This window comes from Barbus barbus (genome assembly GCF_936440315.1).
Source record: "Barbus barbus genome assembly, chromosome: 5".
NCBI lineage: Eukaryota > Metazoa > Chordata > Actinopteri > Cypriniformes > Cyprinidae > Barbus > Barbus barbus.
In genome coordinates, this window is record NC_136733.1 from 19,973,016 (window position 1) to 20,117,194 (window position 144,179).

At 36.9% G+C, this 144,179-nt stretch overlaps 8 protein-coding genes across 12 annotated transcripts in view; 5 read left to right on the forward strand and 3 right to left on the reverse strand.

The window, feature by feature from the left end:
- LOC306869389 (cyclin-dependent kinase 7) overlaps positions 1-2,788 on the forward strand; it is a 3,918-nt gene extending 1,130 nt beyond the window's left edge. Inside the window, exons 6-12 of the mRNA XM_079416152.1 lie at positions 1-31; positions 584-702; positions 809-908; positions 1,252-1,338; positions 1,478-1,627; positions 1,712-1,856; positions 2,598-2,788. The exon at positions 1-31 is cut by the window's left edge and continues 80 nt beyond it. Of these exons, the coding sequence (XP_079272278.1) occupies positions 1-31; positions 584-702; positions 809-908; positions 1,252-1,338; positions 1,478-1,627; positions 1,712-1,856; positions 2,598-2,626 (661 nt within the window). The 3' untranslated portion in view covers positions 2,627-2,788. The remainder of the gene's footprint in view (positions 32-583; positions 703-808; positions 909-1,251; positions 1,339-1,477; positions 1,628-1,711; positions 1,857-2,597) is intronic.
- Positions 2,789-5,269: 2,481 nt separating this feature from the next.
- On the forward strand, positions 5,270-31,816 carry LOC306870247 (serine incorporator 5). Its single transcript, XM_079417403.1, has 12 exons — positions 5,270-5,700; positions 11,871-12,038; positions 18,173-18,351; positions 19,922-20,004; positions 21,137-21,230; positions 25,241-25,452; positions 25,992-26,084; positions 26,315-26,441; positions 29,001-29,070; positions 29,155-29,191; positions 29,345-29,489; positions 30,572-31,816. The coding sequence occupies exons 1-12, from the start codon at positions 5,674-5,676 to the stop codon at positions 30,714-30,716; spliced, it is 1,380 nt and encodes a 459-aa protein (XP_079273529.1). The 5' UTR covers positions 5,270-5,673; the 3' UTR covers positions 30,717-31,816.
- Positions 31,715-46,438, reverse strand: LOC306870238 (cartilage oligomeric matrix protein-like). The gene is made up of 21 exons (XM_079417384.1): positions 46,056-46,438; positions 45,371-45,568; positions 45,033-45,280; positions 43,344-43,458; positions 43,148-43,230; positions 42,882-42,936; positions 42,556-42,725; positions 41,913-42,050; positions 41,171-41,245; positions 40,909-41,088; positions 40,651-40,755; positions 39,577-39,684; positions 39,331-39,490; positions 38,467-38,585; positions 37,225-37,277; positions 36,968-37,149; positions 36,493-36,720; positions 34,324-34,520; positions 33,905-34,077; positions 33,673-33,812; positions 31,715-33,582 (listed from the first exon to the last, which is right to left on the reverse strand). The coding sequence occupies exons 1-21, from the start codon at positions 46,132-46,134 to the stop codon at positions 33,542-33,544; spliced, it is 2,847 nt and encodes a 948-aa protein (XP_079273510.1). The 5' UTR covers positions 46,135-46,438; the 3' UTR covers positions 31,715-33,541.
- A 1,556-nt stretch (positions 46,439-47,994) lies between these two features.
- Positions 47,995-53,625, forward strand: LOC306869391 (metaxin-3-like). 2 transcript variants are annotated; one of them, XM_079416154.1, is made up of 9 exons: positions 47,995-48,109; positions 48,693-48,762; positions 48,959-49,035; positions 49,260-49,352; positions 49,451-49,633; positions 49,936-50,012; positions 50,860-51,032; positions 51,443-51,531; positions 52,521-53,625. In XM_079416154.1, the coding sequence occupies exons 1-9, from the start codon at positions 48,029-48,031 to the stop codon at positions 52,617-52,619; spliced, it is 942 nt and encodes a 313-aa protein (XP_079272280.1). In that variant the 5' UTR covers positions 47,995-48,028; the 3' UTR covers positions 52,620-53,625. The 2 variants fall into 2 exon arrangements, with proteins under 2 accessions (XP_079272280.1, XP_079272281.1); XM_079416155.1 differs by lacking the exon at positions 51,443-51,531.
- Positions 53,626-54,638: 1,013 nt separating this feature from the next.
- LOC306869351 (uncharacterized protein) lies at positions 54,639-72,961 on the reverse strand. Its single transcript, XM_079416089.1, has 13 exons — positions 72,150-72,961; positions 65,703-69,324; positions 65,021-65,116; positions 64,023-64,256; positions 63,806-63,828; positions 63,408-63,529; positions 63,195-63,329; positions 62,752-62,898; positions 62,330-62,477; positions 61,403-61,536; positions 61,080-61,194; positions 60,726-60,902; positions 54,639-56,178 (listed from the first exon to the last, which is right to left on the reverse strand). The coding sequence occupies exons 1-13, from the start codon at positions 72,269-72,271 to the stop codon at positions 55,926-55,928; spliced, it is 5,328 nt and encodes a 1,775-aa protein (XP_079272215.1). The 5' UTR covers positions 72,272-72,961; the 3' UTR covers positions 54,639-55,925.
- Positions 72,936-80,180, reverse strand: LOC306869352 (poly(A) RNA polymerase GLD2-like). The gene is made up of 15 exons (XM_079416090.1): positions 79,902-80,180; positions 79,365-79,525; positions 79,182-79,286; positions 78,797-79,055; positions 78,547-78,661; positions 78,175-78,266; positions 77,999-78,062; positions 77,849-77,915; positions 77,051-77,127; positions 76,842-76,970; positions 76,649-76,692; positions 76,428-76,564; positions 74,406-74,497; positions 74,184-74,263; positions 72,936-73,709 (listed from the first exon to the last, which is right to left on the reverse strand). Exons 2-15 carry the CDS (start codon positions 79,484-79,486, stop codon positions 73,635-73,637), a joined length of 1,458 nt encoding a protein of 485 aa, XP_079272216.1. The 5' UTR covers positions 79,487-79,525; positions 79,902-80,180; the 3' UTR covers positions 72,936-73,634.
- A 2,114-nt stretch (positions 80,181-82,294) lies between these two features.
- Positions 82,295-117,445, forward strand: LOC306869353 (homer protein homolog 1-like). 4 transcript variants are annotated; one of them, XM_079416093.1, is made up of 10 exons: positions 82,295-82,635; positions 87,968-88,124; positions 98,912-99,043; positions 104,921-105,013; positions 105,416-105,573; positions 113,559-113,618; positions 114,225-114,381; positions 115,549-115,659; positions 115,765-115,845; positions 116,231-117,445. In XM_079416093.1, the coding sequence occupies exons 1-10, from the start codon at positions 82,631-82,633 to the stop codon at positions 116,417-116,419; spliced, it is 1,143 nt and encodes a 380-aa protein (XP_079272219.1). In that variant the 5' UTR covers positions 82,295-82,630; the 3' UTR covers positions 116,420-117,445. The 4 variants fall into 4 exon arrangements, with proteins under 4 accessions (XP_079272219.1, XP_079272220.1, XP_079272218.1 ...); XM_079416094.1 differs by lacking the exon at positions 113,559-113,618 and having other exon boundaries at positions 82,317-82,635; XM_079416091.1 differs by lacking the exon at positions 82,295-82,635 and having other exon boundaries at positions 87,723-88,124.
- A 3,186-nt stretch (positions 117,446-120,631) lies between these two features.
- Positions 120,632-127,725, forward strand: LOC306869565 (LHFPL tetraspan subfamily member 2a protein-like). The gene is made up of 4 exons (XM_079416323.1): positions 120,632-120,883; positions 120,979-121,122; positions 123,455-124,059; positions 126,855-127,725. Exons 3-4 carry the CDS (start codon positions 123,651-123,653, stop codon positions 127,109-127,111), a joined length of 666 nt encoding a protein of 221 aa, XP_079272449.1. The 5' UTR covers positions 120,632-120,883; positions 120,979-121,122; positions 123,455-123,650; the 3' UTR covers positions 127,112-127,725.
- Positions 127,726-144,179: the final 16,454 nt, after the last annotated feature.

Genomic DNA, 144,179 nt, shown 5'->3' on the forward strand with positions numbered 1-144,179 from the left:
ATACATGCACAATCACTGGATCCTGCACAGGGTGAGGCTCAGGCATCTGCTCCGTGTGCTTTTAATTATGCACACTGGTGTTCATAAGTTTGTAGTCTGTAATATATAATTTCCATAGAAATTAATAATTTTATTCAGCAAGGATGTATTAAATTGATCAGAAGTCATTTATATTTTACAGATGATTTCTATTTCAAGTAAATGCTGTTCTTTTGAACTTTTTGTCAAAGAATCTTGAAAACATGTACAGTTTCCACACAAATATTAAGCAGCACAACTGTTTTCAACATTTATAATGATATGAAATGTTTATTGAGCACCAAATCAGGTGATCATGTGACACTGAAGACTGGAGTAATGGCTGATAGCATTCAGCTTTGCCATCATAGGAATAAATGAAGTTTTTAACTTTTTTTTAAACAGAATGGTTATTTTAAATTGTAATAATATTTCTTAATACTACAGTTTTTACTGAATGTTTGGTCAAATATATGCAGGCTTGGTGAACAGTACTTGACTTATTCCCAAAAAATTCCTGATGAAAACCGATACTTCCAGTCAGTATTATTGTTTTATTTTTTAGGATCTGAAACCCAATAATTTGCTACTGGATGAAAATGGAGTCCTGAAGCTGGCTGATTTTGGCTTAGCCAAAGCGTTTGGAAGCCCGAACCGAGTGTATACACATCAAGTTGTTACAAGGTTTGTAGAAGTCTCTGATAATTCAGTAATGACCTTTTACAATAGTACTTGGATCTTCTTTATGATGCAATTGTTTCTTTTTTCATGTTGTGTGGGTACTTCTCAGATGGTATCGTGCACCAGAGCTGCTCTTCGGTGCCAGGATGTACGGTGTGGGCGTGGACATGTGGGCAGTTGGCTGCATTCTTGCTGAGCTTTTACTCAGAGTGAGCATCTGACTTTATCCAGTGTTTGTAAAACCATTTGACCCCTCTGAATACCTTTAGACCCTTTTCACATTTCTAGGATTCTCCGAAGCGAAAGGTGTCAGAAATGGGTAAACTTCTATAGTGGTGGACAGAAATTTTTTTTTGTTCCCATTTTCTGCAATAGCAAAAGAAAAAAAATCATGATGGTGTTTCTATAACAAAAAGATCATTACTTTGGTTTGATTGATTACTTTGGTCAGAAGGGAGAAAGATGATCTTTTTAAAAAAAAAAATCCCCTGGCAGAAACAAGTTTCCAGATTGATTAACATGTATTTTAAGAATTGTTTTTTCTTGTTCCAGGTGCCATTTTTAGCTGGAGATTCAGACTTGGACCAGCTGACAAAGATATTTGAAGCTTTGGGAACACCAACAGAAGAGACATGGCCTGTGAGTTGTTTATCTTCTGAACTTCTTTGTAATTGAGAGAGTTTTACTTCAGCTTCATTTGCATATTTTTGATTTGCGAGGCTTTGAGAAATCTTTGTAATGAGGTAGAATTAGTGATTTGTGCTGGTTGTTGTTTAAGGGGATGTCCAGTCTTCCAGACTATGTGTCATTTAAGCTATTTCCTGGCACTCCGTTGGAGCACATCTTCAGCGCAGCTGGCGATGACCTCCTGGAGCTCCTGACGGGATTATTCACCTTTAACCCCTGCACACGCACTACAGCTTCACAGGTGCCAGTAACTGTTCATTAAACTTAATACTTAACGCTAATCTACATTAGAGAGTGTTTGAATGAATGGATATTCTCATTCTAGGCTTTGAAGATGAGGTATTTCAGCAATAGACCAGGACCAACCCCAGGACCTCAGCTTCCCAGACCAAACTCCTCAACAGAAGTCCTGAAGGAGAAAGAAAATCTGTTGATTGGAATCAAGAGAAAACGTGACAGTATTGAACAGGGTGAAGAAAACATGCAAAAATACTAGATAAATGCATCCGATAGCTATCAATGAGTACGTTTACATGGACATCAGTAATCTAATTATTTACCTTATTCTGAATAAGACAATGTTATGATTAAGGTGTTTACATGAGTAGCTTTTAGAATAATCCTTTCATGTTCCCGGTTTACATGTTATAGTACATAGATCGATTAATGGCTTGCGTCATTACGTCCCCACGCAACGCCATCTGACGTCCTCTCCAGAATTTCACATATAAACATATAGTTCGTATTCGTGATGCGATATATAGTTTAGGGTGTTTCATTTTTAATTTTTTTAAAGATTCAAGTGCAGTTAATTATTTGTACATGCATACAGACGACGGTGATGCTGAAGCTCTTTTGTTTGCCGTTAAACGGTTGACCACTGCCATGTGTGTGTATCCTGTCGCAAAATGCAGCCAAAAGTCCTACACGACGGTAATAATGTGATTAAGGTGTGTACGGTGTGTACTGCACTTCAATAATGTATCTAAAATAGGAATACTCCACATATCTTAATTCTATTTGTTTACTTTGAGTATGACTTTAGCCGGATTAAGGTAATCAAAAATCTCTTTTTACATGGTAGACTCTTAGTCAGAGTATTGTCTTAATCGTATTAAAATCGGAGTATTGATGTCCATGTAAACATAGTCACTGTTGTTTAATGCTCAGGCATTGAAATCTAAATGTTTTTTTCCTATTCTATTTCTTAGGTACCCTTAAAAAGAAACTGGTTTTCTGAGAGATTTGGGTGGTGTTTTCTTCCACTGGTGCTGCTGTGGTCCTGTATGAATGGCAAATGTGCTGTTCAACAGCACATTTAATGGTGTTACAGTTAACATATTTATGTTTTATTAGTTCAGTTTTTTTTTTATGTACTTGAAATTAAATTATAGAAAAATTTAATTTTGCCTGTTGTGTCTCTTTTAATTATGCACATCATCCACATATCAGTAATATTTTTAGCTTGTACAATAAATAAATGCTTTGCCATCTCTATGGCTTTTTAAATGTGATATTAATAATAGTTAAAATTATGTAATATTTTTAATTATGTAAACATATGTTTTTAAGTAATGCTTATAAGGATTTGGTGTGGTTAATTTCCTGAAATCCTGGTTAATCTTTATGTCCAAGCTCTATAATTATTATTATTATTATCATCATAAAGCATCTAAGGCAGTTTGATTTGTTTGAAACCGCATCTGTAATCCTGAGGGAGGTGCTGTTGTCACAGCTGTCTGTAACTGCTCTCTTCCAGTAGAGTTTGTCAGTGAACTGGCTGCACTTCAACACTGTGATATGTTGAGAGTGTAATGTTTACAGACAGAAATTCAATAAACGGAGATAATTTACACTTCGATAGTATTACATAAATACTTTATGTCTCGACGCACAGGTAGTTTATTCAACCTAGTCAACGTTTACAGTTGAAAACTGATGTTCTCTGCAACTTTCATGCTTTACAGATGCGTCAGAGATGGAATGCTGTCACTGGAGAACAATTGCATGAGCAAATTCAAGACAAACCCCCACCTATTAGGCTAGTCTGCTGTATACAAGTAAACAAAACAAGAACAACCACATATTTGACATGAACTGAAACAAAGATGTTTGGAATGAATAACAACTATATAATATAAACCTGTTCCTGTCCCCTAGTAAGATTTAGTGAGTACAGGCTATAAAAGAGATCTGAATTATATGTTTTTCGTCGTCATTGTGGTCGAGGGAACTCATTGCATTATGACGATGGCGGAAGTGATATGCGTCGATGATTATATTTGATTAGGATGCAAGATCAATAATGCATGTGAATAAACAACAAAGCGCCCCTGCAACCCAATACGGCACTGTGATTTGGGATTTATAATATATAGGCAATCTTCTATATAGACTTCCGCACAGAGCCGCTGCTCGCTAGTGATGGGAAGTCCGGTTCTTTTCCGCGAACCGGTTCTTTAGGACAGTTCGTTTCAATGAATCGGTTCAAAAAACCGGATCATTGGTTCTTTTACGCCCTAACGTAATGACGTCATTCGCGATCACGTAATCATATAATCTATCGTCCCGGGATGAAAATACACATTCAAATATATAAAGTCAGTAATCATAACTTCAGTCAGTTAAAACATCATAATCGTGATCTTTAAAGTTTACAATTAAGTTTTGCAAGGACCCAAATGCAGGTGCAGGCAATGATGTGCATATGAGGATATAAGTCTAAGGATATAAAGTGAATAAATTAGTTGTCATCAGCACATAAACCATAATCCACTTACTATACATAATCCATTGCAATTAATTTGTTATTAAGTAAATTTATGTTTCGCCCGCATTCAGGTCCTCAGTTTACCTGCGCCATATAGCATCAGCACAGAATCAGTCCAAAAGAACTAGTTTGGATCAGACGTGCTGTAAGTCATAGTAGACAATCACGCATGCGCAGTATCCTCAGCTCATCGGTTCTCAAATCGGACGTATCCAAAAGAAACTCACTGCAGAACACAAGATCTAGAGGGTGTGGTTGGATCTAGATCCAACTTCTCCCACCTTACATTTACCTAAACCTACCCGTCTCCACCCCCTGATCCCTAAACCCACCTATCCCCACCCCTAAACCTACCCGTCTTCACCCCCCGATCCCTAAACCCACCCATCCCCACCCCTAAACCTACCCGTCTCCACCCCCTGATCCCTAAACCCACCTATCCCCACCCCTAAACCTACCCGTCTCCACCCCCTGATCCTTAAACCCACCCATCCCCTCCCCTAAACCTACCCGTCTCCACCCCCTGATCCCTAAACCCAACCATCCCCACCCCTAAACATACCCGTCTCCACCCCCTGATCCCTAAACCCACCCATCCCCACCCCTAAACCTACCCGTCTCCACCCCCTGATCCCTAAACCCACCCATCCCCACCCCTAAACCTACCCGTCTCACCCCCTTGACCCTAAACCCACCCATCCCCACCCCTAAACCTACCCGTCTCCACCCCCTTGATCCCTACACCCAACCATCCCCACCCCTAAACCTACCCGTCTCCACCCCCTGATCCCTAAAACCCACCCATCCCCACCCCTAAACCTACCCGTCTCCACCCCCTGATCCCTAAACCCAACCATCCCCACCCCTAAACCTACCCGTCTCCACCCCCTTGATCCCTAAACCCAACCATCCCCACATCTAAACCTACCCGTCTCCACCCCCTGATCTCCTGAATAACCAACCCCGCCCCTAAACCTACCCGTCTCCACCCCCTGATCTCCTGAATAACCAACCCCGCCCCTAAACCTACCTGTCTCCACCCCCTGATCTCCTGAATAACCAACCCAACCCCCTGATCTCCTGAATAACCAACCCAGCCCCCTGAATCTTTGTTCTGCAGTGAGTGGCTACTGGCTCATTGTACTGTTTGAGTAAATTAATAACCCCGGGATATTGGTTTATTTCGAGACAGAGGGAGTGTCAGGCACTTAAAAAAAAGTGAATAACTTAAGTAATTTGTGGATTAGTGCTTACTGGAGACGAGAACCGTTTCAGACGATTCAGTCTGATTTGGTGAACTGGTTCGACCGGCTCACTAAGAAGATCCGGTTAAATCGAACGATTCGTTCGCATCACTGCTGCTCGCGCATTTTACAGTGTATTGTGAGCGCGCGGTGCGTGCAAGGAGAATCTCAGGAGCACCGAGTGCTCGAGCCACGGTCGCGTAATCAGAACCTCACGAGCTCAACAATTGATCTGGATCGGTGTGTGTAAGGAGGATTTGCCTCGCTGTCAGCATGTGTGGACAGTGTTGTTTGTCTCAGGTGAGTGATGCATTGACTGTATGGCATGAAGAAACATCACCGTCTTTTATCATCAATCGTGAACCGCGCGGAGCACTCGGGTTCTCCGGTTTAAAATTATTTTCTGAAACGTTAGCGTTTTATGCTGATGCTTTTGAAAAGTTTAATAATAAAAAAAGTTCCGTTCTTTTAACGTAACGTTACATGATTGTTATATTTTATGTATCTATCAATTTCAAGTATAAAAGCAGTTTTTAGTGTCAGCCTTGTTTGTTCTGTGCCAGTTATAGCTGAGTTTTCAATAGTAAATGTGCTGTACATCATCATTTCATAAATATAGTAAATTAAATCTCCATAAATTTCTGTTTTTTATTTAACAAAACTAGCTATTTGTTCATTTAAACCCCGTTGTGACTATAAAGACACTAGACAAATACTGTTGGGAAAAAAAACACATCTTAAACCAGCCCAAGATGTTTTTACGGTCTCCCAGCCTGGTCAAATTGTTAGCTAGTTTTGGGACATTTTTCAGCCTGAATCCAGCTAAACACCTGTTTGGAATGGCTGAGAGACCAGCATAAACCACCTAAGACCAGCAAATCATCTTAGGCTGGTTTAAGTTGTCTTTTATCAGCAGGCTAATGCTTTCTGCTGACTTTACAGGGCAGCATTTTTCCATCAACTGTGGTGCCAGACTTATCGTTTTAGCCAGTATTTTATCTTGCTCATACGGTCAGAACAAATATGTCCATATCTGTCCTTGTTTTTAACTCAACCATGTGAATCAAACTTGATCAAATCCAAATAAAATGGACAATATTGGACACCTTACCAGGAAACACTTCAGGGCAAGGTGTGGTAAATGAGTGACAGTGTATCGTCTCCTTCACGTTCTCAGTCTACTAATTTCTCTCAGGGCCAACTTGTCTTGTAGCCACTTTGTACTTAGTGGGATTCACGGGTGGTCTTTTCATTTCCTGGTTGGATCCGTGTGGCTGCTTGTTTGCATAAGATTAGCAGTGGAAAGAGTGCTTGCAGTCAGTGTTCAGCGTCTCATTAGCGCTAAGCTTGTCAGGAGCCAGTGGCCCCACAAATGTGTGGAGACGGGGGGGATTGGTATTATGTAGTCTCTGTTTATCTTATTGCTATCATTAGATAACCCCACTTTGTTTAGCAGTTGATTCTGTTTTGATGGTAATTGATTCCCTCTTTATGCCAGCAACAGTAGCATTTATTAACATTTCTAGGTTCTGTATCCACATAAGCAACCTCACAAGACAACGTTTATGCTGTTTTAATGTCAAAGCAATTAAAGTGGCATAACACAGGTAGGACAGTCAAATTTTTGTCAAAGAGGTGAATGTAAATGGGTTCCAAAACAACGTTGGCCAGAACAACATGTCCACACTAAGCTGTAGTTCTCTTGTCTGCCACTTTAAATGCTGGAGCTCTCTTTAAAGTCAGTTGGATTCAGTGTTTTTATCAATCATCAGTTGGGGAAAAAAAAACTTTTGAAAATAATTCCATTGATTCCAGATGACCATGGTTATGGTTTAGGGCTGAGGCAACCTTGAAGTAAGATAAGTGTTTCTCTGTTTATGTGTGTTAGTATCTGTCTGTACAGGGAGAAGCTAAGACAGTCCCAGGACAAACGTTCCACTGCCGATGTCCAGCGTATCAGATATACGTCTTTGGAGAGACGTATTGCGTCAGACCTCTGATCACTTGTCACTAAAATAGTCATCAGAAGATATGCTTCAAGCTTGCGTCCATATGTGGAAATTGTCTAAGTTTATCTAGGTTTTAGAACCAATCAGAATTTTGATGACTTATGCAGTGACGCACTTAGCAACCTCTGTTAGGCTATAATTGTTGAGGATTTTGAATTGTATGCAGGGCGGCCTACGAACTCCATCGTGAGTGTTAAAGCTGACTTCTGCGGATGAAACTGCAAACTATTTTCTTCAGTAAATGTTTCTTTAATTAATCGCGTCTCTGACTCCTTGTCTTTGTTCATCATACCTGGCCCATGGGTTTTAACTGTTATTCCCCAACACTGTACATCCAATTACTGAGTAATATTAATTAACATGTTAGCCTACTTTAGGGTTATGGCTTATTTTAGGGTTATTGCATGTAATTATGTATAATATACTGTTATTACTATAGTAAGTATGTTTAACATGCATCAAGAACACTATAAAATTTTACCGAATCAGTTTCTGAGTTCAAATGAATGAAAGTGGATAGTACCCCCCAAAAATCTGCACTTCAAAAACACAATTGACATCACACTTCGATACATACTGATATAATGCTTGCAGGGATGGGTTATTTAAAAAAAAAAAATCGTGTTGTGTTTATCTAAAATCATATACATATGGAACGCAATAAGGGCGAATAATGAAAAGAGAATTTTCTAATTTGGGTGGAGTGTCCCTTTGAGATATATCCAGCAACAGTTTGAAGAAGCCTTCTAATTATTGTCAAGATGTAAAGCAAAATATCTTATTTTGTGACATGTTTTGTGTTCAAGTGTGTGAAAAGCTTCTCAGCTCATGCAAATTGGACTGTTCAGTCTTGTCCTACTGGGAAACATTATGGACATCTTACTGTGATATCTCCATCAGATGTCTGGGCTTGAGTCATATATTTTTGCCCAATGAATCATCTGTGATGATGCATTCAAAAAAAAAAGGTGGTTTTATTGCCTGGTAACATTGCACTGTGAAAACGTTCATGCCTGAATTCCAAGTTACGGTTGCAGTTCTGTTAATACAGGAAGGTATTCATTATCTAATAGTAATGAATTCAGTGGCACACTGTTCTTGATCAGGCCTTGAGGTAACTTTGTTTGTAAGATCTTATTTGTCTAAACGCCCACGTGAAAACTACAAAATGTGTAGCGTCTCCACCCAGTGTGCTAGTGTTTTGACTGATGCATCGGCATAAAATATGAAAACAGCTGAAGGAGACGTCACAACATGTGTACACCACATCCCATAATAATTAGACTTTTTCTAGACTTTTCCAAGTTCCTCAAATCTCAGCTAGTGAGGTTTTTTCTTTTAGCGAACTGAAATGAGGCATTTGTGGCAGGGCTATCTGTGTTTACTTTGTGGGTAGAAGTGAGGCATTCTCACCCGTGTGAAGTCTTTACGCATCTCTTTCTCTCTCTGACTTCCTCCATTTCACCATCGTAGAGGGTGTTTACTCTTGTCCCATGAGCCTTTGGATTACTCTGTATTTGCAACTGAAGAAGCTGTCAAGCAATTGCCATCCATCCATCAACGTTGTGCAGTGTGATTCTAGCAGGAAGGTTTGACTCTTCAGTGTTACTATGGGTACTCTTCGCACTGGACAAAAGAGCACTTTTTTGTGTACACTTCAAACAGTGAAGTAATACATTTTTGCCTCAGCTGTACAATTGCCTGGCTAGCAGATCCACAAAGCAGCTATTCATGACATGGAGACTATAGATTTATTGTCTACTGAGTTTCGACAGTAATCGTGCTTGAGCTCAGTGAAATATATCAGATAACTTTGTCTATTAATGTTCTTGGCCATTTGTAACACACCAGAGATCAGTTTAAATTGGCTTGGAATCGATTAGCCTATTTGTTTGGCTGCCAAGCGTCTTGTCAAGTCATCTAGTGTTTTAACATCTTTTTTTTTTAATGGTGTAATTATTTAAAGGGTAACTAACCCCCTGGTCAGAGCCTAACTCCACCCACTGGCAATATTTGAAAAATGCTGGAAATGTGGGCACAGCCCAGCAGAGACAGAGGAGACGAACCGAGGGCAGGGTTGAGCGGGGGGCGTGCACCTGAGACCCACAGTGGGCAGACGGATTGATTGAGCTCGTGCAGGGGCGTGGTTAGTAAGTGCCATCATATTTCACAGGGGTTTGCAACATCCAATAGGAAAATTCAACTGCAGTAGCCACCGTTCAACCTGAAGAGGCCATCACTCAGACATTTTTACACCATATATTGTACAATTAAAACACTTTATAACCAAATGTCAAAACATTTACTCGAATCAATGCACAGCACTAATAAAGACACAGTCTTACAGATCATTAACTCAAAAAAGTTGTTAGGGTTTAGTTACCCTTTAATAAGGACTTTTTACTAATTAAAATGCATATCTAATCAGTTCAATTTCTAAAACTTTAAAATGGGGAAATGTTTCCATGCTTATTTTATTTGACAATTAATAACATTACAGCAAAGAACTATAGCATGATGATGTATTTTTATTTATTTATTTTTTGAAAATGTAAATTCTATGAAATACAGAATTTTACTGGCAATTCTATTAATTCATTTGTATTATTAAAAAACATATCTAATTCATAAATTATACTCTCCTAACAGGAAAACGTTTCTGTGTTAATTTTATTCGACAATGAAAATACAGCAGAGAACTACAATAGCATTTTTATGGATTTTGTTTAAATATCATTTTAAAATGTAACTTTCTATATCAGAATTTTACTGATAATTCCATCAATTTAATTAATCTGTTCCAAGCACGCTCATTTTATTTGACAATTCATGAAACTACAGAACCAGCACTGAATTATGGTGGAATTTTTCTGGACTTATTTCTTCTAAAATGTTACAATTTTTGAATCTAACCAGTTATTGAGTTAACATTTTCCCTATAGTATTGAGTCTCTGCAGTTCAAACTTATTGTGCAGCTTTCACTGGCCAACTATTGTTTTCTGTTAAAGGAAGTTAAAGTTACTATTTTTAGCATCCAGCAGTTCTGTAATAGCTTTAAGATCCTTATTTTCTGGTTATGGTCGAGTTTTCTGCTGGGTGTAAACACGGCGGAACTACAAACCTAGAATCTGTTTTTACAACTCAACATTCCTCCAACTTAGAGATGTAGTTTCAAAGAGCTCCTCCAAACACTTCTGAGGAGCTTGAGAATTTCCCAGTCTGAATTGTAAGGAAAACAATGTCCAGGTTATTGTCCTTACTTGTAGTCCGTCACCTTTCACCCAGACCCCTGCTGGTTGTGGGAGAGGGTTCGAGAAGGGCTCTTTGTAGGGGGTTGAGAACTGTCTCCGGGGCAGGAGATGGGTGATGGTTTGATTGCGAGAGGGTGTCGAGTGCTGTCCCACAGTGCTGACCAGTGTTGACCAGCGAGTGGGCTCCATGGTGCTGTGGAGGAATGGGGCTGTGATGGGTTGGGGTTGCACATGCTGACCACCTGTTGTCTGGAGAGGGGACGCGTCCCCTTGTTTCCTCTGCTGTCTGTCTTGCTACATAGTTCTGATATTTACTGTCAAATTCACGAACATTCAAGCTTCTAGAAGATAATCAGAGGATCATCAGCATTATGATTTCTTATTTTTTAGGTTGTTGAAATGAATGATCCCATTAAAGATATAGTTCACCCAAAAATCCAAATTGTCATCATTTACTCATCCTCAAGTTGCTCCAAACTTGTATGAATTTATTTGTTTTGCTGAACACAGAAGAAGACATTTAACAAAACAGTTAATGCTCCCCATTCCATAGTACCCCAATAATATGGAGGTCAGTGGTGTCCGTCAATTGTTAGGTTATCAACATTCTTCAAAACATTTTTTTTTTTCATGTTCAGTAGAAGAAAAATGTATACTGCTTTGGAACAACATGATGGTGAGTAAATGATGCCTGAATATTCATTTCTTTTCAAACAATAGTAGAAAAGATTAAGGGATTTTCTAAAACGTGTAGAAACATTTGTACTGATACTGTATCTACTCAATTTGATCTTGGAGCTTTGTGTTATGTCTGTGTCTTGCGTCATGTGAATCAAGTTGCCTCATAGTAACAGCCCAGCTCTACTATTGCTTGCAGCCAATAGGAATGAGGCATTTGTGTTGCTATAGGGCATGATGACCAATGAGACGTTCACAGTGCCCTCAATGCATTTGTTCAGTTTCACAGTACATTATAGACTTGTATTGGTTTATTTCAGCTGAAATGTATATATTACTTGATCTTAAAAAGATTGTGTTGTCTTTGCCCTGATTTACAGTAACACTTTAATTGGCTTATTTTATACTTTTAAATGTGCAGATGTGCTTTAAAATCCATTTGTTTAATTGTAAATCATTGTAATGGTTTGTGAACTGTTATCGTTAAGCACTTGCATGTGTCCTGCTCACTCATGTGCTGTTTTTCTGCAGCTGGCCTGCTGCTGTGGATCGGCTGCCTGCTCCCTGTGCTGCGGCTGCTGTCCCAAGATCAAACAGTCCACCTCCACACGCTTCATGTACGCCTTCTTCTTCATGTTGGTCACGGTGACCTGTGTCATCATGATGTCCCCCACTGTGGAGACAGCAATGCGAGAACATGTGAGTTTGTTCAGAGCTTCTCCGTTTACATTTTTCAGTATCAGGTTCCCTAATTTACAAAGACCATTAAATCTGGCCTCAGGTCAGCAGCACCCCGTTACATCACCTGCTGCTGGGCATCTGCCTTAAAGATCCAGTTCAAGTCAAACACAAATATTCCTTCTGCACACTTTCATATTGTCTGAGCTGTTGGGGCAAAAATATGCAGAACACTAATAGGCCTACTGATTTAAATGATTACTACACTCTCATTGCTAAGTTAAAGCATAAGCAGGTTGTTTTTAAGTCAAAATATAAATAAATGAACACACAATGGTTTCTAACTTTGTGAATGAGAGACATTGAAAACATATGGAAATCTAAAGTATTTTTAGTGGAGGTCTGTTGGTGCAGATTCTGTGTGGGCCTGACTTGTCAACTTCTGTCTCAACCGATGCCATGAGTTAGAAGCAGGAAAATAATTTTTAATTTTATAAATACAATTTTTAAATTTTGCAGTTTGAATTTTGGAATAATGGCAAAAAACATATCTTGTTGTAGAAACACTTATATGCCTTGAATAGTAGAGTCAGATTCACAAGCAAATTACTTTTATGAAGCGTTATTTTAATATCGTTACTATTATAGTTTTTGTTAATATTTGAAGTATTTTTTAAATATATTTTCCATTTTAATATTAATGTTTTTTCATACATTTTGTTGTGCATTTTTGTCATTTTTATTAGTTTTTTGGTTCTATATAATATGAAATGTATCTACAGTGCCTTGCGAAACTATTCATACCCCTTTATTTTTTTCACGTTTTGTCATGTTGCAGCCTTATGTTAAACTGCTTTAAACCCAAGCTGTGGCTTGGCCACTCAAGGACTTTCACAGAGTTGTCTATAAGCCACTGTGTGTTTAGGGTCATTGTCCTGTTGGAAAGTGAACCGTCTGCCCAGTCAGAGGTTCTGAATGCTCTGGACTGGGTTTTCATTAAGGCTATCTCAATATTTTTTGTGTCCCTGCCACTGAAAAACAGCCCCACAGCATGAGGCTGCTACCAGCACACTTTACTTTTGGGATGGTACTCTGCAGGCAGATCTGGTTTCCTTCAAACATGATCCCAGTAGGCACCAAACATATATGTAACGTGAGGTTGACACTGGACATGACGTCAGACAGACGTTGCATTTTGGTTGAAAATGAAAATCGGGTTGACGTCAATATTTGATGTCAATTTGACGTGGACTTAACGTTGGATTTTGGTTGCACAACCTAAAAACAACAAAACCTCAACGTCAGCTGACATCGGTATTGTACATCAATTTAACATTGACATTAGACGTTGAATTTACATTGAATTTTGGTCACCCGACGTCGCAACCGAAATTTAACCAAATATCAATGGCTTATGACCAGTGTTGGGTAAGTTACTTTCAAAAAGTAATTAATTACAGTTACTAATTACTTCATCAATATTGTATTTAAATTACTTTACTAATTACTCTATCTGAAAAGTAACTTAGTTACTCAATAAGTAACTTAATTATTCAAATCGCTAATTAGGCTACATCTTAAAATCCCTATAAACCTTAATAGAAATTAAACTCTACATTCTTTCAATTCGAGTCAAACATAGAATAGTTTAGCCTTTTAGCTTTAAAACAACTGTAATACTTAAACATTTTTATGAAAAAAATGTAACCACCTTTGGTTAACAAATAGAAATACTCTGCAAAATATCTGAATAACAAAAAGGCTTAAAAGTTAAACAATACATTTCAGTTTGGCAAGATGTTCAGGAAAAGCCCAACTAGTAAAATCTGTACAAGTTTATGTCAAAATAACACGTTAACTAATCTAGGAAAGAATAAATTACAGAAATGATCTTCTCTGCTGCATAATGTCAGATCGCGCTGTTCTTATGAGGTAAATTTCTCATAGCAGGTCTTCTTTCAAAAATGATGAATATTAGATTTTTTTTTTTTTCTTAATATTTTACTTTTTTTTTTTGTATCTAGGTGAGGGCATATGCGCGCAGGTGACTGCATATAATGAGCTCAGACACGGGAAAGACTGTACCTTGCTTTAGTTTCATACGAATTGCATAATCAGAAACATTAGTTTTTAATTTGAATTCGTTCAAGTGTCAAGTAGACACTTCAAGATTTTTAGATTCTATTGATTTTAGTCTTATATGTGGGATGGGAAGCGTGCAATCTGTGATTGCGTGCAGTTTCTTACGCTCGCTAAAGCGTGCAATCGCTTTCTTATGTGCGCTGTTTTACCGGTTTCACTTTCGCTTTCAAAACGATCACGTTCAGCAAGAAGGGGAGAGGATGGAAAGTGGGGGGCACCGTAACTCTGCCCGCGAATGCCCCCTCTTGGTGCCGGCCCTGATTTGAGTATTTAAGGTTTCTCTGTGAATCAGGAAAATCTGAAAGTGAACGCACCCGCACGCGGAGGGTTAAAGCCGCTGCATTCAATATCTTTAGACGGTAAATTTAGATTTCAAATTCAATATTGCTTTTAGAACTGTTGAGATTATTTACTGTATGTAACGCAAGTACTTTATAAGTAACTGTAATTAAATTACCTAAAAATGAACAGTAATCCCTTACTTTACTTTTTCAGTGGATAAGTAATTTAATTACAGTAACGCTTTACTTAGTAACGCGTTACACCCAACACTGCTTATGACGTTGTGTGCCTGTTGTGTGTCTGTGGGAATGCTTAGAATTGCGGGTCATCAGACCAGAGAATCTTGTTTCTCAGAGTCTGAGGGTCCTTTAGGTGCTTTTTTGCAATTTCTAAGTGTGTTTTCATGTGTCTTTACTGAGGAGAGGATTGAGTTTGGCCATACTGCCATAAAGCCCAGATCGATGTAGTGGTTCAGTGAAGTTTTTGTCCTTCTGTAGATTTCTCCCATCTCCACATATGATCATGGAGCTCAACTAGAGTGACCATCAGGTTCTTCGTCACCACTCTAACCAAAGCCCTTCTCCATCAATTGCTCAGTTTGGCCAGGAGGCCAGCTCTAGGAAGAGTCCTGGTTGTTCCAAACTTCTCATTATGGATAATGGTGGCTACATGCTTCCGTGAACCTTCAATACAGCAGAATTTTTTCTGAACTCTTCCCCAGATGTGTGGCTAGACACAAACCTGTTTCTGAGCTCTAAAGGCAGTTCTTTTGACCTCAGGGCTTGGTTTTTGCTCTGTCCAAATCATACTCATTCAAATGAATTTGCCACAGTTTAACTCAACTCAAAGTGTAGACTAGTAACATCTACAAGTGATATGAGTGCTCCCAGAAAAGGGTGTGAATACTTATGCAATGGAATAATTTCAGTTTTTTTATTTCTAATTCTAGTTTTGTGCTTTGTCAATATGGTGTATGGAGTCTATATTGATGTGGAAATTTCTTTTTTTAAAAGCAGTTTAACATAAGGCTGCAACATAACAAAATGTGAAAAAAAAATGAAGGGGTATGAATACTTTCGTAAGGCACTATATAGTTTTTGAATTATTTGGCAGTTTCAGTAATTTTTACATTTAATTCAGTACTTTTAGTTTTTCAGTATATTTTATAATTTTTTTTTATTTAGTTTAATTAACAGAAATGTTTTTTTTTTTGTCGTTTTAGTTAATGATAATAGCACTGCATATATAAGCCATTTTTGTTCAAATAAATCTTTCAAAAAGGCTTACCACTCAGAAGTTATTGGTTTGTATCAGTCAGAAACTTTATAGGAAAAGATCAAAAGACTGAATCAGAAAAGACTCACCTACAGAACTCAAATTAAAGAGACACATTTACAACAGCTTTTTATAATTATATACATTTTCTTCAAATGAAGCAAGTTTTGTGCACTTAAGGTTTGTGAAACTTAGTATCATTTGAGTGGGTGTTCATAAGACATGTAGTTAAAGAGACACGTTTGCTGTTTTTACAATACATTTTAAAAATAAAAAGTAAATCTGTATTCAAACCTCAGGCTTTGTGTTGCAAGACAGACTTCTTAACACAAGGCCACCATTCTAAAGTCTGTTTCTTCAGTGTTTTATTTTATTTTATTTCTCAATAAATGAATGCTTTGTTACCTATAACAGAAGAACATTATGTCCTCTACTACCTGGACAGATCTTTTTAAAAGCAAAGGGACATTAGAAGCATTTGTAAGAACAGAATTTATGTATTCATTCATTCATTAAAGAAAAGGTCAATAGAGGGATCAAGGGTTTATTTGCAGGCAGCTAGCCCATGTTATTCAGACAAACACAAAGAAGAGCTACACGACTCTTCTGCTTCAAAGCATTGCAGGAATGTAAGACAGAGTACGAATGCTCCATCATAACGTCTAACACAGGAATTGTTGCACACTATATAATAACTCTTTCAGTGAAGCTGGGTTTTGTTTTTCTGTAATTCTACAAAAACAGTAACTGAATGCGGTTGAAATGCATTTAAAGGCTCTGGGAGTGTAATGTGAGCTCAAGCTCTTTTTTTGCTCTCCGCACCACAATGAGTGCTTACAGAGTAAATGCCATGAGTATAAAAAACCCAGGCGCTAAAAAAGACCAGAATAGTTATAAAAACGCTGCCTCTCGGTGAGACACAAAAGAACTGTCACTCAGGTGCCCAAGACACAGATTTATAGCTGTTGAAGGTTTTTCACAAATAGCACATCAAATCTTCTCCTGGTGGTCTTTCGTGGTTACAACACAGGGACAGAGCAAATTCTGATGGAGGAATACCTCAATAACGTTATATTATATGATGGTCCATGTTATAATAATAGGAGGGCGTCCCGGCATTATAGCAGGTCTACATAATTCACACTTTTGGGAACCTAAATATATTTTAAGTATTGACCAGTGCCCTGTAGTTTGTGCCCACTTTCTCTTCAAAACCACAAAAGAGAACCATAAATACTTGTTTGAATTCGAATGGCTTTGTTAATACACTTACAAAGAGAAATCATGGTAATGCAAGGTTTTTAGACAATGGTAATACTATAGTTTTCAGTAAAATGAATTTGAATATTAAAATCATTCTTTACCATTGTACATATAAAAGTAGTTTTAATGTTTGATTACCACCACTGTACCATATTATTATTATTATTATTATTATTATTATTGCTATTATTATGGTACAGTCAGTGGTATTAGTATTGTTATTATTATGGTACAGTGATGGTATCAATGTTTTTTTTTTATGTTTTTGGATTTACCAAGGCTAAATTTGAGTAAAAATTCAGCTAAAATATTAAATATTATTGCAATTTAAAATAACAGTTTTGTTCGTTTTTGTAATATATATATATATATATATATATATATTACAAAATTATAATTATTATTAATATTTTAAATGTAGTTTACTCATGTAATGGTAAAGCTGAATTTTCAGCAGCGATTACGCCAGTCTTCAGTGTCACGTGATTTTTCAGAAATCATTCTTATATGCAGATTTGGAGCTCAAGATTATTATCCTTGTTGAAAACAATTTTTAGGATTTTGGTAAATAGAAAGTTCAAAAGAACAGAATTTATTTTGAATAACAATGCAAAAAATCTTTACTTTTTAATTAATTAATTTACTGATGAATTGATTTTCCTTGCTGGATTAAAGCCTGCATTATAAAGGATTATTAAAGTATGTAATGTATTATAATTATCAATAATGTGTGTTGTAATACATTATATCTTGTCGTAAATAATTCTAACTGAATTTAAAATGCATAGTGCAGCAATGAATGGACAAGTGTTGTAAGGCATTAACTATGGTAACAATTATTCATGAGATTGTACAGTGCATTACAAGGCATAATTAATGCATTACAACTACTTTTATAATGCATTATACATAAGGCTTTACGTAAAATGTTACCAGTATTTTTAATTTTTTTTTAAGTAATAATAATAATAAAACAAAATAAATCTAGGACTTCTTAATGGATGGAAAATAATGGCTTAAGGTGTGTGTATTATAAAGTGTTTTTTGAGTTTAAGTTCCTTTTCTGGCTCCCAGCGTGAAAGGGTGTGTTCACCGTTTGGTTTCAGTTTAACTTTAGCCTTGCCCTGAAGCGACTGTAACTATTGTTACTCAAAATGTAATTTTATTCCTCTTTTGTTTTGTGCTCTCCCCAGATTCCTTTCTACACCGAAATGTGTAATAAGCTGAATGCGGGGGAGAACTGCAGTACTCTAGTGGGCTATTCAGCCGTGTATAAAGTCTGTTTCGGCATGGCCTGCTTTTTCTTCTTCTTCTCCGTGTTCACCATTCGTGTGCGAACCAGCACAGGATGCCGGGCAGCTGTTCACAACGGGTAAGCGGTCGACCCAGACACTTTTGAAGTGGTATTTACACTGGAAACAGTGCTTGTTCCTCCTCTGCTTTGCTCCGTGGCCCCTCTGGGCCCAGGTTCACAGGACCTATAGAGACCACCGTGTATTGTTTGGCCTGCTGGCTCCATCTGTACGCCCCTCCTAATGCTCCATTATTCACCCACAACCAAAGCCCTGAATAGAGGTATTAATTTAAAGCTCTGTCCAGAGGAAATGGCCCTTGGAGACGAGCTTCACCCCCATGAATGGGATGGTTTAGCCCCACATGAGAGCACTTCATGTCGCAATAATTGGATCTTTGTGTTGTATGCAAATGCAGGGTAAGGAAGTATATAGCTGAACTCCATCCTGTTCTGCACATTCATACAAGCCTTTAGAAAAAAACGCACAAAACCCTCAATAAAAATAATCCTACTGTGTATATATATTATTATATATGATTTAGATCTCATTTAGATCTTCCTGAAACTACCCTATGATGACATACTAACATTGATAAACAGGAAATCCTACACTAGATAGCAAGCAGTCAAAATCTCAGAATGACATACTGTAGGAAATGTGTCATGGTAAATATTTGGGGTGGTAGGATTTTTAATTTTGTTTGAAAGATTTCTCTTATGCTCACTAAGGTTGCATTTATTTGATCAAAATTACTCTTAAAACGGTAATGTTATTAAATATTATTACGTAAAAATCCTGTGATGGCAAAGCTGAATTTGATCCTTCAGAAATCATTCCAGTATGCTGATTTGCTGCTAAAGAAACATTTCTTATTGTGATCAATGTTTAAAACAGTTGTGCTGCTTAATTGATCATTTCTATGAATAGAAATTTCAAAAGAACAATGTGTATTTTAAATAGAAATCTCAAAAAATAGAATTCCTCAAAAGTATTCATTCCTTTCAAAAAAGAAAAAAAAAATCTTTATTGACCCAAAAGTTTTGACCCTTTAACGTAATCTTTAAACTGGGTTCTGTATAGGGGGAAAAAAGTGTTTAAATTAGGGCTGCAAAATTAATAATCACAATTAATCGCATTCAAAATAAAAGTTTGTTTACATTCTGTATATGTGTGTACTGTGTATATGTATTATGTATACACATGTATGTTAAGGATAAATATGTTAGATTTATAGATAAAATATTTAGATTTATATATAATATCAATTATATACAAATATAAATTGTGTATTGATATATACATAATAACAGTACACACACACGTAGTATGTAAACCAACTTTTATTTTGAATGCGATTAATCGTTTTGCAGCCCTAATATAAACTGAAACAAAATTGCTTTTGGATCAATATCTGTTGTGAAAAATCAATGTATTGATTTATTAATAATTATTTTGAATTAATATTATTTCCTAGATCATTTGAATAATTTCTTTTAAACTTTAGTACAATGATTACATTTTTAAACCTACTTTACTTGCTTACTATTGTTTTCAAACGGTTTGAAAACCCGTGTCTTATATTGTTATGTTGTAAAGCCAGTTTGAGAAATGTGTCTTAAATCAACAGTTTCTTCTGTTTTGTTGCAGGTTTTGGTTCTTTAAGTTTGTGGCTTTGCTGGCCTGCTGTGCAGGCGGATTTTTTCTCCCAAATCAAGAAAAGTTTCTAGAAGGTTTAGTATGCTCAGTTTTCACATGCTTCTTCTCTTTTTGTTACATTTGTTGCTATTGTTTTCATGCTCTAAAGAGGCTTGTAAAATTTCTTTGAAACTTTTAATTGAGAAGTATTGAAACATTCCTGGAAAGTTTTATTATTTTTACTTTGAGCCTGCTGTGGTGTTGGGATATCTCCCCTTAAATGTCCAAGAGCAACAGAGTTGATCTACTGTGAGCATCTCTGTGTGGTTCATCAACTCCAGTAACTCAGAGTCTTCCGCTGCCTGTATCAATAACCTCATGACTACACACACATTTAGAGGAAGGTTGCACAAGATCCTGAGTGATAGACAGGATGTTGTCCTCTTAGAGTTGTCCTTGAATTAGCACACTTGTTTTAATGGAAATATATCTCAACTCTTTTCATAAACATACTGCAGCAGTTCCATAGTATAGTATACTATGTTATTTTAGTATTATTGAGATTCTAATATTAATATTTTGAATTCGTTTTTCTTTTTTATTTTAATTTGAAAATTTTAGTTATAGTTCTTTTTGCATTTTTATTAGGGTCTTGTTTGTATATGTATATAGTTTTTTTGTTTTTTTCATATCAGTTTTTATTATTTTAGTACTTCAAGCTAAACTAAATGAAATTGAGAGTTTTCTTTGGCAATTGGCTGAAGTACTATACGTTTTTATATCATTTATTTTATTTCAGTTAACAATTATTATATAAGTAGCAATTTTTTTTGTTTATTTTAGTTGTATTTAACTATAATAACCCTTATCAGATGTTTCATATATTAATTTTGTGCCATACATGTTACATTTACAAATAACATGTTAAACATTGTATTTATTTATAACGCATTACCTCAAAAACTGCTCAAGATAAATGGTACTATGATGGTTCCATGTTTGTGTTTGGTATCATAAAGAAAGTATTTAATTAGTTGTGCTCTGTGCGCCAGAAAAGTTCATGTACACTTTTATATTAGTCCAAGCGATTATCGCTCTTTTGTGTCTTGTTAAATGATGTGTGCTTCCTGATGTGTTTTCAGTTCCTGGCATTTAGCATAGAGTCATAGAGTATCAGCCAGAGAGAAAGACCTTTGACTCATCTCTCTCTCTCTTTCTCTTTTTCAGTCTGGCGTTATGTGGGGGCTGCTGGAGGTTTTCTCTTCATCATCATCCAGTTGATGCTTCTCGTTCAGTTTGCCCACAGATGGAATCAAAACTGGTGAGCTGAAGTTTAGCGCTGTCTGTTTTTCCTTTCTTCCCTCTTTTCATTCACCAAGTGGAAAACTTTATTAGGCTCTTGGAGAAGTTCTCTAATACTTTCCATCATTGTATCCAACTGTTGCTTGGTATGCAATTTGAATCCCCGCAACTGGAAATCATTAGGTCTGGGAAAGGAGACTATAGTGTAATCTGGCAGCATTTGAAATTTCAGTTAGGACAAAACAACGTCATTGCGTATTACGTGACGTCATGAACGCGCATCACAGAACAGAGCAAGGCGAGCATTTGTGCTTATAAAACTTAAACTTTTTTATTTATTTTTGAAATGACCGATCGTTTCGCTAGATAAGACCCTTATTCATCGTCTGGTGTCGTTTAAAGCCTTTGAAGCTGCACTGAAACTGTCATTTGGACCTTGAACCGTTTGGGTCCCAATGAAGTCCATTTTATGGAGAAATGTTTTCATCAAAAACCTTAATTTATTTTCGACTGAAGAAAGAAAGACATGGACATCTTGGATGACATGGGGGTGAGTAAATTATCAGCAAAAGTTTTTTTAAAAGTGAACTAATCCTTTAACGTCGTGCTGCTATAGCAGAAGGGGACTTTTTAACACTGGGTTGAAAGATTTGGTGTGCTTGGTATTATCTTAGTCACTGGCACTGTGGCAGACAAGGTGTGAGGTACAAATTACATGGATAGTGTGAGTATAGATAAATACTCCCAAAACTTCCAGTTTCAACAACAAGCAGAGCAGGTGTCATAGCAGTGAAAGCATTTTCCCAAGAACCAGTGTGTTTTGTTTCAGTGGGGGTTTTCAATACATGTAACTGTAAGACAGTCACACTGAAGCAGAAAACTAAAGCACAGATTTTTATTTTTAAGCAGAGCTTTCTCAGGGGTGTGTTCATAAATAATGTGTGTTGTGGCTGTAGAGTATGGCTTTGTGTTGTGCTGTTGACATTATAGGGAGGAGAAAGAGAAAAAGTAAGAGGTTCTTGGCTGCTCTCCAGTTTGTGGACAGGAAACCCATGGCAGAGCTCAACGTGCATCATAGTTTCCTCTCTGCTTTCTGTCAACAAATGAAAACCTCAGCATAAAAGAGCAGAAACATCCAAGACTGTCATACTTTGTAATACAGGAAATATTGGGGACTGTGGACAAAACAGTTCTAAAAAGTAACCTAAATTTGACCTCCCTTTGGGGACCCTCTTTATCTTTATTATTCAGAACTTTTGTAATGTAAATAAAAATGCTAATTGAAGTAAAATTAGATGTTTTTTTTTTAATTCCGAAAATGTATATATATTTCATTGCATCCTTGCTGAATAAAAGTATTCATTTTGTAAAAAAGAGAAGTTTCTACCCCAAACTTTTGAATAGTAATATATATATATAAGTGCTTCATATTGCATCAGGTCAATGACCCAAAACACCCTGCCAGTTCAATTTATAAGGGCAAAGAAATGGAAAGTCTAAGATTCCCCAAGTCAATCTCCAGATTTAAATCTGATTGAACATGAATTTCACCAGCTGGAGAGGAGAGTAAAGGCAGAAACTCCCCAAAACAAGCAACAATTGGAATTGGCTGCATTAAAGGCTGGGAAAAGCATTTCAAAGGATGAGACCAAGAGTCTGGTGATGTCTATGGGTCACAGACTCACTGCTGTGATTGTGCGCAAGGGATCTGCAACTAAATAATAGCTTTTAATCTTTTATATCTGCCTTATGTTCAACTGTCCCAATACTTATGCTCACATCAGATAGAGCGATGAAACTCTAAAAGTGCTGCTCTTTTTATTTAGTAAAACATGTATGTGTTGAAACGGCTAATAATAAAATGTAACATTCTGTAGTTTTGTGTCATATTCATCTTTTAATCATATTTGGAAATGTCTTGACTCCACAGCCAACAGAGCAATTTTGTCTTTACTGTTCCAATACTTATGGAGGGCACTGTATGTATAAATATTTTGTCCCCTCACAGTCTTAATTCATTTTTAAGTTCTGAAAATCCATAAAGTTTATTCTGTAGAAATATATATAAAAACATAAAAGAACAAATACAGTATGTCCTCACTAAAATAAAGCATACGCTGGAGGGCTGCCCAGCAGATGGAAGTCACTGCTGTCGGCACTTCTCATGTGCGTTACTGAAACATTCCCTCACCCCACGCCTTCACAACCTTTCACTGCTCACTCACTCATGGTAATTATGCACTGATATGGTACATTTATGATAAGAGCAATCTACCACTGAGACTAACTTGACATCTAACAGAAGCTCTTTTTTCCAAGTGGGTTACAGTTGATCAGTTGCAGTGACAGGCAATCTGGGTTTAACATCCCGTAAGCAGGCTGAGGAACACAACAGTAATATGCCTTTAATTAAAACATCAGGATGTCTAGTTGGTTACTGGTTACTCCTAACACTCCTACTAACTCCTATCAGATAGCACCCCCACGGACCGCCTGGTTAAATGACCTAGTAGCTATACACAATACCATACAAAAGTTTGGGTTCAATAAGACTTTTTCTTAGTAATACTTTTATCAGCATGGATGCATTAAATTGATAAAGTGACAGTAAAGGCATTTATAATGTTACAAAAGGTTTCTATTAAAAAAAAAAGTTCATTCAGGTGTCATGTGACACTGAAGACTGGAGTAATGGCAATTCAACTTATTTATATGTTATATAATATATTAAAATAGGAAAGCCCTTATTTTAAATTGTAATAATATTTCACATTGTTACTGTTTTTACTGTATATTTAAGAGACTTTCAAAAAACATGCCATGTTTTCCCCCAGGCTGTGAGAGCCCTGAACTCAAATCACCCCGCCCCCCTCTGAAACCCCATGCAAACCCCTACCTCCTGAAACAGGGACCCCGACCCCCCCCCCCCCCCCCCCCCCCATCCTTACCACACCAAAGAAAAAACTGTTTGGAACTTTTTTTTTGTGCAATTCGAAGTGTGCTACACACAGGTGAGTGGGCCTGTACAAACCACCTGTAGTAACACACTCTCCTCTATGTGCACTAGACACTTTACACACACTGCTGCGTGTACACAATCCCACAAAAGACTCCGCAATATATGTATGTTTACATGCTCAAGCACTACAAATCATCCTGCACTGCACTGTTCCCCAACCAGCTGCTTGACTCAAAATGTCTCTCTTTGCACATGTACAGTATTTGTGAAGCATTCGTATAGTTTGTATTTTTTATCTTCTATTTTTTAGTTTGTATAGGGTAAATATTTATGTGAAGCATTCGTATAGTTTGTATTTTTTATCCTTTATTCTTTTAGTTTGTATAGGGTAAATACTTATATATAGTATACTTATAGTTAAATCTGTTAGTAGTGTATAGGTTTATAGTGTTTTTTACTTCATTGTTGTATGTCTGTATTTATGTAGCACCGTGGTCCTGCGAGGCATGACATTTCGTTCCACTGTATGTCCCCACATCTAGCGGAATGACAATAAAGCTCAACTTGACTTGAAACTGGAAAGTGAAAGTCTACCAATAAGTTCTGCATATGAATTACTGTTCATTATTTGAGATGTTAAGTTGTCTAAATTGGCTAGGTGGATGAACTTCTGGTTATGTATTTGCACAGTAATTCTTTTTTGTGGAGTTTTCTCTATATAAAGAGTGTTTTACAGATAGTTAAGTCACGTCTCTCTCTGGAGTACTTGCATGTATCATGAAAGTTGCTTTTATTTATTTTTATAAGGTTTATATTATTGTGACAATGAAGTTGAAAAATTAAGCTAAGTCTAATCTTTGTTTAGAAACATAATTTTAATATTTTTTATGTTTTTTTTATTATATTTTTATAATCTTTTCCTGTCCCCTTGAGTGTTTGTGTTTTCTTGCAACTGCATTTTTGGGTGGACGAAATTATTTCCTGTGGTAACTGTCATCATGCCACAGAAGATGAAGTTGTATTGAACCCAGAGCATTCCTTTGAACCGTCTCCACTGTGTCCCTCCACAGGAGCTCAGGAGTCAAGTATAATAAAATCTGGTATGCAGCGCTGGCTCTGGTCACACTAGTGCTGTTCTCCGTGGCAGTGGGAGCCTTGGTGTTTATGATCGTGTTCTACACGGACCCAGAGGCCTGCTTCCTCAACAAGCTCTTCCTGGGTGTCAACGGCGGCCTGTGCTTCGTCGTGTCTCTGCTGGCTATCTCGCCCTGCATTCAGACCTGTGAGTTTACCAAGACTTCACTGACCTACATTTTATACTAACAAACAGATGTTTGTATGATGTCAGGCAAACAAATGTATTCATAGTGCCTGGAGCTTTTCCCATGTGTGAGCAAGCTGGAGAGTTGAGGAGAAGAGTTTTATCATGGATTCTCACTAAACAGAACAAAGTTTTAGGTGAAAATGCTTTAGCAAGTAATTTAAGTAAAATAAATAGTTCTTTCGAAATTTCTGGAGGAAAAAAATGTATCTCTTCCTCAAATAAGTAGCTTTTTTCAACAATGAACAACAATTCAACAAAAGTTTCTTGAACTAATTTTACAATATATAAAAGATCATTTAAATTGTTAACCCCCCCCCCCGCAATATTACAGTTTTTACTGTATCCTCAAACCTTTGAACGGTGGTGTACATAGTTCATTTACTAATGATGCGTGATGTATGAAGAATAAACTCTCAAACAGACATGGTCAGATCTGTGAAAATCTTTGTGCTGCATTTTACTAACACATCTGATGTTTTGCTCTGTTCTCCGCACAGTTCAGCCCACCTCAGGTCTGCTGCAGTCCGCGGTCATCTCCGTCTACGTCATGTACCTCACCTTCTCCGCACTCGCCAGCAAACCTGTTGAAAGTGAGTACGTCTCTCACTTCCACACTCAAACACAGCATCTCTCAGCCTGTCCTGGGTGCGTCTCACAGTGTAGTCTGTGGTTTCCTTAGTGTCTTCTACTGTAGCTTGTGTGTGGACAGGGCTGTAAACTGAGGCTACAGTAGCCCCAATAGTGCATTTCAACCCACCAGACTTGTGCAGTTATTTCCCACACCCTTATTAAAATCCGTCCTGTGCTCTTTCTCTTTCAGTGGTGGAGCGAAACGGAGAAAATGTCACTGCCTGCGTCTTTCCCTACAAATCAGGACTGCAGAGCGACACAAACATAGTGACGGGTGTCGGAACGGCCATACTGTTTGGCTGTATACTGTATTCTTGGTATGAGCAATGAAAATCATGTTTTCTGATGTTGTGATGGCCCAATCCAAACTGCTTTATAAAAAGCACCATGATAGTATCATGAATGATATTATTGTTCATATGACTTGTGCATTATATACCAAGATTTTTCAAGTCATATAATAGTTTTATGTGAAAAACAGGCCAAAATTTAAAGGAATTGTTTGCCCAAAAATTTATGAAAATGTACTTTAACATCGAGAAATTTAACATTGCATCGATTGCTCACAAATGGATCCTCTGCAGTGAAAGGGTGCCAACAGAATGAGAGTCCAAACAGCTGATAAAAACATCACAATATTCCACAAGTAATCCACACAATGCTAAAATCTGTGTGGGTCCGTAATTCTTTCAGTGAAAAAAAAAACACCCCCTGTTCTCTCAAATAAAAATTCACTGACCTGTTTATTTAGAACTGTTTTGGACTGTCTTTGCTTGCAAGTGGCACTTGATCTATGCATATTTCTCTCCTGATTCAGACCAGACAACTTTTTCACTGAATTAAGCAATATTATGGATAGAGGATTCGTATTTTAAAGTGAAAAACATCCTAATAATGGATTTGTTTCTTACAAACATGCAGCTTTTCGCTTCACTTGTGTATTATTGTATTGTTTTTTGGACTCTCGTTCTGATGGCACCCTAATATTTCATGCTAATTTTTTTATTTATACATTCATTCATTTCTTTTTTTCATTTTTGGGTAAACTATTCCTCTAAATTGTCATTTCTGGAAATTATCCCCTTGGCCACAATTCTTCAAAAGCATCGTTCATTCATACAATAGACATGACATGATTTTTGGGTGAACTATCCCTTTAAATAAGCTGGGATATTCTTGGCCTGGATGCAAGTCCCCATAACATATTATTTAAATGGGTGATCCCAAAAATGATCCTGGGAGGAGTGGAAACATGTAATTATCTGGTTATGACAAGATGTTCATTTAGATTTAAAAGCAGGTAGTTTGGTAGGAAGGGAGTGAAGATTAGAAGCTCTCATTCTGTGAAGACGTGAACTCACATGTGTTTCTCATTAACTACAGACATGTCTGCTGAAGCGCTCTCTTTAGAGCTGCTCCTCTCCACCAAAGCCGTATTTACACACGAATGTGTTAGTTGTCAGACCGGTGATTCATTGTTGTGTCTCGCATCGAAATGTTTTTGCCATATATCTAGTTTTCATGAGGCAAAACAAAGCTTTGAAGCTGAAAAAGTCACTTTTTTTTTCGTCTGCTGGCATTTTGAAGAGTTTTAGAGAATGCTCTGCTTTTAAATTTGATGGTTAAAAAAAGAAAACTGCCCCCATGTGTCTGATGCCTTTTGAGTTAACACAGAGTATAGAAGCCCAAGAGGCGAAACTCAATAGAACGCTCCATTGCAACAGTTGCGCCCATGACATGACTGTGCCACCACCATTTTGGACTGAAAACTACACTAAAACGCCGTAGAATAATAGGAGCCAGTTGCACTTGACCAACTTACAATAACACATTTAAAGTATATATGTATAAATATAAAGATTATAGATAGGTCCCCTCCACTAGACTGCTTCATACTGCTTACTGTTTGCCAAGTAAAAAGATTAAATTACTGCAAACCCTTTACTTACCCATATCTATGTTCTATCGTACATTTTCCTTGTTAAATATCAGCCTCTTTGTTTAAAAAACCGTACATTAAAGCTGAAATACAGTCTGAACGATGACAACAATAATGTACAATCACTAGACTAGTGATCATCAAATCCTTTTAACAGTTTATTTTACAGGCTTTATTTTGAAGTCTTCCCTTATTTTTACAAAACCTTTTGCTCTCTAGAAACCAGTTTCGGTTGAAAATAAGTGTTAACATTATAAACACTGAATTAATACCAACATATGAAATTAAATTAATGACAAAGAATGTTGGACAATAAATATATAACAGGAATAACATCTTGACAGTAAACTGTTTTTGCAGTGTTGTCTTATATTAATGTCCCTTAAAGGAAGACTGTAAAAAAATAAAAAACACACAAAGTACACCCACTTTCTCCAAAACTGTTTAATTGTTTAATTATGACAGACACAGCAATGCATCATGTTTTAGAGATCATAATTTTTGTAGTGTGTTCCAGGGGATTAAAACGTACAGTATATATTTCAGACCTACTGGAGTAAGTGGAAAAAAGTGAAGTGACATACAGCCAAGTATGGTGACCCATACTCAGAATTCGTGCTCTGCATTTAACCCATCCAGCGTGCACACACACAGCAGTGAACACACACACCGTAAACACACACCGGAGCAGTGGGCAGCCGTTTATTGTACCCCGACAGTTGGGGGTTCGGTGCCTTGGCACCTCAGTCGTGGTATTGAGGGTGGAGAGAGCGCTGTACATTCACTCCGCCTACAATCCCTGCCGGCCCGAGACTCGAACCCGCAACCTTTGGATTACCAGTCCGACTCTCTAACCATTAGGCCACGATTTCCCCGTGGTAATTATAATATAGTAAGTAATTGTAAATGTGTGAAGTTGCAAATTCTCTTCCTTCAGTTTGATCTCCACCACCAAGAGGAGCTCAACAGCATTGCAGGTGTACAGGAACGATATGCCTGAAAATGAGGTGAACATTTGCTGTGTTCTTTCTCTGCTGTGTTTAACATTACTTCAAACTACATCATAAATCACACTACTTCTTTCTTTGCAGAGAGCACGCTGCTGCTTCTGCTGTGTTGACGATACAGGTAAGACACTTATTTCAACCAACACCTCCTCAAGATTAAATGTTAGTGGAATAACATATTTTTGACATTAAATTGGATTCATTTAGACACTGGAAAAGGGTAGATGGAGCCCCCTGGTGGTCAAGAAGTAAAGGTGTTTTTTTTATTTTCCAGAGGACTATGATGATGAGAAGACTGCTGGAGGGCAGAATGTGAAGTATGATGAGAGAGACGGGACAATCTACAGCTACTGCTATTTCCATTTTGTTTTCTTTCTCGGCTCCCTCTACGTCATGATGACTGTAACCAATTGGTTTCAGTAAGTATAACAACAAAAACAACATTCCTCAACACAAACCTTTTTTATTTTCAAATGCCTCAGGCCAGCTGTTACATTTGCTTATTGCTTATTTGAGTTAACACACACACACACACACATATTGGCTTGCCAACAATATATATTTTTTTCAGATTTAGTCAGAATTAATGTTTGAAGTTTTATTTATTTTTATAGTATAATTTTGATCAAATAATAGTATTTTTACTGTTGTAGTCAGTTAATTGTATTATTTTTCAATTTTGAATTATTACTATAGCATTCTTGTTTTACTTCAAGTTCCTCTGACCAGATCAAACCCAGTAGACTGTTATTGTTAACAGCAGAAACTCAGACGTCACCGTGCATTAAAGGGATAGTTAACTCATAAATTACAATTCTGTCATTAATTACTCACCCTCATATCGTTCCAAACCCGTTCATCTTCGGAACACAAATTAAGATATTTTTGATGAAATCCGAGAACTTTCTGATCCTGCATAGACAGCAACGCAACTGACACATTCAAGACCCAGAAAGGTAGTGAGGACATTGTTAAAATAGTCCATGTGACTCAATGGTTCAACCGGAATGTTTTGAAGCTTTGAGAATACTTTTTTGTGTCCACTTAATTCAACTAATTTTTTTTATCTTCTGTGTCAGTCTTTGATGCACATTCACGACAGTATCATGACCATCATGTTCTATGTCAAAACGCTGGCTCCTGCGTCAGCAGCAACACACGCATGCATCGCGATACTCTCGTGAATGCACAGCAGAAGACGAGAAGAATTGTTGATGTTTTCGTTTTCTTTGCACACAAAAGCTGTTCTTGTAGCTTCATAAAATTAAGTCACATGGACTATTTTAACAATGTCCTTACTATCTTTCTGGGCCTTGAATGTGGTAGTTGTGTTGCTGTCCATGCCGGGTCAGAGAGCTCTCGGATTTCATCTAAAATATCTTAATTTTTGTTCAGAAGATGAACAAAGGTCTTACAAGTTTGGAACGACATGAGGGTGAGTAATTAATAACAGAATTTTCATTTTGAAGTGTAATATGCATATGATCTTGTCTCTCTGCAGTTATGAGAACGCAAAGATCGAGAGGTTGCTGGATGGGAGCTGGTCAGTGTTCTGGATCAAGATGGCATCCTGTTGGGTCTGTTTATTTCTGTATATGTGGACCCTGGTGGTCCCCATGCTCTTCCCAAAGAGATTCCAAGCCTAGAAGCTCTTCACACACGATCCAGTATCACCACTGTCCAGTTAAAACTACTGTGTGTGTGTTTGTGTAAGAGAGACTTTTGTTTGTTTGTTTTAATAGTTTTAGTGTAGTAATGGCTTCTGATTTCTCAAAAGCTGCTTATGTTTTATGTCTTTAATTACGTTTTCATGGAAATTTGTTACAGAAATCATGTTACTATCAGGTTAGTCCCATGCTGATGTAGGGCTCTTGTTTTCCTCATAACATGAAGGTATAAAAGCAAAGCATTGCTCAGGCTAACACATCACCTGCAAGTGTCTTGCTTGTTACGCTTTTATTTTGGTAGCTGAAGAATTCTATGCAAATCAACAAACCATCTGTGATTTTTATTCATTTATTTGTCTGCCTTTTTGAAAAGTATTCAAATGTGTGTTTATAGTAGTATTTCACATCAAGGGTGTTTCACTAAGGTAACAAGACTTCCTATTTGAGTAAATGTACATATTTATTTAAAATAGATATCTCTTTTCATTAGTTAGGATAGTGCTGCCTTGCAAAACCAGAACACTATACACCACCAGCTGCACTCGTGGAAACATGATCAAAACCAGCTCAGACATTACTGTGCAAGATTATCCCTGTACATATATGTGAATAAATGGACTCACATGAGATGTCATGTTACTGCATTTATTGAAGCACCCTAATAACTTCCTTATAAAACCCCACCAAAATAATATTTCCAAATAAGTCAGCAACATTCCTCAAGTTTCCTATCTTTCGGCTTCATCTGAACTCTCAGGTAGTGATGAATTCCACATGCTATTTCCAGTGAATCACCATTCCGAGGAAAGCATGTGACTGCCATTACCAGTAAATGTTTTTATGATTATTTGGAATGGACGGGCAAAGCCAAGGCCACATCGTTATGCCCCCAAAAACCCAAACTGCCACACAGATTGTTATATGGTCAACAGCAACACTGAAGCTTTAGTTTTCTTTCTTAATTTTCGATTTTTGTTACAATTTAAATGGTGCTTTAGACCATGAATGTCCTATAATATTTTATTCCAGCTCATGCACTAGACTTGCAAGCATGTCATTCGTCAAAGAACAAGTTTGTATGATCTTTTATACTTAAAAAGCATTGTTACAGCTATTCTATTTAATCTTTCAGAGGTTTTTGTTGCTATAAGTGCATGTCTGTATTTCTTGTTTGTGGTGTTCAATTTAAGTTTACAGGAGCTGCCCATATTAGACGTAATGCAGCACTTCTGATGCTCCCTGGTAGAAAAAAAAAGTGTTGAAGTGTTTGTCGATAAAGGAAATACAATCTAGAACTGGAATTATTTGGCATTTTATGGTTATTTCCTGTGAAGCAGTTGTAGCTGTCCTACGTTTTGACAAACCAAAATCTTTTATTAGAATTAGAGCTGTCATGTCTTTATGTTCGTGGTGATGGTGATGTCTTTGGCCTTTATATAACTCAAAATTAGCATATAATAGTTAATGATTGCCTTAAACACTACATGCTACAGCTGCATTGCATTCTGTTTATGTAACCTGAAAAATTTGATTTAAAAGTGTTTTTCTGGATTAAACATTATGCTTTCCTTTATTTACAAATATGCTGAACATAAAGGTGACTTGATTTGATTGCAATATGTGCTTTATGTAAATAGTTCATTGTAAAGATGACCACTAGATGTACTCATAATATTGCAAAAAATTTAATCTTGCGCTTTGTGTTGTTTTCACTAATTTTGCATGAAGACATTATAATTCAAAACTATGTACAGTAAGTTTACAGACAACTCTTGTTCTCATTTATATGCATAGATTTGTTTCTTTATTATTATTATTTACTTTTTCCAATCATTTAAATACGTTCCATGAAGGGTCATATGAGTTTAACTGCTGCAGGATCAATATTCTTTTTAGTATTTTTATTGATATTGCCAGTTCTTTCAATAAAAAAGCCAAATGAATAAAGTGGTGTAGTCTATTACATTATTTAATGTTTTTATATATGAAAGCTTTGTAATTTGTAGTTATGAAAATGAGACTTAATTGTGTATAAAATTAAGTGTAATTTATGGTGAAAATCTTAATGGGGCTTACAAAATAAAACAATCAATATTAAACATCAGTCGGTTTCTCATGCAAAGCCTCACAGAAAACTTGTAGTTATGGACCATTTTGATGTTTGTTTTTCTATTTTTTTCATTGTACTTTAAAGTTTTTGAAAGAAGTCTCTCATGTTCACCAAGGAATTCATTTAATCAAATTTTAAATGAACTTTTCTATTTGAATATATTTTAAAATGTAATTTATTCCTGTGATGGGAATGCTGAATTTTCAGAAGCTATTATTCTAATCTTTAGCTTATTTGATGCTCAAGAAACATTTATTATCAATATTGAAAACACTTATACTGACCCCAAAGTTTTTCATTTTATTTTATCTTAATTTTTTTTTTTTGAGCAACACAGCTTATTTGGTTGTTTTATTTTTAAACAATAAAAATATTGTTTAAAAACCATTTCTGTTTATGACATTCTCCACCAAGTCCAAGCACAAAACCTGACAATTTAAATGTATTCATTCCATTTAATGATATTACAACATTAAGTGAGTGTTTAGAAGCACACGGGCTTTGCTCTTTCCTGCTGAACTGCCTTTTTGTGCAGTGAACATTACAGAAGTGTAAATTCAGCATAACTATAAAACTGGATTTGTCTTGAATGCAAAAGTCAGTAAATGGTCCATGTTTTACTGGAAATAAGAGTACCTAAAACATTAGTCACATCACTAGTAGTGCTCTCCAGTTTCATTTCATCTTAGTTTCATTACTGCTGGGCTTGTTCTGTAAAGTCTTCTGGGATTGTGTCTGTAAATGTCATAAAATGTATGTTAAGATACACACTGAAATGAATAAGAATGCATTGTTCTTCTAATATTGTTCAAGCACTACACTCACCATTACAGCGGTATCTCAGGTTGGACCAGATGATGTTTTCCTGTGAAAAGCAGAACACTCCAAGACGGCCTCCTCTCATACTGGTGTCAATAACAACTCCAGAGTCTGCAATCAAGTCGGTACCTTCATAGAACTTTACTCTGTGCCAAAACAGAGAAACATCACAAACATGTTGCTTTCACACATCCAAATCCAGTAAACTCTGAATTCTCCAGTTTTTACGGCATCTAACCTGATGTATCCCACTTGGGGTCTGTGCTTCAGATTCCAGCGGTAAGACACCTTGTCCTTCCAGCCCGCATTACGTGGGTCTTTCCACAGCAAGCGCACTTGATTGTTTGTGTCTCCAGTGTGCCACAGAGAATTCCTCAGGAACTCCCCTGGCCCGGTTTTAGACTTCACAGCCTAGAAATGCAAATATATTGATTTATGTCTGTGTGTTAAATTGAATAATCAAGTCTAATTGGGATATACTTGAAGTCTAAAATAACTACTTGACTACAGCTTTAACATCGGTTAAGTGTTTTTGCATGCTTCAGAGTTTAGCCAAAGCCACTTTTCTAGATTTGCAGAGGGCTCCGTGGAGCAGCAGTAATGGTAAAAGCACACGCTTTGCGTTCAGACAGTAATAGAGATGAAGAGCGCTGGGACCTTAAGCTGAATCCCAGGCTCAGCCACGGCTCTGAAGGGCACGGCCTGCCAGTATGTCTGCTCTGTCTGCTTCCACATCACTACATAGAAGCTGGAGGAATCCTGGTAGCCGAAGATGAAGCCTGCGTAGTCGTCGTCGGTCACTGTATTCACGTGGAAGGTGCCCTCAAAGTCCACGCCACTGAATGCTGTGTATCCTGTTTGTGGTGGCATGATTAATTGTGTCACATTTTGGCCAGATTTTCATTTAAAACAAAATATTAAAGCTCATGTTTCAACCATGATTTATACAAAACTAATACAGAAATGATCATTTGTTCTTTAAACTTTTAAAATTTTAATTCTCTCATCATTTATCCTAGATGTACTGTGTACTAGATGTACTGTATATGACTTTGTTTAATGTGAAAATTAAGATTTTTAGAAAAATAATAGGCTACATTTAATGCATGTGGACAGCAAACTACAAGCTGATGCTTCAAAAACATGCAAAACAAACAAAAGTAACCCCAGTTTAATGTCTTCTGAAGTGAAACGATAGGTGTGTGTGAGAAAAAAAAACTATATTTTAAACTGATTCATCCACTGTGGTTGTATGGATTACCATTGCTTTTGTTTTGTGTGGATTTTGAAGCATCAACTTTGAGGGTCCCATCCACTTGAATTATATTATCTTACAGAGATTTGTGTTTCACAAAGAAAGTCAAATAAATCTGGTACAACATAAGGGTCATTAATTGATGAGGTGGAGTATCCAAAAGAGTTTACCCAAAAATGAAAATTCTGTCATTAATTACTCCCGCTTGTGTTGTTCCAAATCCCTAAGACCTTTGTTCATCTTCGAAACACAAATGAAGATATTTTTGATGAAATCCGAGAGCTTTCTGACCCTGCATAGACAGCAATGTCATTACCCCATTCAAGGCCCAGAAAGGCAAGGACATTGTTAAAATAGTCCATGTGACATCAACCCTAATTTTATGAAGCTACAAGAATACTTTTTGTGCGCAAAGAAAACAAAAATAATGACTTTGTTCAACAATGTCTTCTCTTCAGATCCCACAGTGAAACATCCTACAAGAGAGCAATGTGTTTGCATTCCTCTGCTTGCAAACAAGAACGCCAGCTCCTGCGTCAGCAGCTACTCCCATGAATGGTGGCAGAGGAAGAAAATAAATAGTAGAATAAAGCTGTTGTTTTTGTTTTCTTTGCGCACAAAAAGTATTCCTTTACCTTCATAAAATTAAGGTTGAACCACTGAGTCACATGGACTATTTTAATGATGTCCTTACTACCTCTCTGGGCCATGAACGTAGTAGTTGCGTTGCTGCTTAGGGTCAGAAAGCTCTCAGATTTCATCAAATATATCTTAAGTTGTGTTCCGAAGATGAGCAAAGGTCTTAAGCCGCCTTTCCACTATCTCCGACGAACGACAAGTGACAGACCGGAAGTCATTCATTTCCAATGGAGAGTAGTGCGGGAGCTGCGTGGAGTTCCGATCATATGTTTATGCGGAAAATTCAGATCCGATTTGAGCTTCGGGTGCGTTAAAATATTTGAACTTCTGCAGCTAGACCGTATACGACCGCCCGACTGGATGTGATGTATTCTATTAAAAACTATGAGCGTAAGGTTAGAATTACCAATATTTTCTTCACTTTAACATTATTCTTATTTCTGTAAAATGGTGCTTTAGAATAATTATGGCAGAAATAATTATTTTATAAATATTTATGTTGATTAGCCCCATAAAACCTACTATGTTTTTATTTTGGGCATCATCATTTGTGACGATGCATTCATACATTAATTATATTAATTAAAATGATTCATTTTACCATTGGGGAATATGCCGAGGTGACGGTTGCTGCACGACCAGTTTGAAAGTTCTGTGCGAATACCAATAGGGGGAGAAATGAGACAGTCGTGTCCGTGGAAAGGCGGCTTTACAGGTTTGGAACTTGATGAGGGTGAGCAATTAATGACAGAATTTTCATTTTTGGGTGAAGTATCCCTTTAAGAGAAAACGACATCGCTTTACTTAAAAGACCAATTAAGAGCAGTATGGATTTCCAGGCTGGTCTGTGCTGGATTGGTGCTGGTTTAGCTGGTCTTTTCACCATGGAAATACTCAAGATGATTTGAACGGTGTGGGTCACATAAACATACCAACAGCTAGTCCTGGGTCACTATTCATAGTTTGGACAATCTCCATCCCCTGATTAAGAACAACCCAGTTGGGGTCGATCTGAGCCTCTCCTTCTGGATCCAGAACCACGGTCTGATAGGCTCTGAAGTCAGTCAAAGTGATCTCTGCATTCTCAGGGCAGGTGTCGATTCTGTCTATCACATGATCTTTGTCAAAGTCTCCAGCGCAGTCATCACCCACCCCATCATCTGACAAAGAAGAAGAGAGAGAGAAAAAAACTCTCTTCTTAATTTCTTTTTTATCAGTGGTCTGATTTTTGATGGAGTCTAATATAGATTTGTAAAGCACATTATGATACAATATTTGGAGACTTAAGTCACACTTAAAAACACAAATGTGCTTGTATTAGCATTTTAAAAAATGTAAACTAAAACATTTGTCTTGATTAACTGAATAACTTCTGACATCCTAATAAACAAATGTTGCTGTGCGTACTGTTTTCATCCTTTTGGTCTGGATTTGACACCAGTCTACAATTATCTTTATCATCCAAGATGCCATCATTATCATCGTCATCATCACACTCGTCTCCAAGCCCGTCCTTATCAGTGTCCAGCTGTGAGCTGTTAATGATGTTGGGGCAGTTGTCTTTGGTGTTCTGATGACCATCTCCATCACTTCAACAAAGGATCGCAGTTATAAACTTGTTTTATATTGACTGTCAAAGAGAAAGGTAAAAAATCTGACTCTACCTGTCAATGTTTGTGTCACAAGTGTCTCCAACAAGATCATCGTCAACATCAGACTGATTGACAGAAAACAGAAGACAGGTTAAAAAAAAGTAATATTGAAAATTACAATATTATGACAATATCGTTTCCCTGAATCTGGATAAGAGGCCTTTGCTAATATAGGAACCTAACAGTACAGGGACTTGTTTGTAGGCCCTATAGCTTCCTTTGTTTGTAATGGCACCAGTAGGTGGCAGCAAGTGACTGTTTTGTGACTGAATCTTTCGTTCAACGGTATCACTCAAAAAAGCTGATTCAGTCCGGACCGGATGAGTGAATCATTAAACCATTCTCTGTGTTGCTCAGAGTCCCGAGAGGTTGTTTCTGCTTTGGATTTTTTTTTTCAAACATTTTTCGTTGGTGAAGCAAAAACAGACAAAATATTTGGTGATACTGTCTATATTAATTTATTGTTTATTCACTGAACTGTTCTCAGAATCAAAGCAACTCAGAATTGTGTTGTTTTGTGAATATTAGCAGGCAATCAGCCAGTGATATTTAGGGACAGTAGTACTCTTGCTCGTTTAATATTGTTTAACTAGCTTGGTCAGCATTGTTTGATGGTTTTTGGATATGTACAGTGATAAGTGATTCCTTATCAGTTATGAGTGATTCTGCCAGTATGACGCTATTTTGTATAAATAAATCTCACTAAAACCTCTTATCAATGTTGTGATACTAGGCACAGTATGAAACAGTGTTTTTTTTTTTTTTTTGCATATATTTTTGAATTAGTTACTTTTTATATATTTTTCATTTAAATTTTTTTCAGTAAAGGTTTAATTATTTTATATTTTTTGTCATTTTTATGATTATTTTTGTCATTTTTGTTTTTATTTTTCAAATATGTTTATATAGTTTTATTCATTTACCCCTTTTTTTACATCAGGTTAAACTACATGTAAATTATCGAATCATTAAATGTTTGTGGTTTTAGTTTGTTAACTATAATAAGCCTTGTTTGAAACATGGAAAACTACTAATTTTGAAATGAACAGTTAATCATTTGACTAAAAATAATTTGACTCCCTAAAACAGAGGTAGGAAAGCAGTTTTCAAGAAACAGTGATTTTTAAAAACTCAACCACTAAAACTATCCATTTAAAGTAGGTTCAAAGTTAGATAAAACTAGATTAAAAATTCACAGAATAAGATAAAATAGAATACAATTTAGAAACAGGCAATAATAAAGTTGTTTGGCACCTGGTTGGGGTTTGGCATCTCAGGGCAGCTGTCACATGCATCACCAACACCGTCATTATCTTTGTCCATCTGGTCAGGGTTGGGAACCCTCTGACAGTTATCCAGGATGTTCTTCAAACCTATGTAGAGAACGTACATATAGAGCCAGTGGTAAAAATAAAAGTATTATACAGAGGTATACTGTCTAAAATGTCACTGAATGGAGCAAACTTCATCAGGAGAAATGCACTGCTGTGTTTGCGGTGTTATAGAGTATACAGTGATGTCTTTGTGTGCAGTTTGTTGGGTTATATCACAAGGTGGCGGTGTTTCGGAAAGAGTTCTGTGGAATAGTTTTCACGCGTCAGCAGCTCTTGGCGCAGGTTCTTGGTGGAAATGTGGTTGCTCAAAAGGAGACATGACCAAGCTCTAAAGTATCAAGTCAATTGTCTGGATTTCTGCCTTGATGAACAGACCGTAAATGTCAAGCGCTGCCTGAACTCTATTTTACACTTTACAGACTGGAACAAATAATTGTTGATCTGAAAGGAAATGATCAGTGTGGTGCCATAGAAGCTGTTAATATCCCTACAGGTCACTTCAGTTTTACATGACCCGTGCAGGCTAAAGAGTGCTCTAATTTGAGCTTTAAAAACACAGAAGCTTCTGTTTTTCCTCATAAAATGACCTAAGCACAGGAAAATCCTGATAAAAAACAGGCCCAAAGGGTGAAAAGGATATTTAAAACATAACACCCCATTTCTGCAACTAAAAAAAAACAAACACAGCAGCCGCATGGCAGACAGAATACTAGCAGAGATTGGAAAAATGTGAGCAAAAAGTGTGAAGTTGAACTTTGACAAAATAAGACCTGAATTAAATTACCATCCCCATCTATGTCATCATCACAGGCATCTCCCAGTCCGTCTTTGTCTGTGTCCCGCTGGTCGGGGTTCTCCACGTTTATGCAGTTATCACAAGCATCACCATGGAGATCTTTATCACTGTTCTTCTGGTCTATGTTAGGAACCAACCAGCAGTTGTCCTGTAGGAATACAGTCATGCAAGCACTGACATTGAAGGGAGCTTCTCAGTTCATCAAATCATGATCTAATGTTGATTATTCTGTACCTGATCATTGACGATGCCATCACTGTCTGCATCCTCATCACAAGCATCTCCCTTCCCATCTCTGTCTGCGTCTTCTTGGCCCGAGTTTGGAACAAACATGCAGTTATCCTGAAAATGAAAAGTAAAATAATCTGGTAACACTTTACAATAAGATTCGGTTTGTTAACATTACTTAATACAACAGCTAAAACAACAATTATTCTTTATTTCTTAAAGGGTTCGTTCACCCAACAATGAAAATTCTGTCATTTAATACTCACCCTCATGTCATTCCAAACCCATAAAACCTCTGTTCATCTTCGGGACACAAATGAAGATATTTTTGATGGAATCCGAGAGCTTTCTGACCCATAGACAGCAATGTAACTGAAATGTTCCAGTGGTTCAACCGTAATTTTATGAAGCTACGAGAATACTGGCAGCAGATGGTTATTTGGAGGAGAAGAAATTGTTGAATAAAATTGTTATTTTTGTTTTCTTTGTACACAAAAAGTATTCTCGCAGCTTCGTAAAATTACGGTTGAACTACTGATGTCACATGGACTATTTTAACAATGTTCTTACTACATTTCTGGGTCTAGGAATATTTCAGTTACATTGCTCTCTATGGAGGGTCAGAAAGCTCTCGGATTTCATCTGTCAAAATATCTTAATTTATGTTCCGAAGATGAACGAAGGTCTTACGGGTTTGGAACGATAAGAGGGTGAGAAATTAATGACATAATTTTCATTTTTGGTTGAACTAACCCTTTAATCTCGATTAAGGTTAAGTTTTACAAAGTAAATAAAATTATAGTAACAATTTCAAGTTGTGCAAATGTTATTCATTTATGAAATGTAAAATAAACACTATCATTCAAAGGATTGGTGTCAGTAAGATTTCTAATGCAATTGTAAAGAATTTTAATATTACTGTTTTTATTGTATAACTGAACCCAAACTTTTGTGCATATTTGTAAAATGACCTCAACTGATAAATGAAGAGAATGTTGTTCATTGTCAGTTCATGATATCTAATAACTACTGCTAATAAACTAAACTTCTAACATAAATAACAGGTCACATGAATATCACCTTCTTGCAGGTTCCATCTCTGCACTGAAGTTTCTTATCTGGATAAGCGTCAATGTCTGTGTCCTTTCCACAGACGTAGCCATTTCCTGCAAAGCCAATTTGGCACTAAAAACAACAAAGATGTCAGCTGAGAAAGTTTTGTCCTGGCTCAAAAGAATAGCATAGGAAATCACCAACACAAATTGACATGATATCTCTCTATGTTTTCTTGAATTGCACAAGTATACAAAACATCTATGTGAATGCTTGACATCTCACCATACAGCTGATGCTACCATCTCTCTCCACAACACACTCTGCGTTGATGTCACATGGATTTGGCTGGCCGTTCCCACACAGCCTGTCATTTAGAGGACCAGGGTCCAGGCCAGTACTTATGCAGCCACTATTCTGGTCACCCTTGAATCCAGTCTTGCAAATCCCACAGTGAAACGCACCCTACAAGAAAGCAAGCATATTTACTGTACCTGCCACTGGCCACATAAGTGCAATGGGTAATCTAGGATAGTTGTAGTCTTACCACTGTGTTATGGCAGTATGAATTGGGTGTGCAGCCACCGTTATCTACCAGGCACTCATCAATATCATTACATATCTGATAAAAAATTATAAATATGGTGTTAATCACGGTACGGTACTAAAATCACAAACAATACCAATTTCACTATGTGTATCATGTAATACTATTTTTGAACTTGTAGTTGTAATTGGAGTACCGTGTAAAGTATATAATACGGTAATCATTCTGTATCATGGCATACGTTAGAGAGTGCTTCAAAATGTCTTATTACATAATATGTTAGAATGTTAGGGGTCGGTGAGATTTTTTTATGTTTTCGAAAGATGTCTCTTATGTTCACCAATGCTGTATTAATTTCAGCAGTCATTATTCTAGTTATTTCAGTGTCACATGATCCTTCAGAAATCATTCTAATATGCTGATTTCAAGAAACATTTCTTATTATTATTATGTTGAAAGTAGTTGTGCTGCTTAACATTTTAAGATTCTTTGATGAATACAAAGTTCAAAAGAACAGCATTTATTATTATATCTTTTTTAACATTATACATTTTTGATTAACTTAATGCATGACATTTTGGAAAACATTTTGCACCCTTGCTGAATAAAACTATCAATTTCATTAAAAAGAAATCTTACCGACCCCAAACTTTTGAATGGTAGCACACACACACATACACACTGGTTAATTTAATTTGATTTTCAATTTAATTTAAAATTAAGCATTGTCACAAATACATACTTGTTTGTTTGTCTGAGCATAATTAACGCCCACACCCTGGATCTCTGGACCAGTGAAACCTTGTGGACACTTCTCACATCTGAACCCTGGTGCAGTGTTAATACACCGAACACCAGAGAAACATGGGTTCAACTGGCACTAAAATTGAACAGTTTATAAGGTTAGCTGGATTTATGATGTTCAACAAACAATGCTCTGTAGTATATGGACGATTAAGTCACACTTACGATCTGTGAAAAGTTCTATAAAAACCATTGGAAAATGACCTTAGAGCCTACGTAACAGTTTAAACAATTATTAGTCTAATAAAGCACTTACTGAAACATGATTATAGGTTAATAAATCATTACGTGTTCCTAATTGAGTTTTATTGTTCATCATTTAAGTAGAATACAATGTCAGATGTGTTGAACAGTCTGAGCTATTGAGATACTGCAGTGAGTAATGGAAATAAATAAATAAAATAAAACAAGTCTTCATGAATGTTCTTGTTATTTCCTAATTACTCAACCACGAGAGAAGTAAACAGGAAATAAGTGGCTAGATGAAAATCATAAACAGCAAAACTTGATTGAAACCACAGAAAGGCATAAAGAGTAGTATAGTATTATGATTTACATAAAATCAGGATCTTAAGTCTAACCTCATCTACATCATCACATTGGACACCATCTCCAGTGTATCCCTCAGGACAGGCTGCACATTCCACACCTTCAGCTGTTTCGATACACATGTCCGGCTTAAAACAGACCCCTGGCCCGCACTTGGACTGCTTTTTATTCTGTAGTCCTGCTTTTTCCCATCCAAACCCATCTAAATGGTAACAGAACACTTGAGTTCACCTGTCCAACACCTTCAACATCCTCATTATAAGCCTCTAATAATTGACTTGACTGAGCACAGTCACAAAAAACTGCTAAATGTTTTCTCATTATAGCTGTTTTGTAACTTTTTTAACTAAAGTCTTACCATTGCATTGAACACACTCCATGATAGTCTTTCTCAAGTCAGCGGTTTCTTTGGTCTGTTATGAAAACAGATTGTTATTATGCTTAAGTTCTGAAGAAACTGTAGGAATAGTTCACCCAAAAATGGAAAGTCTGCCATCATTTATTTACTCTCATTACATTGTTACAAACCTGAACTTTTGTGGAATATTTTTAAGAAATTTGCTGGTCACTAATTCTACAAGGAATGGGGGATTTTCAATGTTTTCTCACTGAATTTCAAGTTACCTGTTGATCGACCTTCTGTTTCAGCTCTTGGATCATTCGCATGAGCTCAAACATTGGGCCAGCTTCCATTTTTGAAGTTGTTCCTGCAGAAATGTAACATAATGATATTTTCTGTATTAGAAAAAAAACAAATAACCAATTATTAACAAAACTAAAGCTGAGTAAGACACAGATGACAGAGAAACAATAGCCTCACCTAGCAGTTGCAGTGTTTCCCTCTGTTCACCCTGCTCTGGAGCACTGCAGTCCTGAAGCTCTACCACATTATCAATAGACTCATCAAGCACGAGTTTGAGGTCTGTCAACTTGTCCTGTAACCCAGGTACATATTCACACATTGTAAAAAATGTTATTAATTTGACAGAAAAACACTGTTAAATGTTACAGTCAAACATGTTAATTGATTAAGTGTAAGTTACCTTATACAGAGAAAAACTGTAAATAGTTTAACACCACATTACATGTAATTTTACAGTCAAATTTATAGTAAAATATTTTTTAAAAAGTCCCTGCATGACTCATCACATATGATTATATTTCGTACAAATACTGTAATTTTGTTTCACACAAGTATTGGCTGTGACTTATGGATAAATCACTTGCAATTAACTCATTCATTGATTCATCACGTAGCTTTTTTATTGTGCCACCTGTATATTAGGGTGGTTATCAGCAGGGACGTTTCCTCCGAGAAGGCAAGGCAGGCAGTGCCTCCTCAAAATATTGGATGAGAAAGAAATTTGTAGTACAAAAGTAAAACAATGCCAATATTACAAAATATAACATTAAAAAGTGCATTAAATCACTTGTTTTTCTAAAAAAAAACATTATTTAACAGCGCCAGCAGGCAAAGTTACAGCAGGAGTCCGTGTCTCTCTCGCCTCCACTGAGCCCATTGAGTTTTAACAAACCCCCATGCATGCGGTGAGTCTAGTGGAGGGTAACTGAGAATGAATGGGGGAAAGTCATGTGAGAGGAGGCAATGCCTCTATCACGATATGATTGGATATGACTGGTTATGAATCTTGTTATGAACCTTGGTTCATTACAAGATCACTGGTTATGAATCTTGTGCTCGTGCGCATTCCGCATTCACGAATATAATGGTGTTAATGGGAAGACTAATTTAAAAAAGTAAGTAAACAACTCACACACTTAGATATAACCACTTTGTTTTTGTTTTTAAGTTATATTTATGAGCTTTTTATTCATATAGGACAGTAGAGATATGACAGGAAATTACTGGGAAGAGAGAGGGGAGAGGGATCGGCAAAGGACCACGAGATGGGGATCGAACTCAGGTCGCCATGAGCGCAGCTGTGCTATATGTCAACGCATTAACCATAAGGCTATTGGCGCCGACAGATATAACCACTTTAATGTCAAAATAAGATTCAATAAATTTAATAAATCAGCTTGGTGAAATCCGAAAAATTCAAAAATAATAATATTTTAAAAATATATATATTAAAAAAAGAATAGCTGAATGTAAGTTCACAAATAAAATATATTGTTTAAATGGTTACTGCCTTGAGTTATTGGAATAAATGTAAAATGCTTAAAAAAGCTAATCTGATGAGATTCATACATGGCTTTAATAAATAGAATATTGATTACATTGTTAAAGTAAAAATATATGTTTTTTTCTTCTTTTTATGATTGTGTAATTGTGATTTTTTATGTTCAGTAGGTATATTAACATATCACTTAATGAAATATCTTATTATAAGTTGTAAAATTTACAAGGATCCTGCAAAACCTGTAGTATTTTTTACAATGAATTTCTGACAACCAGAGATGCCAGTTTTTTACTGTATTTTTTCAGCTTTCTGTATGCATAGATAAACAGAATAATGATATTATTTGTTCCACCTTCTAGGATTACCTGGGATGAGGTTGGCAGGGTCTTGAGCGTGACTTGTTTCGGGCCCTGTGGCAGTGATTTGAAGGCCAGCGGCACGTCCTGCACTCTCTCCACCAGCCTGCAGTCCACATAGAGGGCCGTGGTGGGGGTGCCCTGCTGCAGCCCACTGAAGTGGAGCAGTATATGGTGTTGTTGACCATCTGTCAGTGGCACTTTACCAAAACTGGTTGATTCAACATTTCCATTGCTTTTCAGGTATTTCAAAACGACTGTGAACAGAAAAAGTATTTAGTGTACATATCAAGTATCTATTGAGGCACTGAACATAAAGCACATTAGTGAGCTCTGATCACACAAACCTTTCTTGAATTTCCCCTGAACGGTGAAATCAAAGTAATCTGTGTTGTCTAGGGCATTGAAGATACGGAAGACCCGAGTTGGAGCTTTGTTCTGCAGCTGCAAGGTTGCCAGGATAAAAACGTTGTCCATGTTCTTTGCCTGTATTCCTCCTTGCAGAAGGTCAGGTAAGCAATCCGGTGACACCAGAATATCATAAACTGCAAAATTAGCATTTATGTCAACAGATTTGCATTAGATACTGATGGTTTTTGATGCATTTGTGTAATACATGTTATTCAGTTACTCTTTTGTCCAGGACACATTATAAAATGCAACCAATAAGGTCATTGACAAATTTGTCCTGAGCTAATGGTCATTTCATCGAGTGCTCAGTTCCACATTTGTTAATCCCACTGCATGCTTGGGAATTTCCAGATAATTTATGCCATTTATGGAGTGATAACTCAAAAAAAAGTTTGGTTCATTTTTGCTGTTATAGATATTATATTTGATCAGAAATGAGCTGGTTTTCATTTATTTCACATTTTAACAGTAGAAAATTAAGGTATGTACACTTTTATTCATAAATAGTTTTGTAAATATTTGCAAATAATAATAAAAAAATGCAAGATTCTTAACATTCAATTTTTTATTTGTTTCTTAAATATTAAATATTGAACTACATTATAAGGTTTAAGGACTTACCGATTCCTTGTGTTTTCACTGTATCAAAGAGTTGTAAAATTAACTGTAAAATGAACATGATTCTTGTCCAAGTACCCATTGTGGATTTAATTTAAGTCACAAATCCAGTTAAAGTGTTCCACCCTTATTCCCGGAAAAATAGTTTCTGCTCTGACTCCCTGATTCAGTCTTGATCAGTAGCCGTTAAAACAGAACTGCCTGTTCCCTGTAGCCCTGCAGATGAATGAGAACCAGACCGGTGCTCAAGTGATTTACGCTTTTCATGTGTCTCTCTATATATAAGGTGTGACCAAGCACCTCCTCCAGAATGCTTCTGTGCTTTTACCAGTCACCAGTCTGTGAGCAGGTCAGATCAAAACCTTCTAAAAGAGCTCTTTGTTAATAGTGGTAAATGATGGGAGGATATGCTTTGGTTTTTGGTCAGAACCTGCGCCAGCTAGTTAAAGGTTGCAATGAATATTCTGGTTGAAATTATCTAATTAAACAAATGCTTTTGAAAGCAAACCAAAAAAAATATTTGTTTGTTCTTATTTTTACATGTATCATTTTCATTTAAACTGTACTTAAAAGTCGCAATTGAGGATATTTACACAGAAATAATAATGGCTTAACAATCCGACTGCTCTTAACCAAGCAATCTACTGAAAAAGAAAGAAAGAAAGAAAGAAAGAAAGAAAGAAGGAAAGAACACATTTACAGGAATGATCTGGCGTTACATGTCCCTGCTGAGTCTTGCCAGTATGACTGTTACGACAGATGAGTTATGGAAAATCAATTAAACTTTCAGCTTCATATGAATGAGTTTACCACATTAACTCTACAACTGCCTGTGTATTGTATCCTGCAGATACTCAAATAAAGAAAACAGATTTAATTCTTAAAAAAAAAAAAAAAAAAAAAAAAACCTGACAGAATTTTTATGATGTTATGACGTTTTATGATGGCCAAAATCGCAAAAAGGTCCTAAACTATCCTAAATCTGAATTATACATCTATATAATCTTTATTTTATTTCTATTATTTTGAAAGGTTACTTTGGAAATGTAATAAGTTACAGACTACAAGTTACCCTATTTAAAATGTAATAAGTAGTGTTTCAATTACTTTTTTAAAGTAGGCTAATGTAACTAATTACATTTGATAATGTTTTTTGATTACTTTTCTAAATTTTTAATGAATGTTTTCAGATTTTAATCATTTTCAAACATTTAAAGCAGGCAGGGTTATCCTTACACTAGGGCTCAACACTGATTACTGTCAGACTTTCAAAAACCTTCTTCAATTGAATTAAGACTATAATCATTTCATTTTAAAGCACAGACACCACAAAATCAGACTTTAGCACCTCTATTTAACCTTAGAGTTCGTATGGGGTTAAATATAGATTTAAAATCATAAAAGATATATTTTAATAGCTAATACTGTTTTTGAAATCAAATCTTTGCATAGCAAATATGTCAGGAAACACTGACATCTAACAATGCCTTTTCGGGGGAACAGTTCATCTTAAAAGATAAAGCATAGGCTACATAAACCCAAAATAGAAAATAAAACCTTATCGAATAAGCATGTGCCCTGTTCTGTGTCCTAAAATCCTCTCATATTTTAGAGCAGTCAATGCAATTTGGGGAAAAAATCAATCAAATCAGTATGTGTGAGAAAATATTAAGATATTAAGAAAATTTTCATAAGTAGTTAACTGTAATTACACTTTTTTTTCTCAGTAACTGTAACTGATTAAAGTGACATTTATTTTCTAATTGACTTATGTTACTCCTTCAACACTGTTTGTTTATTTATTTGCTGAAATTGACAAAATAATTTCTTGATTTATATATATTTTTTAAATTAAATAAAAAGTAAAGTTTCAGTTTCTTGCCTTAATATATGTATTTTAACAAACATTTGCTATGTGCAAGTTGTCTCCTGGCACACTGGGATGCTGGACTTGTGTCTCAGTCGAGCACACCAACATGGCGGAACCCATGGAGCTGCTCTGCTGGGGAGGCGACTGGGATCTGCCTTCCGTGCACACAGACTCTCTCATCGTGCTGGTAACTACACGGCTTATTTTAACGCCTGTGCTGTATGCATATTCACAATGTAATATTTAATCGCGAACGTCGATGCATTTTTGGAGAGACGTGTCCAGGGATCCGGATAGCTGTATCACTTTGATAAATAAAAGTCTCTGTATACTATTTATGCGCCAGTTCAGTTGTCAGCTGATTCCTCCTGTTACCGTAGCCTTCATGCAAAAAGCATCTCGACTGAATTGCATCGCATTGGTTTGACTGGTTGATAATAGTAAGCTTATATGTGTCGCACAGCTCCGGGTTTTATTTCTTGGAAGGTCAGAGGAATAATGCTGATAGGATCTGAAGGGTATGGGCTCCTTTTAAACGCTTTTCACCTAGATTATAGATTATAACCACGTGCTTGTGTTTTGTGCTGGAGTTTAGAATTTTTAATTTTTTTTGCAGCTGCCTGAAAACATGCGTTCTGATAACCTTTTGCAAAAAATGCATAATAAAAGTCCTAGTTACAGTATAGCGCTTTAGTGATGATTATTAAGATTTACTTAACCCTTATTCAATCATCTGTTCACCTTCTTATGTTTTTAATGTTCTCTTGCAGGCATATGCAAAATTTTCAGGTGCAAAGCTTGCAGTAAAGTCAATTGACTGGACATGGAGGACTATAACAGGTCAGAAAGGATTGTTTTTAATAATATTGGTGTTAGAGCTTGTTAAATGTAGTGAACGTCTGGGATGTAGCCACAAGCATCCATGTCATTTTCCAAATGTAACATTGTGAATACCAAAAATTGCTGAAGTGCATGAGAGGGGATATGGAGTTTTTTTGATGGTTAAGCTGCAGCTGTCATGTTTCGCCCTCCACAGCATCTGTGCCACAACTACATTATGAGGGATGCACAGTCACAGAACCAACACAAATTCTAAACTTCCTACGAAAACGGGTAGAAATTTATATTTGTTAACAGATTTCCTAATTTTTGTGTAAATTGTTTGTCAGCAGAAGAATCCTAGTTTATTGACCAGCTGACTATATATTATCCCACTTATTACATGACCAAATAAATTCATACATTAACAAAGTATGATGTGCTTGAGAAAGAGTGATTATGCTCCCTAGTTTGTATATTAAAATGTCAATAATACATGTGTTGCTTAATCCACATAGAGATTCAATGCCGACTATGAGTTGACAGCTAAGCAAGGTGCAGATACAATGGCTTATATCGCCCTCCTGGAAGAAAAGCTGCGGCCAGCACTGGTGGGTCCATCTGCATTTCACTTACTGACTGAAGTCATGTTTCTTATCCTCATAATGATTATCTGAATTAAGTGTACATCTGTATTGTTAATTTGTAGCTGCACACATTCTGGGTGGACGCAGAGAACTATGCTAACCTGACCCGACCCTGGTTTACGTCACATTCCCCGTTCCCCCTTAACTTCTTTGTACCGGGTCGACAGGCCAGTTTGGCTCTGTCCCGCATCTTACTGACCAAAGCAGAGTCACCATTGCTGAACATCACAGAAGTAGAGGGAAAGGTATGAGAAAACAGATCCACAATCATAACCTTAACTAGAGACATTAACTGACATGCATTGCCTTGAATTCATCTATTCTTTTTCAATGCCATGGTGAAATGGAAATGTCTGCGGTTCTGCATTGTGAGATGGAAAACAGTTTATCTCAGGAAATTGTCCTCATGAGCAAATCTGCCTGAGGTGGAGTGTAGAAACCAGAGGATCATGAAATATGTTACACAACAAATGTGCTATTGTAGTTAGGCCATTCCTCATAATAATCAATATAAAAATTGTATGGTTAGTAATAGAATTTCTTTTAGATCTACAGTGAAGCCAAAGAGTGCCTGAATTTGCTCTCCCACAGACTTGGGAACTTCCATTTCTTCTTTGGAGACACGTGAGTTTTTCACTTCTTTTATTGCATAATATTTATCAGCTCTATAAAGGGAAAGTTCACCCCAAAATAAAAGGTCTGTCATCATTTCACTCTCATGTCATTCCAAACTTGTATGACTTTCTTTTTTGCTTTCGTGGAACATAAAAAAGATATTTTGTGAAAATAGAATTAGTGTTTTTTGTCAATAGAGTGGCAATCAGTGGGTTTCATTGTTGTTATTTAATTCCCAACGTTTTCTATGTGAATATATTTTAAAATGTAATTTACTCAATGATGCTGCTGAAAATTCAGGCTTTCCCTCACCAAGAATAATTTATATTTTAAAATATATTAAAAACGTTATTTTACATTGTAATAATAATTTACAATATTACTGTTTTTTTTTTTTTGTTGTTGTTTTTTTTTGTAATTTTGATCAAATAAATGCAGCCTTGGTGAGCATGAGAGACTTCTTTTAAAACATTACAAAATCTTACCAGCTCTAAACTTCTGAACGCTAGTGTATATTTGAGTTAAAAGGATAGTTCGCCCAAAAATGAATCGCCATCATTTTCTCTTTTAAATAATTTAGTTGTTCCAAACATGAATTTCTTTCAGCCGTTGAACACAGTAGTTATAGATATACAAAATACTACGGAAGTCAATGGCTACTTTCAACTATTTGGTTACCCATGTTCTTCAAAATGTATTATTTTGTGTTGAGCAGAAGAAAGACAGCCATACAGGTTTGGAACGAATTGAGGGTGAATAAAAGATGGCCGAATTTTCATTTTGGGGTGAACTATCCCTTTAAATGTAATCATCTTTGTGTATCAGCCTGAAGTTCACCATGTTTTCTATCTGCCAGGCCTACAAGCCTGGACGCCTTTGTCTTTGGCCATATCGCCCCTCTAATTAAAGCCCCTCTGCCCAGTGGGCAGCTTCAGAAGCACCTGAACCAACTTGATAACCTCTGTCAGTTCTGCAACACCATCCTTAAAAACTACTTTACCGATGCCTCTGCTGAGAAGAGAACGGACTGTAAGTAGTAAGACCTCTGTCATAGTCTGTCCTATAGTACTATATAAATAAAACCACAGAAACATAGTATTGGTCAAGCTCTGCTCTCTTTCGTCTTTTTATTAGTTTATCTGAACCTCCAATTGTTTGCTGCTGAAACACAGAAATAAGTCCTTTAACCACCAGACATTCATGATTCGTTACCTTTCCATTGCTTTCAACCCTAGACATCTGGCTTATAGCAGATGATAAAAGACAGTTTAATAACAGCATGGTCTTGGGCCTCGTGGCTATTTTAAGTGATTTGCTACGTCTCTTTGGCTGCTCTCTGTATCTGCTTTAACCTTTCTCCCATGTGCGTAAAAACACCTGCTTTTCTTCACAATCAGTGTCCTGTCATCTTTTCTTTTCTGTCTATGCCCTCTTGCTAGGCTCACCGACGGCTACCCATGATCTTGTCGATGCAAACCTCCAGAAACTGACACAACTTGTTAACAAAGAGTCCAATCTTATTGAAAAGGTCTTGGCAAGATCTGCTCATTCACTTCTGAATTTAATGTCACTAGAAATCACAATTACATGGTTAAAAGTATGTGGACACTGTTTTTTCACTGTGTATTGAAGCAAGTATTTGCTCCTATTCAGAATTACACAGCAGCTTCAGTGAGGTCAGACAGACACAGATATTGGGTGATGGGATCTGGCTCACAGTCGATGTCCCAATTCGTCAGAGTCAAGAAAGAGTCCAACCAGACTTAATAAACCATTTATTTTTCTGGAAAAGCAAAGTCATGGAGTATTGTGCTGAAAATATTTGTTATGAGGAGAGGGTATAAAAAATGATACATTTTGACTGTAAAAGACTGCAATGCTATGGTAATAGCATATAATGTTGACATTTCCAGAATTCTCGGGGACAGCACACATTTGATGGTTTTTCATTTAAATAATTAAGGGTTTTATATGAAAGATAATTTCTGCCATGGAGTAAAAAAAAAATCAATTCTAACTTTTTTTCTTGTAATTCTGAGTTTATATCTCACTTTTTATAGAAGATATAAACTCAGAATTGTTCACGAATAGAGATGTCATCTCTCAATTCTGAGAGGTAAGTCTGAATTGTGAGATATAAATTCAAATTGTGATATTGTGAGAGGGACAGTTATCCCGAATTGTGACAAATATTTCCACTAAATAAATACATAACTCACAACTGAGTTCTCAGAATTGCAAGAACAAAAGCGTCAGAATTCTGAGATATAAACTCAGAAACTTAAAATGATGTTGCCGTGTTTTTTACAGTAATGTTCTTGCAACACTTTTTATCATAAATTTCCAAAGTTTTTTAAGCGGTGTGTGTCTGGTTGTATGTTTGATTTTATGAACCTGATGAAACAGACACACAAGGGGGGTGTCCACATGCTTTTGGCTATGTAGTGTCTCTACTTACATCTTTTGGAATGAAGACTTGTCCTGTGGGTCTTATCTTCATGTATGTTTTTGTCACAGATGGATGACAATCTTCGCAGCAGTCCACAGCACAGACTGCACAGACATGAGATCAAACCCTTGGCCCTGGCCGGCGAGAGGAACTCAACCCCTCCCTGATAAACCCCTTCTATCTAAGCACTGACTTTACCATAATTTATTTATTTTCCATTGCAATGGAAATTGGAATTGAAATATTTCCAAATGATATTTATAGCTGAACATACTTATGCAGTCATAATAAATGAATACTAGTTTTCCATGATGAAGTTGTTGAAATGTGTTACAAAATCTAACACTCAAACCAACAACAACATAAAGGGCTTGTTAAATGGGCATTCTTCATCTGTTGTATTTAAAAACCATTAGCACATGTGGCAGCTACATATAAAAAGAAATGCTTTTTAGTAGCCTAATATAAACATTGAGCTGACAATTGATGACATGAGATACAAATACTATAGTTTAAAAGAGAAGTGAGTTGCATTTTCCATGATCAGTTTTCTTAGTGGTCATTGGCTTTTCAAACATCATTGTATATGGGGCTTTTAATGCACTAGCTGGCTGTTTTATGATGTTATTTATTTTTCAGTCCTGCCCCAGCATAATTACAGGTACATTAAAAGCTTTATGGTTGATATACTAGGTGTTCAACTTTTATTTCATGGTTTCATCATAGAGTTGTTTATAATAATCAAATTAGGAGTTTAAATTTCTACATCTTTAAGGTTCATAATAGTTTAATTTTAGTGCACATGGCAGGTTAATTATGACATATTATAGTAAGCATGTAGCGTCTGCATTGTGGCTCATTACAGGATACTGCTCTTATTTGATTTGATCTTTCCATTGATTTCACTTGGTTGTGTAACTTTCCACATTCTTGACTTTTGGTGCAAAGGGATCTTGACATCTGATTTTGTGTACGGTGTATACATTTATTGTTCTTCATATTCTTCTGGAGTTTTTATACATGCAAGGAATGCCTTAAAAGTCCATTGTTGTGCCATGCAATGCCATCACACCTGACTGTATTTTTAATGTAATTGTTTCAAGAAATTGTATATTTCAAAATATAGCAATGTTCAAATATATGTACATGTATGCAATAAAGGGAAGTTCTTTGAAATAGACTTTTCTCAGATCAATGTGGAAGAAAACAAGTTAACATGTTTAACTTATTGTATATTAGTTTTATGTTATTAGTTGTTTACAACAAATGAAAAACCTGCTACATTTTTTATTTGCACAGTGGAAAGTAATGTAGCTAAATCGTGACAGAACTTATTTATGCTCTTTGAATGAACAATACTAACATATTGCACAACTTTCCATTCATTCATCATTTAAATGTGGCAGTAATAGAGAGACAGCTGTAGGTCTGCTGTTTGGATGTCACATGGAAGCTATTACAACTCTCCACTCCCAAACATTCACATTCCCTCAAGAAAATGGAAAGAACAGGAGATTTTTTTTCCCTCTTTTGTTTTGCTGGTTATTTTCCCCTGGTCTTTACCACCATCTATGTTGAATTACGATTTTACGGCTAGAAAGAAGAGGGTTTAATAACACAAACAAATATATGAAATAAAATATTTAGGGTCAGTAAGATTTTATATAAATTAATTTATACTTTTAAAAAAGTAAACATTGTTACAAAATGTCTTTCAAATAAATGTTTTTATTCTTCATCTCAAACTCTTTAAAAAATTTATTATGGTTTCTAAAAAAATTAGCAGCACAACAAAACCGTTAGTGTGATAATAGAAGTGATAATAGAAAAATTATGAGCAACGAATCATATGATCTCAGAAGGCTCATGTGACTGAAGACTGGAGTTAGGGCTGCTGAAAATTTAGCTGTGCATCACAGGAATAAATTACATTTTAAAAATACATTAAAGTAGAAAGCAGTTATTTTAAATAGTAATAATAGTTTATTATGAAATAATAAAATAATATTCATTAATTATTCATTAATCATCATAAAATCTTTTTAAAAATCCAACATCGTTGAGCCTAAACATTAAAAATCTCACTGACCCCAAACCTTTTAACATCTTAATTAATCTATGAGCTTAATTCTGTTTATTAAAACATCTCTATTAGAAAAACATCTGACACTAAAAATATTCAGAAGCATTGTTAACATTTTAATTCAGTCCAGTCGTTTCCAGAGATACAAATAAATATACAAGTAGACTAATTTATATCACAACTAAATGATTAGACAACAGAAACATTTAAAAGAATAATTTTACAAAACAGACACCAAACATCTTGAAAATGAAGATGCTATCCATACAGTATGTGGCCATTAGACGATAAATAGAATTTAAATGCGTTTTCTATTATGCAAGTGATTGTAACTGATTTTGACTGTCATACAGTGAAGCTTTCATAGCAGAAGAAAAATGACATATGTGATACTGTGGTGATCCATTGGAAGTGAAAACTAAAATCTCTTAACTGTTCATTTCCCTTCGCTAGTTTGTGATTAAGTGAGATCCAGACCACCAACGATTTTAAATGGAAACGGTAAAATAACCTTTTCCTACCAAATCATGTAAATACAGAAAAATAAATATTTTCATCACTCATTTGTGATGCCTTGCCCATCATTTCAAAACATGTGTCTCCATTTAGCTAGCATTATTAGCAGTGCCAACATCTGTTTTATTCAAACAACCTGGGGGCCTGTAGCTTCCAAAATAAATACACTGCCTCTGAATGTGAATGTCTGCACATCATGTGATCCAGGGGATCGTCACATACTGTATGATAAGCAACAAAACTGGTCGCATGCACTTTCTGTTTCATATATACAAAAACAACACAACAGCTCCAAAAAAATAGTTTCTGGAGGGATTTAAAAGCACAGCTTCAAAAACAATCCTTCCTTTCACAAAACTAAATTAGGGTGACCATATGTCCTTTTTCCTGGACATGTCCTGGCCAGGATTTCTAAATTGCCTAAAATGTCTGGGTTTTGGCTTTGTTTTCCTATGGACGTGCTCTCTGCGGTCTTCATACATTGCTTTGACCGTTCTCTGTAGATCCCACCTTCACACATGCCATGATTGGTCGATTATGTACACTGCCTGCACGCTATCGGTCATTAACTTCAGTGAGTATGAAAACAATAAGAAAACTAAGCCCAAACCAAGACATTTTTTGGTAATTTAGAAATCCTGGCCAGGACATGTTCGGGAAAAAGAGGACGCATGGTCACCCTGACTAAATATTTCTCATTATGGTCACCCTAACTAAATATTCCTCATAATCTCTTCAGTCACACCATACAACTGAGCAATTATTCAGGTGACAGCACAATATGGTTTCATTTCATTACTATTAAGACAGAATCACTTGATTCCTATCCTGTCACACAAGCAAGCCCAGAGTTTTGAGACTTCAGTCATGTAAACTAGCAGTGCTTAACAAACTCCGGCACCTCCATGGTCATTATTAGTTCTAGTTTACCCGGCTGCTCCAGGACAAACACAGGGTGGCAAGGCTGAGTGAAGGTGTGCCGAAAAGTGCCCAAGAGCTGCCCGTTCTGAGCATTGAAGAAGAACAGCCGACCCTGACTGAAGTCCAACAGAGTGCCGATCCGTGCAGGTATGTCCATGACAAAGATGTCAGACTCAACACGGTCATGAAGAAGTTCAAATCTGCAGCTGGAGAGAAGAAGGGTTAATACAACACGATAAGTCTATCAAATAATATACATACAATGCATATAATTTAGTACAACACAATAAAAATGTCAAATATATTATATATATATATATATATATATATATATATATATATATATATATATATATATATATATATATATATATATACACACAGCACTGTGCAAAAGTCTTAGGCCACTAGTATTTTCACCAACAAAAATCCAGTCATCCAGTCTGTCTGGAATGACAGGAAGAAACAGAACAAACTGAGACAGACTACATCCAGAAGAACTGTGGCAAAGTCTCCAATATGCTTCAAGAGATCTACCTGCAAAGCTACCTGGGAAAACTATGCGCAAGTGCACCTAGGGCAAAAGCGCAAAGGATGCGTTTTAAACGCAAAGGATGGTCACACCAAATGTTGATTTAATTTAGTTAATAGAAGTTAATGGATAAAGAAAATCTATTTATGAAATTATTTTTGACAGCATTCTCATTTTACAGCATTTATACACAAGTGCTTAAAACTTTTAACAGTACTGTAGCTTTGTACTACTGTAGCTGGATTTAGTCTGTCTCAGTTTGTTCTGTTTCTTCATGTCATTCCAGACAGACTGGATGATGATCAGATCAGATCTCTGTGTGGAACACTGGCTGTTGTCAGACTCTTTGTGCAAACAACAATCTCACTGGATTATTACAATTAATGGCAAAATGAATGTTTGGAAATGTAAATTGATATTTCCTACTGACACTACAGCAAAAAGGTAGAGTTTTTAGCTGGTGAAAATACTAATGGCCAAAGACTTTTGCTTTGTACTAATATATATATATATATATATATATATATATATATATATATATATATATATATATATATATATACACACAGTGGTGTGAAAAAGTGTTGGCCCCCTTCCTGATATTTTTATTTTTTTGCATGTTTGTCATACTTTAATGTTTCAGATCATCAAACAAATTTAAATATTAATCAAAGATAACACAAGTAAACACAACATGCAGTCTTTAAATGAAGGTTTTTTTATGAAGAGAAAACAAAATCCAAACCCACATGGCCCTGTGTGAAAAAGTGTTTGAAACTTAAATAGGACCTGCCTGACAAAGTGAAGTAGACCAAAAGATCCTCAAAAGCTACACATCATGTTGCGATCCAAAGAAATTCAGGAACAAATGAGAAAGAAAGTGATTGAGATCAGTCTGGAAAAGGTTATAAAGCCATTTCTAAAGCTTTGGGACTCCAGCGAACCACAGTGAGAGCCATTATCCACAGATGGAGAAAACATGGAACAGTGGTGAACCTTCCCAGGAGTGGCCGGCCGACCAAAATTACCCCAAGAGCGCAGCGACGACTCATCCAAGAGGTCACAAAAGACCCCACAACAACATCTAAAGAACTGCAGGCCTCACTTGCCTCAGTTAAGGTCAGTGTTCATGACTCCACCATAAGAAAGAGACTGGGCAAAAATGGCCTGCATGGCAGAGTTCCAAGACGAAAACCGCTGCTGAGCAAAAAGAACATAAAGGCTCGTCTCAGTTTTGCCAGAAAACATCTTGATGATCTCCAAGACTTTTGGGAAAATACTCTGTGGACTGACGAGACAAAAGTTTTTGGAAGGTGTGTGTCCCATTACATCTGGCGTAAAAGTAACACAGCATTTCAGAAAAAGAACATCATGCCAACAGTAAAATATGGTGGTGGTAGTGTGATGGTCTGGGGCTGTTTTGCTGCTTCAGCACCTGGAAGACTTGCTGTGATAAATGGAACCATGAATTCAGCTGTCTACCAAAAAATCCTGAAGGACAATGTCCGGCCATCTGTTCGTAACCTCAAGCTGAAGCGAACTTGGGTTCTGCAGCAGGACAATGTTCCAAAACACACCAGCAAATCCACCTCTGAATGGCTGAAGAAAAACAAAATGAAGACTTTGGAGTGGCCTAGTCAAAGTCCTGACCTGAATCCTATTGAGATGCTGTGGCATGACCTTAAAAAGGCGGTTCATGCTCGAAAATCCTCCAATGTGGCTGAATTACAACAATTCTGCCAAGATGAGTGGGCCAAAATTCCTCCACAGCGCTGTAACAGACTCATTGCAAGTTATCGCAAACACTTGATTGCAGTGGTTGCTGCTAAGGGTGGCCCAACCAGTTATTAGGTTTAGGGGGCAAGCACTTTTTCACACAGAGCCATGTGGGCTTGTATTTTGTTTTCCCTTCATAATAAAAAACTTCATTCAAAAACTGCATGTTGTGTTTACTTGTGTTATCTTTGATTAATATTTAAATTTGTTTGATGATCTGAAACATTAAAGTGTGACAAACATGCAAAAAAAAATAAATAAAAAAAAAAAAAAAAAAAATATACATATACATATACATGTATATATGTATATGTATATGTATATATTATTTATATATTATTCCCCCCCCCCACATCAATCTACACTCTATACACCATATTGACAAACGCAATAAGAGAATTGTCACAACTTCGTAAATTTATTAAAAATAAAAAACTCAAATAAGTACATTGCATAAGTATTCATCCCCTTATTAGCTGAATTTAGCTGAAGTACCTGTACAGCCTCAAGTCTTTTTTGTTTGATGCGACAAGCTTATGCGACAAGCAATTATCTGCCATTTGTCTCCTCACCTCTTCACCTCTCAAGCTCTGTCAGGTTGGATGGGGGCAGACACACATTTTCAGGTTTCTCCAGAAATATTTGATTGGGTTCAAGTCCAGGCTGTGGCTGGGCCACTCAAGGACATTCACAGCGTTGTGTATAAGCCACTCTTGCTGTGTGCTTAGGGTCACTGTCCTGTTGGAAGGTGAACCTTCTGCCCTGTCTGAGGTTCTGAATGCACTGGACTGGGTTTTCATTAAGGCTATCTCAATATTTTGGTGCATTGAGTTTTTCTTCTATTCTGATGAGTCCCTCAGTCCCTGCTGCTGAAAAACTACCAGCACACTTTACTTTTGGGATGGTACTCCGCAGGTGATGTTTCCCTTCAAACATGATGCTTAGAATTGAGGTTCATCAGACCAGAGAATCTTGTTTCTCAGAGTCTGAGGGTCCTTTAGGTGCTTTTTTTGTAAATTCCAAGTGTGTTTTCTTTTATCTTCACCGAGGAGAGGATTGAGTTTGGCCCCACCGCCATAAAGCCCAGATCGATGGAGTGTTGCAGTGATGTTTGTCCTTCTGTAGATTTCTGCTATCTCCACATATGATCATGGAGCTCAACTAGAGTGACCATCAGGTTCTTCGTCACCACTCTAACCAAAGCCCTTCTCCATCAATTGCTCAGTTTGGCCAGGAGGCCAGCTCTAAAAAGAATCCGGGTTGTTTCAAACTTCTTCCATTAAGGCTAACAGAGACTACATGCTAAAGTCTTGTAACACCTACAAGCAATATGAATGATCCTGAGCTAAATTCCAACTGTCCCAGATAAGGGTATGAGTACTTATGCAATGGAATCATTTAAGTTTTTTTTTGTTTTTAATAAATATGCAAAGATGTTAAAAAACGTTTTTTTTTTGTTTTTTTTGCTTTACCATTATAGTGTATAGAGCAGTGATGGGCAAACTTGGCCCTTCCAGGCCACTTTCCTGCAGAGATTTGCTCCAACCCTGATAAATCTCACTTGCCTGTAGCCTTCTAGTAGTGTTGAAGACAATGATTAGCTGGTTCAGGTGTGTTTGATTAGGGTTGGAGCTCAACTCTGAAGGAAAGTGGCCTGGAAGGGCCGAGTTTGCCCACCCCTGGTATAGAGTGTAGATTGATGTGGAAACAAGTAATTTAAAGCAGTTAAACATAAGGCAGCAACATAAAACTTGAAAAACATTAAGGGGTATGAATACTTTCACAAGGCACTGTACATACATATATAGAAAGTCAATACACTGTTTTTACTGTATTTTTGAACAAATAAATGCAATCTTGAGAGACAAAAATTTAGTAGTATATATGCTATGTAATGTAAACACATTTATTCCCTTTTCTCTCATTTGCAGACACACTCATAAAATTGCTCTTTCCATTGGCAAGGTTTTAGTTGCTGATTTGCAAACTCTAACATCATAGACTATGTACCTTCATAGCTGCAGACCAGGGCTTTTTTTTAAACACAAGACTATTTTTAAAGGTTTTATGGAAGACTTTTTAATGAGAAAACAGATTAAATGAGAGAACACATTTGTTTTTAGATTTATACCAAAGTGGCATTTTGATTCTTTTTGAAGGCACCAGTTAATTTACCTCCCCAATTGCCAAAGAGCCTTAATTACACAGTGTTTCCACAGTTTGTAATGGTTCTCCAAAATGTCCTAGACCAGATTGTTTATTTAAACCACTTTTCCAGCACACCTTAATGAGAAGCTAATAAATAAACATACCTTTCTGGCTGGACACACCTTTAAATGTTACTGGTCCAGAAAATCCCATGACCTTTAAACCTAATGGATATCCTCTTTAGGATAATGAAACAAATGCACAAATACATGCAAGTGAATGACATGAATGGGATACCTTATAGATGTAGGTACACAATGTAGACACCAGGAGGCACTGTTCTCCCCCAGTGTGCTGGTTTGTGATACATTTGGATATGCAATGCCAATGCGGTAGGCTTTGCACTTTGACACCTCCGTCTCCCAGTAGTAATGTCCAAGAGAAGGTAAAAGCTCACCCATAACAGCTGGACATCTGGGAACAAGTTAATTGAAATACATAATCATTTGCTCTATATAAACATACTTGTGCATCACTGAAAACAGCATATGTCAGGCAGTTTGAAGTTGAATCTTTTTTTTTTCCCACTTATAAGTATGTATCTACAGTGTTAGTTTTGTAATAATGAAAACAATTGTTTAAGGTACTTACTCTATGATAGAAGACATTTTATTGTAGACGTCGTGTGGGTTCTCTACTGAGTTTCTGTCCTCTGAAACCTTCAGCACCGAGTTGGCCGTTTCGCTGAGGAAGTGTAACCTTGTACCTTAACATACAACAACATTCACAAATTACCAAAAAAACTGAATGAACATCATTTGAAAAGTGAGAATTTAGTGATGCTGTCAAATATTGCCATGCTATTATTACGACTGGATTTTGTCCATGGAACGTTGTAAACAACAGGTAAATGTGACTGCACTTTAATAGGTATGAAAGTCTTAGACTGATGTTATAATAGCAGTGAATCTGACCTCTGGTGGAGATAAGGGCCGCCTCGCTCTGCTCACTGGCCCCTCCGGCATTCACTGATTTGATGTAGAAGAGGTAATTTTCATTGGGCTGAAGGAGGACCCTCTGCTCATAGCCTTTTATCCCAGATATGGATCTGTGTAAGGAGAGACTGTTTTCAATAAGCGCAGATTTAACCTCTCTTTACCCTGCTCAGATGTGCACCCTTGAGGAATCATGGGAAACCTCATCTGAGTGTTCGATGGATTTGAGTATGCAAGCTCTTAGTGAAATATGCTACATGAAATATTTATAACAAATGCTACTGATGTTATGTTTAAACAATGTAAAAATATACACTTCACCTATGAAGTCAGCATAAACTGGAAATTGCTAATGTTTTTTCTTCACTAATGTGACGTGTATATATAATATAATATAATATAACAATATATTATATTATAAATTAGATCATATAAAATAAAAATTTGAATCTCGGTTAATATAGTTAACCAAATCTTTAATTACATGCAATAAAACTTTAAATGAAATAAATAAAATAAAACAGACTTATTTAATTTCAACTATTTGTAGTCAAAGCAACATTTCTCATTTAACTTTATGTACGAAATAACTAAAACTAAAATAAAAATGTATAAAAACTATACTGACTCAAATAAACAAATAAAATGACAAAAACACAACAAAACTGCTTAAACTTCGCCGAAAATTACAATGAAGACAGAAATGATAAAATAAACTAATTCAAAATATTAATAAAAACTGTAATAGTAACTCAAAATATTAAAATAACACTGATTAGAATTGTCAATTTTTAATTCATGGTAACTTTAAAAATAAAAAGATTATCATAACACTATTAACCAAAACATAAAAACATGATGTTTATGCTTGTACAGAGAGCTGAGGATAAGACCGGTTAACTGTACCTCAGTCCCTCTCTCTCACATGCGTATTGGCGGCAGTACTCCAGTGTGAAGCTGTCCACAGCGCTGGGCTGAATGGCACTCCAACGCAGCGTGGCCGTGTCCCACAGCACTGTGCACTGTTCTGTCTGGATCACCGGGACAGAAGGAGCTGAGGAAACCCAGTGAATTGAGTTACTGATCAAAAACAGATAAACCGCTAATCCCAAATTTGTTTTGCTAAATGTGAACACTACATATTTAATCTGGATTAAAAACACTTACATTTTGCATTCACATTCAGTGTTAGTGACCTCGTAAAGAGGCTCCACATGGTCATCTCGTTATAAAATGATATATTATGACACATACATATGGCAGCATGACCTCTTGCTCTCAAAAAACATCAGGCGAGTCAGAGGGGATTTACACGATGAGCAACTGACCGGTTCTGAAGGGTAGTCTCTCACTCGGCATGCTGCAGCCTGTGTAGTTTACCGCCATCACCCACACTTTATAATACTTATCCGGTTCCAGCTCTTCTAGATTACAGTAGCTCTCCTTCACAGTCACCCTGTATTCCTCTGAGATCGCTGCAGATTCAATTACATTTAACACACTTTAACTGAAGCGCACGGATCATTTGAGCATCCCACTGACATAATTTTACATAATAATAAGTGTTTTTATTAGTTAGATAGGCATGTTTTTATGCCAGTGGCAAATGGATGGTTTGTGCTTAAAAATTTTCATATTTTGAAAAATGTTTCAACATATTTATACCATACAATGAAAGTTAGCATGGTCCAAAACAACACTGGGCAGTGTTGTGTACTGTGTTTTTTTTCTTAGTGTGGATGGTAAAATCCCATTCTCCCTTTGGTCTAACCTCCTTGTGGCTCTTCCATGCAGTAGACTTGGAAGCAGTCAATAATGTCATCCTCATTGACTTTCCAATACACAGTAACAGAAGTGCTGGTTGCAGAATTGGCCTGTTGAGGCTGAAGATGTGGTTTTTGAGGCACTACAAAATGAGTGATAATTCAAGTCAGTAAAAAGTGAAGGGTGTTTATTTGCAATGGAAATCTTTGCTAAAGTGCACCTGGAATGGCTTGTCTGTTTTTCCTCCCATTGCCTGATTTGCCCTTGGCATAATCCTCAAAAACCAGCAGCCCACGTGGACCAAGTTCAAGTGACATGGTGGATTCCAAAGCTGTATTCAGCCTATTTAAAAAAAATAATAGAAGGATCACTGGAAGGAGACTATAAGAAGAAATCCAGTTTATCACAATATTTACAGTAAATAATTAGATTTCTATTCATTTAATGGCTATACACACTTGATTCAAACATTGTTTTGAACACACCAAACTCAACAAGGCAATTAAAACAAGCTTCTGTTTTCATTAATTTAATATGCAGATAATTTCTGAAGTATTGTAATTAGCATTCAATGTTAGCAAGCCACTGATGCAACATACATTCAGGCCATTCAGTTACCTCATATTGATATCTTTTGATGACTGAGAAGGGATGAATAAAAAATTGATTGATTAGACTAACAGTTTTAGTTCATCGTCTCTCTTAACAAATCTTAGCTAAGCACTTTAAAATGCTTTCAGTGCAACTATGGCTTTAAAATCAATACATCAAAACTAATCTTAAAGTATGACCTACTTTAAGCGAGTAACTAACACACAAATGACGTAAGCCTCACAGAAAGAAACTTAAGTGGGTCTGTCTCTTCCTCCTCCTTTGCTGTCATCTCCATAGTCTCCTTGGCCTTGTCGATATTCTCCTGGAACGAGACAATCTGGTCGTACAGCTGCTCTAGTTTGGCCTTTTTCTCCTCCTCCATGGCCTGAGACATCTCATTATACTGATCCATCAACAGCTTCACCACCTCCTCATTGTGCTCCTTTATGATCTTCTCACAATCATTAAAGTTCTCCTGTGGGAACAGCACAATAAAGATGCACATAAGTTCTCAGTAACCTTTCTCGCCTTAATAGCATCCCCAAGCTGACAGTGCACTGACGTAAGCACTACAAAAGAGTGCAAAAGTCGCCTCCACAATGCTAAGATGTTGTGGGAGCACATTTTCTAGGGCAGTGATTTCTTAATCTTTTTTTAATCTGTCTTGGTCCACCACTGTCCAACACAATAATTGTGAACTTGGACCACAAAACCAGTCATAAGGGTCCATTTTTGGAAATTGATATTTATACATCTGAACGCTGAATAAATAAGCTTTCCATAGATGTATGGTTTCTTAGGATAGGACAATATTTGGCCAGGATACAACTATTTGAAAATCTGGAATCTGAGGGTGCAGAAAAATCTAAATATTGAGAAAATCGCCTTTAAATCTGTCAAAATAAAGTCCTTAGCATAGCATATTACTAATCAAAAATTAAGTTTTATTAAGAAAATGTATATTTACGGTAGGAAATTATTTACTTAATATCCTAATGATTTGTGGCATAAAAGAAAAATCGATCATTATGACCCACCCAATGTATTTTTGGTTATTGCTACAAATAATATCCGTGCTACTTAAGACTGGTTTTGTGGTCCAGAGTCACAATAATACAGTGGGTGTCTATGATATTTTGGTCACTAGATATGGCTTGTTTTATAATCCAAAATGTGAAAACCACAAATGGTACAAGGTATGTTACATATGTTTAAATGAACACATTTCAATGTAAATACCTCCACTGTGTTGTATGCCAGCTCAAGCTCAGACACAAAGTCTTCAATGTTCTCTGATCTTCCTTGTAAAACTGATATCAGTTCGCTCAGCTGATTCTGAAATATCACATGGGAAATTCATTAGACAGGCATCATGAAACATTCTGAGGTGCAGAACACAATGTAGGCCTAAATATTCAGCATTCATCTTGAATGATTGAGCAATGTCTATTACTTTCATACTTGTAAATACCATTTCTCTTTGGGATTGTTCATACTTGCAAATGTCAAATCACATTGGTGCAGTCCTTTGGAATAAACTACAGATGAATCATGGAAACAGCTGTCAGCTTTCAAAGAGGGACATGCAGGGCTTGCTATGAGTCAGTCGGTTCTGACTCATCTGTTATGAACGCTGTCAAAGGCCAATAAAGCAAGCAATCTTTCACTTGTCTCTACCTGATGTATACTTAAACATTCTTGTATAGACAACACATTTTATTTTGTTTTACAGTTGATTATGTGTTTTTATCATTTGGAAATATTAGACACTGGAAGGGTCCTTCTGTATAAAACACTTGAGCAATCAGTGACTTCATAATGTAAGCTCTCCAGACAGGCCAGCTGAGAAAGATCAAATGTCAAGTGGATGTCAGGAAATCATGTCTTAGCACTCTTTGAAAGTACAGGGAACTTAGCTTACCTTAATACTATCAAAGGCCTCATCCAAAGAGGCTGTCTCGTGGTTTTGATGCTCAGCCTCACTCAACAGTACTGGGCAACGACAAACAAGGCAGAATGCATCCATTGGTTGAATTTCAAGTTCCTCTTGTTCATATTCCGCCATCTGGGCACTATCTAAACCCTCAACAAATTCAAAACCGGTTTCCAGGGTTTGATCTGACAGTCCAACTTGTTCACAGTGCCCATCCTCAGCTAGAGCTTGTTCAGATTGTCTTGCCTCTTGTTCGGTGACCATCTCAAAATCAAGCTCCTCCGCAATTTCCTGCTGCACATCTTGGTCGCAGCTCAAGGCAGACAGGTCCTCCTGAGGAGTAAAACTTCGCAATTGTGAGAAGACATCTTTATTCCTACTTAGGTTTCCTCCTCTTTGTATATCTTCATAAACTTTCACACTATCCTTTGGCTCTAAAGGTGAGACTCTCATTGCTGAGGTGTCATCCTCTACTGGAGGAGGAGGCAAAATGGGTTCTGGTAGGTCTGTTATGTCTTCAATCTGTGCATAATTCATTTGTGTTTTCTTTCCTTCCTCTGAAGTTTCTGTTGAGGTTAGAGGTAACATCTTGTTCACAATATCTGTCCTACCAAGGGATGATTCTTTCACTGGGATTTCTCTGGTTAATATGGCCAGGTCATTTATTTCACTATGTTCTTCTACCTGTACCACCTTTATTGGTATAACAGGTGACAGTCTTACTTTTGATAAATCCTGTACATCTTCTGTCACTTTCATCTGCTCTATGCTTTCTTGAGCAGATGCCTTCATGTCATTAGCTAACAATAAGCTATATTCTTTGCTTAAATCAATAATTTCTTTAATCTCTGTTGTCACTCTTTTCTCAGCAGGTATCTCATTCTGAACTTGCTCATTTGTGGTGCCGGCTTTCTGATTTGCTTCCTCTGTAACATCCACCTTAATTTCCTCAACTTTCCCATGTTTTTCTGTGACCCCAAATTCAATCTCGGGTATCTCAATATGTCCCTTTTGCTTTTCCAACCTTTGTTTTAGCACTGGTGCCTCATTTTTTGGCCTATCTGCACCTGTGTCCGATTTGGCCTTCTCGTTTTTTGTACTGAATTCATTTTGTAATTTTGGATATATTTTCTCCTCACTTGTAATCTCAGGTTTAATCTGAAGCTCAGTGTTCACTGTATCTGTTTCACACGAATGTGATTTTTCTGAAGCTCTCTGAACTGATGTGATTTCAGACTCTGGCTTCATTTCAAGTTCTGTTAACACTTCTGCTGTACCGACACAGGCCTCAACCTCTTGTGCTGCACCAATTCTGTCAAGTACTTGCTCTTGTTCCTCTTTCTTGGGTATTAATCCTTCACTCACTTTATCCTCAACAACAGCAAGTATTTCTCCATTCTCATGGACGTGAGAGTCCATTTCTAAGGCTTTAAATGCAGAATGTTCAGTTTTAGTAGCATCTGTTGTGCTTATTTCAGTCTCTTCTGAAGGCTTGACCTCTGCTTTCAGAGGTTCTTCAGTTTTAGGAGGTTCTGTTTTAATCTTCTGAGAAAATATTTCTGGTGATTCTCGTTTTACTATGTCTTTATCAATCCTTTGAGTACTATTTGACTCCATAATTTTGTCTTGTGTCTTGGATTTATTAGTCTTTCCTTTGTCATTTTTTGCAATAATACTAGATTCCTGAATGTCAGCAATGCCATCAGCTGCTTTGTGACGTTTATCCACACTGGTCTCAGAAACACTAATGTTTTCAACTGCATGTGGTGCATGAGCCTGGATTTTCTCTGAGCTCTTTGTTTCAGGCAGAATTTCAAATTCATCTTTAGCTTTAATAACATCTTCATGACCTAAACCCCCAGGCACTTGAATATGATCATTCTGGCTTATTTGTTCTTGTCCATTGTGTTCTTCTTTATTGGTGGTTTTGCTTTCTGGCTCAAGGACTTGAACCACTTTATGAGGTTGTATGTCATCAGGGTCACTTTTTGTTGTGTTACTGTCATTGATAAAGACAGTGACATCACATTGCTTTTCATCTGTCCTACTATGATTCACAACCAAGTCGTCTGATGTGACCTTTCTTCTAATGATCTTTTCCACCTCTGATTGGATTCGTGAAGCACAGTGCCCCTCCGAATAACACCCTGTTGACTCACACTGCACTTCACTTTCATTTTTATCTTGCACATATGGTTGTTCAGCAGTTACTTCCTCATTTTCTTCTTGTGCTCTTTCTAAACATCCAGTGAGTTCGAATTTACTTTGTGACCATGTAAATTTTCCCCCATCTCCCTGCTCTTTAGCCTCAGGTACATTAGCAACCACTGGTGTTTCATCCTTCAATATGAATTTCTCCAGATAACCATCTCCGTCATCAGAATCAGAGTATCGCCTTTTGAAAGACCTTTCGGAAACGACACTCTCCGCATCTGAGAAGTCATCTTCTTTCTTTCGGTCTCCTAACGCGTCCTCATAAAGGTCTGAGTAGTGGAAGGACATTGCTCGTGGCTCCTCAAGAAGAACTGGATCTATGATCTTTGGTGGTCCGGTGGGAAGATATACAGGTGTGAGGATACATTCCTGACTTCCAAATAAGACTGATCCACTCTCTTTCAGAGTTTTAGAGATCTCTTTTCCTGTTCTTCCATTTCGCTCCTCATATTCATGGGGAACCACAGGCTCTGCATTGGACTTATTTCCGTAGAACACTTCATCAAGATGTTCATCTGCAATTTCAACATCACTGATAATCACAAAAGAATCTTCATCAACGGCTTCATCTGCTTTTGGATCTTTCTGAGTCACCTGAGGTTCCTCTGGCTGGACAGTAACTTCTGGTACAAGTTTTTCTGTCAGTGTAGTGCTATCACTAGGCGTCTGCTCATCTAACAATGTGAATTTTTCAAGATAATCCATAGGAGTTTCATCCTTCTTTGGTTGTTTATCAGCAGAGATCTGGGATGATTCCTTCAAGCTTTCATTTTTCTTTATTTCCTCCATGTCTGTCTCTGTGTTCCCAGGACAACTGTTTGTAGCAACTGGTTCATGCTTGTGTTTGGATTTTATCTTTGGGGTATCATCCAAGTAGGCCAAATTCTCTGCCAGTTCACCGCTATCTTCCTCATCTACGGTGGAGAGCTTTGAAGGTACAACAATATTGAGTATTTCAAAACCTTCTGATATCAAACTAAAAAGATCTTGATCCTTGCTTGCAACAGATTGACCATCCTCGTATTCAGATCTGATATTCGGCAGAGACACCTCAATCATTGCGGGTCTTTCCTCACCTATCCGACTTTTTGGTAGTTTGGTGCTCGACTTTTTAAATCGGTCACCCAGCTTGCCTCTGCTGCTTGTCTTTTTCCTCTTAATTCTGTCTTCATCCATTATGATCACAATATTCCCCTGTGTTCCAGAACCTTCCAGGCTGTACTGTTCAGATGGCGAGCTTCCCTCTGAAGCCCATGGAGTCGAGCATCTACTGGAAGCAGTCTCCCATACAATCCCACTGTCCTCACTCTGTACCGTCACCATGGAGAACGACGGGTCCGCCATCAGGCACTGGAGTTTAGGCTTCACTGATGGATCTTGCACAACTTCCTTTAAACTAACCAAAAAGAGTTTAGAAATGTTTCAACAAAATGTGGTGTAGAATATTATAGTGTCAAGTATGCCCACCCTTTGAGAAGTTGGTCATTTTCAAATGGATGTAATTTATCAAACGACAATAATAATAAAAGTCTTATTTCACTATAGCTAGGGCTGGTTATAAAAACGTAACGTAATATTTGTGTATATGGTTCGCTGCGCAACAACATTTTTTGTGATGGGCCATATCTGCAGACTGCAGCCAATGGAAATACTTCTCTCTCGTGCACGTGCTGCTCCGCACAGGCTCAGCACAGATCGTGAAAGCAGACTTTGCAGTTTTTGTCATTCATAATATCAAACGAAGTGTAGAGACGACGTAAATAATTGATTCATTATGCAGTGTAGAGAGATTCATTAATTAAAATGGACAGTTTGTGAGATCCCGTTGAACTAAGACGAGTTACAGCTTTAATGATTTAATGATACATTTTAGGAACACTGTTGTCTGACTGTGCTCTATTTAGTCAATGAAAATAGTTCCAAACAAAATCACAGTTGAGCCGCTGCACATCTCCAAGCAAATACAGCCGTGTTTATGAATGAATCTGCGTTTTTGAACAAATCTAGCAAGTCAATGATTCAATGACCCATTCATAAAGGAGTGATTCTATAATTAGGGATACATGTCATGTCCATGGACTCTATCAATTTTACCAATTTTTCATTAACTTTTCACTTCAAACAATGTCCACTTTTATATCAGGGGACATTTCTAATTAATTTAATACAAAAAAAAGAAATCAACAGATATCCATCTTTTATCTTGCAAAAATGGCTGGAAGTTGCTGTTTTTGTGCTGTCCGATTTGGTAAATGTGGCTCGAAAATATTTTAGGCAATGTAGAAATCCTAGCCAGGACATGTCCAGGAAGAATGGCATGTATGGTCACCCTAATTTCCACATAGTCATGACTGATAAAGTGTTATGATGTTATTGAACAAGTCCTTACAACTTGAAGTGTCATGATGCATTATAAAACTTAATTTAACTTTATAATAATGTAATATAGTCATTAACAAATGTGAACTAAACCGTCAGACAAAAAGATATCTCTGGAGATGGATGTCTTTGGTAAGGATGGCGAATAACGCTAACTTCAGCATACTTTGGATTTAAGTTGAAGAAAGTTTCATCCTTCATGATAGCATCTGACAGAACGCCCATTATGAAGCCCCAAATTCATATTTTCAAATCAGTTAGACAGATAACATCAAATACTCTGGTGAATAGACTCAAAAACCTTCAAACAAATGTGTTATCAAACATGTGGTACTTCATTCATGTTTCATTTGACACAGCATTTGTCCGTAACACAGTTGACAAAATAACGAATCAAACGTTAATTTTCATTAACATTTAAAAAGACATTAGAGCTTAAGCTTGCCAAATAATTCATTTAGCACATTAAGGGGATATATTATTCAACGACCTAGTTTATTTATCAAAAAAGAATACTCATTTTCAGACTTCTTGGCTGACCTGAAATGTACCCCTAAATATAGAATGACTCAAAGAGAGTAACTTGTTTCGTTCCTAAATGAATCAGCCGTTTGAACGAATCCATTGAATGAATGATTCAGTGACAAAGATAGTGACTTGCTGCCACCTACTGGTTTCAGTTTCATTTTTAAATGATAAATTTAGTCATTTAATCGTTTAATATTTTTATATTCAAAACTTCATATTTAAAACATTAATCTCATAATATTGTTATTATACAAATATATATACAAATTTAGTTTTTGTTAAAAATCTAACAACATGAAAACTCATACTTGGTTTATAATTTATGTCAGTGTCACTAAAACTATGATAATTTTCCTGAACACATTTAACCTTTGTTTTATAGAAAAAAATTACACAGTCCTTGGGGGGGGGGGGGGGGGGGGGGGGGGGGTTTCCCCGGGGGGGGTTTCCCCCACTCTACCCTATTATTAGTATAGTATTATACTAATTGTACTAATTAGCAAGTATTATAGCCTATGTCGAACCTTTGTGCTAAATTTTCTTTTGGCAATTTGACATGCAGTTTTCATACTTGGCCCACCCAGTTTTATGTAGCCCACCCATTTAAAGATTTCTGGCCTTGCCCCTGATTTAGGCCAACACTAAATGTAAATAGCAATTAGATGCTTTGTGCAAATAGAAATGGATTCTAATTAGACTAAGTGAAAATATCAGTATTTTATTAGCCATATGCTATTTACACTATAGTGCAATAACGAGATTATATTTAGCCTGTAAGAATAGCAGCATTTGCAATAAGTGTAAATAGGATGCAGTGCAAAAATGGCAGATATTTTTACATCAATATTGTAGTACATTTATAAAACAGTATGCAGTTATAACATATGATTGTAAATTATCATATAAAATTGCTAAATATTGCCACCTTATGTCTGGACAATAGTTCCCTACCTACACCTACCCGATAAACACTTTATTAAATTAACTTTTTTAGATAAAAAAAATATATATATTTTCTTCACTTTATATATATAAAAAAGGCTCTCCGACCTGATATGTGATGAAAAAGAGGCTACGGCAGAAAGCGGATCACGCCAAAAGCGCTTTACGTCCTACGCCATGGAGGCGATATAATCCCAAAGAAATCGATGGGTTTTACCTGGCTACGCCCCTGCTACCATATACACTTTTTATTTTTTGAACACAGCACTTGGGGGTTTATACATCACCCAGGACATTCATATTTAAAAAGACCTAGGTGATATGATCCTTTATGCAAAACTTTTTAACTAGAAAGCACCCGTGGGAAACTACCTGTTATGAAGTTCCTCAATCTCCTCTTCGTCGTCGATATCCATTATTCCTGACCCCACGTCCTGCATTTCCTCCATCTCTGGGTCTGCCCCCTCACGTTCCCCTTTCAAAGAACGATCCATTTAGATAATTGAAATATGGTAGTGTTATTTTAAAATAAAAACCAGTCTTGGGGAGTGCAGCTTCGCGTTGGGATCATGTCTCGTTGAGCGCAGTTCTTCTTACTCAGCGGCTGCTGGAAATAGACTTCAAATATTCTTGAGCTCAAGCCTGCGTACTTGGGAAAGAGTCACAGGTGTCCCCGTTTTTGTAACCCCAGTTAAGGATATTGTCCCATATATTTGATTTCATCTGTCAACTTTTAAACAATAGCACATCGTTAACTAAGCTCTGAGCAGTAAAGCATGGATGAATCTGCGGCGGTGTCCTCTGTAACATGAGACGCAGAGAACACCGCCATGTCCATGAGGGACTCGGGACACCGTAGTGTCCGTTTTCTCTGACTGAGCTAAATTTACTCTCTAACCCTGCCAGACAGGCATATTGACACCCCCAAAACTCACTTTATGCTATGAATCGAGAATAACAACCCATTAATGGATGCTGTATCAAATTAAAACATAAATCACACTTACCAGCAGTTGAAAGTGTTACTGCCATGCATGCAGAAATCAATCCAATTCTCAATTCACATGAAAGCAATCTCTGAACATAATATTATTATACATGTATTCCAATTTGATCATATTAAAGAATTCCCCTTAAAATATAAGGAATGAACAAGTACCACTTCCACAAAAGATAGCTTTCTCGTTATATTTGCATTTAACAAAACATATTACCTACAAAACATGGGAGTAAAAGAGACTAAAAGTTAAAAACAAATAAGTGACAAAAGGCAAATTACAATTTCATAGTGACATTTTAAGCAGATAAATAAACATTTAAAAGACTGTACAAACTATACAAAATGTGACCGAATATATAGAAGTGTAATCGCTGAAGTAGTCAGTTGCCAGAAAAAGTAGTCAGTTGCCAGTTGTTGTTTTTACAACTTGGGGTTTTTAAGGAAAACAAAAAAAAAAAAAATCACACAAAAGTTGTCATGATATTTTTATACTGTTTTGCTTTGATTTCAGGGAGCTAGAAAAGGATTATATTGCCTAATAAACCCAAAAATGCTCAGAGAAAAATTGCTTTTGCAACAGCTAATTTATTTTCTGAATGCAGACTGTGTACCATATGGGCAAAAGATATTGCTCAGTGTCTGATGTTTCATGTTCAACTCAAACATAAACACTGATGTTCCTGACTAGGGACCAGATCATTTCCAAGTCAGCTCAATGTATTTGGCTCAACACATTCCAAAAGGTCCAGTATACCCAAAAGCCCTCTGTAAAGGAGTAAAGCATTTCTTCTGACAATGTATAATTGAAGACTCCAAGTTTAATCCAATCTGTGTGTTTATAATTATCTGGGGTCATGCTATCTTTTTGGTCTTGCATTTTTGAGAGGCAGGACGAAGTTGAGATCTTTTCTCAGCTGCAGAACCTGGTAGGACTGTAAATGAACAATAAAAACTCATTACCAAACATAAACTCGGTGCTGTTTCAACAGACCTTGTTCATAAATAAGGTCAGAAAAGTATTTAGCAAATGTAACTACAAATTCCAGTTCCCCATTCTTCATGACAACTATAGCCTCCTTAAAAGTAGCTCTGGATGAGAATAAACTTACATAACGAGCGTAAATGCAGAGAGATTGCATAAAAACAACATTTACTCCTGTATTACTGCCCTGAAATGATCTATATACCGTCTTATATTCTGCAAGAAGATATTCACTTTTAAGATTTCACTCTCTGATGAACTACATGGAATACTACATTACATCATTATTGTAAAACAACGAGATGCTTATTTTAGTTACTCAAGTTGTCAGGAATGAGTTAACAAAAAAACAAACGATATTTTAATATTAATTAAACATTTTTATATTTTTAATTGAATTTTAATTTGATTTAAGAAGGCTTACCTCTGTAAATTCTGCTTTAATGGCTTCAAACTTAGCCTTCTCGTGAACAGCTCTGGCTGTGTTTGTGCGATCAAATGGTTCTAAAAAATAAATACAATTTTAATAAAATAAAATATATATTAGTATAAATATTCAAGTTCTTGGGGACTGATAAATACTAATAAAAACTAACAACTGTTATTCTTATGTACTTCTTCAGTACATGATTTTGGGACTGTTTACCTTCTACACAAATGAACTTATCTCTCCATTCTCTGCAGTTGGTCTTAGGAAGAGTTTTTGCCTCATGCACAGAGATCACATGCTTTTCCCATCTGTGGAAATATAACAATTAACAGTAAAGACATGCTTTTCAGTGCATTCAGACTTGTTTATTCTAAGAAGCATATGCACATATCCAGAGTGTTATGAGCATTAGAGCGGGCCATCTGGACCAGGGCCACATGCAACGCCAGAATTTCACCTGCTGTTGTCAGTCAAGCAAAGTGACATGAAACAGGAGCTTTGCAGGTGGCTTAGATTTAGGTTAGTTTTTGTTAGCAACACTGGCCCCTATCTATTACAAGTAAATCTAATCTGCTGAGTAAACCGGGACACAAACATTACAAATTTGATTGCCAATTATTTACCCTTGTGCTGTGCTGTTCAGAGTCAAAAATGGCAATCCTTTTTAAAAAGTTTGTTTGCAAATCTCTCATTATGCCATATTATCACCTCATAAATCTTGGATTCAGTCTTTTTGTCAACTTGCTGTCTTTCAATTAGCACAGGTAAGTGTTTCCCACAGATTTATTTTTCTATTTGTGGTGGCACTGACCCCGGGGGAATTTAAAACTTTGATACAATAAAAATACTGATATACCATTAGCAAAAAATGCCACAACATTAAGGGCATAAAATTTTAGATTTTTATTGAAAGATAAATATAACAAGGCTAGAACATGACAATGAGGTATATTTTTACATTAATGAAAACTTCTTAGGTGGTAAAATACGGGAGAAAACGCATTGATTTGCTTATGTTTACTTCAAATTTCTTCAGAGAGAATGATTATTTTTACTATTTTTACCCAAAAACAGGGTGGTGTGAGCATTAATGAGTACACTCATGTAAAGCATATATCATTATATATAGGCCGGAGGACAATAGAACGTTCCAGGAAATCCCTAATATGGACAAATGCATCCAGCAATCGCTGTAGCCTAATAAAAATACAGAAACGCTGTAACTGACTGAACATGAACACAAACACAGCGACATAAAAATAAATTATATTTATAATGTACTAGTAATTGACATCAGATCACAAAAATATGTGATTTAAAATACTTAACTATGTAACTACACTCAACATATACATAACATATTTAATAAAATATGTTAAATTATTAATATGCATTTTGTTGGACAACATGCTTATAAATGCTCTCATTACACTGCGATGTGTGTAAACTAGCTGTCAGAGAGGAGAGAGAAAGTGCAGCTGGTACCATCTGTGTATAGATACTGTGGAAAAAAAGAGCACTGAAACCATTTTAGATATTTTTAGATTTACGTCCAGTCATGTGAGAGAGATGTGCTAAGCTAGTCATCACGGCAACTTAAGCTCTACACCGAAGTAAGATTTTACCCATTTTAAAAAGTAAAATAAAAATTTTATGGGAAAAGGAAAATCTATTTGTCAATGTGGTCCATGTTGATATTGTGGTGGGCCCCCACAAATAAATCAATGCATAAAAACTCTGTAGGTTTTTTTCTTTTTGGAACTGTCTGGTTTTAGGCCTCCTGTTCACTCAAAAACTGAGATGCTCAAGCTCAGTCTGAGTATTACGATCATACAGTTCCAAAAAGAAAAACAAAATCTGTTCCAAAACGAAAGAAAACAAGTTGGTAAAAAGATTGAATGCAATATAACAAGAAATATACATGCAATTTTTGACTGTGAACACCTCAAGTTATAACAAAGTGGAAAAACATTTTTTTTTGTTATACCCTGTTCGCACAAAGTCAGCAAGTTTTAGTCCAATGTGATAATTACCTAGCATTAACTTTTGACCTCTGAAAAAAGATCGCAACACAACAGGAGGGTTATGTGTTATAGCACTACAACTACTAACAGAATACAAAATAAAGTGACCTAGAATAAAAATTAAAAAAAGTTTCTGAATATTTTCTTTTTTTGCCTAAAATATTGGTTTGATCAATGCCAATGATTTGTGCCATAAAACAATAATGTTACTTACTTGAAAACAGTGGCATAGTACTTCAGGAAACCCAAGAGCAAATCTCCCAGGGATGACTGGTTTTTAGACACAAAAGCTGGAATATTGCTTGGTCCACTTGGCACAAGATGAATGTCCATCATAGGGTTGAAGCACTCCTGAAAGAAATGATAGCAGCATGAAGTAAATTTTTGAAAAAGCATCTTTTTGTGTGTCAATTATTTATTAGACAATTTGCTTACTGGATAATCCATCTGAAGGCATGGGATGACAGGTTGAGGAAGAGCTATATTGAAACAAACATTTAGAACAACAAGAGCAGAAAAGCACAAGAAGGCTTCAAAGCTTGCATATTTTTAAGACTCACTGCACTCTCAGTCCAACAAATGTTTAGTGTGTTAGTACTTAGTCCAAAACGTTAGAAAAATGACTTACTCTGAAGGTAATGCAGGACCATAAGAACCAGCGAGTAGCTACTCAGTGTTCCTCGGCTGGCATTATTGATCCGGTGATGACTGGCCCATTTCTTTATTACAAGGATGATAGGACGAACACGTTTTTCAACTGAAATTAATATAAAAACTAATAAATAACATTTTCATAGATTTAAATTAGGTACACATTCTGAACATTTCTGATCTTACCATAGGCATATGTCCGCAGCAAGAAGGTGTTTCTGATACCAACAGTGTTGTTAAAGTTCAAGTCAAACTCCACACCACTGGCATGTAAAAGAATTCCAGAAGAAACTGTGGTTAGCTGATGTACTGATCTTTTGTTTTAAGATGATACTGCCTTTCATGCTTGCTACATTCACACTGCCAGTGCTGGTTAAATATAAGTTCACCATAGTTCAAAGGTTTGGGTTAGGAATTTTATTTTTTATATTTTAGAAAGAAGTCAATTATACTTACCAAGGTATCAAAATGACCCATTTTCTATTATTTGATCAAAAATAAAAATGCTAATACTGTAAAATATTATTACAATTTAACATTTTAGTATAATTTATTCATATGATGGCAAAACTGAATTTTCAGCAACCATTACTCCAGTCTTAAGTGTCGCATGATCCTTCAGAAATTATTCTAATATGCTGATTTGCTGCTCAACAAAGATTTCTTATTATTTAAATACTGAAACAGTTGCTGCTTATTTTTGAGGACACTGTGATATAATTTTATGGATTACAATACATGCATTATGAATATAAAGTTCAAAATAACAGCATTTATATGCAATAGAAAACTTTTATAAAATCTTATCTTTTGTAAAAAAAAGAAAGAAAAAATAAAGCCTTTACTGTCACTTTTGATCAGTTTAATGCATCCTTTCTAAATAAAAGTTTTACTTTTATTTAAAAAAAAATAAATAAAATAAAATAATGGTAGTGTAGGCACACCTATTTCTGAAAATCCAACACAAAAACTGAAAAGACCTACCTGACTCTGTCCCTGAATTTCAGAATGGGCACTTTAGCTCTGATGAGCTGAGGCCTCTCAATGTAAGCTGTGAAACAGCAGTAATGCCATTAGTGCATGAACAGGGAAACGTCTGTGTGTTTAATCATGTATGTATGGCAAATCACTTACACAGTTTGTAAAACAATTTCCGCACAAGACTAAGAACAGATACAGCATCTGTTCTGTGGTTTACCTACAAAGGAGTAAGTAGAGAGTTATACCTAAGACAGCATAGCCTGAACAATTAGCATAGAAACTATTTGGACAGAACTAAACAAAGCATCTTTCCTCTAGAACACACCTACCGTTCCCTCTTCAATGACAAGACAAAGATCTGCATCACTGCTGCGACTACCAAAGCCATTTAAAGATGACCCGACCAAGAAGACTTGTGCACCTTGACCAAAAATAGAGCAAAGTTTGAAATAAGATGGACTGAATTTGCGTCAGTTATTTGTGCATTATTGTGATGTTTTTATCATCTGTTTGGACTCTCATTCTGAAGGCACCCATTCAGTGCAGAGGGTCCATTGCTGAGCAAGTGATATAATGCTAAATATCTCCAAATCTGTTTCAATGAAGAAACAAACTCTTGGATGGCCTGAACGCGAGTACATTTTAAACTATGGCTAGGGAAGACTGCGGTCATAATATCTGTAAATATGAGTGTAATGTACATGGGAAGATTGTCTGGATGTCCCTCTGCAGTGCTGCTCGGCAATGTTCCTTCTTCTCCAGATCATCCTTCTGTTGCTCACAAGCATGAAACAGGTCGAGAATCTGCTTACTCAGCTGTGGGCAGAAGAATAATAAATATAATACTGTAAAATATTCACTTCTCCAAACTTTGCCATTAACTTGTGCGTATCAAATAAAGGTCATGTGACTAAGTCAGACAGCATTCCTGGCTTTTATTTGTGTGTTCACCTTATCATTGACTGATGATGGGTGAAAGGCGCTCTGATGGGATCCCTCTCTCAAAGATGGCACACAGCCTCCAGTCTTAGAGGCGGCAGATGAGCACGTGGGGACACTGGAATAAGAATTACACACTTCTCTGCTTGACACCGGTCCAGTAGCCAGTTGGGAGGTAAAGTTGGCATTTCTTGCAGGCTGGTTGTGAGGACCAGGAGATCCGAAGCGCTGTCTCTTCAGGTCATTCTGACTGTGATTATCTCTCCTTCTCCTGGCACAGTAAATTATATTTTTGTTTGAGGCAAAGAACTTAACACACCCCATTGATTGAAATACAAATTAGTAACAATTCCAGTGGTTTGTGGTCACATGTTCAAGATGCCAGAGTGCTACTCACTTTCTGTTGCTTCCTTTTACACCATTTGGACTGAAAGAAACATCAGGTTGTGTCCACTGATAAGTTGGAATCAAACAAGGAACATTCATCGTTGGAACAATGAAACTATGGCGACAGAAATTAAGAAATCAAATGAATTCACAGAACATAATGCACAATTTCAAAAGCACAATATCCACTCACTTTGTTACATTCAGATGGGCTTCAATCCTCCTTTGCTGGGACACAGAGTGAGGTAGAATGTGCTGGAATAAATGTTCAGCTTCCCCATCTTTATGGGAAAAGACGTAACCTCTAGGGAACATCCTCCTCCTCAGCCAGAGAAAAACATCTGCTGCCTTCAGCTTTACGAACAAAACAGTCAGTTTGGAGACTTGGAGAGTTTTTTTTTTTTACTTTCAAACTTTAAAAATTTAACAGGCAGAATAAAACAATAAACGTTCATAGCCAAATTATAAAACATCTCAACAACCAAACACATTATACTGGAAATCTGCTGCCTTTATAGTGTTTCATGCTAAAATTTAAAAAGAGAGATTCTGATATCACTGATGAAATCACAAATGAAAGCAAAACATGCAGCTCACTGGCCGAAGAGCGCTAGAACATAACATCAGTTTACTAGCTTACAGGGCAATAACTGTGTACAACTAAATGTAAAAAGGCTGTAACAATTGCTTTCGATTGTTCTAAGTAACAACCGAAGAAAGAAGAGCTCACCAGTGGGGCTGGCAGGTTTGGTAAGTGAGACAACACAAGTGTGTGAAAAATATCAAAACACCATAACCTCTATTTCCGGGTTATTGCGCTCGCTCGCATCTGATTTTAAAATAAAAGTCCCGTGCGGAGGATCAGTTTATGGGCAGGACATGCTAAGGCAGAACAATTAGCCGTTCTTTAATGTTGCACTGAATAGTATTCATGAAATCGTTTATATTTAAAACAGAATATAAATGTGTCGCCGTGGCCAATTGTCAGTGGTTACATTTAGTTAATTCTACGGATTTTGTTGTTTTTTCAAATTATGAGTAAAAATGGGCCTGTGGTAAACAATGCATGAAAATATTTCTCAAACGTTCACATTTTGAAGCAACTGTATTTTCTTTCTTTCTTTCTTTCTTTCTTTCTTTCTTTCTTTCTTTCTTTCTTTCTTTTTTTTTTTTTTTTTTTTTTTTTTTAAATTTGTTGAAGTTTAAGAAGGTGCTTTTATAACAACTACAGTGGTTGTTCTTGTTCAGTTTGTAAAGAGTAACACATCTTGGTGGTGAGACTATTTTTGACAAATAGTCACAGTGCTGTTATGTAGCATAGACATTTTTCACTATGTTCAGTGTTCACAGCGATCCAGGCTATATGCACGGAGTGGAAGTGGATTGAATTTGCCTGGAGCTAGGAGTGGGTTTCCTGAAAGTTGGAGCATGTGGGTTTATCTCACTAGAACTGGATGAAACGGATGTAAGTGAGTACAGAATGCTTTGTGTGGTGGGTATGGAAAATCTTGCTCCACTCCACTTAAATATGCTTTTCCAGTCCAACTTAAAGTCTGTGTGTTTCTTGATGACACACAAAACTTCATGCTTTTGCTTCTTTTGGAAAAATTTTCATTGATTGAGAAGATCAAAGGCTACAAAACAGCCACTTTTTTTTTTTTTTTTTTGTCTGAAACACCAATATTGCCTCTGGTTCATGAAAATGTTGGGTAACACTTTATTTTATGTTGTCCATGTTGCACTTACTATTATAATATAAATTATGCATAATTAAATGCTAGCAACCCTAAGCCAACCCCTAATCCTAACTCTAAACATATAGTAAGTACATGTTGTTAATTAATATTACTCCGTATTTAAATGTATAATTACACTGTGACAATGACACCTGAAAATAAAATAAAGTGTCACCCGTCCCCTCAGAGGAAAGCCTAGCTTACATCACTATATGTGACCCTGGACCACAAAACCAGTTATAATTAGCACCCGTATATTTGTAGCAATATAGCCAGCAATACATTTTTATGGGTGAAAATTATTATTATTTTTTTATGCCAAAAATCATTAGTATTTTAAATAAAGATCATGTTCCATGAAGATATTTTGTACATTTCCTACCATAAATATATCAAAACTTAATTTTTGATTAGTAATATGCATTGCTAAGGACTTAATTTGGACATCTTTAAAGGCTATTTTCTCAATATTTAGATTTTTTTGCACCCTCAGATTCCAGATTTTCAAATAGTTGTATCTCGGCCAAATATTGTCCAAGTGGTCCAGGGTCACATATTACAAATAAATCCTAATCTAATCATGGCAAACTATCGTTGGAAAGGTCTAAGACTCCTAAATAGATATTTTACCCCTGTTTTTGTTACAAATTATGTAGGAACTGCAATGGATTAATTTATGTCAAGAGCGCACCTAAACAATCTACATCATAACATAAATCTAAATTGTTGCCTTTTCTCTATCATGTTTTAGAAATCATCATAAATTATATATCCACTGAAAGCTTTAAAGTTTAAACCTCAAAATTCGTCCTGTGAAAACCATTTTAAAATCGGACATTGAATTACCATGGAAATGGTACTTCAGATTAATTTGACAAAATGTATTATGAATTATTACAATTTAAGTTTGTATAATGCACTTTCTCATCTATGTTCAAACATGGGGGTGGCCGTTAAAGGGTTAAAAGCAGTATCACACTTGCAATCAAGCTGTTGTACTGTGGTAATTCACTGTAACAGCTCATTAGCTCCTAATTAAATTGAAGAAAAAAATCAAATCAAATCTAGATCCCTAGAACAAAAACACAATTTAAAGAGTGTAAATACCCTTGTTACATTTGGACAACATAAAGTGTTCGAAATGAAAGGTTAACTCTTAATTTCTCATAAGATGTTTTCATAGTTTTAACTACACTGAAGAGATTGTGAGAGTTAAACATTTACATTTTCATAAAATGATGACAATGATAGGATAATTATAGTTACGAATGTAACGATGATCGTTGTAAAATCTTATGATGAAAAAGTAGCAAGTGTTTTTTAATGGGAGAAGAGCGTGCCAGGGGGCGTTGTTGTGGGATATTGTGTGGTATGTGTTATGACCATCGACTGACAGTAGATTCATCTTTAGAGCCACACGCCCACCGAGAGAGAGGCAGCGGTTCTTTATTCACCGTTACCTCGCGCTCTTCAAAATTACCATACAGTGCCCATCGTGTGCCAAACTAGCTGAAATCGGGCAGTATTAGTGGGCAATTCGCCGTGGGATTCATTCGGTGCATCTGACAGCCTACATAGAGAGCGCGTAATGAGAGACGCAGAATGCCGCTGCTCATAATGTGACTGACCGCGCGCACCGCATCCAAAGCCGCTACATTCAGCAGGAAGAAGAAACTCGGTGATCAACAAATCGCTTCTCGTCTCAGGAAGGAAAAACGGCAACATGGGGTAAGTTGCTTGTAAATAGCGAAACGTACCGTAGGAATTGGCCGCTCGGAGTATGATCATTTTATCACCGGTCTTATGAGGACAGCTAGGGCAGAATGTAAGGGCAGTTATTCATGCTCATGTACGCCTTCCTCTTTAGTATGCATAGGAATGTATGAATTCCCAAAAAAAATCGATTTTATAATGCTTAATTATGGCACGAATATGTTTATGTGCATTATGTATTTCGATTAAAATGTCGTACACAAATATCGCCCACACTAAAATGTAAGCAAACACATGCATAGCCTATATATCCAATATAATATAAAATGATTTATTATATATAATGCATATATGCATTCTTAATTCATTGCGATAACCATTTTGACCACTGAGAGTAAAGTCTATTGGTCAGCTGTGTATGATCTATGGTGTTATTTTTTGGTAAATGATAACAAGCATGTATTCTGGATGAGAATGAACATTAGCTAATTTCCTATATTGATGTGCTGCAGTGCCAAAGGCCTTTAATCTCGTCATGCTTATGTAATCTACATTTCAGCAGAGCATTGTTGAATGGCACAGCCTCATCAATACAGTTTTGGAGCCAATATTGGTAATGACAACTGATATCTGTACATGGAATTTCCAAAGCTCATCTGGAGATTGAACTGAAATATAGATTTAGGTGACCCTATACATGGAAATTCAAATTTGGGTGGTTGAAGGGTTTTACACTTATTATTCATTTTGGTCTGAATGACCTAAAATCTTTTCATTGGTAGCTCATAGGTAGTTTATAAATCATTTTCCCAGGGTAGTCTTTGATCAGTGTCTGGAAGTTTAAGTGATCATGTTTTCATTTTAAATGTTTTATTACATAAAGATTGATCTTCTTTTAGTGGGAAAGCATTTTCTTTTATTAAATAAATAATGTTAATAATAATAATAAAAAAACTTTAATTGCTTTCAGGCCCCTCTTCTTCATTCTTAATTAAATTATCACCATTGAAAGACTCAAGGGCTGTTCAGGGAGTGTATTACTCTGGAGAAAATGAGTCCCACTTCCTACTCAATTCAGCGGCACACAATTCAATTTACTCCATGCTATAAAGTGTTTGATTGTTATGTAGTATGCTTGCTAACATTTCTGAACAACCGTTGTTAAGGCAATAGTGGGGGTAATAAAGTGCAGCAGTTGGGTCCTGGAAGTAAAAACCTTTATTTTCTTCATAAGGAAATTGATTTTTAAAAATAAATGATAAACCTTTAAAGACATACCTACTGTGAGCTACGAGGTTGTTAATTGATATGCTTTTGTTGAAGCCATCTGTTGGCATTATTTCAAATGGTTTTTAAAATAATTGTATTTAACAGCCAAATTCATGGTGAAAACTACATTACCCATAATGCTATGTGGAAAATTCCATCAAGAATCCAAGAATGCTGAGCTCTGCCCATGAAGCACCACAAATGACACTTAAAATACTTTAATATTTTAACAATTTCTACTTTTTGAAAATTCCAATAGAGAAAATTTTATAATATAGAAAATACTTCCAGAACAAACGCCGCTGAAAAAGTGGGCGGCACTAAAGAAAATAGGCCTGTGGTAGGGCTGTTGGGGCTTTTCACAGATCTGCCCCCTGCTGAACGCATTGAGAAATTGAAGCGATGGAAAACATAAGTAGTGCTTCGAAGATAAATATTATAAAATGAAAAGTGATCTATTTTTCTTTTTTTTTTCTTTTTCTAAAACATGTTTTTAAAGATTAAAACGATGGCACTTTTTCAAAGTAAAGATTTATCAACCTACCAGCCAGGTTATGTAACAAATATATGTGAATATGTAACAAAAAAACTTGTACATTATCCATGTATGTCTACTACCTGTACTATTTTAGATCACTCAAGCTGGAAGTGTGGCAGAATTCAGTTTTATTTTTTGTTACTGAATTATTTGGACAGACATACAGATGTAAGGAGTGTATGAAGTAGACTGCTAGCTCTGGATGTTGGTGGGTTGTTTAAGGTGGATGGTGTGAAATTGTCTCCCTTGTGTGTTGATGTTAATATAGAGCTGGCTACATGTGATTCCTTATATAAATGACTATATATCACTTAACACTGTACGGTCTGAGATACATTTGGCTGTTGAGTCCAGTGGACTGAATGATCAATCTGTTCAATCTAAGCCAAGAATATTGTTTAATAATGGCTTGTAACAAAATTTCAAGTGATTTTCTTAGATTGCTCTGAGGGTTTGTGTTTTCAGACACAGTTTAGGATGAAATCTAGTATTCATTTTCCTTATAAATGCAGGCTGTTCTGCCATCTTATTTTTTCTGTGTGTGTGGTTGACATTTAACCATGAACTGATGTAACATGAAATGGAATATTCTTAGGAAACAAGATATGAAAATCATGTTGGTTATACTTTTGGCTACTTAAAAATACATGATTACTAATGTAGTTTGTATTTTAACCTTATTTTCTGTGCTAAAGATTGAAGATGTCATATGTGCCAGATTCTACTGGTCAAATATATATATATAAATATTTTTTCACTTCAGTCCATTACAATTACAATTTTAACCTTTTTGTATGTAAATATATAAATATATATTTTTATTTTTTTATGAATGACACCAAGTTTGTCACATCATAATAAATATTTGATAATAATCAAAATAATGTTTGATAAAAATTGGTATCCAAACAAGTTAATCATATACATTTATAAACATCCATACTAATTTTGTCATTTTCACGAATATGGCAATATGACTAGTTCCAGTCTATTTACCGTTTCATTCTTTCCCCAAAGATGCCTTTAATTCATTTCCTCTACTTGTTCTCTTTGCGCTTGGCATTTGTATATTTACTTCTAAGTCTGTTTTACTCAAGTGAAAACCGAGTAAAGTATACAAATAGATTGCATTCACAATATAAACATATATTTCAAGTTACTAGATTTTAAATGGTTATGACCCTTTGGACAAAAAAGCATGTGATGTCATGTGAACCACCCATGTGTGGTGACTGCAACTGAATTTTAATCGAATTTAAATGCTAATTATGCAACAAGCCTTTGATGCTCTTCAGAGATCTTCCGCCTCCACGGTGCAGCGTAAGCACTTCTCCATACTCCGCAGCGCTCTCTCTCCTCCTCCTCAACTAAGCTATCCCTGCCTTTCTTCTTTCGTCTTCCTTGCCTTTTTCTCTCATTCCTGCACATCAGCCCAGCAGCAGCTGATTAGAAGCACGCTAATGTAATTGAATATGGTGATTAATTATGCTGGGAATAGAAGCAACAAACCGTCTGTATCTGTGCTTGGGATATTACCCCTTCCCCCATTCTGTACTTCCCACTTCTGATCCTATATTTTAATAAGCAGGACGGAATATATTGGGATTGATTTGGATTTGAAGGGTGTTATGTGGAATTGGGTCAGACTGGAGTGTAGGTTGTGGGAATGGTATGGAAAAGCTTCATCTGCTGATGACTTGGTATACAATAGTCAAGACAGATGCCCTTTGACATTGATTTGAGGCCAGTTGCTTTTAGAGTATTGGGAAAGGTCCAATGCTATACTGGGATTCTCTCAGCGACTGGATTTGTTTTTGAAAACCTCCCATGTAACTTTATACACTCTCAAAAATAAAGGTTCCAAACGTGTGGTTTAATTTTTTCCCCCTATAGAACCTTTTTTTTTCTTACTGTGAAAAGCATTTAGATAAAAATCTAAATGTTTTTTTTTTTTTTTTAAACTACAAAGAACCTTCTGTGCAGTGGAAAGGTAGCGCTAATACTTTTACAATTTACTGCATGTTGTTATTCTTGTAGTTATTTACCTATAGTGGCTCGCACATTCACAAGAATAAATGAACTTTAAAAATGCACTACAGATATTTGACCTCTCTGTCGCCCTCTGTGATTGCATGCGAGATTGCGAAGCTGTTTTGTGCTTCGCAACTGATTGAAGTAAGCCTAAAATTTTCATCTTCATTGTCAGCTTTACCTTAAAGATTTTCAGTAGTGCACCTTTCACTGATATTAAGAAATGCTGTAGAAATTGTTGTTCATTGTTGGTTTATGACACATCATGCATTAACCAATGTTAACTAGTTGAACCTTACTGAGAAGTGTCACCGTTCAGGCTGCATGAATGCTAATTGCTCATGAATTGCTGATGACGTGTGTATCACTTGCAATGAGGATAAATGTGTAATTGTGTTGAGAAGAATGAGAAAAGTTCGGAGTGAGACAGCTCATCTGACTGGGCCTCCGGTGTTCTTTTGTTCTCTACCGTGATGATTGCCCATTATTATAGAGAGTGATTATTCCATTCTGCTTGTGGTCCACATGATCAGTTTTTTTTTGTTTTTTTGCCGAAGTTGATGATAACTTTCACAAAAAATTGACCTTCGTTTTTCACTGTGAATGGCCTCCAAGATGACTTAATTTCTTAAAGGAATGATCCCAAAAAATGAAAATTCTTTTATAATTTGCTCAACCTCATGTTGTTTCAAACCTGTATGAATTTATTTCCTCTGTTGAACACAAAAGAAGATATACTGAGAAATGTCTGGCTGAGAAATGAAAGTAAATGGCGTCCAGTGTTGTTTTAAAGCCCACTGACATTCAAAACCAGTTGAAACCTTCCCCAAAATATCTTTGTTTGTGTTACATAGAAGAAATAAAGCCATAACAGCTTAAAACAACACGATGGTGAGTAAATGAAACAGAATTTTCATTTTTGCATAAACTGTCCTTATGAAGGGTGTATTGTTGTTTTTTAACACAACCTTGAAATGCAGCATTGGAAAACATGGCTGGGGTGTTTATGAAATTTCACTCATCCTCTTAGACTAAAAGAAGTAATGCACATTATTTTATCTAGTATTTATGCTACCTTCGTCTATGTGCGATTATCACAGCTAGGCCATCTGGGAAAAGAGCCCTGATATGCTCTTAGTGTGGTCCAATGTGTGCAAATGTACTTCCAATAGCAAAGATCAGGTCAATAGGGGTGGGACTGCACAGATTACTGCGTCCCTGACTATATTTAGTGTCCATCCCACACGGTCCCAGCCAAACAGCTGGCATTTCCATATCAGCAGGGCGTTGAATGGTCGCCTTGCACTGGTAGCAGGGCCCCAATGTGTCTGACTGGTTAGGACAGGCCCAGGTTTCCACCTGGGTTCAAACAGTGGTGATCAGCAGCAAGATGGAGGCTGAAGAAATGGTCATCCGTCTACCCGGACGTTGCAGCGTGCCTGGTGGAATCGGAGAGACGACTGTGCTCAAGCACAAAGAGGTTCATCATTTTTTCTTCCTACCTTTCAGGGAGCAGCCCATCTACAGCACCCGGGCACACGTCTTCCAGATAGACCCCAGCACTAAGAAGAACTGGATGCCCACCAGCAAGCATGCGGTCACTGTATCTTACTTCTATGACAGTACCAGGAACGTGTACAGGATCATCAGCCTGGACGGATCAAAGGTAATGTGGTGTTTACTCTTAAAAATTAAGTTTATTCTTCCACGAAGAACCTTTGACATCCATGGAACCCTTTCATTTCACAAAAGGTTGAACCCAAAAAGGGTTCTTCTGCGAAACCCCCTTTTGGACCATTTATTTTTTAAGAGTTAATAGGACTGCAAAGGGAAATGGAGGAAAGGAAAGGAACGGTCCTCTAATATGTTCGGTGGAGATTAAAGAATTGTCTTTGGTCCAAGAAAAGCTTCTGATTGTGCTTTCCAAATCTCAATAATATAAAGTGAGTTTGATGCAGTTGAATTTGCAGGACCCTTTTGTGCACAAGAGATTTGAGTGTGCAAAGGACCGACCTGCTAGGGATTGCTATCAAACATGCTCCGTGGATTAGTTCACTCTCCCTGTGGAGAGCAGCATGCACTTGAATTGAATTGGTCACTGCTGTGCAGTCTTATACAGTGGATGTAATGGGCCAATAAACCAGGAAACATCAATAGACAGTAGTAAGGACTCTACATCCGCTAGACTAGAGTAAGTCCATCCATCTTACTGTAGGCTTTCATATTTTTACCTATTTATTTTCATGTAGTTTGTGTAATTGTCCACAATACTTGGAATCAGACCACTGCAGACCATGTACCTCCACCATCCTCCACCAAAAAACGCACTGTTAAAATCAGCCATATGGTCTTTTTATGCCAAATCACGAACCCTTGGACCTAATTGGTATATAATTCACAAGCATTGCTCCTGCAGGAGTGGAGACACTACACTATTGCTTTCAACCACTCCACCAAAATTTCAGCAGTCGCATGAAGTGTTTCATGTGCAGTCTTAACCATATCCCTACGATTCCTAAGCTTTAGCAGAGCAGGATTTAAAATAGCTCCCACAGTATTCCTGAATGTGCTTGTGAGTTGGGATGCTCAACCCTCCCCTTAGCTTTTGGTTTCAGCGACAGAAATAACATGAGAACCAGTGCACTTTGCACTGTGACTGTTGACACCTACACAGGCAAGCACACACTGTTTATCAGCAGTTGATCCTGTTGAATACTGTATGTGACAAGGTTGTGTACACTCACATGTATTCACTTACATGTATTCAAGGAAATTATGCGTTTTTTCACTGGTAATGCCACATGCATTATGTTTGATTAAACTTAATATGTTTAGTAATTAGATTTTTATTAAAATTCAAGCTTTGACTTTGGATTTTTTTTAATAAAGCACATTTGTGATGCAACTACTGCATCCCAAAGTGCTGTACAAGTGCATGGACACCCTTAAACATCATTTACCTATCCCATAACCTCTTTAACATGCATCATTTTATTGGTGGTTAAAACTCTACACTAGCAGTCTTAACTTGATTTAGGCATCTATCATCCAAAAAGTAAAAAAAAAAGAGTAGCCTACCGAAAATACCATGGTCATTCCATGGTATCATTTGAAATACTTTGGCGTATCATCAAAATACCAGGGTATATAAATATAGTAACCATTTAGTTATAATGCCTTTAAATGTTACTGTTCCTTCTGGGACTGGTGCAGGGAATGGGGTCAGCGGAGCAGCTGTAATTAGAGTCTGATCTTAAGTCAAGTCTGAGCCCTGAAGGGAATTTCGGTTACAGCTCACAGTGGCTAAAGGTATTAGCAAGATGCTACATTGATTGAAGAGCTCATGTAAAGCTTGACATGATATTTAAGCTCTGTCCATTCCTGTGTTTTCTCCCTCTACCCCTATGCAATTTATTCTGCCCTTACGTTTGTATTTTTGGCACAGCTGATTGTGGTCCTGTCACTCTGAATGACAGGGACTTGTGACTAAAGCCTTGTCCTTATCTGAACCACTATTGACTTATAATAGGCAGTAGCACAACCAGCAGTAAGGTCTCTATCCGCTGAGTGCTATTCACTTTATCTTAAATATAACTTCACTTGACAGTTTTTGATCAAATGCAGTTTCAGTTTATTTTGGATTTTTCTTTGAGGATTTTTCTCTTTCACATTTTCTTTTTTTTTCTTTTTGCCATTTTATTTAGAGACAAAAATTTAAAGTAGAAACAATACTAGTTTTTCAGAACTAAAATTTTCAGTAGCATGCTATTACATAGGCTGTATCCGAACTCGCCCCCTATACCCTCATTCACTATTCCCTACATTAGTCCACTCATATAGTTCACTTGAAGGAGTGAATGAAAACGAGTGAGTGAATTCGGACACTAAGTGCACCGGAAGGACTGCCGCTTTTGCATAGTTTGCTTCCTGTTAAATAATAATTTGGTACGGGCAGCTCCAATAGTAAGATTGAAGGATTTATCTAGAACTCAGTCACGGAAATTATGTATAAACCCTAATAGTGTTTTGTACCTGTGTTGTATTACGCCGTGGACGAGCGCTTCTAAAATGAATGGATGGATGATTCAGCTGTGGGCGCCATCTTCTGGTGAGACGCGGGAATTCACTCGGCTCGCGACTCTCTCAGTGCATTCTGGGGATTCTCTAGCCGTTGAGTGTACATCGCTTGTACACTCGTTTTTGCGGTGCATTGTGGGATTGAATGAGTGCACTCGAGAACATCCACTATGGTTTCGAACACCACTTAAAATGGCTGTCCCCTCAAATAGTGCACTATTTGAGGGTATAGGGGGCGATTTCGGATACAGCCATAGTTTGCTCATTTTCAAAATAGAGCATGATCACTTTTCACAATTCATCATGGCTTTTAAACCAAATGCATTCTTCTTGTTCAATTTTAGTGAAACCGTTTGTTGAATGTTTTATATAAATGAACGGGTTCAAAAACATCATCATAGCTGCATGTGTGTTATTCTTGTACACCATAATCAAGTCAAGTCAAGTCTGCTTTGTCAATTCTTCCACATGTACAGCATATGTACACATACATACAGAGAATTGAAATTGCGTTACCCTCAGAGCCTTGGTGTAAACAGTTAACATTAAACACGTTCAAATACAGATAATACGGTTTAAACATATGTACATACAACTCTATAGCTATACAAGTAAGGACATTGTATAAAAAAAATAAAAAAAATAAAGAAATAGATAAAGTGGCATAAGGCGCATGGCAGATAGTGCAAACCAGTTAAATAAAAACAAAACTGTGCAGATATATTTGTAGTGCAAAAAGAGCTTATCAAATATTATATCAAATAATTTATGTACTGTAGATTATTGTGTCTATAAGTGAGATTTAACCCTTGTGCTTCTAAAAAATCCTTTACCTAATTGAACTGTTTCCTTTAAAAAAGTAAACTCGAAAATCCCTCATTATGCTATATTACCAAATTTTGTTATACACTGTGTGAGCAAAGTCAGCATGTTTTAGCACAATGTGATAGCATTAACTAGCATATTCGGCAAGAAGAAAATCTTCTGGGAATTTGGTCAATTCTGTCTATTTTTTGTATGCAGGTTCCCTGTAAGTTTCACAAGAAAATATTATTTCAGTCTTTCAATTTGTTTTGTTGTAATTTTCGCATTTTATTCCACATTGTTACCTGCCGTTTCTTTGTAATTAAAGAAAATTGAAAAAACCCCCCAAAAAAAAACAGTTATTTCAAACCTGTGTTGCTAACTGCTTGGTTACGGTTCTGACACTCTGCCCTGTTTTAACCCCTGATAGATTGCAAAAGTGGCATGAAACGGACAGCTTCTTCCAACAACGGAGATGTTAGTCTTTGCGCTATTCTTTGCTGCTGTCCACCCACTGTACTACAGCTTTCAGCTGTTCTCATGCAATTACAAGCCTGAAGTGAGTGATTATACAGCAGGTTGCGTGGACTCTCTGATTAGAGCTCTCGCCGAGCCGTCTGCATCTGAAAATAAAGACCAATACCAGCTTCAACGTGCTAGCTTCAGCATTCAGCTAGCTGAGCAGCATATACACAAGAGCATTAAAAAGGCTCCAACTATGAAGTTCCTGAGCTGGACTACCACACATACACATGCTCAGCACTTCATTAGGTTTACCACTTAATGTGCATTAGACAGCGCAAACATCAGTCAAGCTGATGCAGATTAGCAAACACTAACATAGATTTGTTGGAAAACCTTCAGTATCTTAACAATTTGATTATATTTGTACATTTTCTGAAGAAAATAATGAGCTGCTTGCTCGTGTAAAACTTGCTATTGTGTTGTGTTTGGTTGTTTTTCCATTACTAGTGTCTTCTGATTTTTTTTAAATGTGTTACTGTGTTTGTTATACTTAATTTCTAGGTGCTATAATATTTGAAAATGCTGTTGATTTAATTTTTTGCTTTATGTATGCCAAAATCATGGTTTCACATTATGTGCCTTGAGAGATCCACTTGGACGGAGGTGTCATAAAGCGCATGAGTGATTCAGGAGAGTTTGTCCCATTCATTTTCTCCATTGGCAATTAAAAAACCATCCTGAATAAATAGTCCAATCAGCTTTAATGTCAATCACAACAATGCATCAGCTGTTTCTAAGAAAAAAACTATTTGAAAAGATAAAGGTACTTATTTTAATTTTTAGTAAAATTCTTTAAATAACGGAAGGAATGGTAACACTTTAGGGAACAATTCTCACTATTAACTAGTGTCTTATTAGCATGCCTATTATTAACATATAGGCTGTTTATTAGTGCTTATAAAGCACATATTCTACATCCCTAATCCTACCCATTACCTAAACCTAACAACTACCTTACTAACTATTAATAAGCAGCAAATTTTGAGTTTATTGAGGCAAAAGTGCAGTTAATGGTTTGTTAATAGTGCGAATGGGACCTTAAAATAAAGTGTGACCGAAGGAACTACTAATTCAGTATTAATTTAAAAATACTACCGTTTAAAAGTTTTGGGTTGTGTATATGTTTTTTTTTTGAAAGCTCACCAAGACTTCATTTATTTGATCAAACATACAGTAAAACAGTAATATGGTAAAATATTATTACAAAAGCTGTCTTTTATTGTAATATATTTTAAAATGTAATTTATTCCTGTAGTAGAAAAGCTGAATTTTCAACATAATTACTCCATCACATGATCCTTCAAAAATCATTCTAATATGCTTATAATCTATTCTTGTGATAATTTAATTCCAGTCCTAATTGTCATCTCTACATGGAGGAATTGATCAAAAAGTCATATTAAAAATATTTTTCGACCACCACAGTTTTACAGAGCATTTGACTATTTGTCTGAAAGGATGCTTGTTGCAGAGTACTGAGAACTAAAATTAACTATGGACATGTGGACTATCACTTTTGAGCTTTGCTGTTGCTGCAATTCCCATTCTTCATGATTGGTGGATATTTCTTCAGGATTATGTGTAATTCACCAGATATTCATTGCTTCAAAACGACTTGAAATTGAAATCACACTGATTTCTGTTTTCTACAGAGGCATAAACCATCACTTAACCTCATTGCTCATAGCACATTTGTTTTAAAATATGTACAGTATGTGCAATTAAAAATGAATGGGATTTTAGCTTGCAGAACCCTACTGTTGTGCTCTGTAGGTTAACCTGTAATATCTATGCGAATGTTAAATACTGGAAGTATAGAACAGAGGCAACAGCATTCATCCTCTCTGAGGGAATGATTGTATAACATGTGTAACACACACACACACACACACACACACACACACACAGGAAGCTGACAGTGGTAGCCCACTGTCGATTTTCTCGCTTGAAATTACACGTTTGTGTGTGGCCAATTGGCCTTGTTCTGGAAGTGTGTGGGAGTATGAGAGAGCTCGAGGCCATTTATCCAAGCAGTCTTTGTGGATCAGTATGCTTTGTGCATCCATCTTTTCCATGTTTTACATCCCCCATCTTGAAGAAGTGCACTGCAAAAAATAGATGAAAATATTATGCTTCTGCTTAAAACTTGTAAGAATAAAACTTAACACTGGAACAGGATAAACACCATGACATGAAGTCTTACTATCCATGTAATTTTGCAGGTTATACATATTTTGTAAGAATGTTTAGATATTTCTGCTGGAAAACTGATACTGATAAAGGATATGATTTTTTTGCCGTGAAGATGCCCGAGTCTGTGGATGCTCAAAATTATGATTATATGAGTTCCACATAATATGTGCAACATTCACAGTGCACCTCTTTCCTCTCTCTCCTTCTCTTTCTCCTTCTCGCTGTTTCCTCCCTCCTTATTTGCTCTCGGTTTCACACCCACACAAACACATTCACTGGCAGCGACTGTCGTCATTTCATCAATAACATTTCACAGGCTTATAACGCAGGAAATATCTTGAGATGTACTGAAGGCAGTTAAGTGTTTGTGAGCAGACATTTCTGACCATGTCCTGACCATCTCATTTAGACATTTTAGAATTTTTTTTAAGACAGACTTCTCACTGTACAGCAAATAAGCTATTTAATTATTCCATAATTGATAACTGATTAAATGCCATCCTGGAACATTGTCATTTAATCCACACAGAGTGTGTGGCCAAAGATTTCTGCAGAGTTTAAACACCCGTCATTCACAATGTTCCACATATTATATTATATTATTTTATATTATTTTGGTTAATTTGAGCCTATTAAAGGGATAGTTCACCCAAAATGAAATTACCCCATGATTTACTCACCCTCAAGCCATCCTAGGTGTATATGACGTTCTTCTTTCAGACGATTACAATCGGAATTAATATCTAGATTCCATTAACTGTCATAGCAGAATATGCTAGTCTTGCAAGAATAAAATAAAATAACTCTGATTGGGAGTCACGTGACCTGTGAGTACGATGGCAGCTTAGTTTTGTGCCTCCGCTGACCCCACTCATATTTGTCCATAATTTCACTCTATTTAACAAATAGTTTGGCCAGTCTTTTATCACTTTGTATTTGGCAACAACGTTATGTCCACACGTCAAGCGAAATCGGCTGGCAGGCAAGTAAATCGTGAACAAATGCATGAAGCGGATAAGATGGAGGAGTCTCTTGCCGCCATGATCGCATTCGCCATGGGGAAGCAACAGTCGTTTATTGAAGCACAGTTTCAAACTCTTCAAGACAGACTGGACAACATTCAGAAGGAGCTTTCCAGCTGTTCTAGCGGTGTAAGAGAATTATGTGATAGATACTCCATCCTGAGCAGCCGAGTTAGTAAAACGGAGAAGAACTTTGAGAAATGTACTGCGAAAATGGTGACCTACGAGGAAAAACTGGCTGACTTGGAAGACCGGAGCCGGCGGGATAATGCTTGCATTATGAACTTACCGGAAGGTGTAGAAGATGCGAACGGTCATTATGAAGATGCTGCGCTACACTGACCGAGATCAAATCCTCAGGGCATCTAGGAAATCGCCAGTCAAAGTCGACGGAAAAGACATCCGATTTTCTGCAGATTACAGTGCATTTACCATGAATCGTCGTCGCACATTCATGGAGGTTACCCAACAAGGCACAGAAAATGGGCTTTCAGACTTTCTTGCTTTATCCAGCACAACTCAAACTTACTCGAGGATCGACACAACACATCTTCAAGTCCCCTTTGGAGGTTGAGGACTTTCTGAGTGGAGTGGACATGCAAGTAAGTGAAGGATAATGTGACAGTTCTTAAAGTAATTTTTTCTTTTCTGAATGTTGGTACCGGTATTCTCCAGTAAGCGTAAACGGAGTAATGTCAACATCTTATTATATTATTGGCCTATTTGGCAATGTTTTTGTTGTACTCATTAGGAATCTGTTAACTGAGTGAGTGAGTGAGTGAGGGGTACTATTGAGTCTGCCGCCCTTCTCGGGGTCACGTTGTCCATTAGTTGGGCACTGGTCACCCATGTGTTTTCTTTTATTATTATTTAAGTTTTTTGTATTCATTAGAAGTGTTTCTTCTAAATGTTCTCATGTTTTTGTGGGAAGTTGGGTGTCCAAGGGATTATTGGCGACCAGCGTGGGTGGGTATTTTTGTAATATTAGGTGTTCTTTGAAGAGTTTATTACTTTATGCTTGTTGATTTGTTTATGTTATTTTACAGTGATAATATATGGCATTGGAAAACCTTCATATAATTTCCTGGAACGTGAATGGATTGAATGGCTCTATTAAGCGCACTGCCTGTCTTGATTACTTGCACAGACATCATGTTGACCTGAGATGTCCAAAGGTTTTCTAATAAGTTTTATTATGTAGCTGCATCGTCCTCATTGAATAGTACATCACGTGGCACACTTGTTGTGTTAAAAAGGAAGCTTTCTTTTAATATTTTAGAAAAGTATAGCTGTGAGGATGGTATAGAGCAGGTATAGAGCATGTATAAAGCATGTATAGAGGGTCATAATTTTGCATTTATTTCAATTTATGCCCCATGCCAGTTTGATCCAAATTTTTTCCCTGCTCTCACTAAAATTTTATTGCAGATTCAGGATTGTTTTCTTATTCTTAGTGCCGATATGAATGCGGTAGTGGATGTATCTCTTGATCGCTCGTGTTCCCACAACCTCTCAACTCGATCTTTATCATCCGCCGATCTGTGTAAATTTATATCTGATTTAAGTTTAATTGATGTATATAGCATTCTTCAGATTCAGAAATGCATAGTGTTGTAATAAGCCCATACCCTTTATTTGATCACAGTGTTGTGTCAGCTAAAATTTCAATTGCGTCTGCACCAATTAAGGCATCTCGCTAGCGTTTCAATGTCACACTGTTACAGAATAAACATTTATGTGCAATACTCAAAGAGAAACTAAGATGGTTTATATACGTGAACACGGGTTCGGTCAATGATCCTTGCTTTCTTTGGGATGCTATAAAGGGTTGCATAAGAGATTCTTCTATTTCTTTTGCATCTCATCTTAACAAGTCTAGATTAAATACAATATGTAGTCTGGAAACCAGATTAAATAGGTTAGAACGTCTTCAGCAGACCTCACACACTGAGAATGTTCAACAAGAAATAAATGTGATACGCACAGAACTTAACTCCTTGTTACGGTGCAGAGCAGAGTTTTTGATGCACAAGGTTAGAAGAACTTATTACTTCAATGGTGCTAAGCCAAGCCATCTTTTATCCCTCAGGTTGAAGAACAGTGAAAAATTTTCAGATATTATTGCAATTCAAACTCCCAATCACTTGACAAGTGAACCCAAATGTATTAATAGAGAATTTTAAGATTTTTGTCAGAATCTATATAAATCGGAGGTGGTCTTTAGTGAAACTTTATGTAACAACTTTTTCCAGGATTTAACCCTTGCTTCTCTTTCTGAGGAGGAGGCAATTTCTCTGAATGCCCCAATCTGTTTAGATGAGTTAAAGGCAGCCCTTATGGTTATGAAAAAGGGGAAGTCACCGGGATGGGATGGATTAAAAGATTTAATTTATTGTAATATCCCGTTGAAGAGTGTGAAACAGCATTTTGGCCTAATTATAACATATCATCTTTCTGTTTGGCGTGCAGCTGCAAAATGATCCCACAATAATAATAAATGGCACTCTCACACTCCTCTATTTCATAATCATAGTCTATTTACAGACAATAAACCTTTTGTTTTTCCAGAATGGAGTGATAGAGGCATACATGTTTTAGCTGATCAGAATGGTCTGCGATCATTTAATGATTTGCATACAGAATATAATCTACCAGGGACCTCCTTTTTCTTTTATTTGTGCCTGAGATCTGCAATGAGAGCATATGGGGTTCCATGGGGAACTAATATTTCTTGTCTCAGTGTGCACAAAACCCTGACAATAGACGCGAGCACGAAAGGTATAGTGTCTTCATTGTATTTGATGTTTTTGGAGGCCTCCTATAAACTGTTACCAATTGTGGACATCTTGCACAGAGATTTATATGGTATACAGATAATATCTGTTGGGATTCAATATGTGTGTGGGGGGGGTGACATTTAAATAAGGAAAATTTAGTGTGTTGCAATTTGTTCTTATTGATGTATGTCTGTTATAATTATTTTCTGTAACACTTAATAAAAAATTTATCAAAAAATACAAAATAACTGATTGTATTCGTCTAAAAGAAGAGCGTCATATACATATAGGATGGGTTGAGGGTGAGTAAATCATGGGGTAATTTTCATTTTTGGGTAAACTATCCCTTTAATAAAGTGATCACTTTCATTGTTTTTGTGACAAAATTAATCTTGAAAAATTATGCAGATTTTCCCTAAATTCTGAGAAAAACATGTGAAATGATTTCTTTAGAATGATCAGTAAATAATGAGGGAGTGGGAAAGATAAATATCCATTGCTATTTCATTGTTGTTTTATACTATTAAATTATCAAGTTTATTTCTATATTTCCAGTTTTCAATTTAGTTTAATGTACTTTTGTCATGTTTTTAAGATTTCTGTTCAGCTTTTATTTATTTTATTTCAGTTTTAATTTTAGGAATTTTACTATTTCAGTATTAATTATAAGTTTTTCATATAATATTTATATTTTAGTTAATTTTATTTCAGCTTTATTTCAATTAACAAAAATTGTTTCAGTAGTTTTTAGCTACCAATAATAACATTTGAAATATCAAAGGCCATATTTCACCTTGTTGTCCACATCTCAGATAACAGATCTGCATGAATATGCTGATACACTAACGGATCACACTCTTTCACACACTATTTCTTGATGGATTTTGACCCAATATGTCAGTCAGCCCATGTTATGGGACCCTGTTTTGCCTATTATTTGCTCTCTCAAAAAAAGCTTTCATCTTAAACACTTCATGGCCAGATTGTTCACTGTATTGCACACTTATGTTTGTCACAGGCTTTTCTGAGAAGTAGTTTTTGTTTTCATCTCACAGGCAATAATAAACAGCACGATCACCCCGAACATGACCTTCACGAAGACGTCTCACAAGTTTGGGCAGTGGGCTGACAGCCGTGCCAACACAGTGTATGGGCTCGGTTTCTCCTCTGAGCATCATTTGGCCAAGGTGGGTGGAATTCTTTCTCTCTCCTTTTCTCTTTCTCTCTTTCTGGTCTTGCTATCTCTCATTTTCTTCCCTGTGTCTCTGGAGGCCTTGTTCTCCCTTTATTTCGTTCTCTTCCACCCCCTGTGTTTCTGAGCTGGGGAACACCTACACACTGAGCCCTAATGAGGAGCTGTACAATCATCGGTGCGTGGGAGGCTTCTTCTGTGCAGTGCTTTCCTCTCTTTCGCTCCCTCTATTTCTCGCTCCTCTGCATTATGATGATGCACTGTCAGGAGCTGGGGTTAGAAAACCTCACCAACACTTTTTTCTTCTTCCTCCTCTCTCTTTGATATTCTCTTTCACTCTCCTCTTTCTCTGTTTCTTTTTCTTTTACATTTGCTGTATTTACTTTATAAAAAGTGAATTATCACCATTATTTATTTATCATTTTGAAAATGTCGTGTTCTTTTTCGGTAAGGGTCTTTCGGTTTGGTTTGCATATGTACCAAACAAATACAGCCTTGTTTTAACCACTGCACAGTGCACAAGTGGAAATTCATTGGAAACTTCCAGTTTTATATATTGCTACTTTTGATAACAAACAAAGTCTCATCTTTCAAATTATGTCCATTGTTTTCAGGAAAACAATAGATTCCATTTTGGCTCTCTTTGATTGCTGTATAAACGTTTCAGTTCAAACGGCAGCGCGGAGTGTGAGCGTGATTTTTATATTTAAAATAAATAGTAATTAAATTTAATTTAACCTTATAGAAATGTTAAAGGGCTCCTTATAGTTCAGAGCATGAGCTGAGGTAGATTTTTATCCCTAAAAATCTTTTAATTATAATTGATTTTATTTAAAGAAAGAGCCATTTGTTCAGTAAGTCACTGTTTAATAAAAAAAACAATTTTATGTTTAGTTTTGTCCCCCTGCTATACCAAAACCATACTGAACCGTGATGTCAAAACCCAAGTACATACCGAACCATCATGTTTACGTTACACAACACCCTACGAATCACAGCCGTGTCGATATACAGCCATATCTCGTCTGCTCGTCTGTAATATTGCTTATATACTGTGTGTGTATATATATATATATATATATATATATATATATATATATATATATATATATATATATATATATATATATATATATATATATATATAGGGGTGTAATGGTGCGCGTATTCGTATTGAACTGTTCGGTATGAGGCTTTCGGTACGCATTACAAACCGAATGATTAGTTGGACTAATCCTATTACGTTTGGAAAATAAAAGAGCTTAAAGTGTGTGAAATATCAGTGCCATTGCGCTCAACAACGCAGCCCAAACGACGTAACAGGCAACATGCTGTCTGCCCCGCGATAACCTCCCCTTGCTGGGGTGCGTCGAAAGTGTCAGGATCCTGCCCTCACTGTTTTGTCAGTCTTGTCTCTGTTTCATGTTTCTATGCTTGTTTTGTGTCTGAGCACATGGCTCTGTCTTTGTTGTTGTCTGCCATGTGCTCTTCTCGTCCTGCCTCCTTGTTTCCCATTACCACGCCCCCTTATTTAGTCCTTGTTTGTCTGAGTGTTGTCACCTGTCCCTCTCGTTCTCTTCTTGTTTGTCTGTGTTGTCACCTGTTCCTCATGTTTTCCTGTCCTTTATATTGGTTTCCCTTTCCCTCTTGTTTTGCAAGTTCGTTGTGCTACATCAGTGTTTGCTTGCTCTGTCTTACCTTTCCTGTGATACCGCTAATTCCCTACCTAGTTGTTTGTAGGTTTAGTCTCTAGTCTAGTCTAGTCTAGTCTAGTCTAGTCTAGTCTAGTCTAGTCTTGTCTTGTCTTGTCTTGTCCTGTCCTGTCCAGAAGGTTGGGCAGCCGGTCCCCTCCCTGGGTCTGCCACGCTGCTAGGCCTGTGCCGAGCCTGTGACATCCCTAGTGTGGAGTGTCTGGCCACTGCTGCTAACCTCCGGCCTCCAGCTTTGCTGTCTTCACTGCTCTCTGGCGGTCTGCCATCCTGGACTGGACTCTGTGTCCGCTCACCTTGGCCGCCTGTCGTCATTCATTCCCTGCCTATTGTCTGGACTGTGTTCTCTCCCCTCCTCATCCATCTCTTGTCCTGTCTGCTGTTTTGTTAATAAACTGTCAACTCTTATCCTGCTTTTGAGTCCTCTCTCATAGAAACCCTGACAGAACGAACTAGCCAGCACTGGACTCAGCAGAATGAGTATCAAGATCCTGCCACCTGCAAATGCCCGGGAGAGACTGGCTCGTCATCGAGGTCTGGCTAACCTTCGCCAACAGGGCTGGGAGATAGGTGCATTTACCCAGTTTTTCTGGACGATGTCAAGGGGGCTTGCTTATGATGATACCACCCTCAAAGACATCTTCAGTGGCTGCTTGGATGATCCCCTGCCTAAGTGGGAGATGGAGGGTCTCAAGATTTTAAATTTCTGGGACTTCTCCAGGTATTTTGGTCATCGCATCCAGTGGGGAATGCCTCCTCCACCTCCTGAGCCAGCATGCAGCAACCACTCCGCCCCACTTCCCTTGTCAAGTCAAGGCCAAGATCCTCTTCTGACTCCTACTCAGAAGCGAAGGGCAAGAAGGAAGAGGGCTCTCCAGTCGGCTGCATCCATTTATGACTCTGACACCTTCCCAGTCTACCCTGAGCTTGTCAAGTCAACTGAGGTCAGTCCCTATTATTTCAGAATTTGTTGAATCAACCTCAGCTTTCCCAGAGATGGTCAAGAACGCTGCCGACCTTTCCATACCAGCCAAGCCCACTCCAGTCACTCCAGATCCAGTCAAACCCGCTCCAGTCACTCCAGATCCCATTAAGCCTGTTTCAGTTACTCCAGGGCCAGTCAAGCCCGCTCCAGTCACTCCGGAGCCAGTCAAGCCCACTCCAATCTTTCTTGACCCAGTCAAGCCCACTCCAGATCCCATCAAGCCTGTTCCAGTTACTCCAGAGCCAGTCAACCCTGCTCCCATCATTTACAAGATGGCCAAGCAGGCAGCTATCCAGTCAATTCTAGGCCAGAGTCAACTTCTCTCATCCCCGAATCTGTCAACTTCACTACCGTTATCCAGGAGAAAGTTGTGTCGACCACAGTCATCACTCAGTCAATGAAGTTTGCACCAGACACCTCTGAGTCTATCAAGTCAACCTCTGTCTTCCCAGAGTCAACTGAGTGCACTCCTGTTATTCAAGAATCAGTCACGTCTAATGTTGTCCCTAAGGTCTGTTCCCGACTTGTCACATTCTGCCGAGCCAATTTCTGTCTCCACTGAGACTACCAAGATCCCTACCTCTCCGCCTGTATTGGTCGAGTTAGTTACAGAACTACAGAGGCGGTCAACTACGCAGTTTCTATCCGTCAGGAGCGGAGGAAAGCGGCTAACTGAATGTCTTGCTAACCTAATCAAGTCCACGAGGGAGATTCTTGCAACCTTTACTATGGCCACCATGTATGAAATTCCTGAAGAGGAGCTTCCTGAGTCCGCTATGGAGGAGGCTGTTTCGAGATCCGCTCCAGGTAGTGCGGTCCCTGAGCCCACTGCAGAAAGGACTGGTCCAGTGTCCGCTCCTCCAGAGCGCCCTCCTGAACCCACTCCTGAGAGAGCAGTTCCCGAGTCCGTTCCAGAGAGAGCAATTTCCGAATTTACTGCAGCAAGAGCTGTTCCTGGGTCCGCTCCTGAGAGAGCAGTCCCCGAATCCGCTCCAGAGAGAGCAGTCCCAGTGCTGTCTCCAGTGCCATCTCCAGCCCCTGAGTTCGCCCCAATGCCAGCTCCTCAAAAGCGCTTTGCTTTGCCTGCTCCTCAAGAGCGCCTTCCAGTGTCAGCTCCACATAAGCACATCCCAATTTCGTGATCAGCCCACGGAGGGCTCCGGTCCCCGAAACCAGCCCATAGAGGGCTCCAGATGCCGAGTTCAGCCCAGTGTGAGTCCCTGCACCTCCAGTCGGACTCCCTTCCCACCCTCTGTCATTTCCGGTAGTGGTTCCCCAGGGCCGAGACCTCCCTGGCCAGCCACGAACCGTTGGCCTGGTTCGGTTCCCACCCTTGCTTGCTCTGTCTTACCAGTCCTGTGATAGCGCTTATTTGCCGCTCACCTAGGCCGCCTGTCGTCATTCATTCCCTGCCTATTGTCTGGACCGTGTTCTCTCCCCTTCTCACCATCTCTTGTCCTGTCTGCTGTTTTGTTAATAAACTGTCAACTCTTATCCTGATTTTGATTCCTCTCTCATAGGAACCCTGACAGGAAGACGATGATAGCCAGAGATATTGTCAAAAACATCAATTATTGGCAATATTAAGAGGATTTGGTATTTCCAATTAATGTAGGCCTGTTACATGATTTTGATTAGGCCTATTATTATGAAGTTGCTTTTATTATTAATTGAAAAGTGCAATTAATTTGCCCTGCAATAATTACTACAACTGACGCGCTGCGAGGATAAGATTAGGCTATTTACTCCTCAAAATGTTTTTCAAAACTCTTTTAAAACAGGTCTATTAGGATACCTACAATGAATAGTCCTATAATTAAAATATTAACACTGCAGTCATCAATAAAAATCAATGAAATAAAAAGCTTTTATTTCAAGCACCAACTTTCAAAAACAGCCTGTTTAACACAAAATTGGCCTACGTTTCTTTTTTTTTTTTAGTATGTACGGGCCACAAGAGGAATATAAAGGAAATAAATGAAAACAGCTATTATACCGTTATCAGCTTTTGTAGAAGTAGATTCGTCTCTTTGTCTCTGAGAGAATATGCGGCGTCTGAAAATTAATTAGTCTGTCATTCAATTTTTACTTTCACTTTCTGCTTATAGTGAATTGACTGAGATTAAGACGTTCACCGGCATAAATCTTGAGCAAAGTTTGCATGTGTGCAAACCCTGGTGCAAACGCATGCTTGTGTGATATCCATTGGCTCGCCTTCATGGTTTAAAACAGAAATATTTCCAACATTGCGACGTAACCAATTGCCCCGCCCCCCGTATTGAAAACGTATCGAACTGTGACACCACTGTGTCGTATCGAACCGAACCGTTCTACCCCATATACACACACACACATATATATATATATACAGGGGTATTATATATATTTATAACTTTTTTTAAAGGTCATTTGTTTTTTTTAATTTAGCTTAATTTTAATTAAAGTTTTCAATAGTTTTAGTTAAAAATAACAAGAAAGGAAAGATCAATGGTCATATCTGAACTTTCTAATCCAGTCTCCAATAACAGATCTGTGTGAGTATGATGATGCAATAATGGATCACCCTCTTTCATACACCATTTCTTGCTGACTGTTGACTCAATATGTCAACCAGTCCATGTTATGGGTGCTATTTTACCTGTTTTCTGTTTTCTCAAAAAATCTGCCATAAACCTTTATTCTCTGATGTGTATTCACTCAAGATCTGATGTTTAAACATTGTTAATGGAACACCATAGCCCTGAACCTAAAGTGTACAGCAGTCTCCCCGCTGGATATTCAGAGGGAAATGCTGCAGTCCTTCTAGAGCTCTATAATGGGAGCAGTCTATATTGGGAACTGTGACCATTGCTCCTTTTTAGCAGAGATACCGCATATCCACTCTAAAATAGTTCATCCATTTTAACACATAAACATGATATTCTTATTTCTGTTTCTACATACAATATTAAAAAGACAAGAATTAATAGGCACCAGCATAAACTGCATTTTGTATGCATCAGGCTTTATTTAGCTAGCTCGATCATCATGATTTTCTTGGTCGATGAAGCTTCAGCAGAAAGATCTTGCTGGTTGATGTGCTTTATCAGCTGAACCAGTGAAACCAGCACCAAACTAGCACTAACCGGCTACTAAAAATCCACTTAATGTGATTATTAAAACCCATTTCTCTTCTCAGTTTGCAGAGAAATTTGCAGAGTACAAGGAAGCAGCCAGGATGGCTAAGGAGAAGTCTCTAGAAAAGATGGAGCTGGCAAGTTCGCCCTCTCAGGTATGTCCTGTAATGTCTGGAGGATGGGCCTGTTGCTTACATGGAATGAAGTTTGCTAAGAATTACAGATTTTCCAAACCGTCATTCGAAAACTCTCAAAATTGTCATTCAAGTTATTGAATATATACAGTTACTGTAAAAATCCTAATCCATAATAGTTTTTTCTAATCAGTATATTTTCCATTTATGATTAATTCTTATCAGTATTGTCTAACCAGTATGGAACAATGACATCCTTAAAGACTGTCTTTCCAAGGGAAATCTCTTGTCTCTGAGAAAAATTTAGTTTTCCTAAATCCCACCATTGTAATTAGCAGTTTAACGGTTATATATGTAAAAGAAGATTATGTCATAAGTATGTGAGGGTGTAACAAATAATCCACCGATTGTTATTTTCCACAGGAATCACCTGCTGACATTCATTCCCCCCTGACTCCACCCGTCACTGCGGACCTCTGTCGAATCAACGGCACCGGTGATGACGTCACTCTGTCTGACGTGTCACCAAATTCTATGGTCCAATCAGACCTTTCCCCAACCACGCCGACCCTTGCACACAGGTAACTGGGGCTTAATGTAAAATTTGTCACAATTATTTATTAAATTTCTTCTTAAAATCTTTTGAGTTTTTAGCTGATATTAGAGATATCGACTCAAGGCATGATCGATATTTGATATTTAATTGTGCTACTCACCCTCAGGCCAAAAATGTAGTGAGTTTTAGCTTTATGTCACTTGCACACCAATGGATCCTCTGCAGTGAATGGGTGCCATCAGAATGAGAGCTAAAGATAAAAACCTCACAATAATCCACAAGACTTCAGTCCATCAATTATTGTCTTGTGAAGTAAAAAGCTTCATGTTTGTATGAAACAAAATTAAAGTTTTTAACTTTAAACCTTTGCTTCTGGCCGAAATATAAGTCCATAATACATAATAATGCTTCCTCAAATGAGACACTTCCTCCCCTGTTGTCCTCTCACATCAAAATCAACCAACATATTTGTTTAGAACTGTTGTGGACTGTTTTTCCTGCATATTTCTCTCTTGATTCAGATAAGATGACATTTTCACTGGAGAAAGCAATATTACAGAGAGAGAGAGAGCTTCAGAGAGGGACATAAAACACCTTGATGGATTTTGTTTATTAACAGACACGCAACTTTTCACTTCACAAGACATTAATTGATGGACTGAAGTATTATAATGTTTTTATCAGCTGTTTGAACTCTCATTCTGACGGCACCCATTCACTGCAGAGAATCCATTGGTGAGCTAAAGATATAAAGCTTAATTTCCCCAAATCTGTTCCGATGAAGAAACAAAACTCATCTATATCTAAGAGGGCCTGGGGGTGAATAAATATTTTTAGCAAATTATTATTTTTACCATTCCTTTAAATCAGTGGTTTTAAATTCCAGTCCTCGCACCCCCAACAACTGCCCCCTCCCACCCCTGCTCTGCATATTTTGTATGTTTCTCTTATCACTTTAGATGTTTGTTCGGTTTGACCTTAAGTGCCCGGCGAAGTGGACATCGCAGGATATTGTGCCATGATTGCAGTTTGAAGCGAGCATATATGTTCCATTCAAAGGGCATTAAAGTGTGCGAGACGTCAATTTAAATTAGGTGTGTTAAGGGCGTCATCGGATGCGAAACTCACTTTTGCATGTTTTTTGAGCATAAATGTGTGTTGTCAGTGTGTGTACACAACCACCCTAAAAATTATAAAAATTCACCCACTTTTTTAATCTCTATAAATAATATCCCCTTTTTCAAATCAAGCCATTCTCAGCTTCTTGTCTGTGTGACGTCACACAGACTCAGGCCCCTCCCACGATAGTTGATTGACACTGCTATCTTACCTTAGACCTGCCCTGAGTGAGCTGTCATCAGTCCGCCATTATTTCGACGCCAGAGCAGATACAAGAATGACTCCTAAGCGGTGTTCTGTTGATGGATGTAATAATGAACATAGCAGTTGTCATTTACTCCCGACATCTGAGCCGCTGAAGATGCAGAGGATTAACGTTACTTTCGTTTTTGAAGGGAATGCGCCGATCCCGATCTGCCTAAATGCTTCTATGTTCATGTGAATCATTCGTGATCCAGCTTCACCTACAGATGAAGTGAGTATAAGGGTTTTTTAAGAATCTTAGCAAATCGCCTTTCCTAATAATGTGTTTGTTAGCAAGTTTTGCGGCTAAATGCAGCTAAATGTGGCTAAAGTAAACAGGATGGATAACCCTAACTCCACAGAAGAGAGGTGCGGGGTGAGCAGAGCTCATTAGCATTTAAAGGGAAATGCAACAAAACGGGTTGCTGTGAAAAGAGCTGATTTTAACAAGGTAAAAAAGGGTATTTTTACACTACCATTGAGAAATTTTAAACAAAGTATGTTATAGACTTTTCATTAAGACCCTAAAGAATCATATTAACTTGTGGAAAATGGGCATCCGACGACCCCTTTAAATAAGAGAGACATGCAAAATATGCAGAGCTGGGGGGCGCGAGGACTGGAATTGAAAACCGCTGCTTTAAATGTTTAGCAGATTAGTTTAGCTCAAAATGAACATAAAACTTCATACTTTATATTATAATGTTGTGATGCCTAAATTCACTTGTATCATTTTAAAGATTGGTTTTAGATTTTAGTGTTTGATTTATTTTTTTATTTTATTTTTTTCGACAAATGAAATTATTTGAATTATAATATAGACTGTTTTGTTAATATCAATGCATCCCTAGTTTAATAAAAGTTGTACCTAAAGTCTCAAGTAAAAGAGGTGTTAAAGTTGGCACTAACAGACGCAAGTTCATTGCGCTTTTCTCTCAGCTATTTTTAAATTATTTACAGTATGCGCATTCAGAAACTTGTTCACATGAGTATGTACTCAGCACCTTTTTTAGTCAGACTGCAAAGGCAATGTTTAGAGCCCATTTCACCGAGTCTCTAGATGCTTGAATTTCAATTAGTTGAGCAATCCTGTGCTGCAGGTTCAAAAATAGCATCCCCCCATTTCTTACATAATCTCAGGTTAATGTTTCACTCTCACCTGCCACTTGAAAAATACTAACTGATTATTGGACGCAAATGCACAGTGGACCAAACCGCATTCAACACCCACACTGCAGCTCTCTTCCAGACAGCTACATGTTTTGTCAGAGTTTTAGAAGCATGCATCAATAACTATATCTTTTTTTCACTGTAATAATATGTCCAAACAAGTCAGAATTATATAATACAGTGGCATGTTTTCAGCCCAGAGCAAATGTGACTCTTATGAAGATGGAGGCGGCATCATCTGTTTCTGAGCCTTTGCAAAATGAGTCAGAAAACCCACTGTTAAGTCAACACAACATTTTTGCTTACAATGTGACCTTAAACAGGACTGTGTTTTGTCCATGTGAATTCATATTTTTGTGAACAAATTCATATTGTCTTTTTTGTGTTTTTTTTTTTTTTTCAGGCACGTGCTAAAAACTTGCCAAGTCTGCTCCTACTGATATTCACAGCTGTTTGACTACAATGTTTTCACTGAATACATTCTTATGCAACGACTGTAGATGCAACAAAAACTTAATTCTATATGAAATTCTGTTAATATTTTTAGACAGATATGCATACTAATGTCAGCAGAACTCTCTTGATGTTGTGTTTTATTAGTTTGTGTTTTGAAATCCTTTGTAGAGAAATCATTTTCTGATCTTTCCTGCAACTTTTTGGGAGAATCTTTGCATCCTTTGTGATATCCTTTTTGTTTCATGGTCTTTTTTTGTATGAAGTTGTGTTTCTAAGGTTGATATTTGTACATCTGAGAAAACGTTTAATACATTTATTAAATGTCATTACACTTCAATTTCTCAGTTTGCTGAAGTTTTCAAACTTGATTTTTAACACTGAAAACTGGTTGACGTGTGTAAGTGATCATAGTGAAGCAAACTGTCTTTTCAGTTTTGCTAAGACTGATTCATACCTATTTCAAATTATATGAAATAAGCAGTTAGTTCATCAGTGAGACTTTGATTTGGAAGTAAATAATGCCATTCGTTCCTTCAAAGATGACCTTACTTCAAAATTCCCCTTTAAAATACAGTTCATGTCACTTGATGAATGTGTATAAATCTGTATATGGGTCATAGATTAGCTTGTAGAGTGTATTTGTTCTGCTTTGGCTTTTATTATGTGGTGAGTGATTTGAAGGCATTTCTTCAAACAGTAATTCTCTCACCCACAGTCTTGTGCAGTACATTAAAGTGAGTGTTGAGGGGCTGGTTGGGCAATTGCCACAGTGTAGTGAATCACATTTACAGTGGGGCTTAATATGAGACGTACACCAAACTGTGTGGTACGCCAATCAATAGTTTTAACTTCATTAAGGACTGCTCGTTATTGTGGCAAAATGGAAAGCGATCCATTTTATCTGTGACCTAAAATGTATATATTCAACAGGGAGGCACCGTGAGTCCTTTGAAATGATATGCTGTTGGAGCTCTGAATAGAGGAACGATCAGATAGAGATTGTTTATTGATTTACATTCAGTAGGCCTGAAGGACAGTCACACTGACATTATGCTTGTGCTGTTCTTTGTAGTTATGTAAGGCAGAGAACCATATGCTTCTGTGCACCTGCTTACATACAATGGCCATTTTAAAATAATGGCACTCGGATTAATATTTCATATCTAATGCAATGACATGACATGTTTCAAAGTATAGCGTAAAAGTCCAAATAATTTTTATACATGAAATGAGAGGCTTCAAGACTTGAATTTAAATAAAAATAATTTATTACATGAAAACAAGGTAGACATAATAAAAATACAATTTTAAGATTGGGAATAAAATAACATGCAAGGATAACAGTCCTTAAATTCGAGTTTTTTAAATCTACAGTGATTTTTATTTTTGACTATACTAGTCACACTCAACACATTCTTATGTGTTCTGTGAAATTTTCCCTCAAGATTAAATTCTCCTTTATGTTTTCAGAAGAAGAAGACGAAAGAGCTTTTATTGCCAAGTATGCTTGCGCATACAATGAATATGTTTTAGTGTCATAAGCTTGCAGTTCACAGAGACAACAACGACACACAGACAATAAAAATAAGATGAGAATAAAAAAATACACACATGTAAATATAAATAAACAAAAAAATGAAAAAGAAAAGAATAATTGAAACATAAATGATTGTATATACAGTTGTCCAATAGATGACAGAATGGGATAGAATAAAAGGAGATACAGGGATGTACAAGGATGGAGGTGGTAGCAAATAAATATAAGGTTATTGAACGTTGTTATTGCATAATGGGGGGGGGGGGGCATTTAACTCTTCATAAATTGGATTGCCTGGGGGAAGAAACTGTTCTTGTGCCTGGCTGTCCTGGTAATTGTGGCTCTGTAGCGCCGGCCAGATGGCAAAAGTTCAAAAAGGGGATGACTTGGATGTGAGGGATCTAGAGTGATTTTCTGAGCCCTTTTCCTCACTCTGGATGTATACAGTTCTTGCAGGGTGGGCAGGGGGGCACCAATAATCCGTTCAGCAGTTCGAACCGTTTTCTGTAGTCTTCTGATCCCTGATTTTGTAGCTGAGCCAAAACAGACAGTTATTGATGTGCACAGGACAGACTCAATGACGGCTGAGTATAACTTTTTCAGCAGCTCCTGTGGCAGGTTAAACTTCCTGAGCTGCACCAGACAGCCAACTCTTTAACCTCCTGTCTGTAGGCAGACTCGTCACAGTCCTGGATGAGGCTGATGAGTATGGTGTCGTCTGCAAACTTCAGGAGCTTGACAGAGGGGTCTTTAGATGTGCAGTCGTTGGTGTACACAGAGAAGAGCAGTGGGGAGAGAACACAACCCTGAGGGGCACCAGTGTTGGTGGAGCGGCTGTTTGACATGAATTTCCCCAGTCTCACTAGTTGCTGCCTAACTGTCAGAAAGCTGACAGATAGGTTTTGTCTTAAAAATGACAATTGTTAAATCTCAGTCTATATTTAATTAAAAAGACTGAACAAATATTTAAACAGACTATAATATACAACATATATTGACTTACCAGGCTGAAGTCCCTGTTTCTCTTAGCTTGAAGCTGAAGGACTTCACTCTCATCTTCTATCCTCTCTTTCTCCTGCAGAGGAACATTTCTTCTCCTTGTGTGCCGCGCTTTATAGCCATGTGTGTCTCCAGCCCGCTGTGTCACAGCTTCAGTAGGAGTTGGAGAGTGTGGGTTGAGGTGTTGTCTGTCAGAGCGGGGGTCGGGGGAGGAGGCGATCACGTCAGCCGCAGCAGAGGTGGCGGCACTGGGGGAGATGAAAGGGAATTTGCGTCGCTCAGTAGTGTAGGCGACAACGCTGAGGACTTTGTGTTGGTTCTCTACACGTGTTGTGGTTGCGTGGTTAAGCTGCGGTGGAGTGTGTGGCAGGAGGCAGAGGAGTGGGATGTGTGATGAGAGTGGATGGGATTCCTCATGTGGGTTGGTTATGTGTTTGTTGGCCCTGTGACAGCATCACCATTTCAGCATTTGTTTTTTTTGTCAGTACATGAGGATCAGAGCACATTGTAAATTTATGCTTGATTTTGTTTGTCACTACATGAAGAGCACAGATGGACCGATGAGAGTTGGTCATTGCATAAGAGAAGAATTAGTTTTCTTCTTTTGTCTTTGAGACTTTGTCTCTTTGTAATCATTAGTCGACTTTCTACTTTTATCTATATCTATTTCAGCTTGTCACATTCCATCAGTCTTTTTATTGTAATATTTATGCAAATGACAGAACTCGGATCACAGAGTTTGTAATAATCCTTGTTAACTGCTCTTGAACTGCGTCCAAGTCTTGGTAAAACATAGAAATGTCAAATTAAAAAACTCTTGAACCCACCTGGAGTCCAACTTTAATTACAGTCACGGTTAAACTGCCGTACTTCCTATGTCCACTTCAACACACAGTCCTCATTATGGTCTACAGTAGGAGTTTTTAAACTGGGGTCCAAGGACCACCAGAGGGCCGTTTTGTAACAAATGCCTCAACTCACTTTTAATCAATTTAATTTAATGCACCCTTGCTGAATAAAAACATTAAATAAGTTTTTATATATATACGGTGGGGCAAATAAGTATTTGATACACTGCAGATTTTTCCAAGTTTTCCCACTTACAAAGAATGGAGAGATCTGTAATTTTCATCGTAGGTACACCTCAACTGTGAGAGACAGAATATATATAAAAACAAATCCAGAAAATCACATTGTATGATTTTTGAATAATTAATTTCCATTTTATTGCATGAAATAAGTATTTGATACAATAGAAAAATAGAACTTAATATTTGGTACAGAAACCTTAGTTTACAATTACAGAGGTCAGACGTTTCCTGTAGTTCTACCAGGTTTGCACACACTGCAGCAGGGATTTTGGCCCACTCCTCCATACAGGTCTTCTCCAGATCTTTCAGGTTTTGGGGCTGTTGCTGGGCAACACGGAGTTTCAGCTCCCTCCATAGATTTTCTATTGGATTCAGGTCTGGAGACTGGCTAGGCCACTCCACCTTGAAATGCTTCTTATGGAGCCACTCCTTAGTTGCCCTTGCTGTGTGTTTGGGGTCATTGTCTTGCTGTAAGACCCAGCCACGACCCATCTTCAATGCTCTTACTCCAAAATCTCGCGATACATGGCCCCATCCATCCTCCCCTCAATACGGTGCAATAGTACTGTCCCCTTTGCAGAAAAACACCCCCAAAGCATGATGTTTCCACCCCCATGCTTCACGGCTGGGATGGTGTTCTTGGGATTGTACTCATCCTTCTTCCTCCAAACACGGCGAGTGGAGTTTATACCAAAAAGTTCTATTTTGGTCTCATCTGACCACATGATCTTCTCCCATGCCTCCTCTGGATCATCCAGATGGTCTTTGGCAAACTTCAGACGGGCCTGGACATGTGCTGGTTTGAGCAGGGGGACCTTGCGTGCGCTGCAGGATTTTAATCCATGACGGTGTAGTGAATGGTAACCGTTGAGACTGTGGTCTCAGCTCTCTTCAGGTCATTGACCAGGTCCTCCCGTGGACCTTTCTCAGAATCATTGATACTCCACGAGGCGAGAGCTTGCATGGAGCCCCAGTCCGAGGGAGATTGACAGTCATCTTGAATTTCTTCCATCTTCTAATAATTGCGCCAACAGTTGTTGCCTTCTCACCAAGCTGTTTGTCCATTGTCCTGTAGCCCATCCCAGCCATGTGCAGGTCTACAATTTTATCCCTAGTGTCGATAGACAGCTCTTTGGTCTTGCCCATAGTGAAGAGGTTGGAGTCTGATTGATTGAGTGTGTGAACAGGTGTCTTTTATACAGGTAACGAGTTCAAACAGGTGCAATTAATACAGGTAATGAGTGGAGGATAGGAGGGCTTCTTAAAGACAAACTAACAGGTCTGTGAGAGCCAGAATTCTTGGTGGTAGGTGATCAAATACTTATTTCATGCAATAAAATGGAAGTTAATTATTTAAAAATAATGCAATGTGATTTTCTGGATTTTTTTTTTTAGATTCTGTCTCTCACAGTTGAGGTGTACCTACGATGAAAATTACAGATCTCTCCATTCTTTGTAAGTGGAAAAACTTGAAAAATCGGCAGTGTATCAAATACTTATTTACCCCAATGTATATATACAGTATAATTGATCCCAAAACTTTGAATGGTAGTATAAGATATAAATAAGATTTAATATGATTTAATATGATAATATGAAGTTGATAACATTACTGTTTAATCCTGCTCTTGAAGAACCGGTCAGAAATAATGAAATTAAACAGCTATTTTATTCTACTGACAGCCCTAGTTTGTTTTAAAAATTTATCTTGTATTATTTGGTGAAAAAATGTCAACTTAATACAAAGCAATATTCTCAAGATGATATTTTAATCATTTGTGTTGGCTTCAGGACTGAGAGAATATAAAAGCTGATTGTTCAGTTTAAAAAAAAAAGTATTTGTAATACCACACTTAATATATTTATGTAATGTAAGACTTTAAAAAATATAAAGCTGTCTTTATATTTTAGTAGCTCCCTCACAGAGGAATGTCACTTCAAAGGTCCTAAGTTTAAAAAACCTACAAATTAAAACCCTAGTCTAAAATGGACATAAAAAAAAATCAAGGATATATATAATTCAAGTTTGTTTTTAATGTTATTTTTATTTTTGTTTTACAGCCCGACTACCAACAAACACTGGGAAGCAGAGCTTGCAGCACTAAAGAGCAACAATGCCAAGCTCACAGCTGCTCTGCTGGAGTCCACGGCCAATGTCAAACAATGGAAACAGCAGCTTGCAGCTTATCAGGAGGAGGCTGAAAGGCTACACAAACGGGTGAGGAGGGCAGGGTTGACCTTTACCATTTATAACTTAATATCAAGAACATACTGTCCTGGGGTTCAATAGATCTAGTCTTGTCTTGAACTGTTGTTATAGTGAGTCTATGACAGAGGTGATGGAGTGTTCACACTGACAGCGATTTAATTTAGTGTCTGCATTTTCGTTGGTCATTACTGTTGCTGCTCATTTACATAAAGTTTACTTAAGCAAGGCTGAACTTTTTTCCATAACCTAAAAATTCATTTAAACAAGGCTGAACTTTTTTCCATGGCCTCACCAGCTTTCAGAGTTGCCAAGTCCGTGTATTATATGCGACTTTGGGCTTCCTTTTTTGTAAAGTTGCATGAAAAAATCCCGGGTCACGGAAATCTGACAAGCAACTTAGTTTATTTATGTTCGCCGTATTCTCCAATGCATTGATTGACACTCTGTCTGCTCGCAGTTAATAGCCTACCAACGCAATAACATAAGTGCTGTCGCGTAATTTGCCAAATGTTCCGCCCTGTCCTCCCCCTCATTGGAGAAAAATCACATTCAAAAAGAAGGCGCGTAACGCTGTAATCCAAGCAATGATAGAAGTAGACATATAGGAGTGGAATGACTTTCTTTAAGCATAATTTTCCATTTTTACAATGTTTTTGAAATGTATTAATTATCACGGGCTGTAATAAAAAACAAGTAGTCCTATACTAATAAAAAGAGTAAATAAATTTGGTTCGAATAGCCTATATTTTAGGCTATAATACGTGGCCATGTTACAGTTCATCTTTGAAGCTCTTGTTTTTCTCCTTTTCTGTTTCTCCAATTCTATTCTGCTCACAGGTGATTGGAGATGAGTTTTGTTCCCTCTTGCAGTTTGCTGATTTTTGTAAAATAGCTTGTTTTTTCTTTTCAGATAAAAGAATGGTTTCAGTTTAATATGTTGCAGGCTCATTTATTGGCAATAAATAATAGATAATAAATCATTGATGATAAATCATCACAAAAAAAAAAATATTGGGCTTGTTTTTGAAGCTGTGGTTGCTTATTTGTCTTGCGAGAGTTGGCAACAGTGCCAGCTGTCATAAAAAAAGACTTTATCAAATCACTCTCAATGTTAACGAGACCCTTAAATTGAAATCTTTGTAACTAAATTTGTGACAAGTTTTTTTTTCACTGCAGGTTTCAGAATTGGAAACTCAGAGTAGTCAAACCAATGTGATCAAATCCCAGAAAACCGAACTGAACCAAACAATAGAGGAGCTGGAGTGCACATTAAAAGCAAAAGAAGAGGTGCTGGTTGTTATTATGTATGGTCAAAATATATAATGTATTCCTTCATTCTCAGCTTTATTGCCAGATTCTATTTAAAACATCTTTCCGGTGTGTTCTTCATAGGAAATGGTGCGATTGAAAGAAGAAGTAGAAAATGCAAAGCAGCTTCAAACTCAGAAAGATGAACTCACTAAAAAGTTAGAGGTAAGGACTGTGCTGAAAATGTATTTGTATATGCATAAAAGTTAGTAGTCAGTATGGTTTTTGAATGAAATACACTTTAAATTGATCAACATTTATAAAGTTACAAAGGATTTCTATTTCAAACTACACAACTGTTTTCTACATCGCACCAAATCAGTATATTAGAATGATTTCGTAAGGATCACGTGACACTGAAGACAGAAGGGAACTAATGACTGCTGAAAATTCAGCTTTGCCATCACAGGAATAAATTACATTTTAAAATATATTAAATTTAAAACAGCTTCCTTAAAATTGTAATAATATTTCACACTGCAGTTTTTACAGTATTTTAATCAAATGAATTCAACCATGGTGAGTATAAGAGGCATGGTGTGTGTTACAGGATACAGACTTGCGGAATAAGGATCTTGAGGAACAGTTGGCTGATCTGGAGCAACGTCTGGAGTCAAGTCAAGTGGATCAGGAGAACCTCCGCAAGAACCTCAAAACCCTGCTGGAGATTCTAGATGGAAAGATCTTCGAGCTGACAGAGCTGAGAGACAACCTAGCTAAGCTCTTAGAGGACAGCTAGATTCCTCCAACTCGCGCCTCAAAACATGACTTTAATGCCACTTTCCTTTCCTTTTTACAAAATACACAGCGTCCGATTCAGGCCGAGAGAGTCTGATATGCTTTCGGACTCTCGTTCACTCACTTACACGGAATGATACACCTTTGGTTGCACTTGATTTTGTATTTTATGAGGTGGGTTCATTCTTTTCAGTGCCACTGCTACCTACCGAATTTTATTGTCAACAATACACCTGTACTTTTGTCGATGTTTCCTCCGATTTTCCCCTGAAATAGGCAGCCTGCAAAGATGGCGGCTGCATATAGGCTCCTACTTTTTAAAGGTGCTGGTTTCGTGTGCCTGGCTGTTGGCGTTAATGGACGTTTCTTATGCTGCTGAGGACACTACTGAATTACACTGACTGAATCTTCAGTCTTATTTTAAGACTAGATATTCAGAGCCATATGTTGTAGCCAAATGTTATTGGCTTGCCTCTTCCCCGTCATGGAGACTGCCTCAATGTTCAATCAGTCAAAGTTTCAGGATACTCAACCTCTGACCTAAAAAAGCTCTTGACATTTAACAGACTTTGAGACGTAGATGTGGCATATGCTTTAGGCCTGTAATATACACTGAGCAATATTATTGTGAGCGTCTGTATGCCAGACTAGTGCAAGCCACTTCAATGCATCGTCAGGTACTTAAACAGTCGAAAGGATGAATTTATGGCCTGTTGTAGGTAAACTTTGGATTTCTCCAGTGGCCAGTGTAATGCTTTTGGATCGTATTGGCCTTATAATAACCCGTATCTATACATTTTTCAGGATTTTCTTGAAGATGAGGATCTTCCTTTGTTTGTTGATTTACCAAATGCAGTTATGTACTCGATTCCTTACGATTTTCAATAACAATATTATTTAAATATTAAGAAGTCCATCCTGCTGATGGGTATTACAATACATAGATCATGATAAATAGGTCGGTATGATTGTATTTATATGTGGGAAAATTCTGTTTTAAATTTCCCAATGTTAATAAAGACTATTTAAAAATATCTCACCACATTGTTCTTTAGAAATGAAGAGACAGAACGACAGCGTGACTCATTGAGGTTTTATAACATTAAGACCCGCAATCTGTGAGAAAAAAATACATTTTTTCCCCCCTCACAGACCGATTTGCATCAAGACAGGGCTTAACTAAAATGTATATTCATTATAAAAAGGGCCCTGGATTTATAGGATTTTATTTATTTGCATGGCTTTGCGAGGAATACTAGTTTTAAAATTAGGCTTCCTCATAAATCAATGTTTTTCAAGACGGTGGGAACCCTCCTTCAAATCTTTTTTTTTTTTAGTTATTTTGAGTTGTTTTAGCTTATTTTAATGCTTGTTTTGTCTTATTTTTGTCATATTTTTTGCCTTATTTAGGCCCGCTTGGAGGTTTGTTGGGCCTCACCTGGTTGCGAAACATGGCCTTAGTCCTAAACTTGAATTTTTTACACTAGGTTTGGAGGATATAGCTACACAAAAGAAGCCCTTTCACAGTCATTATTGTTTAGACTGACCACAAACACATAAAGCGTATCAGCGTGAGGTAAAATCAACACAACTGAGTGGTGCAACTACCCTAAACACCCATTTTACAAGTTAGTCTTCTTCAGTTATGTTAGAGCGACACCTTGTGGTTAGAAGCAGTACTGGAAAATAATTAATGTAATTTAGCTGCTTATTCCCCAGAGGCAGTGATGTTCTAATGATAATGTCGAAAGTATTGTATAAAGTACACTAGAGAAACCAAGGAATATCATCCTGATCATGATGCCAGATGGATTCTATCAAGGTATTTATACCAAATATAAAAATGCATAGCTAAAATTAAATGTTTTACATTGAACAAAAGTGTTTTTTTTTTTTTTTTAGGTAAGTGGTTGCACAAAAGTAATATATTTTATTCTTAGTTGAACTCAGTCAGTGCTTTTAGTTATATCAGCACATTTGTATTGAGTAGAATCCACTAAATTCAAGTTGTGTTTTCAAGTAATGGAAAGACCTGTTAGTGCTTTACATTCATTTATGTTATACATTTAAAAGAGTTTTACAAGCACAGCACAAAATTAAGTTACTTTTCACCACACTGGCATTAAACCAGCTATTTCTAATTAAACAAACCAACATACATTATAAAAATGTGATGTAGCCACCCACAACCAAGAGCTTTACTCTTTAGCTCAAAAAACATAACTATTTTAAATGTCCAACATAAAATTAAATATTAACTGGTCTTGCACTTCACTCAAAAACACATTCAAATAAAACTTAATTTCAACGTGTACACTCTTAATCCAGCCCTATGCAAAGCAAGATGGGACCTAATTTCCATTATTGCAATAATAATAGTTCATGTAATACCAAAACAAATAGATTTTTTTTATGTAAAATTTCGCATACATACAAGTGGACTGAACACACTGAAATTAAGTTCAAACAAAATGTACAGCAATTGTGTTGCATTAGCTCATTTTAATTAAGTAAATTAAACATCAAAGATTTTTTTTTTTTTTTTTTTTTCATTGTACTGAACCAGCAGGGGAAAAAAAATAAAAAATCTTATTGTTGGGCCCTGCAGAATTTATAATGGCAAGAATTGTTTTGTATTGGATATGGATTCTTTGCTCTTCTAAACAGACTATTGGGATTGAAATGCATTACTTTCAAGTAGAGCTGTTGTAGCTATTGACTATATGTCTAACCAGCTCAATTTGAGGACACTGATGAGCCCTTTGGCCCGTCCTAGCCTCAGTTTCCCTGAAGATTAAACTGTTTCAGTCTGCTTCATCTCAATCTAGATGTCTTTTAAAATGTTACAGCCAATGAAAGTCACGGTCTGTTTAAGAACAAACCAGGACAGATACACAGAAACAGAATTACAGTGAGTGAACAGTGAGCTGTCTTTTGTAGAGTGAAAACTTCATTTCAATTGCATAACATTTGCTAAAATAAATATTTCTACATAAGTCAGAAATTAGACAAATTGAGCAATAAAATTAATTAACGTTTGGTATGTTGTATGACATTTTATCATCTAGTCTGTCAAGTAGCTATTTCACCCCCTTGAGTTAATATAGATGTTTTACATGCAAAAAAAAAGGCAGATCTGAATGATAGACAGGTTTGCTTCATAGATTTGTCAGGCATTTGCATGATCTTTCGGTCTTGAACTAAGCTTTTTGTCAATCAGTAAATACTGCACGTTAAAACAGATATGGCCTAAACTTTACTTAATAATTCATAACATAGCAGTGTTACTGTTAATGCTTCAGTTTGTTTTGACTTTGATTTAGAACATTGTGTATTTTTATAACCTTTTAGAGCATTCTTTTTTACACACAATATTGCATCCCACACTCGTTCTCTTCACTCATTTACAGACAATAACAGACACAATATAGCCCTCTAGAGTTGACACATTAGTACTAAAACACTTCTGTTAATTCATACTTTAACGTATTCCTTATATGGAATCTTTTTACTACCCTGACCTCGAAATGTTCATATTTAAACTATTGCAGACTGGTAATCTTCATGTAATATTTGTATAATGGGTCATCTGCAGCCATGCCTTGTGTTTGGACTTTGTTACAAATCAAGGGCTGGTTTGTAGTAGGCTGATACTTGTATGTATGAAGATCACATTAAAACTGTGTTTTATCATTCCTGAATCATTTCCACTATAGCTACTTTTCAAAAGCCTTCTATTTATATTATCCCTTGCAACTTTTCAGTTTTAAACTGCGAAACTCATACAAATATGAATTATAATGTTATTATTGTTTTATAAACTATTATGTCAGCAAAGACCAACATAAACCATTTCAATATTTATTGTGTGAAAATCATAATCGTAATCATAATCGTTCATCAAAATGAGATAAGATGTATAAAACAAATACAAATCAAAGTAGCCTAACATTTTTATTTTGGTGTCATTTTAAAGCTGTAATTTTGTGAAGTAATACAAAAATGTGAAAAGACTGTTTAATTGTATATTTAAGATACAAAAACAAATGCTAGCTATAAAAACATATTTCCTCAACTGAAAACTATTAAAACCAATATATAACTTAAAAAAACACACACATAAATGACCGTTCTCTGCAACAGTGTTGAACATTGTGAACAAAATAAACATTTTATATGAGTATGAAACACAGGCCCACGCTTAGAAACATCCAGCTGTAGTATGTGCCACCACCCCATAGGGTGATTGGGTAAAGTTCATCAGATTCTCCAGACAAATGTAAACATCATTACAAAGAAAAAGAGGGCAAATCAGAGAAAATATGAGCTCGTAGTGAGCTGTCTACCTAGACTAGCCTACATAGTAGGCGTGTGGGCGGCTGGGCGCATTCCGAGCCATTGTAACTCCGCGAGGGGCTGGAGTAGCTAAAGGAGGCGGTGAAGAAACATTGAGAAAGTAGCTAAAGTGAGCTAGAACTGGTATTCTTTTGAGACTAGCACCGAACTAGGATCCGTGATCTCTAAACGATGCCATGTTGTGTGTTTTTCCATGTATTCCAGAGCTGTGATTGTGAAGCTGAATGTTTCCAGGTCTCTGCCGTGGCTCTTCCCTTCTGGCGCGTGTCGTGTATAGTCAGAACAGAGGAGATCCGCTCAGACACTTCAGGAAGTTAAACACTAATCGGCGAATTCAGCACCGTGACGGTAAGAGGAATACAAATGTTTTATATTTGCCTTTCGGACTGCGTGTGATTGTTCGTCTCATGTCGAATCTAGGTTCTGACTTAATCGAAAGCCACGCTGAACAAAAGGGATCATTTTCTCTAGCTGTGGAGGGATATACAATTTATTGATTGAGCATTCAAAAAAGCAGAATAAGAGAAGAGAGAGCTGTGATCCAGGGGCTTTGCTTAATTATTTAAATATCAATAAAACTGCTTTTTGAACTTGTTCTTTTAAGGCAAACATTATTGTAACGGATTGTAACAGGAGACATATGAAAAAGTTCTTCTTTGAAGTAACACGAGATTAAGCCGGTAGACTGATTTAAAGTGTTAAGTAAACTAACATGATTTTACATCATGATGTATGGCAATAGCATTGTTTTGATTGAACGTGAACCATTTTTGATTAGGTGTATCATGCCATGGCATATGCACCATGGTAGCAGTTGATACCATCACTGAATGGTAAAGTAAGTGAGAACCTGCCCATGAAAATCCCATATTAATAAAGCATAGGAACTAATTACATGTAGCCTATAAGATAGGGCTTTTGATTCTTGACCTCTGTGATTTTGAGGTTTTGTTTGATTGCTGAGCACCTTTGGACCTCTATAGAAATATTTAATATTGATCTTGGAAGACATTCCAGAGTCATTGAATGCTTCTTGTCAGCTTTCAAACTGCTTTGGAGCAGCATTTCAGTTGAAACCATTGAAACTCAGTGAAAGTCTGTCACCGTTTCTAGGGACTTTCTGGATCCATCTTTATTCATAAGTAGAGAACCTCTTTATCCCTTTTCACGACCGTGTTAATTCACCAGCAGGAGAGCCCTTTGTGTCCTTAGCAACAGGCTCTGACATTCTTCAGGCCCCTTAAGAATCCATGGCACTTTCCTTTTTGGTTTGCCATCTCCTTTTTTGGGGAAATCATGTGGTGTAAATTAAATTAAGCGTGAGCTCATTCTTTGTGTTTCTTAGATCTGAAACATTCTGGCTATTCAGGTAAACAGTCTTGGGCAGCTCACAAATAATTAAAAATCATTCTTGATGACTGAAAAGAGAAGTTTACTGGTAGTAACAAAAAAGCTCTAAACACAAGACATAATGTAATGTGTGTATAGACATATTTGAAGATTCCCTGGGACATCAAGCTTTGACATAGTGCTGTGGCTGCTCGCCTTTTCAGTTTTAAATCATAAAACAGTACTTGATACCAATAGAAAAGACTAACCGTAACCTGACATAATAATCTCCCATTCAATAAATTCATACATCACTTGCCTTCATAGCACTGTCATTGAAGGGTTTAAGAAAATCCTTACCTGTCATCATGTACTCAGACTCAGTTTACTTAAACTTAAACTTTTTTAATGTGAAATGTCATTCCTTTCTTATGTTTATGTTATGACTGCATTATTTGTTTTTTCAAATTCTTTATTTTAACACCTTACATACCTGTACAAACAGGCATTTGCTACTTACACAATCTTGCGGTATCACAGTAAGGACCTGTCATAACATAGACCTAGGTGAAAGTATTGTATACAGCTGGCAGCACTATCCTCTGATGGGTGAAATTACTAAAACTTTTTGTTTTATGAATATCTTTGTCATGCTAATATTAAATATTCCTGGTATTTCCATGCCTTTTCAAACCTGTACCCCTCAATTGTTGTTTTTACTTAACCTAAACTGGCTCCTCTAAAAAAAAAAATCTCATTCGTATGTTTATGTACAATATACTTAGAGGTGGGCCTTCAGGCTTTTTTCTCCAAATCGTATGTTTTCATACTATTCACATCGTACAAATTCATACAAAACCACCACCTTGTAAAATAGTTGTTTTCCTGTGCAGACCAATCAGCATCTAACTTGAATTAGTGAATGTTGTTTAAAATTTGTGTCTGACTTGACATGGCGCCAGCACCATGAATCGATCGTTTTCATCTTGAAAGCTCCATTTCCCAACTTGACAACTCCTTCCTCAAATGCAAGTAGCAAATCTGACCAAAAAATAAATCAATAAAAACAAAACAAAATTTTAATTAATTTTAATTATACTGTTGTTTATGGTTCCAACATGTCTCCCACCTCACAGTTTTTCTACTAAACCCAAGTTGGGTTGATTTTAACCCAGAATTTTTAAAGAGTGTGCTATGTTACTAGGATTTTCAAAGAGATTTGTGAACTGGATTAAATTGGATTGTTCCTGGTACAGACGTCAGTGTGCTGATTCAGAGCTCTTGAGAAATCTAGATTTATAGCCTTGATTATAACTTTCTCAAACAAATGCTTCTCTTTTTTTCTTCATAGATTTGTTCAGTTGGTGTCAGTACATGGATACTCTCAGGACGGTCCAAGAGCTCAGGAGTTCTTCTGTGGTGCTGTTTGAGGAGATCTGGTGCTAATTTAGCTGTGATGATAACACCACTGGACCTTCACTGACGTGCCTCAGCTGCTGCTTGAAGAAACCGCTTCCTCTCAAGTGCCGGCATAAAGGTTCTGCAGAATGTGTCACGTCATAGTCACATGCCGCTCTATGTTATGGACCTTGATGAGCATTGTGGTGGCATTTGCTGAGCTGGTGGCATTTATGAGCGCCGAATGGCTAGTGGGATATCCAGATGGTTCTGAGTTCAACTTCACCATCACCGCTTCACACCACAGCGACCAGCGCACCCTGGGTATTTATAACCGCTGCATCAAGGTGGCACAGCAGAAGGTGGTCCAGTGTGGGGCCTACGCCACAGACTTCATGGAAATAGCCAGTGGCTTCTGGCAGGCCACTGTTATATTTCTAGTCATCGGAATCTTTCTCCTGTCCCTAGTGGCCATCCTTTCGGTTTTCAGCATGTGCTTCCAGAGTATCTTGAAGAAGAGCATATTCAATGTGTGTGGCCTACTTCAGGGAATAGCAGGTAAGATGGGAAATCTACTGTAGCACTGCTTTCTCAGATTCTTGGCAGTCTTTGTGGTGGCAGTTGGTGGTCATCTTTAATTTTGAACCATTATCAACTAAACACAGAAAATTAAGGAGCGTATTTAAGTGAGACACTGAAGCTACCCCCAGAATGCCTTGAGCTCATGGCTTCAAGGCTTTGACATTCCTCTGGTGACCTCAAAGACCATGCTATCTAATTATGAACTTCAGCACTCTCATCATCCCATTACAGAAAAGACAGTCTAAATATTACGGCATTGATGTTACTTCGGTATCTCCAATGTTTAGAAATCCTCGTTAAGCGTGTCCTATTTCTGACTTAAAACAGAGCTTGATCTGAGCATACAGACGTAGAAGGTTTGAAAACCTTCAAACCATTAAACATAAGTGCATCTTTTGCTTACTTACTTGATGCTGGGACACCAAGGACTGGATTCATGAAAATCCCCCTAAAAAACAATACATCAACATTTGTAAATCAGTTTTTGAATGTAAAGTGCATGAAATGCATTAGTTTAACAGCATTAACCAGAATTTGTTTGCTAATAAATTTATAATTTGACGAAACAATATAATAATAATCATAATAATCGAAACAACCAAAGAAATTCATTAAACCTCTTTACTTTTGGGATTTAAGACTTAAAACAAGGGTGAGGATATTCTAGGTTTGAGAGACCGAATTACGATGATTATTATGATTGTTCGGGGATTTTTTTATGTTGGAAAATAAGAAGAAAATGGTAGTTAATTTTATATAGCATGATGAAAAAGAAGTACAGACAGATCTGTGTTTTGAGTGTAATTGATTATTATAAAAGAAAAAATGAGGGATGCTAATAGTCAATTGTGGAGGGACAGGGTTTAAGTAGTCTAAATTTAAGTCCGGCATTCACCAGAGAAATTTGTCACCAGAAGATCAAGTTTTGACACTCTGATTAGGAAAAAAAAAACAGAGCAGCTATGCATGGACAAGTAATCCACAATCTATTACATGCATTTAGAAAATAGGGTCAATTTTTATTTCATGCTGATCTCAATTTTTTTTTATCAGGCCCCAGGAATCCACACCTTCTTTTGTTACCAAGCTCAAAGGAGTAGAGCTGTAATGTTGACTGTGGCAGGGCCTTCTGAGTCAAAATACCAGGGACTCAACAGATCAGTCATGATAATGCATCTTATTTGCAGTCATGTCTGGAAACTAGAACAATAAAGTATTGTGGTACAATAAAAATATTGTGGTTCATTTTATAGAAGACCAAGACCAACATCAGGTACTACCAAACTATGTAGCTCTTGAATAATTTCATTGAAAGATATACAACATGTTGAGTGAGTAATTTGTGAATAGTGAGAGCATGACTTCAGAGACAGGATCTGACTTGCCTATTTAGAGTAAGATCTCAGAATAAAATCGAGGGATCACAGTGACCTGCTCTGTTTGGTATGAAGATTAGATCAGCAAGAGTTCTTGCCTTGCTTTTTAAACACTACTTGCAATTAAATCCCATATTTTAAGACATATCTGTCTCACATAATCATAACTTCAACAGGGCGAAAATGGCATTGAATTGAAATCGTGACTCATGGGTCACCCTGAGGTTTTACAGGGAAACCTTTCGTGTTGTGAAGAGATGTCTTTTTTTTCTGATGATGTTATCACATGGTTCAAAGGGGTTACAAGGTCGTTGTCAGGAAAACAAGGATAAATCTGAGCTTCTAGATTTGAGTGAGTGTGTTTTCAAGGAAAGAGGAACTTTAAAGAGAAAAATGAAGTTTTCAAATAAAATCATAGGACTAAAATACCATGTGAAGACCCATTCACACCATTCACCAATAAGGTGCAATTTTTAGGTAATTAATAGATTTCATCATACTCAATCACAGTGCACTTCATTGTTTTGTTCTAGTTTTCTTCTAATGTTATGGGTAAATGTGCAAATGAGGAATTATCTAATAAAATATGCATTAATTTTCATACAGTACATGTCCAGAACAGTAATCCAAACTATTTAGAAAAGCCAGGTTCAAAACTCTTCTTTCATTTTGTTGAGTATATAGTGTTAAATGTTTTACAGAGAGGATTATGGATATATCTTTTAATCAATCCATAAATAAAAAAATGCTTTCAGTGGCCAGAAAATAAGTGGTGTGAACAATTTTGTTTGTCATATTTTTAGGAATAAAATTTAAATCAGGCGAGTGATCCAAACCCTTTGGAAAAACACTTTGGAATATAGACAAGAATAAGACTAGAAGGATTGTAAGGAGTTTGTAAGTGCTACTGAAGAGGAGATTTCTGATTTTGATGTATGCAAGCAAAATAACCAAAAATCTCAAAATTGACCAACAATGGTGTCTTAGTTTAATTCTAATTGGATGAGAATGGGAAGATCCACAGCACGGCTAACAATAACGACACAAAGGAACAATATCATTGGAATCATTTTCAGCGGGTTAACAACAAAAACACTGACATCCAATCAGAATCCACCCAATTGTAAAACATTTGAGCATTTAAAGTAGTGTTACAACAACATAGTCGTTGTCGTTATAGTTATTGTTCCTGTTGTGAATGGACTTTAGCTGTGTTTCTTATTAGTTTCAGCAAGTTATTTTATTGTTAACTGTTCATTTATGTTCAGTAAGTTTTAACTTGTACTACACTTTCCACCTTCAAACACCTTAAGCAACTGTAATTCGCAATATTTCTATTTGTTTGTTTTGAATGGATGTCCTTGTAATTACAGCATTCCCATTTCTCTTTTGCAGGTCTTTTCCTCATCCTCGGTCTGATGCTCTATCCTGCAGGCTGGGGCTCTAAGAAGGTGGTTGACTACTGTGGTCCGGATGCTTCCCCGTATAAAGTGGGCCTGTGCTCTCTGGGCTGGGCTTTCTACACCGCCATAGGAGGCACTGTTCTCACTTTCATCTGTGCTATGTTTTCGGCCCAGGCTGAGATCGCCACCTCCAGCGATAAGGTGCAGGATGAGATTGAAGAGGGACGGAGTCTCATTTGTGTGCTGTGAGATGTGAACACAAACCGCTCAGATGAAAAAGAATCATTTGTGTCCCATGTTTACTGATTGAAATGACTATTGAATTAATGGGAATGTATTTCAGACCTGTAGGTCTACTGATCAAGGACTTTACAAATGTATTTGCTTTTGCTTTTTTATTCACATCTCATCCTATCGTTGTATCGGCATCGCAAAATATACGCATAACAGATTAATTTTATGAAAAAACTTTTGAAACTAACAAATGCATTAACATTGTGTTTATAAGCAAATGCATTCTATCAGTATTTTGATTTATTTGTTACTAAATTTTACATGGACTTCTTACTAATGGCTGAAACTCTAAGCAGTTGTTTATGGAATGGTAGTATAGGTTTCTTTCTTAACTGCCCTGTGATAGACCTAGTCTCTTTAAACTCTAAAATTAAAAGTGATTATTGAATCAGAAGGTGCTTCTCAATCACCGAACAGTCCATATATGGGAAGCTGTTTGCATGTTACGGTGAACTTTCAACGGTTTTTATGAGTAATTTTGTTGAGTGCAGATATTTTTCATCTGTCATCAATGGCTGACTCGGCCAAATGGACTAAAGAGGACAAATAAAGTGTCTGTTGTAATACCGACTCTAGCATTCTTGGCTTCTTGAGAGTGTGTACGCAACAGGAAGTAAGGGCTCATGACTGTCCCAGGTCAGAAAAATGCCAAAGTTCAGTGCCCTTAACGTACACTAAATCCACTCCCATCGCTAATACCACTTACAAGTAGTATTTGAGGCTAATCCCATCATTCATCATATTCAGGAACTCGAATGCAATTGCAAATTGTTCAGAAAAATAATACAGTATAAAAGTTAAATTAGATAGTAAATATAATTTAGTAGTAGCCTAGCTAAAGTGTGTTTTAGGTGAGTACGTGTATTTTGTAAACTGCTTTTGTGTTTGGTTTTTCTTTTACATTGGAACAACTGAACAGACACATTTAGAAGTTTAAAGGGAAAAGTATTGAAAACCAACATATTGCTATGTAAAAACTTACAGTGGGTACATTTCTACAAACACTCGCGGTCTGTACGCCTATTCGACCACTTAAATAGAGGAAATACGTCGTGTAAGTAGATGTGCTCAAGTGCAAAGACAGAGTGTGGCTACTGTGCAGGTGAAGAGACCCAACGGTGAACACTGATAGCTTTTCATCGCTGGAGGGTGCTGACAACATAAAAAATGCCGGGTTTGCTTTACTTCTGCTTCACTGGTAAGCTACTTGTTACAGAAAGAGGGATATAGGCCTATTTCGGCAGAAGTTCTGGAACGGCAGTACTGTAGAACAATAATTAAAGAGAGAGAGAGTGTGTGTGTGTGTGTGTGTGTGTGTGTGTTGAGGCAGCGCAGTTTTATGTTTATATAGAAAAATAAATCATAGGAGCCGAACGCAAAAACGCGTTTTTAGTGAACCGTAATATATATTACATCGTTTATTTCAGCTCTCATTTGTTACTGAACAGTGTTATGAATGATATTTTTTTTTATGCGTAGAACATTTTTCTTGATCTTGAGATGAGATCTGAATGATTGATTGACATCTGTTCATATTAGTATAGTCCTGTGGTGAAGGTTAATATTAATATGTTCAGTAAATGCATAAAAAGTGTTTCTGTCCAAGTAATTTCTTTTTTGTTTACTCAGATTTTAGCTATATTTATGTATTAGCCTACCATGATTTATATATTCAAATGTGTACTGCTATACTGCTAAATTCTTTTTGTCTGTTCACAGCAAACTCTTGCCTGCTGAAAAACAAACTAACAATAGAACCCTATAGAAACACAATAGAAAATGTAATGGATTTAATGGTTATAATGGGAATTGTATTGGTTTTAAAGGACACTATAATGGTGTCTACTGGTATGTGATGGATTCTATTTTGGTGGGATGTTAAATCCTACTGCCCCAAAATGCCCAAAACACATTACAAAAACGAATTTTGTAATGGTTTTACTGGAAAAAGCTAATGGTTTATAGTGGTATTTTAATGGAAACCATTGGAATTTCTGTGATGTTTCTATTGGGCTTCTATTGTTTTTTTTTTTTTTTTTTTTTTTTTTTTTTTTTTTAGCAGGGTTGCTATTTCAAACCTTATCATGTTACCCTGCTGAAAAAAACAACAACAGACATATAAAACCAGCCTAATCTGCTGGCTGGTCTTAACTAGTTTAAACTGGAAGTAGGCTAGCTGGTTTTAGCTGGTCTCCCAGCCTGGCTAGGCTGGTTTTAGCTGGTTGTTCCTGGTCTCCCAGCCTGACCAGCTAAGGAAGTGGCCAAAACCCCTCTAAAACCAGCCTGCTGACTAGCTATAGTATGACCAGCTAAGACAAGGCTGGATCACCAGCTGATACCAGGCAACCAGCTTAGGCTGGTTTTATCTGGTAGAGGCTAAACAGAAAATTCTGGAAACAGGAAGTTGTTGATCTCAGGAAACAGAATTCAAAAAGGAACATCCTCTACTGTCCTTATCGACACTCTCAGTGCTCGTGCTTGAGAGGAACATAAGTTGTCAAATGCACAATGCACATATGTGGCAAACTGCATTTTAAAGCTGTGAACGGGAAGTTAATATCAGCAAATAATGAACAGAAGGACCTAGAAAAGTCATTGATTCGAGTAAGATTCATCAGATGAGTTGGTGTGGGAAACTACATGCTGCAGCGAGGGCCAGACTTCTGATGTTTGTTCTGTAATGACTGCATGTGGCAGGTGTGCTGAGGGGAGGTTTCTCATCCAGCTCTGTGTTAGTGGATCAAAGCAGATCTCAGAGTCTCTCTTTGAGTTACTATCCTTAGGCCCCACTGGCCCTCCCCTGCTGATCAGAAATGCAAGACAGGCCTCTTCATCTTGTATGAGCATGCGATCAATTTATAATTAGGTCTGTAGTGATTAATTAATTCCCAATAAAGCACCCTCTGCTCTGATGAATGTATGCAGGCCATCCCACCTAAACTGCTGTCCAAACAAGCATGGCTCACTGTTTCATCTCATTAGAGCTGAATGTGCTGGTAAACGGGGGCTGGGGTCTGATTATTTAGGGTCAAGAGTTACTTTTCCTTTCTATTGGTGGAGCAGTGATTGTGTTGTGCATGTATTGAATATACAAGTAATGACATGTAAAATGTTTAGCTGGACTCTTGCTGTTTGCATTATTGAACAGATTCTTTGTTTTACCTAAAAAAATCTTTCATTAGCTTATTATCCATTTAAATGCATCAAGTATTATATTTTAAACTGACCGTTTTGAAAGAAACTTGCCCTAGTAATCATTAATTTATGCTTAACAAATTCACGTTCATGTAGCAATGCAGGAATTAATTGTCATTGTAGTAGCGTTGATTTACCATTTGGAGGAGCCCTTGTCAAACTATTCCTGCTGTTCCTTCATCCATCACACAGTGTATAGTACAAAATAAACAAGCACATTATATACTAAGCAGAGATTTCACATAAATGTAAACATATGAACATTGTATTGGGTTTATGTAATTATGGGAAACTTGTTTGAATAAACAGAGCTAGTTTGGCACAGCAAAACTGAATTTTGATTCGTTTTCTTATAGGCCTTTGTTTTTAACATTGTTGGTCTATTGACAATTAGAAAAATGGAACAGTAGAATAATCAGCACATCTCTACGTTAGTATATGATAATGTAGCAAGGTTACAAAACTGCAGATAGAAAGAACTTGGACCTTTATGAGTACTTTATGAGCTGAAATGGCAAGAAAGGATAAACGATAAAAGGTGGTGAAATAACAGGTTTTAGTAATAAAATGTAATTTTTTATTAAAAAAAATAGTAACAAGCTATACTAAAACATGACACATAGGACTGTGAAAAAATAGTAATTATCATAGTGAAATTATTGGAAAATATCTTATTTGTGGGCAAAAATATAATGTAAATACACTTTAATTTGTAATTTAGTTTTTTTTTTTAATAATGTTCTGTTCACTTCATAACTTTATTTTTTTACACTGTGCTGGCAATTCAGTCTTCTGCTTTAACTGGTATAAATTTAAAAGAATTTGGTTATTTTTTTCAAATGCTACTACATTATCTGTTTTATCCTTAGCTAATTAAATTAAATCAGGCACTTTTAGATGAATAAGAGTTAACATAAACATAGTATAACATTGCTATATATTTATGTATTTTACAGAAAATAAATGTATACATTTAGGGAAAATAGTAGTGAGAGCAAACAGTATTTTATTTTTCTAAATTGTTTTGCTCCATGCTATAATTAGGAGTGCTTAGCACGCTGCCTAAACAAAAACCCACCCTCTATTTGTGATGCAGCGATGTAAACACGCTGATATAAAGGCCCCCCATTCTGTCCCATTTCATCTCTCTAGTGTTCAATAGGACCACCATCATTCTGCTGCCTGCGCTCACTGAATCTGCCTCCCACTTTATCTTCCATTAATGGGCTCCAATCAGATTGTGTATGAATAATCAATGGATAGTCAACAGCCGGAATGAACTCTCCTGAAGCTGAGCATGAATCTTGCTAATGGCACACATCCCCGGGATTTAATTAGGAATAATGCTCCGCTTGGGTGTACAGACCATCACATGGTTTGTTTGCTGCCGAATGTGAAAGGTAAACACGGAGGGGACAAAAAACAGAGTAGTGTCATTTCCCTGAGGTGAGTGCTGGCCAATCTGCGGGAAACAACTGCTCATGCTTAATGCCTAGTACATTAGTCTTCTTAAACACCTAGTCATGGCCATTTGGAAATGTTCATTAACCACTGGTGCAGAGTGAATAGGTTGCAATAGGTCACTCCTGGTTAATTGAATTAATGAGCTTGACTGTTGGCTCTAAGAGCACTTCAGTGTTAAACATTAGGCCAAGTGCTAAAAGCCAAACCCACAATTATCTGTTTGGATTGGACATGAGAAAAGCGTAGGAAATATTGTGTCAACAGACAAGATGGAGACTTGATTATATTAAAATCAATATAATGGGAATTTATTGGAATCAGACTTAGAGTCATTATTAAGGTTTATTAATCTAATGTAGAATTATTCTTATGTGGAAACCATTAATAATAATATATGATTTGCAAAGTAAATAAATGAATTTTTTTGAGGAACATTACACTGTTAAAGCATTCGAGGGAATTTCAAAGAAACTTATAAAAAAAAATGAAACACTTGCACTTACAAAGTAATATGTGCAATAATAATCACAGAATGAAACAAACAGTCTATATTAGCTTGTACCTCAACATTAATTTATACTCTCTCAGCGGCAGGTTGAATTGTAATTGTGCGGTGTGTTTTGTGCTGGGTGTTTTGAATGCTTGGCAGGCTGAGGAAAGAAGACCATCATTGTTTTTGTGCTAATTCAGCAGGCTGATGGGGAAAGCTGGGTCAGTCTGACAGATTGAGGAAACCCGTAATGCTTTTCCTTCACACAGACAGGCCTGCTGACAGCACCATTTACTCTACACAAGACCCATTCTAGCTTTCAATGCCCAAACCATAACCATCTGAACATCTATGATCATAATGTAAGCTTATCTGATCTATTGTGAACTGAACTACGAAATGAAAAAAAAAATAGCTAAAAGTAATTTTGAATGTCTGAAAAAGCAATTTCAAGTTTTAAATTCACACATTTTTGTCATATTTAGTCAGTTATGTGTCAACAGAACTGAGTTTTATTTGTTTTAAGGACTCCTGCATCAGTTTAGTGCATCAGTGTCATTATTATTGTGTCACTGTAGAGAGTATAACACAATTTATGTCTCACATTCATATCTGTATTTACAGCTATATGTCAACAGCTGTGTGTGTGCTGCGAATGTGAAACTCAGGTGGGCTTCATTCTTCTCAAGATATTGATTTAACAGGCAGCAGTTGTGAGAGGAAGAGGAAGAAGGAGGCTGTGTTAACATGTAGTGTCAGTACTCGTGCTGTGTGTGTGTGTGTGTGTGTGTGTGTGTGTGTGTGTAAAGCACGTGGCTGTGTGTGTGCGATGTGCAGATGTTCCATTGTGATGGATCTATTATCCAGCTATTACAAGATAAATGAATGAACTCTCCTATTTTCCATGCCTCTAGAAAATTGAAATTGGGGGGAGGTGGTAAAGTTGGGGGTGGTGGTGGGGGGTGTATCATCTGGGCTGCATTATTAGGGTTGTTGGGATGGCTATTAATTTAAGAAAGAGTAGAAACTCTGGCAGCTTGGGCTCACCGTTTCCATGTTATCAATCAAGCCTCAGTCACTTTCCTGGGACGACCACACACTCAGGTTTATGCCACCTTAATTAGGATTCATGGCAAAATAGACGCAAGGAAACATCCAATACCCCTCATTGTTTCACTGTAAATTTATTGTTTTTTTTGGCCAAGCATTTTGCCAGGAGTGATATTATATTACAAGTCTGTCAACAAATGTTTGTAATTGTAGCTCACCACCTTAAATTAGATGGACCAGTTTTGGGGGGGTTAAAGAGACTGAACATCGAAAAAAGGCAATAGTTTAGGTCACATTAAAGTTGCAATAAACTTAAAATCTTCTGCAATATTAAAATACAACTGGCTCAATGTCGTGACAATTAAGTTTGTTGTCTTTATCTAAAAAATTTAATAATAAAAATGCAATTTATACATACAGCAACTTGAATACTCTTCTTAATACTCTTCTATGATATATATATATATTTTTTTAACTCTGACAAAAGAAAATGTCAGGGTGGTAAAAACGTGCTGATATAATGAAGAAAAAATCCTTAGAAGGAAGACTTTAGTAGTTTGGCATAATACATATCTTTTTAAACAAAACTTTTGCTTTACTGCTTATTACAAACAGGTTATAAAATGTAATGTGGAGCAACTATCCAAAAACTTTATATTATTTATTAATTAATTTGTTATCTGTGCTATTTGCTTAAAATGCAAAGTAAGTAAATAAATAAATATTTTTTGTGTACGCTCACATATATTCAGGGTATAATGAAAATATCATTAAATTTTACTTAATGGTTTTGCTACAGGATATTTTAGGATCATTAAATTTTCCTATAAATCAACTTTTCTTGAAAAAGATAATTAAATGAAAACCACATCAAGTATAACATAAAATACATACACTCACCTAAAGGATTATTAGGAACACCATACTAATACTGTGTTTGACCCCTTTTCGCCTTCAGAACTGCCTTAATTCTACGTGGCATTGATTCAACAAGGTGCTGAAAGCATTCTTTAGAAATGTTGGCCCATATTGATAGGATAGCATCTTGCAGTTGATGGAGATTTGTGGGATGCACATCCAGGGCACGAAGCTCCCGTTCCACCACATCCCAAAGATGCTCTATTGGGTTGAGATCTGGTGACTGTGGGGGCCATTTTAGTACAGTGAACTCATTGTCATGTTCAAGAAACCAATTTGAAATGATTCGAGCTTTGTGACATGGTGCATTATCCTGCTGGAAGTAGCCATCAGAGGATGGGTGCGTGGTGGTCATAAAGGGATGGACATGGTCAGAAACAATGCTCAGGTAGGCCGTGGCATTTAAACGATGCCCAATTGGCACTAAGGGGCCTAAAGTGTGCCAAGAAAACATCCCCCACACCATTACACCACCACCACCAGCCTGCACAGTGGTAACAAGGCATGATGGATCCATGTTCTCATTCTGTTTACGCCAAATTCTGACTCTACCATCTGAATGTCTCAACAGAAATCGAGACTCATCAGACCAGGCAACATTTTTCCAGTCTTCAACCGTCCAATTTTGGTGAGCTCGTGCAAATTGTAGCCTCTTTTTCCTATTTGTAGTGGAGATGAGTGGTACCCGGTGGGGTCTTCTGCTGTTGTAGCCCATCCGCCTCAAGGTTGTGCGTGTTGTGGCTTCACAAATGCTTTGCTGCATCCCTCGGTTGTAACGAGTGGGTATTTCAGTCAAAGTTGCTCTTCTATCAGCTTGAATCAGTCGGCCCATTCTCCTCTGACCTCTAACATCAACAAGGCATTTTCGCCCACTGGACTGACGCATACTGGATGTTTTTCCCTTTTCACACCATTCTTTGTAAACCCTAGAAATGGTTGTGCGTGAAAATCCCAGTAACTGAGCAGATTGTGAAATACTCAGACCGGCCCGTCTGGCACCAACAACCATGCCACACTCAAAATTGCTTAAATCACATTTCTTTCCCATTCTGACATTCAGTTTGGAGTTCAGGAGATTGTCTTGACCAGGACCACACCCCTAAATGCATTGAAGCAACTGCCATGTGATTGGTTGATTAGATAATTGCATTAATGAGAAATTGAACAGGTGTTCCTAATAATCCATTAGGTGAGTGTAGAGGGCATATCTACATGTGTTTTTATCTAGTTTTTTTTTCTTTTTTTTTTTTAAGTATTGTATATCTTACAACCCGAATTCCGGAAATGTTGGGACGTTTTTTAAATTTGAATAAAATGAAAACTAAAGGGCTTTCAAATCACATGAGCCAATATTTTATTCACAATAGAACATAGAAAACATAACAAATGTTTAAACTGAGAAATTTTACACTTTTATCCACTAAATGAGCTCATTTCAAATTTGATGCCTGCTACAGATCTCAAAAAAGTTGCCTCGGGTGCAACAAAGGGCTGAAAAAGCAAGAAAGTTTGAAAAGATTCAGCTGGGAGAACATCTAACAACTAATTAATTGTTAATTGACATCAGGTCTGTAACATGATTAGCTTTAAAAGGGGATGTCTTAGAGAGGCAGAATCTCTCTCCAATCTGTGAAAGAGTGCGTAATAAGATTGTGGAATACTTTAAAAACAACGTTCCTCAATGTCAAATCGCAAAGGCTTTGCAAGTCTCATCATCTACAGTGCATAACATCATCAAAAGATTCAGAGAAACTGGAGTAATCTCTGTGCATAAGGGACAAGGCCAAATACCTTTGTTGGAAGCTCTATCATGCAAAAAGGAAGCCATATGTGAACATGGTCCAGAAGCGTCGTTGTGTCCTGTGGGCCAAGGATCATTTAAAATGGACTGTTTTAAAGTGGAAAAGTGTTATATGTCAGATGAGTCCAAATTTGACATTCTTGTTGGAAATCACGGACGCCGTGTCCTCCGGGTTAAAGAGGAGGGAGATCTTCCAGCGTGTCATCAGTGTTCAGTTCAAAAGCCAGCATCTCTGATGGTACAGGGGTGCATAAGTGCATATGGTATGGGCAGCTTGCATGTTTTGGAAGGCACTATCAGTGCTGAAAGGTATATAAAGGGTTTAGAGCAACATATGCTCCCCTCCAGATGACGTGTATTTCAGGGAAGGCTTTGTGTATTTCAGCAGGACAATGCAAAACCACATACTGCAGCATTACAACAGCATGGCTTCATAGTAGAAGAGTCCGGGTGCTGAATTGCCTGCCTGCAGTCCAGATCTTTCACCTATAGAGAACATTTGGCGCATCATTAAAATGAAAAATACAACAAAGATGTACACGAACTCTTCCGCAGCTGGAAACCTATATCAAGCAAGAATGGGACCAAATTCCAACACCAAAACTCTAGAAACTCATAACCTCGATGCCCAGACGTCTTCAAACTGTTTTGAAAAGAGGAGATGCTACACCATGGTAAACATGCCCCCGTGCCAACTATTTTGAGACCTGTAGCAGGCATCAAATTTGAAATGAGCTCATTTTGTGCATAAAATTGTCAAATTTCTCAGTTTTAACATTTGTTATGTTATCTATGCTCTATTGTTAATAAAATATTGGCTCATGTAATTTGAAATTCTTTTAGTTTTCCTTTTTAGTCAAATTTTAAAACACATCCCAACATTTCCGGTATTCGGGTTGTACATACGTGAGGATTAATTCCATAAGAAAATTCCTATGAATCACATGGAGCCTTGATTATAGTCACAGAACTCATGTTTTTAAAGCACAGTCTAATGTAATATTTTCCTTTAAATGCAAATGATGATCTGCAATTAAATGGATATCACCCTTTTAACAGGGCTATCAGAGTGTACTGTCTTTCCCATTATTTATTATTTGACATTTTATGATAAATGGTGGATAGCAGTCAAAGCTGATTACACACTGCACTAGAAGTGCAGTTTACTGTCAAGAAGAAGACCGATTGACTTTATATTTACATACTAATGAGAAGGAGCACAAACTTACCAAAAAGAATACTGAGAATTCATAGGGCGCGACATTTACAAAATAAAGCTGATGCCATGCAAATTTTAAATGAAACCTATTTAGAGTAATAAATGGAAGGGCCCCTTGGTAGACCACACTATTTGCATTTCCATTTTCAAATTAGGGTGTGTGACTTCTTGCAATGCTGGTGATGAGACAGTCACTGTTGGTGAAATTGCTGCATTTTCAAGGAAGTTTGCGCTAAGTATGACTCTTATGACCTTCTCTGTAATTTACCATTTGTCTGTTCAGGAAAACAGCACTCAAGATCTATTATCTATGGCAACCTTCAAAAATAAAGTAGGACAGAAATAAAGAATAAATCAAATTCCAGGAATAAGGGGCTTAATATAATATTTACTATTTACATATTTATGCAGCATCTCATCACATTCCCCAGAATTTCTTCCTGTCTATACATTTTTTTTTCTTTACATCTGTATGGTCTAGTAAAATCACATAATATGCAGTTTTCATATCATTTGGATCATTTATTACAAATGCTTTGGGAAGCTCAGTAACGCCTGGATGTGATCCAGTGTGATCTATAAGAATTGCTCAACAGTTTAAGCGATGAGTTCATAAAAACCAGTCATAAGAGGATAATGTCGCACACAGAAGAGATTCATCCAGCCTTCATTTTTCAAAATGAGTTTGATGGACGCCAAACCATTGTGAAAGTGCTGTAGATGGGGCCAGCGCTCCGCAACATATTCTGACTCATCAAGCATAGCATTAATGCGCTGCAACTCATTGCGTGCTCTATGTTCAAGTGTATGAGGGGAAATAAAGGGAACATTATTAGTAGAAAACAGTGAGCTCATGTCTATTCAAAGCATACATGCTTTCTAAACACTGCATAGGATGGATAGGCCATAATGGAAAATGGCTTACTATTTACTGAATACTGCACAATATACAATGCATATTACCTACCATTATTATATATTGTATATTCAGTAAACAGTATCTACATAATTACATCCACTCAGTAACATAGTGTGGAGTCTTGAAATGCAAAGGTTTTACTATTGATGTGCATTTAAAACAACAAAAATCTATATGTATTTTATTTTGTTCTAACTTTCTCTTACAAAGAGGTTATCTTTGCAGATTAAACACAAACATTACGCCCCTGCTCTGGTTAACTGAAGCTGTTGAGATGATGTGATCAGCCTTTGGAAAATGAGGAACAATGGGATTTTTCTGTTGGACTGATACCATGCCAACAAGCATTGTAGAAAAATAGCTGCCTCTGATTAAATAAAATCATTTAATTAAACCATTTTCTGTTATTAGCAAAAGCAAGACAAACAAACATACGCACGACACCACAAACAGACTAAAACGGGCCTCTGTGACTGGCGTCCTGCTCAACCATGTCCTTGACGCCTATCTCTCGTACCCTGAACTCCCTATTACCGATGCTAATTGCGCTAGCTCACCCTGCTGCTTCCATAACAAACCAGCATAATGCCCAAATTATGACTTTATTAATGCAAGTCAGCATCTAATGGTTTTAAAAATGATTTATATTGTTTTTCCTGTTCTGAACAAATTAAATCTGTAGCTCGAATTAACTCAGGCTTTTCATCATTGGAGGGTTTATCAGTGCGTTTTCATCCTTAATTTCACATCTGAACCACGCTGGAAGCAGAGTAAACATTGTTACATTATGCTGAATGTAGAAAGAACTGTAATGCAAAACTAAACTCTAACACAACAAATATCAACTTACAAATGATGAGCTGAAATTTGTTTTAGAGTTCGTGTCTTGAAAACTGGGAAACCTGAAAAGACTCTTCTACACAATGAAATTTAATACAGTCCACCTTTTCCCACAACCCCATTACTCTTAGCATGCTGTGAAATTCTCATCTTACACACTTTGCTGGCCAGGGCCATGAATTATGCATTGTGCCAGAGAAATCCTCAATCTCACGCTTCAAGACCACCACACATTACCCTGCTTCTGTCTCTATTACCAAGATGAATTGCTGAATGGGGAATATTTGAGTGGTTATGGTTCTAACTTCATTGTTTGTTTGCTGTGTAAAATCTCTCTTTTGTGCGAGTCTCTTCTGTCTATTGAAACAACAGTGAATTTTATGGCTTTTTAGAGGGTGAAAATGATGTTCATGGCTTAAAGCGGTATGATACTGAAATTACTGTTATGGTGATGTTGTTCTAGAGGAAACTCGTGGTTTTATGCTGCTCAAGGTGTAGAAACATAGGTTCCAAGTAACTGTGAAGGTTGCACAGGAGTGAGTTTTGATATCTGCAAAAAAAGCAGCACATTTTTGAAACAGAGAAATCTGGTCTGAAATTAATCGCTACATTTTTTGGATTCTGGTGGAGGTCTCCTCAGACGCACTGAGTCGGTGACCTCCAATTCTAAACGATCATTAGTGTCTCTTCCTCTAAAATGTTGGACACACTTACAACATTCTAATAGTCCTCCTCTAGTATGCACAATCATTCACTGAGCCCCTAATACCATGAAATGTAGTCACGCTAATGATAAAATATTAGCTATGCTCCCAGAGTAATAATTTAATCTTGGCCTGGCATTTGAGGTCAAACTCTGCCTTAAACTATTGAACCTCTTTCCACAATATTTTGGTGTTCACTTGTAAATACAGAGACAGTTATAATGCTGTTTAACAAAAAGAGGAATAAAAAGGTATCTGTTTACAATAAGGTTCAATTTGTTAACATTAGTTAACTACAGTCAGGAATATTATTGTTAAAGCTTGCAAACTGTTATTTTGTTAACGGAAATTAAGCTAAAATAAAATAAATATATATAAATATTAGATGAAAACCCTAACCTTGGTTGCCAAGACATATCTGAATTTTGTTTAAAGTTACAGTTAAAGCAATACAAATACGGAAATAAAATAAATAAAAACTAAAACTGAAATAAAAGTAATGAAAAAAGGAAAAAAGCACATAACTAAATTACTAAAAATTGAATTTGAATTGAAGAATAAATGACTACAGTACATTAATTAACATGAAATAACAGTGAAAAATATTTCAAAAGTAATTTTTAATCTTGATTAATATTTCAGAATGTACTAATATACATTATTAAAATCAAAAGATGTAATATTTTTGAATGGACCTGAGCTAATATTAACAAACTGCGTGTTGTATTTTTTTTAACTCACATTAATAAAGTTTAATAACAATTGTAACAAATGTACAGATAATTGTTAGTTATTGTTAGTTAACAAATGGGACCTCAATGTAAAATGTTATCATTAAAGATATATAACAGAAGAGTGTAGTATTATTATTTACAGCAGTATTAGCTTTTAGTGTCTCTCTTCTTCCTTTTTTCAAGGCAAACTGCTACATAGGGTGCAATGTCCCTGAAGCAGCTACATTCAGCAGCGTTATTGTGTTTGACCCTCGATCCAGCTGAAATAACAGTTTGACATTAGAATGCCGACAAAAATGCATTTAATCCCTCTTTTCAATAGGTGAGCGACTGATAACTTTTCACTCATAATTAACTCATCTTGAAATGAGAGACATTTGCAGGAAATTGAACTGTCAGCCAATGGAGTCGTGCATTTGACCTCATCACAGCGAATGGGGCCCATCATAATTTGTTCATTTGGTGCCTATCAGTCTGGCCTCATCCTCTTCTTGCCGATCCGTTGACCTCCCTCTCCGCAATTCCATTTGGTTCTGTTTTAATTATGACTCAGCAAATCCAAAGCAATAGCAAAACCCACCCTGAGCTCCCCTCGACTGTCACTCATGCTCTGATTGACACGAGCCAGATAGCTTGAGTGCTTGGGGGAAAATTGAAGCAGTGGGCGCCTAAAATGGCTGTTTATGTGTCCTCTCGCAGCCAAGCTCATTCATTTGTGCCGTTCGCCGCTTTCCATTGCTGCCGTTGTTGGTAATATACATAATGGACATAGCAGTGCATTAACATGTATTTGTCCGCAGTTCTTGATATGATTAATGTAAATAGGTGAAAAGGCTTTTAACATTTCTGATGCAAAATGTCACCCAGCACAAGGGTTTTTCTTGAGTGATTCACCCACAGAGTAGTAATTAGTCCTATCTTGACAATGCATCCATTCATATACTAATTCTCAATGCCTCAATTAAGCAAATGTTTTCCAGATTTTAAATGCCATGCTGTTTGCCAGTCACAACTCTATTGAGGGTGCTTTTGGCTACACTCAAGCAATGCTCTTACCTCTAGCTGTGATGTGGAATAGCACAGGCAAAAATATTTGTAAATCCAATTTTTGTTCTTCTTTAGATGCATTTCATTGTTTGGTTGCTTTCTTGTTTCCCAACAACTGATAATGCTCCAAATGGCTGTTTCTTTCATCAGGATTAATGCTGAATCAATGTAAGATTTCAAGTGAATGCTAGAAAATGCAACCGTCTTAACCATCTGGGTCCAGAACATCGGAAACAATAGTGTAACGATATAATTTCAACCTAGACTTTTTTTTCCCATTTCCACTAGAACCTCTGTCATGATGCTGAGAATTGCTCGCTATGTGATTGTATCTGTCAAGCATTCACTTCTTTATTGGCTTAATTGGCATTGGCTTTAAAATCCATGAAACCTTTTTATTGCACAAAAAAAGATCCTTGTAGTGGATTTTTTTTTTTAATTATTAAAAGAAAAATTTATTATAAAATGTCCTTCACACTAAGAGAATAATTGTTGTTTTAAGAACTGTTCACTGAAAGGTTCTTTGAGGGGAACCCACAGTGGTTCTTCAATGTCATGTGAACCAAGAGTGTAGTAATTTAATGTAATTCATGCAAGAATAGTTCTATGACGGTAATCCTGCTCTGTAATCACATTCTCTATTATTATCATACAAATTACATCCCGTGCTATTGATTTTATGCAGATGTTCGCCAATACATTTTGGAAAGTATGATTCGCTGTTAATGTTTACAGTATTAGAAAACAATTACCTTACCACATACCTTTGAGTAATTGTTTATTATTTTTCAATTAGACAAATGCTGATGATAAATGATTTAGAAAAAAGGGCAATGAATAACATCAACAGTTATAGATTTGTTGCCAACAATCGAGATAAATTGTTTTAATGATTTCTACAATGGCATTTCAATGGCATCCAGTGCCATTTGACTCTCACTGCAGATGATGAGGATTGTTGGGCCATAGGCTGTTATTCAGAAGAGTATTATATAGGTATAATTAAATGAATTATGTTACATTTACAGGGGTCCCTGAAAAAAGGAATAGTTAAAGGAATAGTTCACCCAAAAATGTTACATGAAAATTTATCCTGATTCAAGATGTAGATGAGTTTGTTCCTTTTTTGTACAAATTTGGAGAAATTTAGCATTACATCACTTGCTTACCATTGGATCCTCTGCAGTGAATGGGTGCAGAATGAGAGTCCAAACATCTGAAAAAAACATCATAATAATCCACGTGACTCCAAGCTGGAAAAAAATCCATCGTTCAGACATTTTAACTTTAGGCCATTACTTCTGGACAAAATACCATAATTCATAATAATGCTCCCTTCAGAAAAAAAGTCCATCCCCTTGGCCTCTCACATCAAAATCCTCAGACATATTTATTTAGAACCGTTTTGGACAGTTTTCACTTGTAAACAGTGCTTGATCTGTGCATATTTCTCTCCTGATTCAGACAAGAAAGCTATATATTGCATAGAGTTTTGAAGTTAAAAACACCTTGCAACATGCAGCTCTTCACTTCACAACATTAATTGATGGACTGGAGTTGTACTTGTGCATGTTCTTATCAGCTGTTTGGATTCTCATTCTGACGGCACCCATTCACTGCAGAGCATCCATTGGTAAGCAAGTGATGTAAAGCTAATTTTTTAAAAGTGAGTTCAGATGCAGAAACAAATTGATTTACATCTTACATCTGTGTAGATGAAGTAAATTTTCAGCAAATTTTAATTTTTGGGTGACCTATTAATTTAATGCACTTTTAATGCTCTTCAAAAATCTTCCAGATAACACACATTTAGTACTATATCAGAAATACAATATAAATATTAGAAGTTAATTCACTCTAAATATGAAATGATGTAAGACATCAAAATGTGTTGTTTTCTCGTTTGCTCCCTCATACAAACCGTTATTTACTTCACATACAGACAAAAATTGATCTTGATGCAGTGCAGTCAGAGTCTTAATTTACCAGCCATACAGCAGAGAGTGGAATCCAATGGTTTGGGTTCAAATCAATGGTCTAACCAGTGAGGGCGAGGAGCTAGAGACTGCACAGCAAGTGATTATTAGCAAACCTCCGGCTGCAGGTTTGTTGCCAAGAGGACATGAGACAAAAAGACTCATGCGTTTCAGACAACAGGAATGCCAGAGAGTTCTGAGAGTAATTGGTTGTAGTGTGACGCAGATCTACCTGAAAATTCACTCACCTGAGAAGAACAGATGCTCACATGAAACCCAAACACTAATGTGAAACAGACCAAACCTAAAAAGGACAAACAAACTGCTCATGTATGCAGAATACATCATAAATGAGTCTGGGCATGTGTGTTGTGTGGAATAATTACTGTGAAATTGATAATTGCACTGTTATGTGAGATTATGTCTGGTAGCATGACGAGCAAGACCATCTTGGCATACCATTTCTGGATGTCAGCGACATCTAATGTCACTGTAAGGTCAAAATACACTACAGCTATGGATGTATACAGATGACAATCAGTGATAATGCTTCACAAGCTTTGATTTCCTCTTGTTATACAAGGGTAGTTAATGTGAAATTCTTCTGTAATTGACATGTCCTACATTATACAATTGTATATTTTAAAATTATATGATGATTAAAAT

Bases quoted from the DNA above. Each gene is read 5' to 3' on its own strand.
- LOC306869565 (XM_079416323.1), top strand. From the start codon at position 123,651: ATGTGTCACGTCATAGTCACATGCCGCTCTATGTTATGGACCTTGATG. The intron at 124,060-126,854 runs GTAAGATGGGAA...TCTCTTTTGCAG, and splicing joins CCTACTTCAGGGAATAGCAG to GTCTTTTCCTCATCCTCGGT.
- LOC306870247 (XM_079417403.1), top strand. From the start codon at position 5,674: ATGTGTGGACAGTGTTGTTTGTCTCAG. The intron at 5,701-11,870 runs GTGAGTGATGCA...GTTTTTCTGCAG, and splicing joins GACAGTGTTGTTTGTCTCAG to CTGGCCTGCTGCTGTGGATC. The intron at 29,071-29,154 runs GTGAACATTTGC...CTTTCTTTGCAG, and splicing joins ACGATATGCCTGAAAATGAG to AGAGCACGCTGCTGCTTCTG.
- LOC306870238 (XM_079417384.1), bottom strand. From the start codon at position 46,134: ATGGGTACTTGGACAAGAATCATGTTCATTTTACAGTTAATTTTACAA. The intron at 45,569-46,055 runs GTAAGTCCTTAA...CTAATTTTGCAG, and splicing joins AGTGAAAACACAAGGAATCG to TTTATGATATTCTGGTGTCA. The intron at 40,756-40,908 runs GTGAGATGTCAA...TGTTGTTTTTAG, and splicing joins ATGGTAGCATCAGCTGTATG to TGCCAAATTGGCTTTGCAGG.
- LOC306869353 (XM_079416091.1), top strand. From the start codon at position 87,849: ATGGAGGCTGAAGAAATGGTCATCCGTCTACCCGGACGTTGCAGCGTG. The intron at 99,044-104,920 runs GTGGGTGGAATT...TTCTCTTCTCAG, and splicing joins CTGAGCATCATTTGGCCAAG to TTTGCAGAGAAATTTGCAGA. The intron at 105,014-105,415 runs GTATGTCCTGTA...TATTTTCCACAG, and splicing joins TGGCAAGTTCGCCCTCTCAG to GAATCACCTGCTGACATTCA.
- LOC306869352 (XM_079416090.1), bottom strand. From the start codon at position 79,486: ATGTTCCCTAGAGGTTACGTCTTTTCCCATAAAGATGGGGAAGCTGAA. The intron at 74,264-74,405 runs GTAAACAGTCCC...TTTATTTTTTAG, and splicing joins TAAGTTCATTTGTGTAGAAG to AACCATTTGATCGCACAAAC. The intron at 73,710-74,183 runs GTAAGCCTTCTT...GTTCATTTACAG, and splicing joins TTAAAGCAGAATTTACAGAG to TCCTACCAGGTTCTGCAGCT.
- LOC306869391 (XM_079416154.1), top strand. From the start codon at position 48,029: ATGGCGGAACCCATGGAGCTGCTCTGCTGGGGAGGCGACTGGGATCTG. The intron at 49,036-49,259 runs GTAGAAATTTAT...TAATCCACATAG, and splicing joins TAAACTTCCTACGAAAACGG to AGATTCAATGCCGACTATGA. The intron at 51,033-51,442 runs GTAAGTAGTAAG...CCCTCTTGCTAG, and splicing joins TGCTGAGAAGAGAACGGACT to GCTCACCGACGGCTACCCAT.
- LOC306869351 (XM_079416089.1), bottom strand. From the start codon at position 72,271: ATGGATCGTTCTTTGAAAGGGGAACGTGAGGGGGCAGACCCAGAGATG. The intron at 65,117-65,702 runs GTAAGCTAAGTT...GTGATATTTCAG, and splicing joins AGGCCTTTGATAGTATTAAG to AATCAGCTGAGCGAACTGAT. The intron at 63,330-63,407 runs GTGCACTTTAGC...CTCATTTTGTAG, and splicing joins AAACAGACAAGCCATTCCAG to TGCCTCAAAAACCACATCTT.